Below are 144,179 nucleotides of genomic sequence, written 5' to 3'. Positions count from 1 at the left end.
TTTCTTAACTATCATCATCATTTTATGTCTGCTTTTCATGCTGGCATGGGTTGGATGAGTCCTCACAGACCTAGCCATCTGTTATTGGGAGCCACGGCTACTGTAGACTGGTGCTTGTACATGTCAGTCTATGAGAGCGGTGACTTCTTATAACTGACTTGCATTCTGATGATTTGTCCAATGACCCATCCAACCCATACTAGCATGGAAAGCAAACATAAAAATCACATCACCAGGCGATTATATACTTAGTGTTTCGTATTTCTTGACATACTGTGTACTCTTTGTAAACAAAAGCCTCGTTTAAACATCGAACAAATGACACTGCTTGTATGACAGTGATGCTTGTTTACGATTAATGAGCCATGCACCATTCCATACACACATGTATGTAATGGGTTTCTTTCAGTTTCTTCTTACCAAATCCACTCACAAAGCTTTGGTCAGCCCAGGGCTATAGCAGTAGACCCTTGCTCATGGTGCTGCACAGTAGGACTGAACCTGAATCCACATGATTATGAAATGAATTTCCTAACCACACTACCACACTTGTCCCTACTGTGTCTGTGACAATTTATAAATTGATGTGGAGTAATGAAAATTATTTGGTAGCTTTATGTTTGGTGGTTTTTATAGAATTTTACATTCAAATCTAAATAGCTTTTATACAGATGTTTGGTATTAAACAGTTTATCTTCTGTGTCACACCTCAAGTCATTTTCTTCAGAACCATTCCTTAGTAAATGTTAAAACAATGGTGATGAAATGTCACTTTCATCATCATCATCATCATTTTGATATTTGTGTTGAGCTAAAAGTTTTACGATATTTTGGTAACGTGTTTGCTTTATTCATGGAGTTAAAGCAAAAGCAGCCCAGCATTCAGATTCCATCATCATTCCACCAGATGCAGAGCATCACCTTGTATTTGAAACACCCAAGTTTGGCGACAGGTTTCAGAAACTGACTCTTGCTTAACCACTGCTTATTCAGGTTAGGACTGTGGCAAAACATCTCCCTTCGATGATTATTTATTCCAATCCGCTTCCTGCACTCGTGACGCTTCATCAATGAAGAGGAAGTGGAAGCTTCATTGAAGGAGTTCTTCACCTCAGAGGATAAGAACTGGCATCAGCATTGGATCAAAGAACTGGCAGAAAGGTGGCTTCAGACTCTGCAACGCAATGGCTTCTATACTTTGAATGCCAGACTAATTTTGTGGTAACTTGATGCATAAAGCAAATAAGTTACCAAAATCTTTCTCAACATAATACTTTTAACATTTTTGCTTGCATTGGTTAAATGAGAATATGTGGGGCAGAGTTCTCTGCTGTCAGATGCCTTTCTTGTCATCAACCCCTACTTGTTTACAAGGGAGGTGATAAACATCTGGTTTATGGAACCGGAAACGACTTGGGACAGGTTTTGTATTGAGTACTGGAAGCAACCCCCTCCATCAGGAAGCAAGGGAAATGCAAAGACACACACACACACACACACGCATGATGAGCTTCTTTCAGTTTTCATTTACCAAATGGACTAACAAGGCTCTTGGTGGCCTCGTGTTAAGAAGATACTTGCTCAAGTTGCCACGTAGTGGGGCTGAACCCAAAACCACATGGTTTGGAAGTAAACTTCTCATCCACGCAACTACAAAACTTCAGGATGGACATTAACTGGCCCCTGTCTAGGAAATCCTAAATAGCATTTCCTCTTTTCTTCACACAAACTCATAAAAACAATGAGGAAATAAAAACTGAATGCTTCATTTACATATTTCTCAATATTTGGTCCTTGAGATGGTGAGTTGGCACAATTGTTAGGGCACCAGGCAAAATGCTTTAGTGGCATTTCATTCATCATTGTGGTCTGAGTTCAAATTCTGCAAAGGCTGATTTTGCCATTCATCTTTTCAAGGTCAATAAAATGTTTCAGTTGAGTTCTGGGGTCAGTGTAATCAACTAGCCTCCTCCTCCTCCTCCCCAAATTGCTGGCCTTGTGCCAAAATTTGAACCCAAATTTTTTGTCCTGAATTTTTGTGTATTTTTGGGAGAGTCATTCATGCCAATAGTAAACACATGCACTGGTTTGATTTTACTTCTTTTATTATTAGTCAATTAGTTAACTATTTAATGAATTAGCTAATCAAGTGTTTGACTAATTATTCAGTCAGTCAGCTAGATTTGTCTGAATGACTTTGTTGCTATTGTGACCTCCTCAATGACACCCCCTCTCTTCCCCACATCCCTGTTTCTTTGTCCTTAATTCCTTAATTTTCAACATAAGAATTTCACTTTTCTCCATTATTAAGTCCATTTGGCAGTTTTTCACAAATATAACCAGTTTCCATGAAAGTAATTAGTAATTTTCTGAACTAAAAATCTTATTATTTTTCACTTCCTTTTATTAATTATACGGTGCCAATTCTAAACCTGAAATAATGGTCACCTGACTTGATAATTTCTGTTGTGTTTTTTTTTCTTGTAAATTCATAATTTCCATTCTGTATTAAAAAAGAAAGAAATAAAAACAAAACTGGACAGCAAATATGTGACCCTATGTTGTGTGACCAAATATATAGATTTACATCTTTTTTTTTGTTTTATATTCACATAAGATTTAAAAAGACAGAAGGAAAAAAAAAGACAAATAGATTGTGACTCATCCATGTGAGAACTTCTGTCAGAGCTTTGTGATAGATTATATTATTAGCAAAGAATGTCCTGTATTCTAATATCTCTCTTTTTTATTTTATAATTCCACTCATAATTAGCAGCAATCATTTCTAAAAGCATTCTTCAGATTCATATCTTGTTATTAAAAAGAATTTATTAGTAATTTATCATTGTTCAATGAAGTTTATATACACACACACACACACACACACACACACATATATATATATATATATATATATATATATATATATATATATATATATATATATACACATATATATATATATATATATATACACATATATATATATATATAATATATATATATATATATACATGCAATATGAATGAGAAATTATATATTCTTGAATTCAAAGTTCAATTTTCTTTTTACTACTGTTTTTATATATTTAAAAAAAAACATCATCATCATGATTTTAATGTTCACCTTCCCATGTTTGCGTGGGTCAGATAGAATTCATTGAGGCAGGTTTTCTATGGCTGGGATACCCTTCCTGTTGCCAACCCTCACTTGTTTCCAAGTAAGGTAATATTTCCCCACTTTTAAGCATCTTTCATTGGGAGTGAATAACCCTGTATGACAATGGCACTCATTTATAATATCACACATACACACACTCACACCAATATATGATAGGCTTCTTTCAGTTTCCATATATCAAATCTGCTCACAAAGCTTTGGTTAGCTTGTGCTTATAGAAGACACTTTCCCAAGTGACCATGCATTGGGATTGATCCTGAAACCATGTGGTTGGGAAGCCAACTTCTTAACTGGACACCCATTCTTGTGCCTGGAGCTCTGTCTTTATATTTTCTTTAGCATCTCTTGTCTCTGTTATGTACAGTTTTTATTCTTATATTCACGTAACTCTTTTATTTTGATATCCTTTTCATACCAACCCATCTAAGCTTGCCCCTGGTTCCGCACCATCATCATCATCATTTAACATTTGTTGTCCATGCTGATATGGGTTGGATGGTTTGACCAGAGCTGGGGAGCTGCACAAGACTCCAGTCTGATTTGGCATGGGTGTCTATGGCTGGATGCCCTTCCTAACACCAACCACTGTACAGGATAAAGGCTTCCTGTTTCAAAGCGATTTCAATTGGAATCTCTCAACATTTCATGTTAATTTATATTCCAAGCACCAACTAAAAAATGCAGGATTAATTCAAAACAATGAGAGTAAATAAGCATTACATTTGAAAGAGAAATCTGAATGCAAAGGGTTAACCATCTCCTGAGCCTTCACTGTTATACATAGTTTTCTTACTTAATCGGAGGCATGGCTGTGTGGTTTTAGGTTCAGCCCCACTGCATGGCACCTTGGGCATGTGCCTCCTGTACAGTCTCTGGCCAATCAAATCCTTTTGTAGCTGGAAACTGAAAGAAGCCTTATATTTATCCCCACTTAATAGTGGATGCTGTGTTAGAACACAGAATGCTGGATCATTTACCATGAGACGACCTCTCTTATGGACTTGTGGTGCATAAAAGAACTCCTGTTTCTGTCACTGGTGGGAGATCTGCTGCTGAAACCAGGCCACCTGATCTCGGCCTTCCTTGGCATCTGTGGCTAGGCAGCACTTTTGAAGTTGCTATAAATATTACCTTTTGCTATTAATACTTCTTCTGTTGCCATTATTCTTTGCGACACCAGTGCCTTTTTATGCATCACAAGTCCATATAAGAGGTTCTCTCATAGTAAACAACACAGTATTTTGTGTTCTAACACAGCATCCACTTTGAAGGGGGATTTTACCTTTTGGTATTAATGCCACTTCTGTTGCCATTATTTTTCTACTTGTATATATATATTCATGAGGCCTGGTCTAAAAGTATTGGGACTGTTGCTATCGGTAGAAGAGCTATAGTATTTAGAGTGGAGCCACTTGACACAAATTGACATTAAACTCTGCCATGCATGGACTTATCATGTTCTGCCTCACTTCCGTTGTTTACAGCAGTGCTTGGAAGGAAGGTGTGTAGTGTGTGGTCGCCTCAAAAGCAAGATCGGGTTTCAGCTGTGCAGGATCTCCTTGATCAAGTTAAGAAAGATGACCTTTTTGAAAATGGTCATAACAGGTGACAGACAGTGGATTTATGGTTATGACCCAGGAACCAAGGCTCTTGTCACCACAGTGGGAAACCCAAACAAGATTTCAAAATTATTTACATTATTTACAATTGACAGATATTTGTCCTCATCTTGTTTGTTGTTAACACAACGTTTCGGCTGATATACCCTCCAGCCTTCATCAGGTGTCTTAGGGAAGTTTTGAACCTGGGTTCTCATTCCTAGGGTATTTTTCGATGTTGTTATTATGGCGTAGTGGTTAAGAGCGCTGGCTACTAACCCCAAGATTCCGAGTTCGATTCCAGACAGTGACCTGAATGATGATGATAATAATAATAATAACAACAACAGCGAAAAATACCTTAGGAATGAGAACCCAGGTTCGAAATTTCCCCAAAATACCTGATGAAAGGTATATCAACCAAAACGTGTTAATAACAAACAAGATAAGGACATATATCCGTCAATTATAAATAATGTAAATAAATTCCTCATCTCTTAAAAATAGAACTGTAAGATTTCAAGATGTTGAGGAAATCCAAGAGAATGCCAAGTGACAGCTGCTAGCTATCCTTCAAAAAAGGAGTCCCAGGAATGATTCCATGAATGGAAACAATGATTCAGAAGGGGTCTCCTTCGAAGGAGATTAAATGCCAAATTGATATGTTGCAAGTGGTTTTTTATAGCTTCAGTCCTGATACTTTTAGATCCGGTTCGTGTTGGCACCTACAGTCCCAAGCAGATTAAGATTAAAAGGATTAATAATGACAATTACTTAATATGTTGTTCACTAATTGAAACAAATATAATGTATTTCAACAGACATATGGTCATAGGTGCAGGAGTGGTTCTGGGTTCAGTCCCACTGTGTGGCACCTTGGGCAAGTGTCTCCTACTATAGCCTCGGGCTGACCAAAGCTTTGTGAGTGGATTTGGTAGATGGAAACTGAAAGAAGCCCATCGTATATATATATATATATATATATACATATATGTGTGTGTGTATGTTTCTGTGTCTGTGCCCTCCAACATCACTTGACAACTGATGCTGGTGTGTTTATGTCCCCGTAACTTAACAGCTCGGCAAAAGAGACCGATAGAATAAGTACTAGGCTTACAAAGAATAAGTCCTGGGGTCGATTTGCTTGACTAAAGGTGGTGCTCCAGCATGGCCACAGTCAAATGATTGAAACAAGTAAGAGTAAAGAGTAAGATAAAAGGATTGAATATGTGAACACTGACTTTACTGTTATTTTTCACACGGGTTTGCATCTCTGAGTAAATTAATCCAATTACTCAGAGTAACTTTTAGTAACTCACTGGTTAACTCCAGTTTTTGCAAGTTATAAATTTTTCATTAAATTTAACCCATTTGTCTCCATATTTCTACGGAAATACACTGCTTTGTTTTAATTAATCTTGAAGATAATAAAGTAGCTTAGTAAAATAACTTGGTCATGATTAAACTGGTATTTGGAAAATAAACTAACAAGTTGTGATGGAAGGTTTTTTAAAAAATCGTTTCAATCCTTTTGATGTTATATTTCTGTTAAAAATACAAGCTCCTCTCTTTCAATTACTTTCAACAAAGAATTTAGTAAAATAATTTTGTCATTATTAAGCTGGTGTTTGGAACAAATTAACATGGAATTTTGATGGAAGGTTTTTATTTGGATCATTTGAAAATGGTATGTGTATATTATGGTTGAGGAATTTTTTAGCAAATTGTGAAAAGAATTAAAACTACATTGCTTTCACTTGGTGTTTTTTTTATTCCTGTAATAATTATAATGGTAATGTGCTAAGTCAAGGATTATTCTAGCTCTGTCGTGTTTTTTTCTCTTTGTCTTTTTTTATTACTGAGTTTGGAGGCAGAGGTAGAGCCCCTGACCCTTGTACACCTCCCAAGATTGGAGACATTAGGTTGGGGCTGTTAATGTCTAAACAATTGCAAGTCAATACCTGCAGGGATGGCATGAGTAGGGTGGAGATTGCAGAGTGATGTAGTTTTGGGAGAGGAAGGATCAGGTGTAGGGGTTTGTGTAGGGAAAGGGAGGAAGGTGGGCTTGGATGCACCAGGTGTTGATGGGGGGAGAGATGAGTGGGACAGGGAGGGTGGTGTTGGTGGTGTGAGGCCAGCCAGAACTTGTAGTGGTAGAAAAGATAGAGAGAGCAGATACAGCAAACCCGTGCAACAGAGGATGGAGTGTGGTTTTTAATACTTGATTTTTTTGCTTCTGATGTTGTTTCTTTGTAAACCTATCTGTCCTAAATTTAAAAGAAAAGAATAAAGAAACTGGCGGGGTGGGGTGTAATTTACTTTTAAATTACTTTGCAACAAATTAATCCAGGAATCTACAGGAATGATTTAAAAAGAGTTTCTATAAATTTGTTTTAATAAATAGACATCTAAAATTGGTTTCATTTAACATTTTCTCTCTATCGTTTTTATATTTCAACCTGTCCATTTGTTTAAGCCAAAATCCTACTCAGAAGTTGCAAGAACATTCCTAATAACGGTTCTATCTTTATTTTAAATTTCTACCTAACAAAGTTTCAAAGTTTCTTGCTATAAAATCTAGACTTCCATCACTTGTATTTTGATATGTAAATGGTTACCACACCTATTGGTATTTTGAAGAAATCTCCTTCGAGTGAAGGCTTTAGATTTGGTGTGGTGCCAAATGCAGCAAAGTCACTACACCTCACTTCTTCTAATGTGGAGGAACAGACATTAATATGTTGATTCATTTGTTTTTAACTCTAGGTCGTGTCCATTCGGCTGTTATAAGTTGTATCCACAAAGAATCTCGGAGTGTTACTGTAGAATGGTTTGAAAAAGGAGAAACAAAAGGCAAAGAGGTAAGGAAAACATTGCTTTTTTGTAGAATTCTCTCTTCTTGAATGTTGTTTTCTGTGATGTACCTTGATTAAAATAACTTAAGCAGTTAATCTGTTCCAGGATTCTTAATCCTACACTCAATAATTTCAATTTGATGGGATGCTATTGCTTTTTAAAAAATTCAGAAGCATTTTATTTTACAATAGCTTAAAAGTCTGTTTGAGACGGTTCAACTCCTAACAAAGTCTAAAGCCTTTCCTCTACAATTCCGTCCACTTATTTTGGATGAAGCCCCTCTGGCATTTATCTATACCAGCAGTTCTCAGCCACAGCTCCCAGGGGTGCATGCAGCCCTCAAGTACCCTTCTAGTGCCCTCCCCCCCCAATGGTCTTCCTTTTATAAATGTAATAAATTTTCTTTTAACCCTTTCATTACTGTATTTCTGTTGAGATGCTCTGTCAGGTTTCTTTTAATTACTTTAAATATAACAAAGAATTTAGTAAAATAACTTAGTTATCATTCAGCTAGTGTTAGGAACATAAATTGTGACTAAGGTTTGGTGGAAGATTTTAATTCAGAACTTATGAAAACAAGACATTTGTACTGAAGAGCCAGAGCCGGTTTCAGCCGGGTTGGTAACGAAAGGGTTAATTGACTTATTTGTTCCATTTTTTTTGGTGCAGCACTTTAAAAAAAAAATCCAGCTTTTGGATCTGGCTCAGATATTAAAAGGGTTGAGAGCCCCTGATCTGTACACTAGTTTCCAGATAACATCCCTTTCTTTCTAGACACATTAGACAGAAGGGATGTCAGCTTAAAAAAAAATAGTTCACATTAATTAAAACTCATATAATTAAGCCTTGAGAATGTTACCTGTCATATGATTGGTAACTTTGGAAGGATAGATACATTTGCCACCCTGGGTAATATCAGAAAATATGACATAGGTATTTATAATTTAACTTTCATCAAATTTCTTGGCACTTATATAAAATGATGAAATGAATACTAATTTGAAAAAAAAAATTATTACCTGAAAATAAAATTAAAACAAATTTCTAATTTGTATATTTGCAATAAATGTACATGAATATTTTCCTAAATTCTAACAACATAATTGCAATCTACACCTTGGAAAACTCATCTGTGCAAAATTTCATAAAAACTGTATTTTTCAGAAAGTTATGAACATCTTAACTATCTTTGTATCTCTTTAACCCCTCCTCTCTATACATGATGTAACTGGTGAAATCAACCAACCAATACTTATATTGGTCATTATTAAATATATGAGGTTTTCTCTCTCTTTCTCTCTCTTTTACTTTATTGCCTCCCACCAAGCACTCATCCTGCACCTTCTGTGTTAATTTTCTTCATCTCGCTTTTACTGTCTCCATCTTTCTTTATGCAACGTAAAGTGTGACTGGGAAAAATCAACCAACCAATATTTTTAGCAGTTCTTATACAGAGATGTTCTCCATCTGCCACATTCCCCTTGTTATATCATTGGCATCAAATCCTTTGACTTTTTCTTTCCTTATAAGCTTCAGGTAAATCCACCTGACACAAAGAAACCTTACCTTCCTTCACTCATTCTCCTCACAACTGCATCAATTTCTGATTCCATCCTTGTTCATGTATTCCTCATCACTTATCAGCATCCATTAGGTCATCCAATTAAACTGCTGATGTCATTCAATTATTCCACTCACTGTAGTCTGGAAGAACCTAAGAAGTCTGTACACTCCATTCTTACCAGGAATAGACAAACAAAAGAAATCCTTGACTCAGTTAAGGATTCTATTATCACTTTTTTTCTGATAATATATTCCAATGTCATCATCATCATCGTTTAACATCCACTTTCCATGCTAGCATGGGTTGGACGATTTTGACTGAGGGCTGGCGAACCAGATGGCTGCGCCAGGCTCCAATCTTGATCAGGCAGAGTTTCTACAGCTGGATGCCCTTCCTAACGCCAACCACTCCGAGAGTGTAGTGGGTGCTTTTTACGTGCCAGAAATTATAATATATTCCAATGTGGAATTTATAATATATTTCAATGTGGAAATTATAATATATTCTTATGTGGAAATTATGACATATTCCAATGTGGAAATTATAATATATTCCATTGTGGAAATTATAATATATTCTAATGTGGAAATTATGACATATCACTTGGATGTAATATCAAGTTCTTTTTGTCTGTTGGTTCTAACCAGAGAATGGAACATATTTGACATATTGAGCTCAGGAAACCTAATAGTATCATCTCTTTGGTTGACCTTGAAATCTGAGATGCTAGGAATTTGTATTAATCAGCTGTTTGGAGTGGTGTGAGAATGCTCTGACATTATTCTGTTGAATCTGTTGTGATCATATTTCTGTTGAAATAAACTTCCTTTGTTTCAAGTTTGAAAATAATGAATTTAAAAAATAGCTTTTTTCATTTATTAAAACTAGTGTTTGGAATATAAATTAACATGGAATTTTGATGGCTAGTTTTAATTTAGATCCTATTAATACAGGAAGTTTGTATCATAGAACTAGGGTGTGGTCTCAGGTTGGTATCAAAAGGGTTAAATCACACCCTATCATCATTAGATCATGTAGTCTGGAATTTGCAATGGTTAAATAAAGTATGACATGGCTGGGATGTCTTTGAAAACATGGGTCTGCTTAACTCTTTTGTGACCTTATTTCAGTTGGAATACACAGATTTTGTTTCTGTTAGTTTTGAAAATCCCTGAGATGGTGGCACGTAAAAGCACCATCTGAATGTGGCCGATGCCAGCGCCGCCTAGACTGGCTTCCGTGCCGGTGGCACATAAAAAGCACTATCCGAATCGTGACCGATGCCAGCGCCGCCTTGACTGGCTTCAGTGCCGGTGGCACGTAAAATGCACCAATCCGATCGTGGCCGTTGCCAGCCTCGCCTGGCACCTGTGCCGGTGGCACGTAAAAAGCACCCACTACACTCATGGAGTGGTTGGCGTTAGGAAGGGCATCCAGCTGTAGAAACACTGCCAGATAAGACTGGAGCCTGGTGCAGCCTTCTGGCTTCCCAGATCCCCGGTCAAACTGTCCAACCCATGCCAGCATGGAAAGCGGACGTTAAACGATGATGATGATTGAGGATCTTATTAATCTGGCATTTGGGACAGGATTTAACATGGAGTTCTGACAGACGGGTTTAATTTAGATCATAGAACCAGAGGTGGCCTCAGGTGGATTGGCATCAAAAGGATGCAACCTTTCGTTGCCATATTTCTCATAATATATACTATACTGCCTTTTGTTTCAGTTTGTTTTAAAAATAATGAATTTATTAAAAGAATTTTGTCATTATTAATCTGGTGTTTGGGACATAAAATTTTAAAGGAAGATATTTAGATGACTTTAAATCAGGAAGTTTATATCATAAAACCAGGGATGGTCACACATGGATTGGCATTAAAAGGGATAAACCACTAATTTCTAGTCGCTATTAAAAACAAGGATTGTGTTCTCTCAGCCTATATAAACTCGTTTCTGCTGGATGTAGTAAATTCGCCTCTCCTCGTGGTGACACGTAAATCCAAACAATTAGTTTGTTACACTGAAAATAGATATTGTGAAGCTGCTTTAATGACTTCCTTTTCTACTAAGCATCTCACTCTGATGTGAATTAGTATATCTGCAATAATTGTCAGTCTCAGTCTGCACACTTGTATATATGCTGCTGGTTTTCATGTAATGTCACTTGGAGAAGTAACATCACTAAATAAAATGCTAGTTTGTGAAATAATGGTTGATATTTTAAAATAACCTGATATTTGTCTGATTCTGGCAAATGAATTTATCTTTAAACTTGAAACTTGATGGGGAGGTTTTTATGCATTGTTACAGTTTTCTTTTTGTTCTTAAATCTGTCCAGCCATAGAGCATAGCTGCTGGTGGCAGCCATGTTGTAATGAATTTTATATTTTACTGCTCAGTCAACGTTGTATTAGATTTGAAGTGTCAATGGCTGATTGTTGTGTGCATAAAAATATAAATTGGATCATTTGTCGTTTTGATGAAATTTTACTTTCTCCTTGGGTTTTAAAAGGGTTAAACAATCATTGTTAATTGTGATAATTAAACTGCTAGGATGTGTCATAAATATGAAGAACATTACTTCATTAAGTAGGTTAGCAGAAATAGATTTATTATTGTTATTATACTGTCTTGATGCCTCGAATATCAATAATATTAATGTCATTAAGAAGATTTTAATCCTATTATTTTTTTGTGTTTGTAATGATATCTAAACACTTCAGAACTTCAACAATGCTTGAGGTTAAAGACAAAAGTTTCATATGGTAGCAACTATGAAAGATTCCCAAGTTATTTGGGAAACATAGCTTGAGATTTAAAATGCAGCTGATTATTTTCATGAAGAATAATAGAATCCAATTTGGTTCCCCGGAGAGAGAAGGTGGTGAAAATATTTACTAAACTGTCAATGTTAAAAAATAATTCTATTGTAAGAACAGGTAACGTAAGAAATTATATAACCTATGATGACTATATGGGTAAGAAACTTGCTTCCCAACCATGTGGTTTTGGGTTCAGTCCCACTGTGTAGCATCTTGGATACGTATCTTCTGTTATAGGCACTGGGTTGACCGAAGTCTTGTGTGTGGATTAGACAGACAGAAACTGAAATGGAGGTTGACTTGTATCCACATTTGCTGACCATTTCCTTTTTGTCTGGGAGAAAGAAGGGTAGATTTGAAGATAGAATTCTGTTTGTGTGGTTGAGTGCACCTTTGTCTTCACATCATGTGCTGATTGTAAATAAGCATCACCATCATATAAGCAATGTTTGCTTTGTTTGGAAACAGGTGAGGGTTGGTGAGAGAAAAGTTGTCCAGCCTTAAAACATCTGCCTCAACAAATGCCCATCTAACCCATGCAGGCATGGAAAAGTGGTCATTAAACCCTTAGCATTCAGATTACTCCATCTGATACTTTATTCATTGACATTACTTTGAATTATATATTTTTTAGTAGTTTAATGATTTCTATGATGTGATTGTTTATTTTGAGAATGACATTGTAGGCTTGGTGTGAGAGGCCTGACTTGACCAGTTTGAACACAAAAGAGGTAGACTATTTGGGCCAGATTTGGTTAGTTTAGATGCTGAAGGGTTAAATGATGATAGAGTTGGTCTAACACTATTGTTATAAATCACTTTAAGTGTTAGTCTTGAAGTGGGCCCACCTTATAAATAATAGCAGGTCATATTTTGGGTTAAGGGTGGCGAGATGGCAGAATTGTTATCACACTGGGCAAAATACTTAGTGGCATTTTGTCTGTCTTTAGGTTCTGAGTTCAAATTCCACCGAAATCAACTTTGCTTTTCATCCTTTTGGGGATTGATAAGTTGATTTTTTATTTCTCACAAGGGGACAACATAGAGGGGGACATCACAATCTGATTTTGGGGGTCAGATTAATGAATGATTGTTACACAAAAATGAATTTTAAATTTTTTTAACAAAATATAAAAATGGATGATAACAGACAGTTTCCCTATTGTGCTTGCATCTTGGACAGGTTGAAGGGCCATGGCCACCATGCCTTGTGAGCTTGTCCCGAACAGGTAAGCTCCATAGTAACACTGCCATGCCAGAGACTTCTGAAAGTTGTCCAGGGTCTTTGGCCTGAATGTATGTTGGAACAAACTGGCTAGCTGATTATCGTCGAGACCTAGGGTTTCCCCTAAGGTATCGTCACATTCTGCCTCTATTAGCCCTCTATAAAAGAATGCGGTGGAACCACCATCACAGGCATTGCCTGAGCGACAGAATAGCAGGAGTGCCTTTCGACACTCTGTAAACCATGTACCTATGTTCGATCTGAGATAGAACCAGATTTCCTGTCCACTGAAACCTGGGAAACATCCTTTTCACCAGCAAAGACCACACCTGTTCACCATCCAGGTAGAGCCACAGATGCCTCATCCTCAGCGTATTAATAACCAAGACATCCCTAACCCACCTTTTAACGGTTGTTGGTAGCAAATAGAGCATCTCACAAGTGGTTTTTGAGCCCTTCCACAAGAAGTGGAATAGCTGTCTTTCCATGTTGATCAACCACGAATCAGGGCAAGGAACGATGGTTAGGCAGTAGGTGATGAATGATCAATGCGATGAATACATTGGCTACCTCCGCCCTCCCTTTCAGGGATAGTGACTGCCAAGACCAGGTCTTGACTATGTGGGTCACCCTGCTCGATACCTCGGCCCAGTTCTTCGCTATTTGGAGGTCTGGTCCAAACCAAACACCTAGCAACTTAATTGGACCCTCCATTCAACGTCCCACAACATCGTCAGGGAGCATCAACTTGCCTCTCCAGGTGCCAAGCTGCAAGCCAACTGACTTTACACAAGTAACCTTTGCTCTTGCCACCGTCTTATAAATCTTAACGGCCTTGCCTACCTTCTGTAGGTGATCCATTTCGGTTACAATGATGGTAATGTCATCCATGTAAGCTTTCCACAACCTGGCTGTTTTGGGATGCTGTTCAATTTTTGCAGTAATGGCTCAAGAGCCATCACGTACAAAAGTGAGGAGAGTGGACATCCTTGATGAACAGAGCATTTGATGCTGAACGGCTTAGATAAAAAGCCGTTCACCTGAACTACTGAGTTGATGTTGTCATAAATCTGAATGATCCACCTGAGGAAGCGAAGACCCAGGCCAGACTGCACCAGAACAGACACCAGACACCGATGGTCAACCCTATCAAAAGCCTTTGATTGGTCTAAATGGACTAGTGCTTCACCCTTGCCAGCATCACTATTAAAACCCCTCTAAAGTGTACTGTATAAGATGGGGATTATCCCAGATGGTTCTGCCAGGAACGGCACATGTCTGTGCTTTCCCCATTAAACTATCTGTGACATGTGCCAATCTTTTCGATAACACTTTGGCCAAAATCTTCAACTCTGCATTTAGCAAAGTGATAGGCCGAAAATTATCAGCGGAATCCCTCTTGTCCAGGTCCTTTCTGACAAGAGTCGCCACTCCCCAGTGCACAGATCTGGGAATAAACCTGTTCTGCTGCCATTTCACATAGACATTCACCAGCAGGTGACCGAACAAGCCTGGCATACTCTTATACAACTCATAGGGTAGACCATCCTGTCCTGGCGCCTTACCCATGCCACAGTCCGTCATAGCCCCAATTACCTCCTCAGGCGTGATTGGTCCTTCACAGCACTCTGCATCCCACCCTGAGAGACACAGCATCCCAACGAGAAAGTCCATTAGGTCCCTCCTATCTGGCCCACTGCCCCAACCAAAATCTGGGTGAAGTGCTCTTGAAAAGCTTCACGTATATCTTTGGGTTTGTCTATCAACTTACCTTGTTGGTTTGTCAAAGATCGGATTGTGGCGTCATTACCACATTGGGCTTCCACCACTTGGGCCCATCCTGCGGCCTTGATTCCCTCACAACCCACTGCATGTAGTCTAGCCCTGACAATGCAACCCATGTGTTTGGCTTCAAGGTGCTGGTTTAATGCCAGTCTCTTGGCTTTCACCTGAGCCACAGAGCCAGTTCTCATTGCTTCCTCTAAGTCCTTAACTAATGCTGATTCCTTCCTAGTCTCTCTAGCCACTAAACCTATGTTATATCTGATTGACTCGAATTTAATGGCTCACTTGAGGGCATACCACCATTTATTGTTAATAATGGATCTGGTTAATGCCCTCTGAATCAGTAACTTAATCCGGTCTCTGTACTCCTAAATCGCCAAAAGGGATGTATTAAGTTTCCAGTAGCCGGAGCCTCTATTATATAGCTTATCTATGTCAAATAAACACTACAGTCCATCTAATTGACTTACCCACTCCCATGAACTTGCAGGCCTTGTGCCAAAATTTGAAACGAATATATTGGGTTAAAAACAACCAATTTCTATGGTGTAAATATTATTTTATGTTGTTTTGCCGACATTTGTAATTCTTTTAAAAACCAATAATTCTGTCTTGAAACCTATTCTCCACCCCCTCCCAGACAAAAAAAAAAAAAAGAGAGCAAATCTACAATGTATATATTAACCTTTTTGATATTTTTGCCTTTGTTTCAATTAATTTTGAAAGTAAGGAATTTAGCAAAAGGTCATTACTATTATTAAGCTGATGTTTGAAGCCGAAATTATCACAAACTTTTGATGGAAGATTTTCTCTTTGATCACTTTTAAACACAGTTTTTGTCATAGAAGCAGAAGTCATCTCAGACAGGTTGGTATCATAAGGGTTAATCTACTTCCATTTATTTTGCTGATAGTATTGTCTCCTATTTCTGTAGGCAAATGAATGTCACACACACGTCACACGTCACAAAATGATGTCATCTGAAGCAAGAGCTAAAACAAACAATAAGATAAAAAATGTGCTACAAATACAATGTACTCTTTTAATGTTACTCTTTGATTTATAAACTACATTGGTTGATATATGGATTTATAAATTAAATATATTTTAAATGTTTTATTTTATCTACCATTTCTTGAATCTTCAGATTGAAATTGAAGCCATCTTCTCCCTAAATTCTGCCTTGGTTGATCCTGATGCTGGGAAAAGCAATTCATTAACAAAGGTAAATACAACCTCAATTAATGTTGCTTTTTGATTTTTGACTTTCTTTCAAAGGATTTCTATTGGCATTATTAACCCCCAATAAAAGAATTAGTTAATAGAATTAATAGCTTTCCCTTAAGAGAGAGAACTTGTAGGATACATATAAATAGTCCCCTAAAAATGGAAAGTAATATTATCATAGATGTAAGCTTGGCTGTGTGGTTAAGAACTTCTCTTTGTAATCATATGGTGCATGGCATTTTAGGTAAGTATCTTGCACTGTAGCCTTAGGCCAACCAAAGCCTTGTAAGTGAACTTGGTGGATGGAAAGTGAAAGAAACCTATTTTGTGTGTGTGTGTGTAATATCATCATCATTATTCAACATTTGTTTTCCATGCTAGCATGGATTGGATGGTTTGAGAGGAACTGCATATATATATATATATATATATATATATCATCATCGTTTAACGTTTGCTTTCCATGCTGGCATGTGTTGGACGGTTTGACTGAGGACCGAGGAGGCTGCACTAGGTTCCAATCTGATCTGGCAAGGTTTCTACAGCTGGATGTCCTTCATAATGCCAAGAGTGTAGTGGGTGGTTTTTAGGTGCTACCAGCACTGGTATAAACCATGCAGGCTTTAGCATCGACCACACAGCACACATATATATATATATGTATGTATTTACTACATGTGAAGGTGTATGGTTCAGTAGTAAGAGCGTTGGACTCACAATCATGAGGTAGTGAGTTTGATTCCTAGACCGGGCTGTGTGTTGTGTTTTTGAGCAAGATACTTTATATCATGTTGCTCAGCTGTAGAAATGAGTTGTGACGTCATTGGTGCCAAGCCATATTGGTCTTTGCCTTTCCCTTGGATAACATTGGTGGCGTGGAGAGGGGAGGCTGGTATGCATGGGCAATTGTTGGTCTTCCTTAAAAACAATCTTACCAGGACTTGTGCCTCAGAGGGTAACTTTCTAGGTGCAATCCCACAGTCTTCATGACCAAAGGGTGTCTTTTCCCTATTTACTACAACTGTTCATTTGAAGGGAGCATGATCTCACAAGTGCTGGTGTCATGAAACAAGCACCTAGTACATTCTGCCAAGTGATTGGCATAAGGAAGGGCATCCAGTCATAGAAACTATGTCAAGGCTGACATGGGAGCTTGGCGCAGTTTTCCGGCTCATTGCATCTGACTGTCCAACCCATGCCAGCACAGAAGATGGGCCTTAAATTATGATGATAATTTATAGGTATGTGTGTTTTCGTGTTTGTACGTGTGTGCTCTATGAAGGTCATTCAGTACATGCAGTGTTGTTGCTGTCTCTCCCATTTGCAACAAATCATCCACTCACTTCAAGCCTTCATAGATGTATGGAAAAAGAGATCCCTTGCTTGTAAAACAGGCAAGGGTTAGTGACAGTAAGGGCATCAGGCTCAGTAAAACAATGCCTTAATAATATATTCATCTAACCCATGCAAGCATGAAAAAGTGGATGTAACCCAAACAGAACAAACAATTGTATCTGTTGATACTTAACCCTGTGTCAGCCCTGATAGAGCAGTTCTGTGATCGAAGGCACTCCAGTTATGACCATCTTGCATTTCACTCAGATGTAATGCATTCAGAACCACTTTGTATAATGTGCCCTGTCTTCAGTTAAGTTGGTAGAATTTGATTTGAGGAAGATTTGGCTGCTATTTCACGCTAGTCAAGGAACCACAGGCACCAGTGCAGCAATATGCAGTGGGTTTTGTTTGCTTATCTTAGATGCAGTGTGTACACACTAGCAGCTTTACAGTTGTTTGTTTCCTAACTACATGGTTCTGTGTTCAGTCCCACTGTGTGGCACCTTGGGCAGGTGTCTTCTACCATGCCCTTGGGACGACCAAAGCGTTGTGAGTGGATTAGGTAGACAGAAAGCCCCTTAAGTGTGTGTATACTTTTGTTTCTTTGTCCCCCACCACTGCTTCACAACTGATGTTGATGTGTTTATGTCCCCCGTAACTTAGTGGTTTAGCAAAAGAGATCAATAAAATAAGTGCCAGGCTTTAAAAAAATTACTGGAGTTAATTCTTTCAACGTGGTGCCCCAGCATGGCCACAGTCTAATGACTGGAACCAGTAAAAGATAAAAGACAATAACCACTTTGTGTTGGGATTAGAATAAACTTATTTTCTTAGTCTTTGTCTTTTAAAGATTTTGCTTCAATTTATAGGAGAGGGGGAATCTTTTCAATGCCATGTAGTTGATCTTTAAAAAAATCAATTCTATTTTCTTAGAATATTTCTTTTATTGATGACCGTTTACATTCTTACCATAATCACTTCTCAACTTCAATCTTATTGTCAGCCTCCAAATCATAAGCATCAGCCTTAAATTCATTATCTTGTGTCTCCGTCATGTTGCCATCTATCTTAATTTTGTTGCCATCATTGTAAATGTTGTCACTAAAATGGTGAAAATGCTTTTATGAATGGACACTGGCATCGGTGATGACTTGTCTCAGAATTGTAAAAGAATGTAAGCTTTAAAAAATTTCATAAAGGATTACAGCAGCTTACGTTATCATTAATATACATACATTTAGTCCATCAGATGTATGTCAAACTATATTCTCCTCTACATGAACAACATGACAAAGACAAAAATAACATCAGTTTTTAAATCTTTTCTTCATAATTCCTATTTCTTAACTCTTTTAACATATTCCCAAGTGTGTGTGTGTTTGTATGTATCCTTGTCTTGACATCATGAGATTGTCATAAACAAGCATCACCATCATACAGGTGATGATATCTGTTTCCAGTGTCCCATGAAAAACCTGTCGAGCTATAAAGGAATTATTGCCTTGCTTGGAGACAGGTGACGGTTGGTGACAGGAAGGGCATTCAACTATACAAGATCTTCTTTCTCAACGAATACTCTGTAACCCATATAAGCATGGAAAAGTGGATGTCAAATGATGACCTTGATGGTTACATTTTTATTCATCATTCAGACTTCGATACAATACTGAAAATAAACCAAAAACAAAAAACATTGCTGTTACAAGAAGTTGATATGTTTTTGTTTGTATATCATGAGTACTACTAATGTGTATGATTGAGATAGTAGCGTCTCGGTCTTTAAGATACCAAACATACTTTGCTAAGAAGTGGTGCAGTGGATTATGAACTCAACTAGCTTGCTTCATTTATTAGTGTTTAGAATTCTGTTGAAATATATATACATATATATATAATTAAAAAAAAAAGCTGTAATTAATAATGAGAACAAATGGAGAACGTTTCTATTATACACTTTATCATCAAAGGATTCGTGTGGAGATGAAAACGGTGATGGCGACGAGGATAACCTAACAGAGAATGATGCTGTTAGTATAGAAGACGACAGCTCTGAAAAAAGGTCAGATGTTTCTAGAAGCTCCAACAAGTCTGCAAGGAACAATACTCAGAAAAGGGTAACACTCAATACAATAGCCTATGTAGTTAAAGTTTTGCATGTTTATTGCATTTTGAGCATCTATTTTTCAGTTCCATTTTTCTCACAGCTATACAAAAAAATGGCCAAGATTCACGACTTTTTGTTATCTGCTTATTTTTGTTGGTTGCAGCAAATTTTTATTGTATTTTTTAAAATTATATTTTGAGCAGTTCAAAGAATGCATTGCCTATTTTCTTTTTCCTTCTTGTTCCTCTTGTATATAATCTTGGGCATTGGTTATTCCTTACTGGTGAGGTTGGGGTTTAATTTGAAAAGATTGGAAATGAAAATATGGTGATTGCTAGATGGGTCTTTTATATTGGGTCATCGCATAAATAATGTGGTTTTTTATACTTTTATTTTTCAAAATTAAGATGAACAAAATACTTTTTTAATCTAAAATATAATCTCCTCCATTTTCTACAATGCTCTTCCAAAATTCACCTGTCCATGATGAAAATTACTCTTCTAGTACTGTTCTGACTAGATTTCATATTTTTTCTGCCCAAATCATTTTGAGGACTGGGGAGTAAATGATGGGGCAATGTCCGGCGAATATGGTGGGTGGAGCATCATTTCCCATTCAAACTGCCCCAGACTTTGGAATGTCATCCACGCTATATGTGGCCAAGCATTATCCTGATGAAAGAACACCTGTCTTGAAACCAAAAATGTCATTTTTCTTTTAGCTCTGGCTTAAGCTGCTCACAGTAGATCTTTATTATCGTTTGGTTTTGGTTTAAAAGTTCAAAGTGGACTAACCCTCTCACATCCAACCAAACAGATAATATCACCTATTTGTGGATGAAGACCTTCTTTAGCCTGGGGTGCCGGTGTTTCTCCTTTCCCTACCCACTGTCTTTGGCGCTTGACATTTTTAGAGAGAGAACCCATTTCTCATCACCAGTCACTATTTGGTCCAAAAAAAGGTTCATTCGTGAGATGTGACAGCAAAGAAGAGCACACATTCACTCTCTATGCACGATTAGACTTGGAAAGTTTGTGAGGAACCCATTGGCCCAGTTGCGCTGAATTTTCCAATGGCATGCACAGGTTGATGAATGGTTGAATGACCAAATCCAAACTTCTCTGCTAGTTCCTCAACAGCTACGATGGGGTTTTGTTCCGCCAGGGTTTTGCAGGACGTCCTTGTTGAGCTCTACAGGTCTTCCAGGATGAGGCTTGTCTTCTAGGCTGAAGTTTCCGGCTCAGAATTTCTGGAACTACCATTGACACTGGCTTACGCTTATTGTCCGATCCCCATATACTGAATTAATATTCCTCGTACTTTCCATTGCGTTGTTGCCTTTATTGAACTAATAAAACAAAATATGCCAAATATGCCCCTTTGTCCCTTCCATTATAGCTTTGAAAAAACAACTACTAAAATTGAACTGCACTCTTCAAAACTTGCACTAAGAATAAGTACGAGGTAAAATTACTACCTGCTTTTATAGCAAGTTGATGCAGGTAGTTTATCCTGTCCCCTTCCAACTTTTGGTTCATGCAATTGAAAAAACTGCATTATTCATGGGATGACCCAATATATATATATATATATATATATATATATATATACACACACACACACATGCACATACATACATATATGTATGTGTGCATGTGTATATATTTATTCATTCTTAAACAAGAACATTATTGACTGTGACATGTAAAATTGTTTTTATTACAACTGAACATTAAAAAAAGAAACATTAACATCTCCCTCTCTCTCTCTCTCTGGTTGTGTGTGTGTGTGTGTGTGTGTTATCTATCTATCTATATATATATATAGTCAAATCAAACAATGAAAATAGAACTTTAAAAATAAAACAATGATGTACATATGAAATGTGTGTGTGTGTATATATATATATGTATGGCTGTGCTAGTAGGGTGCCAAGAGCACAATCTGAGCCGGTGGCACCTAAGGGCACCATTCGAGCATGATCGTTACCAGCGTCGCCTTACTGGCACCTATTCCGGTGGCATGTGTAAAAGATTCGAGTGAGGTCATTGTCAGTACTGCCTGACTGGCCCCATGCTGGTGGCACCCACTACACTCTCGGAGTGGTTGGCGTTAGGAAGGGCATCCAGCAGTAGAAACTCTGCCAGATCAAGATTGGAGCCTGGTGCAGCCATCTGGTTTGCCAGCCCTCAGTCAAAATGGTCCAACCCATGCTAGCATGGAAAGTGGATGTTAAACAATGATGATGGCTGTGTAGTTAAGAAGCCAACCATTGTAGTTTTGGTTTCAGTTCCGTTGTGTTGAATGAATCCTTTTACTACAACCCTGGGCTGACCAAAACTTTTGAGTGGATGTGGTAGAAGGAAACTGAAATTAACTTGTGTGTGTTAGTATCTCCTTGTCTTGACACCACATGATGGGTTGTCAATGTGTGTCACGGTCATACAAGCAGAGTTAGTCATTTCCAGTGTTGTGTGAAAGCTTGCCTGCCATGGGGAGAAGTATTACCTTACTTGGAAACGGGTAAATGTTGTCAACAGGGTAGGGTATCTAGCCATAGAAAAACTGCCTCAACAATTTCCATCTGACCCCTGCAAGCATAGAAATGCAAACATTTAAGAAAAATCTATTAAATTCACTTGAAATTTGTTTCATGAGGTACCAAAATCACAAAGACAGAATGATAGCAATGATATATAATGTTTTAGGGCCAGTAGTTCTCAACTGTAGTCCATATGACCCTTGGGGTGGGGGTCTGTGTAAGATTTTATTGTTTAAAATATTTTAACAATTTTTTAAATACAATTTCTAATAATATTTAATTATAAAAATATAAGATTTTTTAAAACATAAATGGCTAGGAGCATTTAGTAGATTGAAAGGGGGAGGGGGTCATTAATAAAAAAATCTTAAGAAACATTGTTGTAGACAGACAAAATGGAAAAAAAAAAATTGTATGTTCTTTTAACATTTTCAGTTGCCATATTTCTGCTGAAATCCACTACCTTTGTTTCAATTAACATTAACAATAATGAGGAATTTAATTTCACTAGTTTTATCATTTCTAGGCTGGTGTTTGGATCATAAATCAGCAGGAAATTTTGAAGGAAGCTTTTAATTTACTCTTTTACTTGTTTCAGTCATTTGATTGTGGCCATGCTGGAGCACCGCCTTTAGTCGAGCAAATCGACCCCGGGACTTATTCTTTGTAAGCCCAGTACTTATTCTATCGGTCCCTTTTGCCGAACCGCTTAGTGATGGGGACATAAACACACCAGCATCGGTTGTCAAGCAATGCTAGGGGGACAAACACAGACACACAAACACACACACACACACACACACACACACACACACACACAACACACACACACACACACACACATATATATATATATATATATATACATATATACGAGAGGCTTCTTTCAGTTTCCGTCTACCAAATCCACTCACAAGGCATTGGTCGGCCCGTGGCTATAGCAGAAGACACTTGCCCAAGATGCCACGCAGTGGGACTGAACCCGGAACCATGTGGTTGGTTAGCAAGCTACTTACCACACAGCCACTCCTGCGCCTAATTTAGATAATTTTAAAACAAGTTTGTATTTAACAACCAGGGGTAGACTGAGGCCAGATGGTATCAAAATGGCTAAAGTAGAAGTGGAATTGGTGAGACTGATTAAGGTGAGATAAGACCTTCTTCAGGTGTATCACGTGATGGTAGGAGCATTATAACTGAGTTTAACTCTTTAGTATTCAGATTAGTCAGATGTGTTTTTTTTTTCCACATTGTTTTGAATTAATCATCCATTGTCATTTGTGATTTTGATGATGTGATTGTTTATTTTTAGAATGACGTAAGCCTGATCTGGCTGGTTTGAGCATAAAATTGGTGCAAGGTTTCGGCTGGATGTGGCCTTTTTATAGACTAAAGTGTTAAACTTTCTGCTGCTTAACTTCTCAGCCATTCTTCTACAAGAGATGACAAAACAATGACTGTCATCGTTAAAATAGAAACAATTCATTTCTTTTATTCTGGAAAACATAGCTTTTGTTTCATTTAATTTTGAAAATAATGAAGAATTTTGTCATTATTAAGCTGGTGTTTGGAACATAAATTAACATAGAATTTTTATGAAGTAAGTTTGTATGATAGAATCAGAGACTGTCTCAGACAAGTTGGTATCAAAAGGATTAAAAATATATTTAGAAACCTGGTGATATTTTTCAAAATTCATTTCATATGATGAATACCTTTTTCTATTCAAAAAGTATTTCAATGCTTGACGTTACTCGTTTTCCCACCACCCTGAAGTGAAATTAGCAAAAATAACATGCCATGAATGCAGGCTGGTTATAGCTCATTATTTGTGGTACCTGTTATTGTTTGTTGTATTATACAGTCGTATATATGTGTGTGTGTGTGTGTGTGTGTGTAGGTGTGTGTATGAATCATAAGGACTCATAAAACCAGTGCATAATTTAATGTTTTGTAATCTTGATTTATTCACCACCCACCCACCACCCACTCCCAGTGTAATAGACTGGAGAGGAGGACAAGAGTTTTCCTCGACTGGAGAGGAGGACAAGAGTTTTCCTCGACTGGAGAGGAGGACAAGAGTTTTCCTCGACTGGAGAGGAGGACAAGAGTTTTCCTCGAGTGGAGAGGAGGACAAGAGTTTTCCTCGACTGGAGAGGAGGACAAGAGTTTTCCTCGACTGGAGAGGAGGACAAGAGTTTTCCTCGAGTGATATTCTCAGCTTGGATGGAATGTACTTTTCCACAACTAAATGAACGGACACACAACTGTCTGCAGAATATCCGGGCATGGCTGTGCAGTTAAGACGCTTGCTTTGTAACCACATTGTTTTGGGTTCAGTCCCACTGCATGCACCTTGGGCAAGTATCGTCTATTATATCCCTGGGTCGATCAATGCCTTATGAGTGGATGTGGTTGATGGAGACTGTGTGAAACCCTGTTGTGTATGTATTAGTGTTTGTCTTCCCCCCTCTGCCTGATAACCAATGTTGGTAAAATCCATCAGCACACTGGACAATATAACCTCAGTGGCATTTCTTCCAGCTCTTTACGTTCCAAGTTCAAATTTCACTGGGGTTGACCCTGCCCTTTATACTTTTGGGGTAAAGAAAAATAAGTACCAGTCAAGCATGGGGCCAAGGTAGTCAGTTTCCCCTCTACCCCATGTGCTAGAATTTAAAACCATTATCATATAAACTAACCCCCTTCTCAAAATTGTTTCTTAATCAAAAATAATTTTAAATAAGGCAAATTGGGGAAATCGTTAGCAGACGGAATGTTTGCTGCTATTTCTTGCAGCTCTTTATGTTCTGAGTTGAAAATCCTGCTGAAATCAACTTTCATCGTTTTGGGGGTTAAAACAAAGTGCCAGGCAAGTACTGGATGTTGATGCAATCGACTTACGCTCGCCTTGTAAATTTGCTGCCTGCATTCCATGCTGGCATGGGTTGGATGGTTTAACAGGAGCTGGCCAGGTAGAGGGCAACACCAGGCTACTGCATTTGTTTTGGCATGCCCTTTCCTAACACCAACCACCCTCTAAAGTGGACAGAGTGCTTCTTACGTGACACCAGCACAAATGAGGTCAATTTTGGCATGGTTTTTGCAGCTGGATGCCCTTCCAAATGCCAACCACTTCACAGTGTGGACTGGATGCTTTTTACATGGCACCATCATGACAAAAGAACCTTTGAGAGGGGAGGGGGGTATTGGAGGAGGTGATCTTGTGTCAGATGATGAAAGGTTAGAGTGAGACAGATAGGTAGAAAAAGGTGTCTTGCTATAAGAGGAGGTACATGGTTACTTGACCAGAGAGAGAGAGAAAGTATTAACTATTCAGTATCTTGGATTAAACTAACTGAACATTAACATCATTATTGGTGGAATCAACAGAAAGGCACTCCATCCGGCAAGAGATGTCATTTAATAAACACAGGATTTATATGTGAGCTACTTTAAGTTTCATGTTCTGATACTGTAATTGTTGGATGAGCCTGTTTACCATGCCATGGCACTGTTGTGCAATCTTTCAGCTTGAGAGGTTGCAGGACAGGCCACAGCACACTGTACAAGCTCCCCCATATACATATAATGAGCAATGTGAGGCAGGGTCTCCAAGCTTGTGGAGGGAGGGAGAATGCTATCCCCAAATCAAAAATCAAGCTTGCATACTTGCAACGGGTTGGATTCCCCTAAACACATCCTAAGTGTCAGCTGGTGCTTTCCATTTGTGCAGCGGGTGAGATGCAACTGCTATTATTAATTTTATATCAATTTATTATTCATTATTGGCATGTTTTATGTAAATAATACACTTCCCCTTCAAAAATACTTTAAGCTTTATGAATTGTATGTGTGTGTGTGTATATATATATATATTTACACATACACACACACACACACACGCATATATACATACATACACACACGCATATATACATACATACACATACACACACACATATATACATACATACACATACACACACACATATATATATATACATACACACACACACACACACCACACACACACACACACACATGAGGTAAAGATTGACAGTGACTTCAAAGCTTCAGTTTGCTCACTTTTGTTAGATTGTCTGATGAAGGTGAGCAAGCTAGAACTTCGAAGTCACTGTCAACTTTTTTTTCCATTTCCTTGTAAAAGTTAATATGTACTCTAAAGCAGATAGAATAATCTTACAGTTTAATGTAAAATTTGTTATGTGTGTGTGTGTGTAAATATACACATCTCTTCAAAAATATTTTAAGCTTTGCCAATGGTATCCAGTGTTTATTTATATACACACACACACACACACACACACACTTTATGAATAACATACGTATGCTTCCTTTCTGTATTTCGTTATGTCTTGCTTTTTCGTTAACTAATATTTTCTTCGTCTGTGTTTTTAATTATTCATACTTGTTAATTGTGTATTGAAATCTTAATTTTATTGGCCATAAACCAAACAGATTTTATTCTTCATGCGTTTCAAAAACTGGGACATTTCAAATCAACAGTTAGAGTGACTGATTCCTGTTAACAGTGATAGTTTGATAAAGGTGCCAGTGTGGCTGTGCGATTTGGTTCCCAACCGAATGGTTTCAGGTTCATTCTCATTGTGCAGTGCCTTGGGCAGGTGTCTTTAGAGCTTTGGGCTGACTAAAACTTTGTTAGTGAATTTGATTGGTGGAAATTGAAAGAAGCCCATTCTATGTATGCATATTTGTGTGTGTCTTTGAGTTGCCATCACGTGGTTGTTGTAAATGAGTGTCACTGTTATACAAGCAGTGCCATCCATTTTCAGCATTCTGTGAAAAACCTGTCTGGTTGTGGGGGGGGGTATTATCTTGCTTTGAAACAGATGAGGGTTAGCGACAGGAAGGGCATCTGGCCATATTATAATCTGCACACTCAAGCAATCATGAAGTTTATAGTTTAAACATTTCTTTTACATGAACCAATGTCAAGGCAGTGTTTGGGTTGTTAAGCTGATCACAAATCCTTTAATCTGTTGTTCAAGTTATCTTTAGTATCACGGATTAAACTAACTGAACATTAACATCATTTGAGCAGTTGATCAACTCTTAATTCATGTATAGTATTATTTCCATTTAGTAGGATAGCTACTAAATCTGTAGCTTTTAACCAATTTGTGGTAGAACCATTATTAGCACATCGGGCAAAATACTTAGCAGCATTTCTCGGAACTTTTTATGTCCAAAGTTTGAATGCTGCTGAGGTTGACTTTGCCTTTTATTCTTTGAAGGTTGATGAAATCAGTACCAGTTGTGTACTGGGGGTGATGGTATTGACCTACAGTTATAACCTACAGGCCTACTCAGAGTACAAGCGTATGCATATACTTTATGAGATAGGTAGACCACAATCACTACATAAAGAGGAGTCGGAGGTTCCAATAGTAGAGGAATCTGAGTTTTTGTTTCGACTCTACAGCCCTGATCATTAAGGTGGTAGAGCTGGTAGAAACATTACCTCCACCCCTGCCCTCCCTGACAAAATGCACTGTTGCATTTCTAGTGGCGTTTTAGGTTCCAAGTTCACCGTTACTTCTCATCCTTTCAGAGTCGGAAAAAACAAGTACCATGTACCACTCAAGTACTGGGAGTGATGTGGTTGACTCCCCCACCCCACCCATTTCAATGCCTTGTCCCTTTAGTAGAAAGAATTATTATTATGATATAGTGAAATCCATTCACAAGTGATCCTCTTGTCTTTTTCTTGTGTATTAATTCCACTTGATGACCATGAAACTTGAATTTTTCAACACAGTTCTATATTTAAGAGATGAGGAATTATGTACTTTATTTACATTATTTACATTTGACAGATATTTGTCTTCATTTTGTTTGTTGTTAGCACAACGTTTCAGCTGATATACCCTCTGTGTCTTGGGGAAATTTCGAACCTGGGTTCTCATTCCTAAGGTATTTTTTGATGCTATTATTATTATTATTATTATTATTATTATTATTATTATTATTCAGGTCACTGCCTGGAATCGAACTCAGATTCTTGGGGTTAGTAGCCTGCACTTTTAAATACTACACCATATGCCCATGGGCAATTATGGAGTGAATTTTAAGGCTTATAAGTCTAATATTTTCCTATCCTTCAGTGACCTGAATAATAATTATAGCATCAAAAAATACCTTAGGATTGAGAACTCAGATTCAAAATTTCCCCAAGACACCTGATGAAGGCTGGAGAGTAGATCAGCCGAAACGTGATAACAACAAAGATGAGGACAAATGTAAATAATGTTACCTTTTTCAGTCCTTCGTTACTCTCAGCTTTAAACATAAGACTGAAAATTCAAATAGTTAGGTTATGTTTTTATGGTTTCTACTTAGCCCCACCTTACAAAGTCTTGTTATCATATCAAGAATGTTTGGAAGAACCTCTTTTTATATAGATATATTGTTTTGATTGAAATTCTTTGACTAAACTAAAACTTTGGTTTCCTAACCTTTTCGAATCCAAGCCAGTTAGATTTGGCCACAACAAAATCAAGAACTGTTTGTTCAAAACTAGGCCATGGGAAATGATACACAAAACCATTTGACTCTTCTGGCATGTCAGTTTATGTGCCAAAGTCTGGCATCTTAAATTGTGTCAGAGTCCAGGTTTTCAGACTCTTGTTTGTAATTAAACTAATATATTTCTTACATTAATTCAAAAGTATTCAGCACACTGAACATTTATTTCATCATTGTCATTGTAAATCATCCGACTGCTTGTTGCTGTTTCAATCTGTGAAATTGGCAAGTTGAATGAGTCATATTACAAGTTGTAGTCAATACATCTTTTTCCCTGGCTCTGAGTCTTGTCAAAAGCCAGTAATTCTTTTCTGATTCTGTCTCCACACTTCTGGTCTTGTCCAGCCTTGTTCAAGTATTACTGCTGTTGGTGTCAGGAAACCCATGTCAGATCATACACAATCTCATTTACACATGTTTTAGGCATAAAGGACTGTATTTGATGTCTTGTTAGATGCACATTTAAATGTCTCCAAAAATCGCCCTTTGTCCTCTATTCCAAGTTGAGTCCATATTACAAGTTCTACTGGATTAAAAACGTTTTTCCCAACGTGCACTGCTGAAATTAGGCTGTGTCTAATACGTTTATTCATCTTTATGCCATCAAATAGGATTTTTACTTATAGTTCGTCTCTTAAGCTTTCCTCAACTTTACTCTGAAGAAGGTGTCTGTCCAAAATGGATATTCCTCTCCTCCTACTGATTTCACAGTATTCTTTCTGTTAGTTTTTCCAAATAATAAAAGTCTTGTTCAGTGCAGACGGTCACCAACAGTTTGCTTGGATTCTGTTTCATTTAATTCATACAAATTACTCCTAATTTATTTAATTTACAACAGATGTTATTTCATGAAAAATACTGTCATCCAATTACTTTGTTGGCAATAAAAAAAAAGAAAACGCATCAATTCATTTGACAAGTTTGATGTGTGCTGCTCTTTTTACACTTTTTTTATGTTCTGTTTGAGAAGAGATGGGCAGAAAAAGAGAATGTCTTGTTTAATTATCTTAAGGAATAACCGTTGGTTGTTCTACTCATTGTTTTTCTACAGATGGTATTTATACATGGTACCAAAGAAATAAGTAAGGACAATTTGAACTTGGTTGGTCTCAGTAAAATATAAAAATATTTTAGTTTATGAAGATGTTTATTGGGAAAAATAGATGGAAAATCAAATCAGACAGGGGCAACGTTATGATTACCAAAAAAGGGGGTAAAAGAATGTGACACCCTTTGCAGTATGTGTGTGTGTGTACACATTACTGTATTTATTTATTTATGTATGTGTGTGTGAGTGTATATACAGGTTTGGTGATACAAACAGGAAAATAGAACTCAAAACATGAGTGTGTGTATATATATTTCTCGTTATTGATTGGTATTCGTTATCAAGCTGATCAGTACCAATCATTGCATGAAACTTTTGGCCCTTGAGTCACTTTGGAACTGTTGCCAATTAATAACAGAAAAAATAATTTTGTATATAATGTTCTCAGTGTTTGTCTCTAAGCTTTCTCCTTGATGTTGTTGTTAATGTTTTGATGTTTTCTTTATAACTTGTTGTTATTTCTATCTTTGGTTTAGTCGACTCGACAAGCTTCTCAAGATGCAACGAGAGAAACTTCAAAAATAAAATCAGGTAATTTTATGATTTTTTTTGCTGCTAACTTTGGTCAACTTGAATTACATTTAAATGCCAAAATGTTGTAAAGATAAAATACTCAGTTTCCAAAAATATAAGTCTTGGAGATTTTGAAATATTTTGTTAACCATTTCATTGTCATATTTCTTCTGAAATACACTGCCTCAATTAATTTTGGAAATAATGAGTTTAATAAACTAAAATATGTCATTATTAAACTAGTGCTTGGAACATTAAGATGAAATTTTGAGGGAAGGTTTAAATTTAGATCACTTCAAAACAGGGAGTTTGTATCAAAGGGTTAAGGGTGGTGGTCTCAGGTGGGTTGGTGTCAAAAGGGGTTAAATAACTTTCACTTTTTATAAAATACAAAATGGACACAGCACTAGGCTGCCTGGTTAAGAATTTCATTTTGTAGTCTTGTTGTTCTGAGTTCAGTTTCTCTGCATAAAGTGTCAGTAGATCTTCTGCTATAACTTTGGATTGATTCAACCTTTGGAAGTGAAACTGGGAAGACAGAAGCTATGTTGATGTCGCTCAGATGGAGCATACCTGTTCTTGGACATCAGGCCTCTCCCTTTAGTAAGTGACCCATGGGTGCCTCTAGCAGAACCCACTCTCTTGTAGATATTCTGAGGATGCCTCAATATCTTGTGGCACTGTTTCCTCCTGCAACAATCTAACAGTTGCAACCTATTTTCCAATGCACGACAGTCTTGGAGCCCTGCAAAAGTCAGAGGCAGGGACTTCACATTGATTTGAATTGATCCTGCATTATCTTGTGGCTTTGAGATTTCAATGCTGTCGTTGTATATTTTTAGGATGGCATTGTAGGGTAGGTGAGAGAGGCTGAATATGGCCAGTTTGAGCATAAAACAAGCAGAATATTTTAGCTGGTTTAAATGCTAAAGGGTTAAAGTATAGTAGAAGGGACAGGAACAGGTTTGTTGTAGTTGAGACAATGTATGGCTACCCTGAATTTTATATGAGGGTGGGTGTCAGTTGAAGTGGAGCCAGAAAGAGATAATGGTAGCATTGCCAGAGTGTACCCTCAAGGTCTAGTAATGGGGAAAAAATATGGCCCTAGTTCAGATGGGACCCTGTCATTTCTGGTGTGTTAAGATCTATGATAGACTACCTCTCTCACTCAGTCACATTTAATGGGTGAAAACACAAAATTATGAGGTCAATAACAACTCAGTGGTAACACACCATGTTAGAGCCAAGGGACAGAATTATTAGGTTAAAATACCAGTGTGTATAACATAATGTATATTCAGACATGAAACAGTATATATAAGAACACACATTCAAGCATGGAATAATGTGTGTAACAATGTGTATACAGAAATAAAACTGTGTGTATAACATAATGTATATACAAACATGCAACAGCAGTAACTGTGATATTTTGTCTCAGAAAATTTGTCAAAGAAACTTGAAACAAAATGCAACAGCCAGAGCCGTTCCATATTTGCATACGCAACGTTATACAAACATTAAAATGTTATATACTAAAGTAATTTAATGAAGACATGTTTCAAATGTGTATATTAATTTAATTTTAAGGCTTGTTTTTTTGTTATTATATGTTACTTTTATTCCTTTTAAACATATCATCATCATTTAATGTCCGTTTTCCATGCTAGCATGGGTTGGACGGTTCAACTGGGGTCTGGGAAGCCAGAAGGCTGCACCAGGCCCAGTCTGATCTGGCAATGTTTCTACGGCTGGATGCCCTTCCTAACGCCAACCACTCCGTGAGTGTAGTGGCTAAAGTAGTTATTTTATTAAAGTTTTAGTTATTACAATTAAAAATTTTTTCTTGTTTTCTCTCAGGTTCATTAAGTCGTTCCCGTCCTAGCTATGCAGTTCCACGACAATCGGTGATCTCTCAAAATGGACAGTCTGTGGTAAACAATGGGACAGATGAAAAATCCAAAATACCAAACAATCAAGGTTGGTAAAAATATTCAAAGTCCTTTTTGCTTTTTTCTTGTTGAAACTCCAAAGTGCGTCCCATAATGTAGCAGGAAATTCTCTTTTAGTGCAAGAAATTGTTTTTGTTTTAATGCTTTCTTTAGGATATTTCTGTGGAATACATTGCTTGTATTACAATTAATTCTGCAAATGTTTTGAATAAACGATCAATAAGATCAAAGAATGTCCTTTAATTGCTCGAAATGAAATTGAGCTAAATATGAGTGTTTGGTTGTTTTTTTTTTTTGTCAGGTCGTCGGAAATCGAATTGTGTGAAAGCAGTAGAAAAGATCAAGCAAAAACGAGATGAAAGAAGGGCTCATCATCAGGCTGTCCGGGAATTGCAAGATACAGAATATGACACGACCGACCCAAATTGGGAGTTTCTCTCTATGATAAGGTATTACATTGGCCCCACTCTTGCCTCTCCTTTGATACTTTCTCTCTGTTGCATCTCTTCAGGTTGTCAGTGCCTAAACTGCCGACCCCACCAAGCTTGCTTGGTAAGGAGGGGGATTTTGGACACCCTGCAAGGCTGAAAACAAAATCCAGCAAAGGGCGGAGAAACTCATGTGTCAACAGCCATCCAATAATGTGTACGTGTGTCTATGACAGACCACTCCTGGGCGGTGATCTGTGGCATCACCCAAGGGCGGAGAACCTGCTCCTGCTTCTCCTCATGTTCAGTTATAGAGTTTCTCTCTACAATAAAGTGTTATTAACATTGACTTTTTCCTGCCTCTTGCTTACTGATCATTCCTTCACACTTTCCATGCTGACATGGGGTGGGCAAGTTGCCCCGGTCTAGGCTGATTCCTGTTTGAATTACAGCTGCCCTAGACAGGTCAGAGAGCAACATCTCACTTTTGTAGTTCTCATTTTTGACATGGGTTTTTTTGGCTGGATGTCCTTCTTACCATCGACCATTAGATCTATTTTGTTGTGGCACCAACACCAGAGAGGTTGTCTTGTTCTTGGTAAGACTTTTAAAAAGCCCTTACTGCTTTGTCTATACGCACTCGTGTGTGCACAATGAGTTTCTTTAAGTTTCTGTCTACCATGTCCTTTCACAAGGCTTCGGTTGGCCCAGAGGTGCTGCACAATGAGACTGAACCCAAAACCATTTGGTTGGAAAGCAAGCGTCTTCATTATGCAGTCATCATTTGATGAAGCATTGTTTTATGCAAGACAGCCTTCCTGTCGTTAATCCCTACCAGAGTTTCAAGTAAAGTGTCTCTTGTTCCACACACCTTTGAAGACGCAGCCAGAGGGGGGGGGGGATTTGTCGACTGGAGAGAACGGCACCATCACCATTTGTATCTTACTGGTTTTTTGGAGAAGTTCAACTAGAAACACACACACACACACCACACACACACACACACACACACACTGGGATTCTTTCAGTTTGCAGTGTCACTATCATGTGATATCAAAACAAAGAGGTAGAAACACACACTACAAGCTTCTTTCAGTTTCCCTCTGCCAAATCCATCCACAAAGCTTTGATGGGCCCAGGGCAATAGCATAAGATGCACAAGAAGTGCTGAACAATGAGACAACTGGAAACCACATCGTTAGGAAGTGCTTCTTAACCACACAGCCATGCCTACACCTGTGAAGCTAATAAATTAACAAAAATCATTTGATTTACCTGAGATCACTAGAAACTGTTTTTTATTTCAGCACAAATATGATGAAGAAAATTTCAGGTTTACTCTTTTACTTGTTTCAGTCATTTGACTGTGGCCATGCTGGAGCACCACCTTTAGTCAAGCCAATCAACTCCAGGACTTATTCTTTGTAAGCCTAGTACTTATTCTATCGGTCTCTTTTGCCGAACCACTAAGTTACAGGGACGTATACACACCATCGGTTGTCAAGCGATGTTGAGGGGACAGACACACAAACACACACACACACACACACATGTATACGATGGGCTTCTTTCAGTTTCCATCTACCAAATCCACTCACAAGGCTTTGGTCGGCCTGAGGCTATAGTAGATGACACTTGCCCAAGGTACAATGTAGTGGGACTGAACCCGGAACCATGTGGTTTGTAAGCAAGCTTAAAAAATTTTTTAAATGCTTGCTTTTGTGTTTGCACCTTATATGACTTGTTTGTTTGGTTTTTTTATTTCCATTTAATGGCAATGAATAATTTCTTTTCTTTTTTCCAGAGAATTCCGTACAAGTCTTGACTATCACCCTCTTACAGGATCCGATCCAATAGAAGATCACCAAATTTGTGTTTGTGTGAGAAAAAGACCATTAAATAAAAAAGGTAATGCCATCTGCTTCCATATTGTGTTTGGGAAATTACTTAAGAATTGTATGTATTTATCATTGTTTTTAATCTCCATTTTTCTGTGGTTGAAGACTCTTCAGTGGATTGCTTGTTACTTTTTGTCTGTCAATCTGAATCTTTTGAGTGTGTGTTTCAAATTTTGGCACAAGGGTAGGGGATAAATCGATTATATTGACCCCAGTACTCAACTGGTACTTGTTTTATCAACCCCAAAAGGAAGAAAGGCAAAGTCAACCTCAGTGGAATTTAAACTTAGAACATAAAGCCAGAAGAAATGCCAGCATGCTAATGAGATTCTGCCAGCTTACATTATATATAGTGGTTGGCGTTAGGAAGGGCATCCAGCCGTAGAAACACTGCCAAATCTGACTGGGCCTGATGAAGCCTCCTGGCTTCACAGACCCTAGTTAAACCGTCCAACCCCTGCTAGCATGGAAAACGGACGCTAAATGATGATGATGATATATATATATGTGTGTGTGTGTGTGTGTGTCCGTCCGTATATATATATATATATATATATATATATATATACATATATATATAATATAATTCGAGACAAAACCACTATTTTGCAAAACAAACAAGGAAAGACTTAATCAATACATAAAAATTTTTAATATAAAGAAATAAACCGCCACTACAATCATTTCATGTCTTCAATGACATTCGTCAGGTGGATTTTCGATCTCCTAATCTGTTTTAATTTATGAAGTAAATTTATGAAGTGGTTTTGTCTCGAATTATATTATATAATATTTTGCTATAAAATTGGATTTAATCCTAAATCTGATTTTTCCCTGTAAATTTGGATTTATTCCCTAATATTTATTATTATACATATATATATATATATATGTGTGTGTGTGTGTGTGTATGTGTCCGTCCGTGTATATATATATATATATATATATATTTGGAGTGTGTGTGTATGTAGAGTGCGTCTGAGGAAATGACAAGGGAGCAGGAGATGTGATTTGCTGTACTTGATAAGACGTACCAAGCTAAGTGAAATCCTTGTCTTCCATGCATACAGGCTTGTTCTTTACAGGGGCCAGTGCCACACAAAAAGCACCCAACACACTCTGTTAAGTGGTTGGCATCAGGGAAGGGCAGCCAGTCGTAGAAACCATACCACAACAGACAATTAGAGTTTGGCCAGCTCCATATCAAACTATCCACCCATGCCAGCATGGAAAGCAGACAGTAAATGATGACGATGATATAATTGTGTGTGTGTGCGATCATCTAACACCTGTCTTCCATGCTAGCAAGGGCTGCATGGTTGGACAGCATCCAACAGGTCAGATGATTGTTACATCGTCTTGGCATGGTTCCTAACGTCAACCACTTCACAGAGTGTACCGTGTGCCTTTTATGTGTCACCTGAACCTGTGAGGTGCACCAAATAGCTCACAAGACAAGACCTCTTATTGGAGGTGGGTGTAGTACTGTGGGAGTACATGTTGATAGGCAAGCGTATGATAGAGGTGGGGTACTACCTACAAGAATGCCAGAGGGATGAGTGAGAGGGATAGGGGCCAAGAAGCGGGTGAGTTTGTGAAAGTGTGAGCTGATGGGAGATTCTAGTGTTTGTCCATGAGATTGGAACACTACACACGTAATTGTTTTGTCTTTTAATGCTTTGTCCACGATGCTTCTTTATATGTTTGTCTTTGCTCCATTACCCTGCATTTTGCTAAACAGTCTCTCTCTACTCTGTTCTCTCCAGAAATAAGCCGTCGTGAAGCTGATGTGATAACAATACCTAACAAGGACCATGTATTTGTACATGAGCCCAAAGTGAAAGTAGACTTGACCAAATATGTAGAGAATCAAAGTTTCCGATATGATTACGCATTGGATGAGAATGCAAATAATGAAATGGTATATCGGTGAGTACTGTGTTTCTTCTTCACCATCCTTATAGATGATAATAATAATGATGATGATGATGATGTTATAGTCTTTACATTAAATTATAAATGAGTAATACTATTCGTTAGCGAACAGGTTGTCCGACCTGCTAGAAATAACTGCTGAATTTATCCCAAACCCCATCTTGTCAATTTTTGACCCTTTTCACACCAACTTACCTAAGACTGCTCTTGGTTCTGTAATAAATTCCGCTGTGGCTGACTTTGACTTCCATCCCTTCCGGGATCAATAAAATAAATACCAGTTAAGCACCGGAGTCAATGTAACTGATTAGCATCTTCTTCAGAAATTTCAGGCCTTGTGCCTGTAATAGAAAACATTATTATTATTATTATTATTATATTATTATTATTACTGGTGAGCTGGCAGAGTTGTTAGCATGCCAGGCAAAATACTTGGTGGCATTTCTTCCATCATTATGTTCTGAGTTCAAATTCTTCCAGGGATGACTTTGCCTTTCATCCTTTTGGAATTGAAAAATAAGTACCAGTTGCGCACTGAGGTCAATTTATTCGCCTGTTCCCCATCCACAAACTTCAGGCCTTGTGCCTATAGTAGAAAAGATAATTATTATTTGAGTTCAAACTTCACCAAGTTCGACCTTGCCTTTCATCCTTTCATGGTCAATAGATTCAGTACCAGTGAAACACTGGGGTTGAGGTAATTGGCTTAAACCCTCCCGCCAACATTTCAGACCCTGTATCTTTAGTAGAAAGGATTATTATTACTGTTATTAGGGTGGCAAGCTGGTAGAATTGTTAGCACACCGGGAGAAATGTTTAGAAATCTCAGTGGCATTTTGTCTGTCTTTACATTCTGAGTTGAAATGCTGCCATGGTTGACTTTGCCAATCACCCTTTTGTGGTAAATAAAATAAGGACCAGTTGAGCACTGGGGGTTGATGTAATCAACTTACCCCACCCCCAAAATTGCTGGCCTTGTGCCAAAATTTTAAAACCATTATTATTATTATTATTACTAACACTATGACCCGGCAACGCCGGGTCATAGTGCTAGTGCATGCATATGCAGCTGCGTGCATGCACACATACATGCGAGTACTGTCCAAATCTCTGACCAATCACATACATCTAGCTGGCATTCAATTGGCATATCAAGTTTCGGGCATTTTGATTGGGTTTTGGATAGAAAATCCACTATAAAGTCACTTCTATTGATTTTTTAATGGCTTTGCAGGGTGACTGGGGAAATGTAAAGGTGTGCACGACGACCCTTGGACGGTTTTGAATGACCATAGAAAGTGCGAGCCCTCTAACTGAAAAATTGTAGATTTGTATAAAGGACATACACACAGACATTTTGCCGTTTTTATATATATACTAGCAGAATTGCCCGGCGTTGCTCGGGGCTGAATTGCTTGAAAGTACTGTTAATGATTGCACTGAATTATGATGATTATTCAGGCAAATATTGATATAAGTTTATGGTGGGAGATAAGGACTTAACGATCAAACGTGTGCCATTGCATTGTTTTGGGGGAACCAAATATTCGATGAGCATTATAGGGGCACCAACTTTAAGTTTGAGAAAGTGTGGTGGTAGTCTGGGGTGCTCAAAGGAATTGAGTACCTCTATTGGATAGTTGATGATGTCCTCTGGGTCAGGAGTTGTATCGATAGACTGATATACATAGACTTCCCCAGGAATGAGTTTTAGCATTTCATCATTAATATGGTGAACAGTTTTATTCCTCGGGGCCAGTATAGCCTTTTTGCCAATCCAATCCATATTCTGATAATTAGCTTGTAGATCTGGGAACACTGCATCTCTGAGATCAGAAGGCGTCTTAACAATGGTACAAATGGAATCGATGGCAATATTACCATTTTCATCCCCTGGTATTTTGCCTTCGCCAAGTGCAAGGAGGGTGTGAGGAAATGCTGCTGATGTGATATTACGTCGCATATGAGCACACATATTGGTGTGAAGTTTGAGAGTTACTTCCCTTTATTAAAAAAAATATGCATTAAAATGGAAAAAATGATGGTAAATTATTTGTAAAATCATAGACTCATCGTAGACGCGCACTAATACTCAGACGGGCTCGATATGAATCACGACTATAAGATACCCGAATTTGGTTAAACTGCATCGCAAAATGTGGGAGTAGTTAGGAATCTAAATCGGAGTAGACAGACACACAACCTTTCTTTTATATATAAATATTTTCGTCCTAAAAAACTTTGTATGGATTGAATGGTTACTTCTATGGAAATATATACACGCACATTATACATACATGTGCGTATAGATGAATATATAAATACATTTAAATATCTATATACACTTTTGGGCGATCTTTCTGTTTCTTAGAGATAACTTTAGATCTTATTTTCGTCCTAAAAAACTTTGTATGGAGTGAATGGTTACCTCTATGGAAATATATACACACACGTTATACATACATGTGTGCATAGATGAATATATAAATACATTTAAATATCTATATACACTTTTGGGCGATCTTTCTTTTCCTTAGAGATAACTTTAGATCTTATTTTCGTCCTAAAAAACTTTGTGCGGAGTGAATGGTTACGTCTATGGAAATATATACACACACATTATACATACATCTGTGTATAGATGAATATATAAATACATTTAAATATCTATATACACTTTTGGGCGATCTTTCTGCTACTTGTATATACTTTAGATCTTATATTCGTCCTAAAAAACTTTCCTGTCACACACTCACGCACATGCACACACACGCACACACGCACCCTCACACACACTCACACAGAGGCACACACACACACACACACACACGTTAGCTTACAATTTTATTTATATATTTGCATGTCTATGTGTGTAAAGAGGAAGTGGGAATGCAGAGTGAAAGAGTCACTCACTACAAAAAGTGAATTACTTTCACTTTAATCGTTGCACACTGTGTGTGTGCGTGTGCTGTAGCCCACACTAAGAAAAGCATTTGACTTATACACCACAATGTGAGTTTTCTCTAAATTTTGCTTAATTGGGGTTGAAATTTTAAAAACTGGACCTGGCACGACCCGATGCATTCTACTCTTAAAAATGCTAGGTAAATTGTAATTGAAGAAATCCTATATTGTAGATTTCTATAAGAGACAAAGGGAGGCAGATAAAATCTGCCTTTTATAATAAGAGATATATATAGAGAGAGAGAGAGATTATCATCATCATCACCACCACCATTATTATTATTATTATTATTATTATTATTATTATTATTTTGTTCTTCCAGGTATGCTGCCAGGCCACTAGTAGATTGTATATTCGAAGGGGGTATGGCTACCTGTTTTGCATATGGCCAGACAGGAAGTGGAAAAACACATGTAAGTATTTGAGTTGACTCATAAACTCAACAAGAGTTTGACTTTATTTTAAAGAGTTTGACTAGTTTTTGTAGGTACAGGCATGACTGTCTGGTTGAAAAGTTTGCCTTCTGACCGTATGGTTTGCGGTTCAATCCCCGTATGTGACACCTTGGGCAAGTGTCTTCTACTACAGGCTGAAGCTGACCAAAGCCTTGTGAGTGGATTTGGTAGACGGAAACTGAAAGAAGCCTCTTGTGTTTGTGTGTATGTATGCATATATATATATATATATATATATATATATATATTATATATATATATATACATACACACACACACACACCCACACGTGTATGTAGATATATGTGTGTGTGTATGTCTTTGTCTTGTTACCATTCCACAATTGTAAATGAGTGTCATTCATTTCCAGTATTCTCTGAAGACATGCCTGGCTCTAGGAAAATATTACCTTACTTGGAAACACGTGAGGGTTGGTAGCAGGGAGAGCATTCAGCCAGCAACAGCATAAACACTGTTGGAATAATAATGTTCTAATGATTACATTGTCTTTTGCACATTGGTGAGCTGGCAGAATTGTTGGTGTGCCAGGGAAAAAATTGCTTTGTTCCAGCTCTTTACATTCTGAGTTCAAATCATGCCAAGGTCACCTTTGCCTTTCATCCTTTCAGGGTCGATAAAATAAAGCAGCTGTCAAATATTGGGTGAATGGTAAAAACTAACATTTCCCCTCAAAATGGCAGGCCTTGTGTCTAACTGAGAGATAATTATCAGAAGAAAGCAGTGAATGGCAGAATTTGGTGAGAGGCAGACAAAATGCCTAGTGGTATTCTAGTTCTTCGACTTTGCAAGTTCAAAACCCACCAAAATCAACTTTTCCTGTCATCTTTCCAGGTTTGAGGTTGATTGGCCTTGTGCATATGTGAAAAATTACTGCTACTGATTTCAAATTTTGGCACAAGGCCAGCAATTTCAAGGAAGGGAGTGTAAGTCAATTACATTGGCCCTCAGTGCTCAACTGGTATTTATTGTATTGACCTTGGCAGAATTTGAACTCAGAATGTAAAAAGACAGGTAAAATGCCACTAACCATTCTGCCTGGTGTGCTAACAATTCTGCCAGCTCACCACCTTAACAACAACAACAACAATAATAATAATATTTTCCTTTCAGACAATGGGAGGTGATTTTTCTGGTAAGAACCAAGATTGTAGCAAAGGAATTTACGCATTAGCAGGTTTGTGAATTTAAACAGTTTTAATGTTTAATTATATTTTTAAAACAAATTATTTTTCCTTGTGTTTCTGAGACGTATAACTTAGCTGTAAATGACAGGAACAGCCTTTATAATGAATATTAATTAGCACACCCAACCTTAACTTGGTTGAGTTGTTTTGAATGCCAGAGGCTGTGGTAATCAACTTGAGAAAGCACCTAACATCTATAATAAAATGATTTCTCAGGTTGATTACGAGAACCTACAGAATTGAAAACCACCCGTCCAAGTTTAAGTTGTACGTACATGTGAATATTTATTTCTGATAAGTATTTTCCCCTAATACTGTCAGGATTTCTGAGATTCACCAACACTACACCTGATTTTCTCCCCTCCATACACACACACACAAGCATGTATCTGACTCATACATTGTTCACTTTCCAGACATTTGTACATTACTGCATATACTTTATACACACTTTCTGACAAGTTGTTGTGCACCTGAGCACTGTATACAATAATTTCATCATCATCATCATCATTATTAGTAATTATTATTATTATTAATTATTATTATTATTAATTATTATTATTATTATTAATTATTATTAATACATTATCTGAAATGTTGCTAGTGATAATTTTTTTTTGTTTTTTTCTGTAACAATCAGAAATATGTAGTCTGAAAATTCCAAACAAATGTATAAAGTTTATTTCATTTTAAAAATGTCAAGATATTAAATTAGAGAGGTTGACCTTTAACCTTTTGCTTACCATATTGTTCTTTAAATACTCTGCTTTTGTTTTAGCTAATTTTTAAAATAGTGAAGTATTTTGTAAAATGACTTTGTCATTATTAAACCGATATTTGGTACATGAATTTTAACATGGAATTTTTGTGGAAGATTTTAATTTAAATCACTTTAAAACAAAATTTGTATCAGAACTAGGGAATGGTCTCAAGTGTAGTGGTATCAGAAGGGTTAATTAAAGCCCATCCTACCATCATTGGATGATGTGTGAGATTTACTGTGATTAAAAAAAAATTTTTTTTAAATTGACTGGATGGCCATGGTTGGGATTTCTTTCAACATTGGTCTGTTTAACTCTTTTTTGTTATATTTCTGTTGAAATTGTCTTTGTTTCAATTAATTTTGAACAAAAAAAGAATTTAGTAAAATAGTGTTGTCATTGTTAAGCTGGTGTCTGGAACAAATTAACAGGAAAATTGTATTTTAGAACTAGGGGGTAGTCTCAAGTAGGTTGGCACCAAAATCATCATCATCATTTAACATCCGCTTTCCATGCTGGCATGGGTTGGACGGTTTGACTGAGAGCTGGCGAGCCAGAAGGCTGCAACCAGTCTCCAATCTGATCTGGCAGAGTTTCTACAGCTTGATGCCCTTCCTAATGCCAACCACTCCGAGAGTGTAGTGGGTGCCTTTACGTGCCACCGGCATGAGAGCCAGTCAGGCGATACTGGCATTGGCCACGTTCAAATGGTGCTTTTTACATGCCACTGGCACAGGAGCCAGCCAACGGCCCTAGCAACAATCACGCTGATTAAGTTAACTATTTAAACGATCTCTTTTATATAATTTGTAATTAAGTTTGCTAAAGTTCTTTAGTTTAGTCAACTTTGTCTGACTTGTGTAACTTTTGTTACCAGCCGGGCTGAAACTGGCTCTGAGTACAAATGTCTGGTTTTCATAAATTTTGAATTAAAATCTTCAACCAAACCTTAGTCACAATTTATGTTCCTAACACTCGTTGAATGATAACCGAGTTATTTTGCTAAATTCTTTGTAATATTTAAAGTATTTGAAAGAAACACGGAACATCTCAAAAAAAAAAAAAATACGGTAATGAAAGGGTTAAAGCATTATTTAGATAGGATTTAATCTTACCATTCTACTTGTATATTCACAGTTGCACAGTTTTAGGCAAATTGGATTAATTAAAACCTTCTGTTGTTTGTTACAGCAAAAGATGTCTTTAAATTACTCCATTCTCGTTATAAAAAATTTGATCTTACTGTGAGTGCAAGTTATTTTGAAATTTATAGTGGAAAGGTGAGTCTTGCTTTCTCACTTCACATTTTTCGATGCTAAACAAAATTTATTTTCTTATTTGCTTTATTCTTACATCATATTCTTCAATAACCAGTTTTGTTTTCTTTGTTATTGTTTTCTTTTCTGTCTTATTAGCTCTTAGGGTGAGAGAGAGAGAGCCAAAGAGTTTAAACTAATTAAGGCTCTCATTTATTGACCTGAAGCCCTAAAAAAGAAAAAAGAGCTATCTGGCACAGACATGGTTACGTGGTTAATAAGTTCACTCCCACACCATAGGGTTTTAGGTTCAGTCCCACTGTATGGCACTTTGGGCAAGTGTCTTCTACTATAGCTCTGAGCTGACCAAAGACCCGTGAGTGGATCTTTTTTCCCATGGAAACTGACAAAACCTTGTGTGTGTGTGTGTGTGTGCACACACATTTGTATGTTAGTCTCTTTGTCTTGACATCGTGTAATAATTGTAAACAGCTGCCACCATCATACTAGCAGCCTCTCACTTCATTTCTAGTTTTCCATGAAAGCACATTTATCCAAGGGGAAATATTACCTTATTTGGAAACAGGAAAAGGTTGGTGAGAGGAAGGGCATCCAACCATAGAAAATCTAGTACAATGAATTCCATCTGACCCATGCAAGCATGGAAAAGTGGACATGAAATGATAATTTCTTTTAATTGTCAGCTGTGTTGTGCTTTTTTTAAGGAGTTTCATTTTTCACTTGTCCCAGTCATTTCCCACTCGTTTTTAACCTCCACTTTTTCCATGCTTGCATGGGTTGGTCACTTCATTGAGGCAGGTCTTCTATGGCTCTATGTCCTTCTTGTTGCCAGTCCTCACCTGTTTCTTGTAAAGTAATATTCATCCATGGCCAGACACATTCTTACAGAATGTTGGAAATGAATCGCACCCTGTCAAGACTAGAGTACACACTCACACACACACACACACACACACACACATATATGATGGGCTTCTTTCAGTTTTCGTCCTTGGAATCCACTTTGGTTAGCCCAAGACTGTAATAGACAGCACTTGCACAAGGTCACACAGTGGGACTGAACCCGAAGCCACATGGTTGGGAAATGAACTTATTAACCAAATAGCCAATCCATATTAATGGTCAAATTTGTGGGAACTATAAAATCATATGGTAAAAAAAAAAATCATTAAAACATCATTAGGCGCAGGAGTGGCTGTGTGGTAAGTAGCTTGTCTACCAACCACATGGTTCCGGGTTCAATCCCACTGCGTGGCACCTTGGGCAAGTGTCTTCTACTATAGCCTCGGGCTGACCAAAGACTTGTGAGTGGATTTGGTAGACGGAAACTGAAAGAAGCCTGTCGTATATATGTATATATATATATATATCCGTGTATGTGTTTGTGTGTGTGTTTGTCCCCTAGCATTGCTTGACAACCAATGCTGGTGTGTTTATGTTCCCGTTACTTAGCGGTTCGGCAAAAGAGACTGATAGAATAAGTACTGGGCTTACAAAAGAATAAGTCCCAGGGTCGAGTTGCTCGACTAAAGGCGGTGCTCCAGCATGGCCGCAGTCAAATGACTGAAACAAGTAACAGAGTATTAAATAGAAAAAGAAAATGCATCTCCGTTTTTTTTCCTTCTCACAAATATCGGTCAATTTTTGGTTAATATTTATTTAATGTTTGTTCATTCCTCGTCAAAAATTAATCTTCCTAAGAACTTTTCATCACACACACACTGTGTGTATATAAACACACATGCACACACACACACACACACACACACACACACACACACACACTTTTCTAAAGAAGCTCTTCCTTCCGAAGTGTTGCTGACTTCCTATGAGTCCCACTTCCTGTCAATTATGGTACTCTTATCCCCTCACCAAACATTCGCTATCTACTTAATGCACACAATCAAACAAGGAGTTATATATTTGTTTTATTTTTCTGTCACAGTTTAAGAAGTTTGTTGCCATGGAGAAACTGCCTCGTTTTATTTACTTGATGAGAGTTTTTTATATTAAAAAGAAAAATAATCTTTTTTCCCCCCCACATTTACTTCAGGTATTTGACTTGTTAAACAAAAAAGTGAAACTACGAGTGTTGGAAGATCAAAAAGGTCAAGTGAATATCGTGAAATTACAAGAAAATCAAGTTGAAAATGTTGATGATGTGTTGAAGCTAATCCAACATGGGAATGCTGTTAGGTAAGATCAACTGATTATGAAACCATTCTGCTCCCAATGAGAAGCAGTGTTCATAATAAACTGTGGCTGTCTGCTTAAATTCTCTTCGTGTAGAACTGTATGTTGCTTGTTACTTATGTGTCTTGTGTTCCAGATGAGCAGTGCTATTGGTAATAAGTGAGCTGGCACAATCGTTAGCATGCCGGGCGAAATGCTCAACGGTATTTCGTCTACCGTTACATTGTGAGTTCAAATTCCGCCGAGGTCAACTTTGCCTTTCATCCTTTCAGGGTCGATAAATTAAGTACCAGTTATGCACTGGGGTCGATCTAATCGACTTAATACCTGTGTCTGTCCTTGTTTGTCCCCTCTATGTTTAGCCCCTTGTGGGTAATAAAGAAATAGGTATTGGTAATAAGCCATTCCAGCTGTTGCTTTCTGCTTAAATTCTCTTTATAATTATATATCTCCAACTGTGACCTCCTCACTGAGTGGCACCTTGGCCAAGTGTTTTCTACTCTAACCTCGAGTTAGCCAAATACTTGAGAGTGAAATTTGTTAGGCAGAAACTGTGCAGAAGCCCTTTAAATGTTTATCATTTTTTTCCTTTTGTTTTTTTTTTTTTATGCTTGTGTGGATTGGGCAAATGGCAGTGGTTCACAGTTCGATGCCCTGCCTGCTTTTCAAGGAAGGTCCCACTTATTCTGTGTTACTTTGAAGACTTGTTGCAAGCAGATGGTTTGTTGACAGGGGAAACGGCAATAATTACCCTGCCTCTCACAATCTTTGTACAAATGATCACAAATTTAAATACTCACACACACACACACACACACACTCTACTGCTGCTGCTACTACTGATACTACTACTACTACTACACACACACACACATACACAAGGCTTTGGTCAACCCAGGGCTATAGTGGAAGACACTTGCCGAAGGTACCATGTAGTGGGATTGAACCTGAAACCACATTTTTGGCAAGTATGGATGGACCCATCAGTCAAAGAGTGATAGAATGTGTAACATCAAGCAGTAATGCCTTGTAGAATTGTCCTTATGTTTTCTTTTCTTCCTCTTTCTAAGGTCCATAAAATATCAAATGAGGTACTGAAGATTGTTGGACTAAAGTAAAATCCCTTAAAGACCGTGCTGTAGCATGGCCACAGATCAGTGACTGAAGCCAGTTTTTAAAACTTTCACCTTTTGTAATCGGCACAGACATAGGTGTGTGGGGGGTAAGAAGTTTGCTTCCCAACCTTGTACTGGTTTTGAGTTTAGTCCCAGTGTGTGGCACCAGGGATAGGTGCCTTAAGCCCCAGATTAACCCAAACCATCTGAATGGATTAGATAAGGTGGAAACCGAAAGATGTGTGTGTCTTGACATCATGTTAGTTGCAAACAAGTGTCGCTGTCAAACAGATGCTTTGTTAGTTTCCCATTTAAAGCATATCCAGCCATGGGAAAATATTACATTAGTTGGAAGCAGTTGGGGGTTGGTGACAGGAAGGGCATCCAGCTGCAGAAGAATCTGCTTCAAGGGATTCTGTCCAGTCCACACACACATACACATGTGTGTATGCATTTCTCTCTGTCCTCCTCCTCCACCTGAGCCCTTGACAACAGTTGTTCTGTTTACATCCCCATAACTTAGTAGTTCAAAAAAAGTCAACAGGAGACATTCCAGACTTGAGATAAGTTCTGGGGTGGAATCGTTTAACTAAATCGGAATATGGAAAAGAGTGAGAGCTAAAATATTAATGATGGACGCAAAACCGATTCTTCAAAATTATACGACAGTCTCCAATCTTTGAAAGTGTCTTTTTGCTACTTTTTGTTACAAATGTTGTTGCTGTAACCATGACCAAGTAAGAGATATATTCTGTTTCATGGTTTCTCACTCACTGGCTTCTTGTTTTCAAGTGATCTAAATTAAAATCTTCCATTAAAATTTCATGTTGGTTTATGTTCTAAATACCATCTTAACCTTTTAGCATTTAAACTGACCATATCCAGCCAGAATATTCTGTTTTGTGTTGAAACCTGCCAGATCTGGCCTCTTACACCTACCTTACAATGCCATTCTAAATAGAAACCTTATCATTGAAACTTTGAAGCTATGAGATTATTCAGCTTAATCCAAAACAATGTGAATAAATAAGCATTGCGTTTGACAATAATCTGAATGTTAAAAGGGTTAATAAAGTATTCATACCTTATTAAATTCTTCATTACTTTCAAAATAAATTCAAAGTTTCTCAACAAAAACATGGTAGCAAATATGGTAACTTTAGTTGACTTTCATTCATAAAATAACTTTGTGTTGTATTAAGATCATATTGTCATGTTTTGGGCAGGGCCCATCTCAAGAAATAAGAGTAACCACCAGTATCATGCTATTATATTGAGAGTTGCTTACTGGCTTGCTACAAAATATTTCCCCCAAAGATTTGTCCAAATATTCACCTTTGCATACCTATCCAACCCACATAATGCACTCATTATTGTATATTAATATGCAAGTGATATTTTTCTCTGATTAAATCCTCTAATATTTTGAATTTCTATATTTCTAGAACTTCTGGTCAGACTGCTGCCAACCAGCACTCTTCTCGGTCACATGCTGTCTTTCAGATAATACTCCGTCGCAGGTAAACTCAATCTTTTACAAATTCAAATGCCGTTACCTGCTAATATTTTGTCTCTAAAGAAATCAAATTATTTTATTTTACATTTTTATATTACCAAATAAAATGTTTCTGTGATTATTAAAGCCATAGAAATGGGTACCGACATGGCTGTGGGGTTAAGAAGTTTACCTCCCAACCCTGTGGTTTGGGTTCAGTCCCACTGCATGGCACCTTTGCATTGTGTGATAGTTGTAAACAAGTCTAACCACCACACTAGCAGTCTTTTGTTTCCAATCTTATCCAGCCACGAGAAAATATTATCTTGTTTGGAAACAGGTGATGGTTGGTGACAGGGAAGGCATCCAGTAGCAGAAAACACTTCCACAACATGCAAGTATGGAAAATAGATGTTTGAATGGTGACGATGGCTGTGGTTGATGCATTAAGAATATCTGCAACGAAAGCTTTTCAAGTTCTCTACCGTTCTTTGATTTGTGACAATTCAAACATATATTTTACATTCAACATGTTTGTAGAGTTTATCAACATCAATGTTCTGATCATCCTCTTGTCCCTGAGTGTATGCCTTAACCCCTAGCAGTGTCATTGTTTCCTATTTTCCATGAATACATGTCTGGTCATGAGGAATATTATCTTGCTTGGAAACGAGTGAGGATTGGCAACAGGAACTACATTCAGCTGTAGAGGTCTGAATGACCCAGGCAAACATAGAATGTGGACGTTAAAATAACGAGATACTAATTGGACTCACTTATTTTAATATCAACTCTTCTGTGACTACTTTTCTTTTTTTGTTGTAAATTTTGCTTATTTAATTGAATGTTACAATTTTAATTAAAGCCATCAGTCATAATTTTGTGAAAGAAACTTTTATGTTCTAAACACCAACTTAAAATTAATAACGTTTGTTCTTTTAAGAAATCTGTCCAAGTTTATGATTGTTTTTGAAATGAATTGAAATAATTGTGGTAAAGTTTATTTGCCAACAGAATGTGGTGGACCTGTAAAGGATGATGTTGCTGTTACTATATGATTGCCCCATTCTGTTGGCAAGAAAACTTTGTTACTGTATATCTCTCGCTAAGGGATTTAAAACAGGTTGTTTTTCTCTGTACGAAATAATTATATTTCATTAGAAATTCACTTATTGTGTTTTGGCTCTTTCATTATCTCTGTTCCATTTGTGTTTCTCCTCCATTTACAAATGCCAAATGCACCAAATATATCTTTATTTTGTTTTTATTTTCTCCAGATCTAAAGAAGTTTATGGGAAATTTTCATTAATTGATTTAGCAGGTATGTGACAGTTTTTTTAAACCTGATCTCTTTAGGAATTTGGAAGATACAAAATTAACATCTAGTTCTCAGTCGTCTACATATCCAAATTAATTTTCCATTTTGGTTTGTGTGTGTGTGTGAATGTTATCTTAGTTATTTTAGAATGTTCCGTAACCTTTTGTGTCACTGGAACAGCTGTAAACACTCAGCTTGATGTTTTATAACTATGATTTCTCTTGATTGTTAACCAAAGTTCTAGTGTCTGGGGCTGATAGGTTTTAGAAATAAAACTTTTGATGATAAAAAGAAAAGGAAGTTATTTAATCCCCGGTCAGTTCAGATCAAACACACCTATGATCAAAAGTCAGCCTGTCTTTCCTTTGTACACAATGTACCTAGGACTATGTTATTTAATGCGTTCTTTAAAGCAGTAATGTGTGCTTTGATGGTGATTTGATATTTTTCACAGGTTGAGTGGCCATGCAAAGGCCCCATTGTTGGTTTGTGTAAAAGGGAATTTATACAAATGTTTTAACCCTTTAGCATTCAGTTTATTCAAATTTTTTGAATTGATCATGCATTATCTCATAGTTTTGAGATTTCAAAGATGTGATTATTTACTTTTACAACGACATTGTAGGATAGGTGTAATAGGCTGGATCTGGCTTGAATTTAAGAGTAAGAATATTTGGGCCAGTTTCAATGCTAAAGGATTGAAGTGAAATAGTCCCAGCATTGAATCAAGAATTGGGGGACGAATGGGACCTGGTGACTCACTTCAGCTGTTTTGGGACCTTATCGGGGATTTGTAGATGATGATGGTGATACTATACAGCTAAATATGCTGTCCCCTTCATACAAACATGGTGATAATCTGTTAAAGATTAAAACTTAGCCTACAGAACAAATACAAATATTGGCAGCATTGTTTTTAAGGCATTAAAGATGGCATTATATTCTGGAATGTACATTGAACATTTATCAAATATATTATGAATACTGGTTTTTAATTTTGACACAAAGTCAAAAATTTTGAGGTGACGTATTTTGTTGATTCCATCGTTTCTGGCACTTCCCTGGTACGTTTTTTTATCAACCCCAAAAACATGAAAAACAAAGTCTTTGAACTTGTAAGAAACAGAATAAATATTGCATAGAATTGTGGGAAAAACACAATAAGCTTAATTTTATAAATGGTGTTGTGTCAGAAAATATAGATATTTAGTTTGTATACTAGACACAGACATGGCTGGATGGTTTTTCAACCTCATGGTTTTGGGTTCAGTCCCACTCCATGGCACCTTGGGCAAGTGTCTTCTCAAAAGCTTGCAAGTGGATTTGGTAGATGGAAACTGAAAGAAGACTGTCACGTGTGTGTGTGTGTGTGTGTGTTTGTGTCCCCTTATCTTCCCATCTCTCTTAACCATTATAAATGATTGTCCCCATCATACAAGTGATTCTGAGCTGCATCGAATTTCATATTTTCTTAGAAACTGTCTGAACAGCTGAATGTTGACACTGTAATTAATACTTGTGTTTTAATTATTTATTATCTTTTTTTCAGGAAATGAGAGAGGGGCTGACACTTCTAGCTCTGATAGACAAACCAGGATGGAAGGAGCAGAAATAAATAAAAGTTTGTTAGCATTAAAGGTAATTCTGCTCACTTATTTCTGTAGAAGTTAGGCTGCTCTCTATTATAGACATTCCTAATAATGATAATAATGGATTTACATTAGTACGTACTGAATTGTGGCCATGCTAGGGTAACCCTTTAAGGGTTTTAGACATATCATCCTAAGTTGATGTTAGCATTGAAGGTAACTTTACATTCTTTTTCTACAGTGCTTGTTGTTGTTGTTGCTGTGTATTAACGTATTTACTAATAATAACAACAATGGATTTATGTTTAGTAAGTCGATATTTTCCCTTATTGGTTTCTCCCCCCTAGAGACCCCCTCCTTTAATCCTATCACCCTCAGTATTTACTTGAATCTAGTACTTGTTTCATTGATTTGTTTATTGACTGGCAATGCTAACTTCTGATGCACAGAGCTGCACCTGTACAGGTATAGATAGACAAGCATGTAGCATTATCATCTTTATCCTTTGTTTTTCCATGGGTTGGAGGAGACAGCATCCCACCAAGACCTTTTGTCATCTAGCAGACACTGCAAGAGAGAAAACCAGTCATGTGTGTCCTTACGTATGCTGTAGTTTTTACATCAGGGTAGACATTCAGCCTATCACCAACCACTTGCATCATGGGCCAGGTGCAATTTTATTGAGCTACTGACATTTATGAGATTATCTACGACAGGATTAGAGTGTACCCTCTACTTAAAACACTTCAGTATTTAGGCAAACTGGCAGAATCAATTGCACGCTTGGCAAAATGCTTGGTGGCATTTCATTTGTCTTTACGTTCTGAGTTCAAATTCTGCCGAGGTCAACTTTGCCTCTCATCTTTTCAGAGTCGATAGAATAAGTACCAGTTGAGTACCAGGGTCATTGCAATCGATTTATCCCCTCCCCTTAAATTGCTGGCCTTGTGCCAAAATTTGAAACCAGTGCTGCCTGATTGGCTCCCCGTGCGAGTGGCACATAACAAGTACCATCTGAACATGGTCAATGCCAGCCCCACTGTCTGGTTCTGGTGCTGGTAGCTCATAAAAAGCACCATCCAGATGTGGCTGGTGCCAGTGCCACCGGACTGGCTCCCGTGTGGGTGGCACATAAAAAACATCCACTCGGAGTGGTTGGCATTAGGAAGGGCATCCAGCTGTAGAAACCTTGCCAATCCTCAATCAGACTGTCCAACCTCTACCAGCATGGAAAACGGACATTAAACGATGATGATGATGAGGACTTAGTACGTTAATGTTTGGGATCATCATCGTTTAATGTCCATCTTCCGTGCAAGCATGGGTAGGACGGTTGACAGGAACTGACCAGATAGAAAAACTACTCTAGGCTACTGTGCCTGTGTTAGCAAGGATTCTATGGCTGGATGCCCTTGCTGACACCAACCACTCTGCAGAGTGGACTCAGTGCTTTTTATGTGGCACTAGCACAGGTGAGGTTACTTTTGGCATGATTTCTACAGCTGGATGCCCTTCCAAATGCCAACCACATTGCAGTGTGGAGTGGGTGCTTTTTATGTGGCACCGGCACTGGCAGAGTAACCAAGTAACTTGCAAGACAAGGAATTACGAAGGGGCAAAACGATTTATGAAGATGTGAAAATTCATGTTAGAACAGGAAACTATATAAACGCAAATAAATAATTATAATAATTGTAATTAAAATTTCTGTATAATCAGTATTTCAAATTAACAATTTCAAAGTAAGGTCTGTTTTAGTGTTTGGTTTTATTATCTGTGAAAATTGTGTCATACATTCTGATGTATGTGTGTATAAATTGTGTGCGTGTGCGTAGGCATGTATTGAAAAATCTCTTTATTTCTTTGTCTCTTTATAATTTTCAAGGAATGTATACGTGCTCTTGGACGCAAAGGGGCTCATTTGCCATTTAGGGCCAGCAAGTTAACACAGGTTCTGAGAGACTCTTTCACTGGTGATAAATCAAAGACATGTATGGTAAGTATTTCTTTCAACCTTTTCTATTGATACAGCCACAAGATAACATACTGTGTTTCTCTTCCGCTACATTTTACATTATCTAATACTGTCACGGGGGTATTCAGTGCAGTTGAACCAAAGATTTATACGAATTGCTCTGCCAAGAATTGTACAGTATTTACTCTTCCTCTTTCTATTCTATTGTCCAATTTATGCCACAACATTAGTGTTCATCTCGGCATTTGACGACATTTGTAAATAATTCCATCCTCTTCTGTATTACTGATGGATGAGTAAGGTTAATAAGGTTGGACATACCTGCCAACAACAGATCTGAGTAAGTTGAAATATAACCAGTCCGGTTAAGAATTGTATGTGCCATCTTATTGGATCTAAAATCTACCAGGCCGTCGTTCGTACTATCCTCCTCTATGGTTGTGAAACATGGCCTATGAGGGCAGTCGGATCAGCGAGGGATGGAGGTGTGCCACAATGACTGTCTCCGCCGTATTCTTCGCTGCCAACGCATTGATCGGGTTCCTACAGCCGGTCTTCGTCATCGCCTGAATATCCGGCCCCTCCCTTCGGTGCTTCTACAACGGCGCTTAAGGTGGTCCGGTCATGCAGCCCGGCGTCCAGAGGGTGAGAGGATTCGCGATGTCCTCCTCCCACCTCCACTTCCCAGCTGGCGCAAATCCACGGACGGGCAGCCGAAGACCTGGGCAACGACGATAAAGGAGGACCTCCCCAAACTATCAGGTCCGCAGGTGGTTGGTCTGCGCAGATGGAACCGCGAATGGCTTGCTATCTCCAGTGACCTTGCACAGGCCCATCGAGCGTGGGCCACCATGGTTTGTGATGCCATCAGGACCAGAGAAAAGCTGGCTCAACCCACCCTGGGTGAACGCCGTCACAAGTACAAGTAAAGTTATTGGATTGTGATACAACTGATTGTCTTGTTCTGCAGTTTTGATCATCTCTTTAACCAATCACCATAACATAATGGTAGTTTTTCACCACTTTAATTACTCATTCACACACACACTGTATATTTACCTGTGTATTTGTCGCACTTTCTCTGCATAACTTTGAAACTTTGTTTCAAAATCTAAGAGATGTGGCTTGTTCATGAGGTTATCAAATCTTGTCCCAGCTTTGCCGCCATACAAACTCTGGGAGTCTGACTTCTATGCAAATACAATTTGAGCCAATACAGTATATCTGATTTCATCTCTAATCCTTTGTACCTTGCAATCAAGATTTGTTTGTAAATTTGTTTCAGATTGCCATGATTTCACCTGGTATGAATTGCTGTGAACATACATTAAACACTTTACGCTATGCTGATAGGTATGTATATATATGTGTATATATTACATGGATGTTGTTAGTTTTTCATTGTTTTGTGTTTCAGTGTATTTTTTAATGTAACATCCATTTCATATGTTTACATTACACACACACACACACAATCATGGTTTTAACATCCGCTTTTCTATGTTTGCATGGATCAGACAAATTCCTTGAAGCAGATTTTCTATGGCCAGAGACCCTTCCCCCATCATGTTTCCAAGCAATACTTCCCTTTGGCCAGATATAGAAGACAAGAAATGAACAACATTGCTTGTATGACATTGACAATCATTTACAACCATCACTTGAAGGCACAGAGCATGCACGTGTGCACACACACTTCCACTTGCTTTTTTTTGTTTCTGTCTTTCAAATCCACTCAAAATGCTTTGGTTAGATATAATAGAAGACACTTGCCCAAGGTGTCATGTAGTGGGGCTGATCCTGAAACCACAAATGTCGACCCATATACTATGCTTGGCCAAATTAATATTTTTATCTTGAGAATCTACCAATGAGAATTCTGTTTCCATTTATTTAGCTTTTGCTTTGGAATTATGCAGACTTAAGTCTGCTTCGGTGGAGCAGACCTCTGTTACTCAACTCACTGGTCTCCTGTCTCAGATCAACTGTGTATTAACTAAGGACTGTATTGTCACTATCTGCGGGTATCAGAGCAAGTTATTTTCACCACCTCATCACTCTGTACCACATCACTCATGGGATGTCAATGCCATCTGAGAGCAGAAGTGTTAGCACACCGGGCAAAATGCTTAGCGGTATTTTGTCTGCCGTTATGCTCTGAGTTCAAATTCCACTGAGGTCAACTTTGCCTTTCATCCTTTCAGGGTCGATCAAATAAGTACTAGTTATGCACTAGGATGGGGGGGGGGTCAATGTAATCGACTTAATCCCTTTGTCTGTCCTTGTTTGTTCCTTCTATGTTTAGCCCCCTGTGGGCAATAAAGAAATAAGTATGTCTTTCATTAGAGGTTTTGTGGCTATGGTCTTGGACCAGCCAACCTGTGTGCAGGATGTTTTTACAAGATGCCACTCCTCATGTGGGTGACCGTTGGGTCAGTTGAATTCCACCGATCCTTTGACAGGTCTTGTTTTTAGTCCTGCAGAGCATTCATAATCCCCTTGTCACCCAGCAAGCCAAGTGAGGGATGGGGGAGGCAGTTTAGCTGCTGACCACTCAACCATGAAACAAGCAGTAGTCTTCCATGGCACCAATTGCACGATTTTCATCATTAAAAAAAAAAAAAAAGTGTGCACTAATGATCAGACTGGAGGAGAGATTATAGTGATATTCAGAATATGGTAACATCAAGTAGTGTGGCTCTTCAGACAGATCTTGTTTAGTGCTAAGAATGTCCTGTTACAGCAGTCATTCCATGCTATGATCAAACTTTTGGGGGTTTGTTTTCTGGGAAATTACATTATCTAGTGTATTTCTCATATTAAATCATTGGGGTGTGATTTTTAGGGAGGTTTGGTAGCTAATTTTAGCAGGTTAAGCAACTGTGTACACGCTGTCTCTATTTTGGCATGCTTTCTGTGGCTGGATGCCTTTCCTAATGCCAACCACTTTGTACAGGGTGCTTTTTAGCGTGGTTCTGTCACAGGTGCCCTTTATATGGCACCAGCACCGGTGCTTTTGTATGTACCATTGGCATGGGATATCATTGATATCCTTCGATATTTTTCAAATTGGTTAAATTTAAATGTTACATTTTCAGTTGATTATTGTCATTATTATTATTATTGATTCTGGCTTTTTTTTTCCCCCTCTTTCTTAGAGTAAAAGAACTTGGTCCTGGAGGAGGTTCTGAAGGTACGAAAACGTTGGAAATAGTTGAAACCCCGACTCATATTGGAACGATGTCTCCACAGAACAGTGATTTAGCTTTATTAAAAACCTCAAATGTAAGTTGTATGGCTCAGATAGAATATGAATTTTGTCAATTCTCTCAAATATCATAAACACATCTTTTTTTTTTTCAAATATTATTTCTTTGGATACCAACAAGCCTGAGAGCAGCCCTGATTCTATGATACAAACTTCCTGTCATAAAGGGATCTAAATTAAAACCTTTTTCATAATTGATATTCTAAACACCAATTTTAATATCGACGGGTTTCATTATTTTCAAAATTACTTGAAATTTTGTTGATTGAAAAGAGTAAATCAACTTTGGCTAACACACCTTAAGCTTTTAACATACATTGTTAAGAACAAACATAAAGAAAAAAAAAGGATGAAGGACTTGGGTTTTTTCCCCCGTTTTCATCATCATTTTGTGTCTGCTTTCTGTGCTGTCATGGGTTGCATGGGTCATTACAGTCTAGGTCATTTCTTATTGGGAGCTATTGCTTCTATAGCACAGGCCCTCAGAATTCCAGGTTGGAGTCCAGCATGCTGGATGACCACTGGGAGTGAGGCACCACTTAGTTTTTGTTAAAGCATGTCTCTAGGACCTACTTCAAATCCAGGCTATCATTATTATTATTATTTGTGACAGGATGAGGTGACAGATGAATTGTTGACATTCCATGAAGTTATTAACCACATGCAAGATATGGAAGAGGAACTTCTTGATGAACAGAAAAATGTTTTTGATGTGAGTATTGTTGAAAGAGCAGCAGAACTCCACTGCAATAATACAACTTGTATGTGCATTTACCATATACATAAATGTGTGTGTGTGTATATATATATGTATGTGTTTATTCATATATTTGTGTTTTTTATGTATTGTTTAACGTCCGTTTTCCATGCTGGTATGGGTTGGACAGTTTGACTGAGGACTGGCAAGCCAGGAGGCTGCACCAGGCTCCAATCTGACCTGGCAATGTTTCTACATCTGGATGCCCTTCCTAATGCCAACCACTCCGAGAGTGTAGTGGTTGCTTTTTATGTGCCACTGGTACAGGAGCCATTCAGGCGGCCTGGCATCGACCACATTCTGATGGTGCTTTTTTTATGTGCCACTGGCACGGGAACCAGTCAGGCAGACCTGTCATTGACCACGTTTGGATGGTGCTTTTTACGTGCCACTGGCACAGGAGCCAGTCAGGGGGAACTGGCATCAGAACTACGATATTGGTTTTACTTGACTCAACAGGTCTTCTCAAGCATATCATATCGCCCGACACGTCAGGGTATTCTTAACAGGGCCACACGGAAATATAAATGAAGTTATATATACCAATAAAAAAGCATAAGCATCAATGTGATTGAGTTTGCTTTGAAGCCAGTAGTTTAGGTTCAATCCCACTTTGTGGTACCTCAAGCAAGTATCTTCTAAACTGACCAAGATCTGTTCAATGCCATGAGTTGAATTTGACAGATGGCTTCTATATAAAAGTCCACCCTGCATATCTATGTATGCATCTGCCTACCTTTGTACTGACATCACTTTAGCAGTGTTGAAATTTATGTCCAACAGAGTAAGTGGTCCATTGTAAAGGCATAAAAGCCATGATGAATGCATATTTGAATGAACTGAATAAATAATAAACTCTGTTTTGATTTAACAAAACAATAGTTCAGCTTTGCTAAAACAGACGGCTATTTATTTGGGGTTTTTTAAAAATCAGAATGTCAAGGAGCAAATGCAGAGTCCAAGGTTTGGACCTGATCTGTTCGTTTTTAAAAGGTGTACACCTCCTTTGTTTAACATCCACTTTACCATATTCACATGAATCAGAGAAAATTTGTTGAGGGCAGATTTTTTACAGATTCCTTCCCTGTCACCAACATTCACCTGTTTCCAAGCAAGATATTTCACCTTGGCTGGGCTGGAAACAAGGGATTCAGTTACGTCCATGTATATAACTATTGTGTGATGTGAAGACAAAGACAAAAACATTCACACATGTATAGAAACGCATGACAAGCTTGTTTAGTTTCTGTTTACCAAATTCACTAAAAGGCTTTCGTTGATTTGGAGTCATGTTACATTTGGCCAAGATAACCACACAGTTGGAAAGCAAACTTCTTCTCCATGCAATAAAATGTTTTAATGGGATGTAAGTATAATTTGCTTTGGCCAAATTTAAAAGCAGAACAATATTTCTATAATAAAATCTTAACTTTTTCATGATCAGTTGTCAAAAAAGGAAAGAGTAAAATTCAACTGCATAAGCAAATGTATAATACTGCTGGTTGTTATTTTGACTGACCCTGAAGAAAGGGTTTATACGCACTTTTGACAGGTTGTGGTGCACCTGAGCACTGTATACAATAATTTCATTATTATTATTATTAAAGTGAGGCAAGTTGAGACTGATAAACTTTGAATTCAAAAGGACAAAATGAAATACAATAGTTGAGGACTTGACTTTTTTGTCCAAGTACCTGTATATTATTACTATTATATATATATATATATATATATATATATATATAAATAAACCTTTTTCTATTTTCTCTCCCTGTTTATTTCTGTGTTCCTTTCTGTCGAAGAGCATAGGCTCGAAATATAAAAGACTTTCTCATTTCCCAAGCATTAAACTAATACATCTGTTTTGTTGTTTACACACCTGTCTTTGTCTTTTTTTTTTTGTAAATTCTCACTATATATATATATATATATATATATATATATATATATATATATATATATATATATATTCATCGAAAGAAAAAGAGGATGCAAAGGATTTAGCGGTACATATGTTTCTGGCTTTATTGGACAGTTTATATCAATGCATAATTGATGTAACATGTATGTCAATAGCCTTCCTCAGCCGCGCACAATTACGACACCAAAGACATATATATGTGTGTGTGTGTGTGTGTGTTATTGACACTGCTTTCTCCTCTCCCTACATCATTAACAAAAATACTGATAACTAAATGATTCTTAACAAAAGAACATTTTTCAATTTTTCTTTCAGCATACTCAAAAGTTCTTAATTGATAACCGAAAATTAATGAAGATGACAGAGGAAGTTGATTATGATGTGGAAGGTAATTATTTGTTGTTGTTGCTGTATCCACAAAAAACATTATCAATGAAAAATATTATTTCTGTTCTTCTTTCCTTTTAATTCTATCAGACTTGCAATGATTCCTTGAGGAGACCTGTAATTCATACACATATATTCACACACATACACACACACACAGCATTTAATGTCTGTTTTTCCATGCTGGTAAGGGTTGGGTGGTTTGACAGGAGGTGGCATGGTTGGGGGCTGTGCCAGGCTCTATTGTCTGTTTTGGTATGGTATCTGCAGCCGAACCTATTGTTAGCATGGAAAACAGATGTTAAATGATGACAACACACACACACACACACACACATGTCAAACCATGACCACCCTGACTCTTTCCTTTCCAGATATGTGTCTTCAGCTATACATTCTTTCATCATCGTTCAACATCTGTTTTCCATGCTGGCATGGGTGGATGGTTTGACTGAACAGTCTGGAGAGCCAGCAGCTGCACCAGGCTCCAATCTGATCTGGTAATGTTTCTACAGCTGGATGTCCTTCCTAACGCCAACCACTCCTAGAGTGTAGTGTGGGTACTTTTTACGTGCCACCATACAGGAGCAAGTCAGGTGGGCCTCGCATCGATTACGTTTGGATGGTGCTTTTTATGTGCCACTGACACAGGACCCAGTCAGCGGGTCCTGGCATTGGCCACGTTTGGGTGGTGCTTTTTATGTGCCACTGGCATGAGAGCCAGTCAGCAGACACTGGCTTCGACCACGTTTGGATAATGCATTTTACATGCGACCGGAACGGGGGCCAGTCAGGGGGCGCTGGCCACAACTATGATTTTGGTCTTACTTGACTCAACAGGTTTTCTCAAGCATGTCATATCACTCGGTTACTCTTCAGTGGGCCGGACATGCTGCACTGGCACTGGCCATGGCTGTAATCTCACTTTAGTTACTGGGTCCTCTCAGTTACAGCATTTCTCTAAAGGTCTCAGTCTCCTGTCGTTGCCTCTGTGAGGCTCAATGTTCGAAGGTCAGGCTTCACCACCTCATCCCATGTTTTCCTGGGTCTACTTCTTCCAAAGGTTCCTTCCACAGTTAGGGAGTGGCACTTCCTCACACAGCTGTCCACATCCATACATAACATATGACCATACCAGCATCTTTCTTTACTTTTAAAAAAAAAAAAAAGGTGTGATTTGAAGGAAATTTGTGTTATTTCTAACACAGGTCCCTTGAAAGTTGTAAAACTGTCAAGATACACATTAGGTACATAGTTAACGGTCTGGACATAAAATATGACAGTACCTGTATTTTATAACTTAGAAAATAACCAAGAATTTGGAAGGATTTAGTAAAATAACTTCTTTTGTTACAAAAGTGACTCAAGGGCAGATATTTGAAAATAACTAATTTCGCCATGACTCTCCCCCTTGAATCTGACAATTTGGTTGCTGTGGGCTACAAATTTGGTGTCAGGGAATCTACTCATTGATTCATTTACAAATCGTTTATCACTGTATTTTTTGCATTTATCTCCTTAAATTTCAGTATTTGCTAAAGTTTAATTTTAAGAAATTTTCCTTTTGGGATTCAGAAAATATTTCAGACATTAAAACAACTCGGATTATTCTTTACTTAGTCACCTTTCCAGAAGTTTCTGTCACCTTACATAACCTATCTTATTTACTGTTTGAATGTAGGCAGTAATTAGTGAAGAAAGGGAGGTAAACGTTGTGAATAACAAGCACAGAACATGGGTGTGCGGTTAAGAAGTTTGCTTCCCAACCACCTGATCTGGGGTTCAATCCCACTGCATGGCACCTTGGGTAAATGTCTTTTGCTATAATCTCAGACTAACCAAAACCCCCTGAATAAATTTGGTAGAGTGAAACTGTTTGGAAACCATCAGATTATATTGTGTGTGCGTTTGACCCTACTTCCACCTCCACTGCTGTTGGTTTGTTTACATCACTAACTTAACAGTTTGGCCAAAATAGAAAAGCAAATTGTACAGTAAGTACCAGATATGAAAGATGAGTCCTGGGGTTGATTTTGTTTTCCTGTACCATCGAGACAGTGCCCCAGCATGGTCGCAGTCCAAATGATTGAAAACAAGTAAAACAAAGACATATCACAAATCTGTGAATATCAACATGGAACAGATATTTTTTGGTTTCTTTCAGATGAAACCAGCTTTTTTTTTTTTTTATCAGGTGCATGCATGGATGTGTACGTGTGTCTCAGGACTATATTGTGTTCTTATTGGTGGCTTTAAGAGTGGGAACTCAGGGTCTGTAGGTGAATAGCTGTAATTGTTCTATATTTAAGAGATAAGGAATTATGTGCATTATTTACATTCGATGGATATTTGTCCTCATCTTGTTTGTCTGTTTATATGCAATTGTTTTTGTTTCAGCATTCGATCTCAGATCAGGTTACTTGCTATACAAGTACATCTCCATAAATTATTATTATTCAATTGAAACCCTTTTTTTTTCTCTCTCTCCTCCTTTCAGAATACACAAAATCACTGGATGCTCTTCTCATTAAACAACTCAGTAAACTAAAATCCTTTCATGGTAAGTTTCTTTCAATTTCTACAAAAGAAGATTTCAATGTCTTTGTTGAGAATATCCACAAATTGATTATGGGTCTTCAAATTAAAGGAAGGCATGAACCTCAACAAAAGTAGTTGTTTATTTTTCTGGTTCATGTCCTGGCGAATTCTTCCAGTTCACTTTTGTATCATCAACTCCTTAATATCTCTTGAGTATTTGCTGGGAGAGTCATTGTCTGAATGCTTAAATATGTTCAGAAATTCATTTACTGTTGAAGTGATTTATGAAGTTGCGGCCCTCAGCTGACCAAAGCCATTTGAGTGGATTTGCTAGATGGAAACTGAAAGAATCCTTGCTTCTCAGTCTCGTGATTCTGGGTTCAGTCCCACAGTGTGGCGCCTTGGGCAAGTGTCTTCTATTGCCTTGGGCTAACCGAAGCCTTGTGAGTGGATTTGGTATATGGAAACTGAAGGAAGCCTGTCATGCCTGTCTTTGTTTCTGTTTGTCGTCCACCACAGCTGCTTGACAATTGGTGTTGGCATGTTTACATCCCTAACTTAACACTTCAGCAAAAGAGACCAATAGAATAAGTACTGGATTTAAAAAAAAAAAACAAAGATTTGGTGTCAATTCATTTGTCTCAAAAGTTCGAGGTGGTGCCCCAGCGCAACTGCAATCTAATGGACTGCGAGCTGGTAGAAACGTTAGCACACCGGGCGAAATTCGTAGCCGTATTTCGTCTGTCGTTACGTTCCGAGTTCAAATTCCGCCGAGGTCGACTTTGCCTTTCATCCTTTCGGGGTCGATTAAAAAAGTACCAGTTACGCACTGGAGTCGATGTTGTCGACTTAATCCCTTTGTCTGTCCTTGTTTGTCCCCTCTGTGTTTAGCCCCTTGTGGGTAGTAAAGAAATAAATGGACTGAATCAAAACACAAGAAACATACAACCATTTAACACCCATGTTTCATATATAAACCTGGCTGTGTGGTTAGATTTGCTTCTCAGCCACTTGGTAGTTGGTTCAGTCCCTCTGTGGCACGAAGTAGCTTTGTCTATGTAACTGGGCCAACCAAAAAAAAACCTTGTGAGTAGATTTGGCAGATGCAAACAGGGAACTCATTCTCCGTGGCTTGGTACTTCACAATTGTTGTAAACCAGCATCACTATTGTTATACAAATGGTACCCTTTGCTTCAAAGCTTCTATTAAAGCATGTATGGTCATGGGAAAATACTCTACTTCTATTCACTTTAGTCCTGGAAGCACCACAAGGTATAAATGATTTCCAAAATTTGTCCTGATAGACATTACATTTATGAGACGCATGGGTTTTGTCCCAGCAGACAAAATGGAAAGTGTGTTGCTCCAGAGGTTGACAGGGGTAATGCACTGGAATGGCCACTCCAACTCACAGGCCTCATGCATGTGAATAGCTGTCTCTGCCTCAATAGCAGAGATGTAGTTGGGTGGGGGTGAGGTGAGACACAAGAAAGTTGGGGGTCCCCATTGCTACAGGCTCAGTCACAAATCTGTCAGGGAGTAGCTGATACTTTGACAGCTTTTCTTTCTTGGTTTGACAAGCAGTGAAGACGGGGCTGGCAGCTGAGCACACCAGGTTGCTGCAGCATGTGCAATACCAGATGAGGGGCCTACCACTGCGGAATAGGAAAATTGTCACTGGAAGTGGGTGAGGGTTGGCAACAGGGAGAGCATCTAACTGTAGAAAATCTGTCTCAACAAATTCCACGGAAGTTAAATGGTGAATGTAAATGCACCATGCCACCAGCGCTAGAGAGGTTGTAATGTCCTTGACAAGATAAAGATTGAAGGGACTGCATCACTGTACACATCTTCAGCCCATTTGCTAACCACTTTACAGAAAGTACTGGATGCATTATATTATGGTATTAAAGCAATGTGACTGAGGAGGTGAATGGGAGAGTGAGTAATAAGAGCAGAGAACCAGAATGGGTGGGTGGGTGGGTAAAGGTAGCAAGACTATGATGGGAGAGACATTGTGAGAGAAAGGGGTGGGAAAAAGACTTAATTTCTCTTTTTAAATGTACATTGATTCTGCTAACAGAATATTGTGTTTGATTTCAGAAAAACTTAGCAATTTTCGAAGAGAAATGCAAGAAGAAGAAAATTTTAGTAAAACAATGAAGAACCGGAGGACTGCAACCAAATAGTTTTGTTGTGAGTACCATGAAGTTAGCAACTAAAAGAAGCGATAGTTGCAGCCATGTGAGAGGGGAACGTGTCGTTAGCTGTGTGCTCAGTGAGACAACTCATATGAGGTCCCCCCTGTAGAGGAAACTCTTTCACTCTTTCATCCATGCCATCCTGCAACATTATTTACCAATATGATATTTCAATAATAGAGTTATTATTACAACAAAAATCTCGGCTACTTTAAGCTTCTCTCATCTAGCATCACATTGCCTACTCAACCTGTTTGATATACAATCTGATGGTTTATGGACCACATCAACCTTTCAGCCTTACCTCTCTCTCTCTCTCTCTCTCCCTCTCTACTTTATATATATATATGTGTGTGTGTGTATGTATATATAAAGTCTCAAATTAATTAAACTTACTGAAAATAATAAAACCTGCACAAAAAATTATTCCGTGGTGATTGCTACTTTTTTTCTTTTTTTTTTCTTTGCTTTTTAAATAATTCCAACAGATTCTGCATAGAAGGATATTATATACATTATTGTATGTATATTCTCTGGCTAATATCCCCCACCCCTGCCTGAGCCCCATGGTGTTAAATAATTTCTGTTTGTGGTAGATTTCACCCAAAAAGAACTGAAATAAATATTTATTGCAAACTGACAATTTTTTTTCTTCCAATATTTTGTCACATCACATAAGGACATTATTATTATTATTATTATTTGTTTTTCTTCAAAGGAGGTTCACAACTCTTGGCCTTCATTTATTTTCAAATTAAAGGCATTACTATGGTTACCCAGGACAGTGAACTTACCGAACTGTTTGTGCATTTTCTGCAAATGTTTGCTGCAATTTACTATCCTCTGCAGTTGTCATCCATCACATTGCCTGCTCACTTTATTTCTGCTAAATATTAACAAAAACATATATACTCATATTTTGAGTTCTATTTAGCCTGTTTGTATCACCATACATATATGTATATATCTATACTTGTATATATATGTATACACGTGTGCATGTGTATATATATAAGGAGTCTCTTTGCTTTTATAGCACTGTCTACCTCGTTCCACCACCGTGTCATCCTCAGCTTAGCTGGAACTTTGTACCAGCCACATTATATATATATGTGTGTGTATATGTATATATATACTTATGCAGCACCTGAAAGGATAATCCTGTGTGTCAAGCTAAGTAAAACCGGTGTCTTCCACACATCTGGGCTGGTTTCACCTAAAAATCCCCGTGCTGATTGCTGCATAACTACCCTTGACAGGGGTATGTAAAAAGGACCCAGCACACTGTTAAGTGGTTGGCCTTAGGAAGGGTGTCCAGCCGTTAGAAACTGTGCCACAATAGACAACTCCCAGCTGGCCAGCTCCATATCAAACTGTCCAGCCCATGTCTGCATGGAAAACAAACGATGGTGACGATGAATGCATTTGTTTAGTTATTTGCAAAGTAATTAATTCTCTGCTTTAGTTTTTAAATGTTCTGTTGCTTACAGCTAGACAAATATATATCTGGTATAGCTTAAAGCTATCAAGTATATATCTTGCATAGTTTACAGCCGTACAAACTTGTTTCTACCACACCATACAGGAATTCTATGTGACTTGTGCTCTCCCATTAACAATCTCTATTGTCTGCAGTTGTTTGGTACCATTTCTACACAAGGGGAAGGACTTAGTCCTTTTCTAACAACCATAATATTTGTATTACAGCTTGAATTTTTTCAATGCAATCTATCAGCCCAATTATTGGCAGAATTTTTTTTACCCCCTCTTGAAAAATTTTGATATGTAAAGATAAGATTTAAAAAATAAATAAAACTCATTTGATATCAAAATAATAAAAAACCCCAAATTTTCTTTCAATGAAAGAATGTCTATCTTACATGCTTGCAGATGGTGGTTGAAGTAAAGCAGTTAAGTTGGTGAAATGTTGCTAGATAACACCCTACAACAAAGCAGTCAGTTGAAAGTGCTTGGCAACAAATGCCTTTTGGAATCCTAATAGAACTTTAGTGTTAAATGTTGAGAGAACATGGTTTGAATTTTTACCTTTTTTTTTTTTTTTAATTCTCCTCCAAATAAAATGTGTAATTTGTAAAGATGTTCTTAATTTCAATGTTTTTTTAATAATTTCCTATTAATTTCAATTGAGACAATTGCAAATAATGACTTTAGTTTTTAACATGTATTTGGTGTGTATTAATTATGTAAGATGTAATTAATGGTAGTTTAAACGAATTGAGCAAAGATCTGTTGGGATTATGACTCTCCCCACCTCCTTTCTTACTAATTGTATCACATTTTAATTATTTCAGTTTACAGCTGATATAAATGTACTCGACAAATGTGCTGGAATCGTTAGAACATTGGGCAAAATGCTCAGCAGCGTTTCTTGTGGCTCTTTATGTTTTGGTTTCAAATCCTGCTGAAGGCAACTTTGTTTTTCATCCCTCCAGGGTTAATAAAAAAGTACCACAAAGACGCACGTACACACACCCAAGCTTCCATACAGTTTTTATTTACTAAATTCTCTTAAATACATTGGATGGCTCACATTGGTGCCTGAAACTGTGTTTGCTAAACAAACTTCTTAATCACACAGCCATGCCTCTATTTACTGCAAATATATAATTAATCTTAAATTCATATTTTCTTTATTCATAATACATTAAGTCAAACAATAAATTTCAGGAACTCCACAGAACTGCCTCAACCTGCCTGAGCTTAGTTTGAACCTGTGATCCTTGGATCCTCAGAATCACACACACTCTCCATAGAGCTACTTTAGTTTCCAGTGAGTCACTTAATAAATTGCAAAATATACATTCTCTGTCATTAACCCCTTTCGTTATATTTCTGTTGAAACATTCTGCCATTATTTGAATTGATTTTCAAGATAACAAAGAATTTAGCAAATTAATTTTGTCATTATTAAATTGGTTTTTGGAAAAGAAATTAATGCGGAATTTTGATGGATGCTTTTTAATTTAGGTTAGTTTAAAACTAGTTTCGCATCATAGAACCAAAGATGGTTTCAGGTGGGTTGTTATCAGAAAAGGTTTAAAGCCATAAAAAGCATGACCCTTAAATTCAATATTGCTTGTTACCTAATTTCGTAATTTTTTTTCTTCTTTTTTATGTCTATTAACGCACAAAACAAGGTGCAGCAGACATGGCTGCGTGGTAAGACGCTTGCTTTCCAGCTACATGGTTGCAGGTTCAGTCTCACTGTGTGGCACCTTGGGCAAGTGGCTTCTACTGTAGCATCAACAGCTGAAGCCTTGTGAGTGGATTTGGTATATATGTGTGTGTGTGTTTGTGTTTGTCCCCTACCACCGCTTGACAACCAGTGCTTATTACCCCCATAATTTAGAGAGAAGTACCAAGTTTAAAAAAGAAAAATATTCATACTGGGGTGGATTCATTTGACTAAAAATTCTTAAAGGCAGTGCTCCAGCGTAATGGTTGGAACAAAAGATAAATGATAGAATAGTAAGAATCCATTTCTTTCAAGTTTTAATATTTCGTATCTGCTTCTTAATTTATTGTCTTTGGTAAAACAAAGAATCCCTGCAGCTGTTCCTTTCTTGTTTTGGGGTTGCATCTCTCCTAAACCTTGCTGGTCTGTTTTCTCTTGAAAACTCTTCTTTTAAGTTAAGTCAGTGTAGTGAAAACCCAAATCTCTTTCAAGGGAACTTGTACTTAGTTCTGTAAAATAATGGTGGGGAGTGGTCAATCAACCCCCAGTACTTGACTGGTCCCTTATTTTATCATCCTCAAAATGATGAAAGCAGTATTGACGCTATGTGGGAATTCACCTCAAAATACCTGAAGAAATAACACAAGGTATTTTATTTTCTGATGCTCTCATAATTTCAAATTTTAGCAGGAGGCTTGTAACTTTAGGGAAAAGGGGTTAGTTGATTATATTCATCCCGGTGTTTAAACAGAACTATTTTTATCAACTCTCGGAAGGATGAAAAGTTGACAGCAGCCAATATTTGAAGTCAGAACACAAAGAGGTGGAAGAAATACTGCTAAGCATTTTGTGTGTCACCTTAATAAATGGTTTCAAATTTTGGCACAAGGCCAGCAATTTCGAGGGATGGAATAAATTGATTACATTGAGCCAAGTGTTCAACTGGGGCTTGCTAAGCTTTTTGCCTGCTGTGCTGAGGATTGTACCAGCTTCTCTTAATAACAAAAGGCTTGTTTGTTATGCAGTATTTCCGTTGCGTTCATTGGTAAATTGTTCTTCTCCTCCGCAGCATCCAGTATATTCTCCCTCAGCTATTTGTGCCGGTCTGTTTAAAATTATCTTTATCATAATGGACACGGCACCACATGATAAGTCTGTGAATTATGGACTTGGTCAGCCGGATTCTTGCTACCGAGTTAACACTGGAATATTTCTTTCTTTAATCAGGAGTGGGCTTTGTAATTATTTGAAACAAATTTTTAGATCAGGATTTGAATTTAAAACCAAAATAAAAACCACAAAATGGTGAAGAGATTTTTGTGAAATTAAAACATTATTTGTAAGTTATTCAAAGAATTTTACATATGAAATCACCCAATACATCAAAAAGTAACCTGCTTAACCATTTTGCTTCCGTATTACTGTTGAAACAGATTATCCTTCATTCAATTAATTTTGAAAATATTGAGGAATTTAATGAAAATAACTTGGTGTTTGAAACATAAATTAACATGAAATTTTGATGGAGAGTTTTAATTCACATCACTTAAAAACAAAGCTTGTATCATAGAAGCAGAGATGGTCTCGAGTGGATTGCTATCTTTAAGGTTAAAACATTTGAATTCTCTCATCTAACAGGGCACAGATATCATCTGTTTTGTTTACACTATGAAATTACTAAGTTAAAAATAATAAAAACTGCATGTATACACATGGCTATTGCAATGAGTATAGTCTTACGGCTTAACTCTTGATACCCAACCTGTCTGAGACTGTCCCTGGTCCTGTGATACTTCCTGTTTTAAAGTGACCAACACTAAAATCTTCCAGCAAAATTTCCATGTTGATTTAGGTTCCAAACACCAGCTGAATAATGGCAGTCATTTACTAAATTCTTCCTAATTTTCAAAACTAACTGAAACAAAAACAATGTATTCAACAGAAATATGGTTGCAAAAGGATTTGAACCAATGCCAAGAATATAAGCCAAACAAATCTGACTGGCAGATTAATTACTCAGAGTTAATTTCATCAACCATTCAGCTGTTGATCATCAAAAAAGCTGTAATGAGCTTAAAACCTCATTAACTCAATACTAATTGTTGCCTCATTTCTTACACACGTCTTTTAATTTAATTTATTTTTCTTTATAAATAAACACACAAAATAATATTTCTCAGAAAACTGCTTTGTTTTTTCCTAGAGTAAAAATCTCTGTTCTCTCAAAAGGGTAAATCTACCTCTTGTTATTTTCATTATCTGCAAGAAATTCGAAACTTGATACTTGTTGCTTGAAAATTCCCAAAATATTTAGCGTCAGACCTGTCCATGCCAGTAACAAGACAAACGTCCCCTCATAGGTTATCAATCAATTTTCCCAAACATTTCTTGATGGGTCTCATGTTTTGAAAATAATTCTTCATGCATAAAAAGTGAGATGGAAGCTGACTGGGACTCTGCTAAACAGGTTATTTAAGAGGACCTGGGAATATATTGACATGCTGCAATGGCCACAGGTCTCCGCACCTGGCCTCACATAAAAATGCTACCAAACAAAGATGTTATCTTTGTCAGTAATTAAGTATATTTCGCTCCTGGATGAATATATTTTCTATACAAGTCACACAAATGACATATTCAGGAAGCAATTTTAATTTCAATATATCGTTATTAATTACATATGGTAATTATCTGATGCAATGTCAACATTAACATCAAATGATGTAGAAAACTTGAATTCACAGGAAAGCAAGCAAAAATCAGGAGAGAGAACTTGTATCCCTAATTCTCAGGCCACCCCCCCCCCCACCATAGTTGAGGGGTTTTGCAAGTATCACAGTGAGTTTACTAGTGCTGGTGCCATGAAAAAAAAACCCACCCTGTACACACTGTAAAATGGTTGGTATCAGAAAGGGTATCCAGCCATGGCAACCATGCTGAAACAGACCTTGCTGGTTGATGTCAGTTCGTGTCGAATCGTCCAACCCATGCCAGCCTGGGAAAAAGGATGTTAAGTGACGATCCACAAAATTGCCCGGATATTGTGATTTTTGGGGGTTTTTTCTGGAAAATGTGCAATTTCCTTTTTGAAACCAGTCTTCTCACAACTGCAGCTTTCTTTCAAATGTTACAATATCACTGTATCAGCAGATTTTGTTTTTGTTATGTTCTCTGTCTGTAAAGTTCTAAATTCTAGTCATTCAAATGATTATCGATGTCCACAATACTTAAGGCTACAAACTAACCGAGATCACAGAAGAAAAAAAAAAAGTGGGGAAGCAATCACATTTTTGCCTTCAAAAAACATTGCTATCTCTTCATATAATATGACTTCTCTTTCCAAGACTGACTCTCTGTTAAACTCCCAATGGTTACTGGAACAGCTAATTTAATTCATGAGACAAGATTGCATTCACAGTCTTCACAACAATGGCCATAAGTTTTTAATTTTTTTTTTTAATTTCAAAGATTTAGCACATAATACTCCTTGAGAATTGGCAATGACTTAAAACTAGTTTCTGAGTGATTTCAAGGCTTTGGTCCTTGTAGCAATGCAACGATGCCTTTTACCCTGCTTGTTATCACTGGCGCCCCATAAATTGTGAAACCATTTAACTTTGACACTTCTGGTTTTGTTTTTGACATCATTTTTCAACAAAGCTTCAAAAATATCAGCTTCACTAATTATATTCTTCAAAGGAATTGAAGAAACCCTTTTTTTTCAAAAATTTGAAGAATTAACTTTTCTCTAGCCAAAAAAAAAAAAAAAAAGAAAAAAAAACCCCAGCCCAAAACATTGTGTTCCCCATCAAACTCAATTATTACAACCCTCCTACAAACGAATTTCAACAGCTATCATTTCTTCAACTCCTCACCATGACAGTGTTGTTTTAGAAAGGTTGAGAGAGATGGAAATCTGATTTCTTTTCAGGACAATCAACATCCACCACTGCCAATAGACAGGCTTTGATAAACCTCCACCAATTAGAAGAGAAATGCAACTGGTTCTTTTGTTATTTCCACTTTTTTCCTGACCAAAAATTTCTGTTTCTTTTCGAAACTGGCTTTCAGTTATTCGCCTTCTTCTTTCCCTGCCTGTCCACTAAACTTGCTAAAATTCCCACTATGGCAGGTCTTGTAATGTTGCCTGATACTTGCCACCCTTCTTGCACCCCCATACTGTCCAGGTAAATGTGTCCCAGTGATATCTAGGTGTAGTTAATGAAATAACCTAGTGTCCAAACACCTTCAATATTTCAGCACTCAGCACCTCCCTGCCTTCGTTTTGTACTCAATTGCCATGGAAACTTTTTTTTCTTTTTTAAAAAACTTTTTTTTTTGCTTTCATTCTATTTTAAAAGTTATCCAACAAGTATTGTAGCACATGTGAATGCCCAATTCATCTGATATCCTGTTATAGAAAGCGACGTAAAGAACTTGCATGAGATATCCCTACTAATGTGTGAAGTATCTCCCTAGCAGGTTTATTAACTCCTTTGACACCATATCTCTGTTGAAATACACTGCTTTGTTACAATTAATTTTGAAAATACTGAAGAATTTAGTAAATTAACTTTGAAATTATGAAACTGGTGTTTGGAACGTAACATGAAATTTGGAGGAAGATTTTATTGTAGTTTACTTTAAAACAGCAAATTAATATCATAGAAGAACCAGAGACACTCTCAGGAAGATTGGTTCCAAAAGGGTCCGATCACACCCTACCATCATTGGATGATTTAGTCTGGGATTTATTGTGATTAAATAAAAAATGACTGGATGGTCATAGTTGGGATGCCTTTGAACTTTTACCCTTCTTAACCCTTTTGTTATTATATTTCTGTTGTAAAACATTTTTTTTTTTTTGGTTCAATTAATTTTGATAACAAGGAATTTAGTAAATTAATTCTGTTCTTATTAAGATGTAGTTTTGATCATAGATTAATATGGAATTTTGATGGAAGTTTGGCATCAAAAGGGCCAACTCTAAATCTGAAGGAACACCACTCAAAGATGCTTAATCCTAAATATTCCTTGCAAATCGTTTGAATATATATTTTTTTCTTTGAACAGATATTTAGAATGGATCCCTTGTTAAAACACAGTGATGCTCTTTCTCCTACAAGTCTGAACAAATCCTCTGAAAATCTAATAATACAATATAACTAGAGCAGCTAATGAATATTAACGAGGTAGTCTTTCCTCCCATGATTCTTTGGGACAATGTAACCAGACACCATTCATGATCCATCAGTGAAGTCAAATGAAATATTTAGAATAAGGGGCAAAAGTCTGTAAGTCAGATAAACACACGACCCCACTATTTCCACACTGACCAATGGGTTGCCTACTCCTGATTTAGAAATAACATTTAATGAAATGGAAAGAGGGTATTTTCAAGCAGGGGTTGGCAAACTTATATCAATGATAGGTTATCCACTCCTAAATGTAAATTTACAAAATAAAAATTAATTTAAAGAAATTTAATGAAACTGATAAAAAAATAAACATTCAGGGATATTATATATTGATATAATTGAAATATGTGTTCGGTGAATACTAGTTATTACATTGGTATTTGATTGGAAATTAGTGAGTTTTAGCCTTAAATTAGCCACACCCTTCCAGATGCAATTTGTTCATAATTCAATACCCTTAATCCTTTAGCTTTTAATTTGGTCCAAATATTTTACCCATTTTATGTTCAAACTGACCAGATCTGGCCTCTCACACCTACTTGCAATGTGATTCTAACAACAATCACATCATTGAAATCTTGAAGCTACAAGATAATGCAGGATTAATTCAAAACAGTGTGAATAAATAAGGATTACATTTGACAGAATAATCTGAAAGCTAAAGGGTCGATTCTCAAAATCATTTCAGGTGTTTATCGACCCCATGGATAGCCGCATACACACCTGGGGGCCAATATCAACTACTTTGCCAACCCCAGTTTTAAAGTTTATATTATAAACAGCAAGAGAATAGTATATTAATTAAATGCCATGTAGAATATAAATTGTCTGCTGTATCCTGTCCCTTTATATTGGAAATATTTGCTATATTTCTTTGTGTTAATTGGAATAAAACAGATTTCATTGTTCACCAACCAGCTTTGCTCACCTCAAAACACTTCAACACAATTTTCTATTTGATTCTCGTTATCTGCTGCTAATTGCGCTTCTGTTGTTGCTAACGTTCGGCTCGGCAGTTGTTTTCTAATGCCAGCACCAACCCTATGTACATAAAACACAAATGATTATGATTGATTGTGGTGATGATGATGGCTCTGGGTCACTTTCCAGCTGCCCCTACCATGTCCCTTTGTTATTTACAAACTTTGTTTCCTAAGAGATTTCTTTTAGAATTTCTCTAAGAATCGTACAAAACTATCAGTAATATAATTAAATCTCACCAACTGGTCTTATATTGAAATAAATTCTTATGGACAAACTTACTTTTACATTGTTATTGTTTGTTTTTTGTTTTGCCTTTCTGTGTTGAATATTTTAACCTGTTTTCTTTTCAGACATTACAAAAGAAAATCCTTCAACACTTTCACGATTATTCATGTTTCGTTTGTGCTTCTGTCTCTCTCCATTTACAGGCAGAGCTGTTTGGTGAAGGATTTGGCTTCCCAACTACATGCTTTTTTCAGTTCAGTCCTATAGGCAAGTGCCTTCTACTGTAGCCCCGGCTGATCAAAGCCTTATGAGCAGATTTGGTAGACAGAATCTGAAAGAAGCCTGGCCCTGTGTCTTAACATTGCCTGATAGTTGTAAACGAGTGTCACTGTTACACAAACAGTGTCGTTCATTTTCAACATTCTGCAAAAATATGCCTGGCCATTTGGAAATATGACCTTGCTTGGAGAAACAGATGAGGGATCTGCAACAGGAATGATATCCGGCCGTAAGGAACTTACTTTAATAAACTCTGTCTGCCCCAAGCAAGCATGGAAAAGTGAACTCCTAAAATTACGAGGATGCTGGTTCCATGAGTTCCGTGTGACACACAAAGCCTTGATACAACTTGTCATGGGGCAGGTTTCTGTTTCAATACCGAACTTCTAAGGAAAACAAATCTCTCCCATTCATTAGGAGTGATTTGAATTGAGCTCATTAAGGTAAGGAAACACTCGTTACATTACTGAGTTATCTCATCATCCTAGGTTCGCTTTAAGTAAAGAGCTTGATGAAACAAACAAAACCGTTGTGTCTGCGAGCAAAGTGCTTCTCCATCTTAGGCACCCAGGTTTGGTTGTTCAGTGAAGAGGTTCGCTTCACAACCATGTAGTTTCAAGTTCAGTCCCATGGCACCATTGTCTTCTACTACTGTCCCAGGTTGACCAAAGCCCTGGGAATAGATTTGGTAGTCAGAAACTGAGAAGTCTGTTGTGTATGAACATAACATATTTGTGTGACTTGTTTTCATTTGGCTTCTTCAAAAATCAGGAGCCACAAGCAGTGATGTTTTCATTTGTCCTGTCAACAAATCATTCGTTGGCTTCGTGCTTTTCAAGGTTGATGCAAAATAAAACAATCCTTAGTTGAAAAACATTTAAGAGTTTAGTTGAAGACCAGGTAAGGCGCTACCCCCGACTGGCGGCACATAAAAAGCACCATCTGAATGTGGCCGATGACAGTACCCATGCTGGCGGCACATAAAAAGCACTACCTGAACGTGATCAATGCCACGCTTGCCTGACTGGCTCCTGTGCCTGTGGCACATAAAAAGCACCCACTACACTCTCGGAGTGTTGGCATTAGGAAGGGCATCCAGCTGTAGAAACATTGCCAGATCAGATTGGGGCCTGGTGCAGCCTTCTGGCTTCCCAGACCTCAGTCAAACCGTCCAACCCATGCTAGCATGGAAAACGGACGTTAAACGATGATGATGATGATGATTGACACACTAAAGTTTTGACATCAAGCAGCTGACTTGATAGAAGACCACAAGATTATCCACTCACTTTCCAAAAACAACTTTGACCACCTTTTTGAATTCAGTGCTTCCACCATTTATGGACAAGCTTCTAAAATCAAAGAACAGTGCAACACACGTGGCTTCTGGAAATGTGTTTTCACACTCAGGATTCTTGAGCATGGAAAGCACTACCCCCATCGGTTATTAGCTGTTGGGACATTCTTCAGAAATTCCATACTTCCTGAAATTCACCAGTACGGTTCCTAATGTGCCCATGCACCTTTTCCTTTTTATGGCTTTTCCCCTGTTCACTTTTTCATCTTGAATTCCATGTGTTAAACACAAACTTCCAGTCTTCCTGGCTGTCTTTCTTTAATTGACTTACTGCTGCTTTCTTTCCCAATTTTTTTACCAAGTTGTACTCTATACAATTAGCTAATCATACACACACTGGTTTCAATTCCACTCTATCCTGCTTGCTTGGCTCCAACACTCTGCTGAAGCAGATGTTCCTCTGGCTGGATGCCCTTCCTGTCACTAACCTGCACTTGTTTCCAAGCAAGGTAACATACATCTATAAGTGTCGTATGACATCAAGAAGATACAAACACACAGACAGGTACATATATATTCACGTGACAGGTTTCTTTCAGTTTCTGTCAACCGAACCCAAGGTGCCACACAGTGGGACTGAACCTGGAACCATGTGGTTGGGAAGCGAACTTCTTACTACATAGTCATGTCTGTACCTTCATTTATATATGTTTTTTTACCTTTTACTTGCTTCAGTCATTAGACTGCAGCCATGATGGAGCACTGCCTTGAAGAATTTCTTACTTGGATGAATCGATCCCAGGACTTTTTTTAAAGCTTGGTACTTATTCTGTCACTCCTTTTTTGCTGAACTGCTAAGTTATAGGGATGTAAGCGAACCAACCCCAAACAGTTTACCAAATCCACTGACAGCTGGAGGCTACAGTAGAACACACTTGCCCAAAGTGCCTTGCAGTGGGACTGAACCCAGAACCATGTGGTTGAGTAGTAAATTCCTTACCATACAGCCACGCTTGCACCTATGTTTATGTTTCGTTTGCATTGTGTTGCACTCCTTTAGATTCCATAACTTTGCATCATCATCGTTTAACGTCCGCTTTCCATGCTAGCATGGGTTGGACGATTTTGACTGAGGTCCGGCAAACCAGGATACAATCTTCATCTGGCAGAGCTTCTACAGCTGGATGCCCTTCCTAACATCAACCACTCCGAGAGTGTAGTGGGTGCTTTTTACGTGCCACTGGCACGGAAGCCAGTTGGCTGCTCTGGCAACGATTGCGCTCGGATGGTGCTCTTGGCATCCTACTAGCATGTGCACAAGTGCCAGTAAGGTGATGCTGACACTGGTAACAACCACACTCCAATGGTGCCTTTTAAGTGCCACTGGCACGGAAGCTGGTTAGCTGCTCTGTCAATGATCACACTCGTATGGTGCTCTTTGCACCCTGCTAGCATGGACGCCAGTCATTGAATTTGATTTCACTTGCCTCAACAGGTCTTCGCAAGCAGTTTTAGTGTCCAAAAGGTACGCATAAGTGGGCTGGTTACACCCCTGGTATAGGCCATGAGATTATGGTTTCATTTGGCTTGCTGGGTCTTCTCACGCACGGCATATTTCCAAAGGTCTTGGTCACTAGTGATTTCCTTGGTGAGGCCTAATGTTTGAAGGTCGTGCTTCACCACTTCATCCCAGGTCTTCCTGGGTCTACCTCTTCCACAGGTTCCCTCAACCGCAAGGGTGTGGCACTTTTTCACACAGCTATCCTCATCCATTCTTGCCATATGACCATACCAGCACAGTCGTCTCTCTTGCACACCACATCTGATGCTTCTTAGGTGCAACTTTTCTTTCAAGGCACATACATTCTGTCGGGTATGAACACTGACATTACACATCCATCGGAGCATACCGACTTCATTCCTTGCAAGCTTATGCATGTTCTCAGCAGTCACGGCCCATGTTTCACTGCCATGTAGCATGACTGTTCGTACACATGCGTCATACAGTCTACCTGTTACTCTGAGCGAGAGGCCCTTTGTCACCAGCAGAGGTAAGAGCTCTCTGAACTTTGCCCAGGCTATTCTTATTCTCGCAGCTACACTTTCAGCGCACCCACCCCCGCTACTGACCTGGTCACCTAGGTAATGGAAGCTACCCCCCCCCTCCCTGGAGTGTGGCGGAAGTTGGTTTCTGTGCATTTTCAGTGTTTATTGTTCCTGAGCATCTGCCACAAAACAAGTATTGAGGTTAATATGACTGACAGAAACCTTTGAAAGCAACAGCATGGCCACAGTCCAAAGACTGATCAGTAAAAGAATACATAAAAGTCAAAACATTTCAATCATACATGTCAAATAATTAAAAAAGAAATTAGAAGTGTGTTCCTGGCTAATGTATAATATTTAATATTAAAAATTAATGCAAAATTGTTCAGAAAATGAGAAGTGAAATTATTTTACATGACAAAAATGGTTTGGTTCCATAATGGTGCAGACAGTGAAGTTAGATGGGTTTAATCTTGAAATGGAGTCCAATGAGAGAAAAGACGAGACACTTCAGATCTTGGACCAAGTAGTAAAATATTCGCAGTCCCTCAGGATCCCTGAAAAGAAAAAGAACATATTTAATTCAGAAAAATCAATGATGTTTACTCAATAAAACAAGTCCCAATTATCTGTATAATCTTTTTATTTATGTCCTGGTATAAGTAAAAAGAAGATGGCAACTTAACCCTTACGATACCAACATGCCTGAGACCATCCCTGGTTCAATGATACAAACTTTTTATTTTAAAGTGATCTAAACTAAAAACCTTCCATCAAAATTTGAGGTGGCTTTTAGCCAAGTGTTTGGGGATTAAGATATGGCTGAGGGACAAAGGGATTAAGTTGATTACATTGACCCCAGTGCGTAACTGGTAATTAATTTATCGACCCCGAAAGGATGAAAGGCAAAGTCGACCTCGGTGGAATTTGAACTCAGAACGTAACGGCAGACAAAATACCGCTAAGCCTTTCGCCTGACGTGCTAACGTTTCTGCCAGCTCACCACCTTGACAGAGGGACAAGCACAGGTGTCGTGCAGTAGAGGAGATACACGGCTACCTTGCATTAAATAAGGGTAAGAAGTAGTAATTGGCATGAAGATAAAGAAGATGGTTGTGATAGGGTGCCAGAGCAAACCCTTAAGGAACAAAAGAGGATTAGTATGGAATAATAAAATTAAAGAATAAAAATGATCAGCTAATCTTTATTTCCAGCTTGATGTGGATGCTCCTGTCAGAACACCAAACAAATACTGCATTGTCAGCCTTGAGAGATTCTCTATTTTAAGCGTTTGGTGGATGCACCAAGTGCCTAGAAGAAAGGATCTTTCAAGGCTAATAATGCAGTTTTCAGTATTCTAAGAGGGGCATCTATGTCAATTTGGATATGCAGATTACCTTTTGGTAGTAACACTTTGGTAGTTGCTAATAATTATTAAATGATTAGACATAAAGTAGATTTTAATAAAGCGAACCTACTTGCTTTGGTTAACATCAACTAAGGAACCAATTTTGGAAGTTGTAAATGATATATGCTCATCGCCAATGACAATCTCAAGTTCCTTTAAAAAGAAAGAAAAAAAGATTAAAATATGAGCAGGTGTTTTACATACATTGAAAATCCTGCTTTTATACATACACCATCATCATCATCATTGCTTTAGCATCCACTTTTCTGTTCTTGCATGGGTCATGGCTGTCTATGGCCAGAAATATTCTCAAAGAATCGTGGAAACGAGGGACAGAACTTGTATGACACGGATGTTTGATTATGACTGATGTGATGTCCAGACAAGGTGACATAAAACCCACAAATATACATATATACGATGGGCTTCTTTCAGTTTCTATCAATTAAATCCATCAAAAGGATTTGGTTGGCCCAGGGCTATAACAGAGGGCATCCCAGGTGCCCCACAGGAGGACTAAACATGAAATTGTGTGGTTGGAAAGTAAACTGCTTAAATACACAGCCATGCTTGCGCACCTCAGTCAAATCGTCCAACCCATGCTAGCATGGAAAGCGGACGTTAAACGATGATGATGATGATATACATATATATATAAATGGAACAGAAACACAATAGAGGACAATAAAAACATTTGGACAGATAGACGATACAAAGGCAGACAAAAGAAATAACAATCAGAAGGACAGGCAGATGGTCCAATCTGGTTGCCCCCCAAAAAAGCCTAAGCTAAGAGTATTAGACCCCTGTGTAAGAAAGCTAGCGAATGTGTATGGCAACAAAAACAAAAAAGAAACAGAGAATATGGTACACAATTACAAATACAAACAAAAAGAAATAACAATAGGTGTCTTTCAACTGAGAACGAATCAAATTGATATATATATATATACATATATACATAACCCTTAGTGGTTAGCCATATTGAGATGGCTAGTATACTTTACGTTGCCGAGCAGTTACTGTTTACATCTCGTTCAGAGATTTATTATTGCTTGCAGACAGTTTTTCGAAATCAGTGACAGAAGTTACTGGAAAAACAATAAATAAGGATTTGCAAACAGGTCTCCCTTCATCGAAAACCGGTGATTGCCGTACGCTGAAGACAGGCAAATACCTAGAAACTGCAGTCTGTGCGTATCACTTAGGTTGATGAGAGAGGGATGACCTCCCTTTGTAAATACCATAAGATCACAAAAAGTGTGCCTAAAGCCAGCTGGAGACGATGATCTCCTGGGGCTACAAGCTACAGTAACACCCACCCTTAGTGGTTAGCCATATTGAGATGGCTAGTATACTTTACATTTTTCATTTTTTCATTTCATTTGGGTTTGAGTCCATGCTCAGGCCAAGTCGAAGACTCCACCCTCAGAGTCTGGTGTGGTTGCCAGGTTGTATTCTCTGCTTAAATTTGACATGTGTAGGAGCGAGTTTGAGTCAGTTTGTGCTCGTTGTGTATATCCTGGGAGATGGGGTTCATCTCTAATGGTGCTTAAGTATCTATCCAGTTGCAATTTGAATGATTCCACACTGCATCCTGATAGATTTCTGACATGTACCGGAATGGAGTTGAACAGTTGTGCTCCTCGAACCAACAGACTTGATTCTCGCAGGGTTTTTGCTGCCTGGCCAGCCTTTTTGTTGATTGGTGGTAGCTGGCAGCGTCTTCCGTGGCGCAGTGAGTGGTAGGTTTTGATACCAAAGTTTGGCACCTTCTGCTCTATCATTTTCCAAATGTATATAATTCGGTATCGCTCAAATCTTCTTTCTATTGAGTACATCCTCAAGGTTTTGAGTCTTTGCCAATAGTCCAGGTCCCTCGTTTCTGAGAAGTATGAGGTAAAATTTCTTTGGAGCGATTCTATCTTAGATAGTTGGCCCTTTGTTGTTGGTGACCACAACTGAGAACAGTAGTCAATCCTCGGAAGTATCATACTGTTCCAGAGGGTTTTCATTGTTGAGGTATCTCTTGATTTGAAGGTGCGCAAGATCCACCCGCTGTACTTTCTTGCAGTAAGACAGACTGAGTCAAGGTGTTCTCTGAATTTTAGGTTGGTTCCCATGTGGATGCCTAAATCTTTCACATACTGTTTTTCCATTATTTGTTGTCCTGATGGGTTTCTGTAGTTTGTTGTATTTTTCAGATCTTGATCTGTTCCGTAGCGAATTAGTTCAAACTTCTTATCATTGAACAACATGTTGTTTGTTTCCTGCCATTTATATATGGTGGTCAGGTCCTTTTGTAAGGCCTCTGTATCCACCTCGTCTTTGATTTGTCTCATGACCCTGGTGTCATCAGCAAAGGATGAGACGTTGCTGGTTGTATCTTCATCTATGTCAGAGATGAGGATGAGAAACAGGATTGGGCCGAGTACTGTACCCTGAGGAACACTGCTGGTCACAGGTGATGGTGTTGAATGGGTTCCATTCACAGTGACTGTTTGAGTTCTATTTGTAAGGAACTCGTGTATCCATGTACCAACTTTTCCTCCTACTCCTAGCTTTCGAAGTTTGTGACCCAGGATGCCATGATCTACCTTGTCAAATGCCTTGGCAAAGTCGAGGTAGATAACATCTGTGTTGTATCCATTCTCTAGATTTTCTAGGATTTGGTCATGGTGTGCCAGTAGTTGGGAAAGGCATGATCTACCTAACCTGAATCCATGCTGGTTGCAATTCATCAGATTGTTGGATTCCAGGAACTCAACCAGTTTTCCACGAACTATTCTTTCGAAGACCTTGATAATGTGTGATGTCAGTGAGATTGGTCGGTAGTTCTTTGGTTTTGATTTGCTATCCCCTTTATGTATTGGAGTTATATGTGCTTCTTTATATGTATTTGGTATTTTGCCATTCTCCATAGATTCCCTCCATATCATGTAAAGGGGTTTCGACAATTGTGCCTTGCAGTTTTTAAGTATCATGGCATTGAAACCGTCAGGCCCCGCAGCCGAGTGCATGGAGAGCTTGTCTATGGCTCTTGCTATGTCTTCTGGGTTGAAATCAATGTCGGATAGGGTAGGTTTAGTATGGTCGATATCCTTGAAGAATTTTCCTGGGTCATGGATCTTCATGGTTTTAGATGGCTCACTGAAGACACTTTCATACTGTTGACCCAACATTTCTGCCATTTCAATAGGGTTATTCACTACATCCCCATTTTGTCTCTGGAGAGGTCCTATTGTTGACTTGGTGTTCGAGTATTTCTTTACAAAACTGTAGAAACATCTTGGATTTTTCTTGATGTTTTCTATGGCTCTCTTTTCTGCATTGTTACGTTCTTCATCATAGTGTTGTTTTAGATTGTCTTCTAATCTGTATATTTGGTCAAGGACTTTCTGTAATTCATGTTTTGATGTCAGCTTAGATGTTTTGTTTCTTAGTCTTGACCTTTTGCGCATCAGGATATTGTTTCATATGTAATAAGAAGGGTTATAAAAAATGGTTTTAGCATCAGCCCCACTGTGCAGCACACTGGGTCATCTATGCTTTGTGAGTGAATTTGGTAAACAGAAAATAAGACCCTTACACACACACACACGTCCATGGACATGGGTATTGTTGTGTGCTTACATTCTGCTTCATAACATGAAGGGTGCAGAGTTAAGCACAGTAATGCTTGTTGATGTTAGCTGCAAACAAATCCTTACTTGAAAAATAGATAGAGGTTAGTGACAGCAAGAGCATCCAGCTGTAAAACAACACCTCAGTATGTATTCACTGGATCCATGCTGGCATAGAAAAATGGACTTAAAATAAACAAACACAAAAGTTTTAAACATCTTTGACATAGTCTGAGGTGAAAGACTTCCATTTTAAAGTCCTTGACAATGAGACAATGCCGAATGCAGTAGAAAAGAGGAAGGGCTGATTCAGCCGATGTACTTAGATGAAGTCCCACACAATGTGAAATGGAGTCAAGAAGGGGGGGGGGCTGATTTCTTAAGGGGACACACCTGTCGGCCAACCCTGTCTGGTGAGGGCCACAACTCATCATCTTCTCGCATTACTTCAGAATCTTCAATAATCCTCTTCAGTTCTTCCATCACTGACTTGTGCACGTAAGCCTAGATAAGAAACAAAAACAAACAATTTACATCTTTTTTGATAAATCAGTGAAATTATTCACTAAATGTCAGTGATGTGAATTAAAGCAAAAGAGAGAGAAAAACATTGAAACAGGAAGGTTTGAACTGCAATATATGATGGTAGAAGAAAATTTGTTTTAAACTTTATCCAAATCTTTATGTGGTTAAGAAGGTTGTTTTGCAACAACATAGTTCTCGGTTCAATTCCACTGTGAGGCAGATTGTGCAAGTGTTTACAGTTGTAGTTTCCAGTTAACCATCTAAGACAAATCTACACACACACACAAACAAAAGCATGTGTGTGTGTGTGTAGGTTTTGTCTCCTTGTTTACATGTAAAAAGCACCCACTACACTCTCGGAGTGGTCGGCGATAGGAAGGGCATCCAGCTGCAGAAACTTTGCCAGATCAGATTGTAGCCTGGTGCAGCCTTCTGGCTGGTCAGTCCTCAGTCAAACCGTCCAACCCATGACAGCATGGAAAGCAGATGTTAAATGATGATGATGATGATGACGATCCTGGCCCTCCCTCTGTCCCCTTTATGCTCTTTTACAAATTGAAATAAATGGATGCAGCTGCTTGGACGCAGGCAATTTTTTCATAGCCTGATTGGACATTCAATCTGTTTTGGTGGCAGTACATTTTGGCACTGGAAGCAAACACACAGACAGAGAGAGAGAGATTACACAGACATACAAACATAACTAGATGCTCCCACATATAAACAGAGAGACAGAGAAAGATTAAAAAATCCGATGTCAAATAAGTCAGCATCAGACCAGTGATGTCAAACAGGCAATGCCAAAATATATCCCACCCCTTCCTCTTGCTCCTTTTCACCGACACATCATGGTTCTACCTCTGTTCTCACCATCTCCTCGACCATTCTATCCTCTTGCTCACACCACCTACATGATACACCCTTGTTTCAGAATACTGAATGCCCTTATCATTCATTGAAGAAAGGAGTTTGGTTAGAGAACAGGCATGGAATTAAGAGTTCTCTTTAGACATATCTACCTCTGTTAAGGTTGGTGCCATGAAAAATTAAAATGACCCCCAGCGCACTCTGTGAAGTTTAAGGCCAAGTGGGTTTTTAGTCTTGTTGAGGAGATGACAATTGCCTGGTGACGATGCCAAGAAAAACAATACCCAATACTCCCAATAAAGCATTAGGAAAGGCATCCAACTGGAGAAGCCAAGCGCAAAATAAAACTTGTGATGGAAATGCGGTCCTCCAACCTGTCTAGATGAGCAGTAAAACATTTTCCCAAAAATCTCTCCTCTTTTAATCAACAAGGAATCAATTACAATACAGATCAGCTGATCATGAATAATTCCACATAACTCTGAAGCAACTTAAAGAAGGATTAAGATTTCTTCACAACAAAAAGTAGGGTGTCAAAGCTAATAAGACAATACATATGGTAATTTAACAATAAACAAAGTTCTATCCATATATATCCAGTCTCCTTGTGAATTCTTGGCCTCACAAGGGCCCTCACCAGTAGCTTAGGAAGTTTGAAATGATTTATTTCATAATATTGAACTAATCAGGATTAATTCACCAAATCTGAGATTAGGTAGTGGATGGAGATTAATTAAATATGCGAAGAAAACCATGCTAAACACAACTCATTTACATAATGGAAAGAAATTGGACAGCCCAGAAATAATTTACATGGGTTTTGAATAAATAAATCTAATTGGAGTCAAACGTGAATGTATTGGGTTACCTGGAAAGTTCATGCCGATTTATAGTAGCTTACCTTTCGACTTATTTTAGAACATGGTTGAGTCCATAAAATAGGATTTGACTACACCTCCATTTAGAGCACAGTTTAAGCTATCTTTTCGTGGAAGAAGGTTTATGTTCCTATAACCTGTGTTAATTCTGTAACCCTTTAAAATGGAAGATAAGAAAGTTCATTTTCGGCACTTGATGCTTTTCTTTTTCCGTAAAGGGAAAAATGCCTCACAAGCAACCAAAGAAATATGCGCAGTTTACGGTGATGTTTCTTTATCCGGAAGAACTGTACGGAAGTGGTTTGCAAGGTTCCAAGCTGGAGATTGTAGCCTTATAGATAAAGAGCGATCAGGCAAACCATCCACTACAAATGATGACCAAATCAAGTCATTAAATGAGAATAACCCACATTGCAGAACCCGAGAATTGGCAGAAAGCCTCAACCTATCAAAATCCGTCATTCATGAGCACCTGGTAAAGCTTGGGTACACAAATCGCTATGATGTTTGGGTACCACATGAGTTGTGTGAGAAGAACCTATATACGGAATGAAAACACACCTTTTTTAAAGCAAATTGTGACAGGTGATAAGAAATGGATTATCTACCGAAATGTTCAGAGAAAGCAATACTGGAGTAAGCGACATGAGCCACCCCAAAAGCGGGTCTTCACCCTAAAAAGTCTTGCTTTGTGTCTGGTGGGATTGGAAAGGAATTCTGTACTATGAGCTTCTCCCAAGTAACCAGACAATTAATTCTGAGAAATACTGCACACAACTGGACAAGTTAAAAGCAGCAATTCAAGAGAAACGTCCAGAATTGGCCAACAGGAAGGGTATTGTTTTCCAACATGATTATGCAAGGCCGCACGTTTCTTTGGGAACCAGACAAAAATTGCTGCAGCTCAGCTGGGATGTGTTACCCCACCCTCCATATTCACCAGATATTGCTCCTTCGGATTTCCACTTATTCAGGTCTCTGCAGAATAGTCTTAATGGTAAAAATTTCAATTCCTTGGATGATGTAAAAAGATACCTTGATGAATTCTTTGCCATGAAACCATCCCAATTCTGGGAAGAGGGTATTTTCAAGTTAAAGGAAAGATGGAGATGCATTGTGCAACAAAATGGTTCATATTTGGTTGATTAAAAAGGAACACACTTCTAATTTCTTTTTTAATTATTTGACATGTATGATTGAATTGTTTTGACTTTAATATTTCTATGTATTCTTTTACTGATCAGTCTTTGGACTGTGACCATGCTGTTGCTTTCAAAGGTTTCTGTCAGTCATATTAACCTCAATACTTGTTTTGTGGCAGATGCTCAGGAGCAATAAACAAGTATCTATTGACCATTTTCTTTCCTTTAAAAATCGGCACAAACTTTCTGGGCAACCCAATAATACCAGTGTGAAATAGAACCCAGGACATCTTTGGCAGGAGAGATGAGTGAATCTAGATGAATTGTTAAATAAAACTGGTTAGTTTAACCCTCATCCTAAGCTGCACCCCACCACACACATACACCAAACCTTTTACAGACCTAATTTCACAAGGAGTCTAAATACACCCAAGGACATGGCTGTGTGTATACAGATTCCCTGCTAACCCACCCTGTATTGGTCATTCCAGTCATTTCCAATGATTTGGTTTACTTACTTCTTTCCTAATCATAGTATCATTTTTGTAATTGGAGTTGTTGGCATAGCGCAGTTTACCTGAAAATAGAAATGTTTAAATAAATGGTTAGTCTTTTTTTTAGGCAGAGAAAGGCAAGGGAAACATCACAGAACAACACATATGTGTGTGTGTGTGTGTGTGTGTGTGTGTGTGCATACACAGATACAGGTACAGCCATGATTGTGTGGTTAAGAAGTTCACCTTGGTACCACATGGTTTTAGGTTCAGTTCTACTCCATGGACACCACTGGCTTGTGTCCTATATGATACCCATGGGTCAATATCTTGGTAGATGGAAACTGAAGAAGCCCGTTGTGTGTGTGTGTGTTCATATTACCTCTCGTCTTTACTTGTTTCTAGTTCACTGTAAACAATAGCAGTCCACAACAAAAGCATATCTGGGTTACTCAGCATCCAATTGGCAAAGGGATTCTTACTTTGTTTGGAAAGAGGTGAGAGGTGGTCTCAGGAGGGGCGTCTGAGCAAAGAAATCTCAGCTCCAACATAATCTTGTTTGATCCATGCAAGCATAGAAAGATGATGTTGCTGATCAATGACTGAATGAATGGCTGATTGATTGATTAATGGACAGATGGATGTATGCAGGTAGATTCATTTGTTTGAAACTAATAACTCAGTTTATCACAACTCTGGGTTGCTCACATGCTTGTGTTGGTTTTATCACACATCAAGAAACCGAGAGTGAATTGTCAGCTGTAAATAAATACTCTCAACCAAACGTGTCTTGTCTAATTTCTCCAGGTCAACACACCCCACCAAAACAACATCTTTCTTATGTCCCTATTCTTCTCCTGTGACCATCTCCATTCCTCTCCCTGACGTAAATCCAAAGAGCATTTCAGTTTTCACTTTCTTCTTTATATCACTTTCTCTAGCAATTGTTCCAATAATTTAATTGCTCCAGAGAAGCCAGGGTCCAGGGAGTCATCTCTCCCTTTAACCCAGTGCTCCACAGCATTTTTTCACTTGCAGTTGATGCTAGGTCCACCAGACTGGCTCCAGTGCCGATGGCACATAAAAAGCACTGTCCGAACATGGTTGATGCCAGGTCTGCCTGACTGGCACTTGTGCCTGTGGCACGTAAAAAGCACCAACTGATCATGGCTGATGCCAGTGCCCACTGACTGGCACTTATGCCTGTGGCATGTAAAAAGCACCATCCTAACGTGATCGATGCTAGGCCCACCTGATTGGCTCCTGTGCTGTTGGCATGTAAAAAGCACCCACTACACTCTCAGAGTGGTTGGCGTTAGGAAGGGCAGATCAGACTGCCAAATCAGATTGGAGCCTTGTGCAGCCGCTGGCTCTCCAGACCTCAGTCTAACCGTTCAACCCATGCCAGCATGGAAAATGGACATTAAATGATGATGATGATGATGATGGTACACTTATATTCTTTTCAAAACTCAGCAACACACCTGAACTAAAAATATAACTTAGAAGTATGGGGGGAAAATTATATTCAGGTTACACTGCGGCACACGAGTGTGCCATGGCACACCGCTTGTGGAGCACTGCTTTAACCCATTAGCATTTAAACCGGCCACATCCAGCCCAAATATTCTGCCTCTTTTATGTTCAAACAGGCCACATGGTTGCAACACAAGCTTCTTAACCAAACAGTTATGTCTGCATCTGCATTGTAGGTAATTTTACAGTTGTAAACACTAAACAAATTTCTTGATTGTTTTCAAGGGTATAATTAAGGAAGCACTTCGTCTTGCCTTTGATTCACCAATCAGGAATTCGGGAATCCGTTTAGTCTGGACATAGCAACAAATTGGTGACACTATCCCATACACACACACATCGACTTTGTTTCCTCATAACTTTCTGAAAAACGCGAATTTTTTCTTGAAATTTTGCAGAGATACGTTTTCGAAACTGTAGATCACGATTATGTTGATAATATTAAAAAACGACGTTTTTGAAGGAGTTTTGGATCATACTTCACCCAGGTCCTCTGGCTGTACAGAAGTATACCCTCGATTTTGTTTCCTCATAACTTTCTTAAGAATGCATATTCTTTGGTGAAAGTTTCGGGGAAATTTAGTTTGGAGAGTGTAGAATACGATTATCTATATAAAAGCTTTTAAAAAAATGATATTTTAAATAATAAAGTACACCATCGAAAACAACATATCTCTGGAAAGTTTCATGTGTGATGAGAGGCAGGAAAACAATCTTTCATAAAGAAAACAACCAATTTCTCAACATTTCCACCCATATAATCATTATCTACACCATCTAGAATGTCTCTCTGCATAAACAAAACCGAGTTGGCGGGGAGGGGCCATACTTTAGTTGCGATAGACAGACAGACAGGTAGGTTCATAGATAGACAGACAGGTAGGTTGATAGATAGACAGGTAGATAGACAAAGAGACATAGATGGATAGATAGATAGATAGATAGACAGATGGATGGATGTTGTTTATTAATTGATAAGTTTTTAGACGAATAAATAAACTCTTAAAATATTTAATTGCTTTTTGCTACTTCTGGTCTGGCCAAGAATCGAACCGGCAACACAATAATTGACGTCTCAGATAACTTCACATCACAGTTGAATCCAGGATATATTAAATTATATTCTGTGATTTCGCCCCAGATTAATCTCGATTAAGCAAACCTCTGACCAAAAGCATCTCAACCAACAACATTCCATATTTTTAAAGGTTTTCTACGACTACGGTTTTTGATTTCGTTTATGCGGAATAAAATGGTTTGATTTGAGATTTAGTGACGACGTCGAGCGACCGTGGTACTAGTAGCGAACAGTGGTCCCGGTGCGCTAGCTAGTCGTGACTAGTCGATCCTACAACGACTACCTAGCAAAGTAAATAAAACAAAAAAATGTAATTTTTGTTAAAGTAAATAACACAAAACACAAAGGATCGACTAGTCATGACTAGCTGGCACGGATACGCGAGTACGCGCACCGGGACCACTGTTCTCAAGTAGTACCCTATATTTCATATAGGGTACTCATAAATCTCAAGAAAAATAACAAATTATAACAGGTATATATACACATACGTGCATATATATATATATATATATATATATATATATATATATACACACACACACAGAAGTCTTTATAAGTTTGGAACTAATTTGCAAATGATTTCATTAAGAGAGAAAGAAACAAAAAATTACATAACAAACAAAGTATGATTAGTTGTCTAGGATTATTTACCATCGGGTCGGAATTCAAATTCCAAAAATTCGTGCCCAAATTTCCCTTTATGTCCAACATAATAACGGAGGTAAAAATCCGAACTGGAACCCATGTTGTAAATGGCGGTCGAACAGGAGGCGGAAGGGAGGTAATCAACACCGGTAAGGATTGTAGTACAGTTATCTTTCCTTGATTTTAATTTGGAGAGCACTTTTAGATTTAATTCTTTTTATTTCTTGTTAATAAAATTCGTAAAAGAAAATTTTGTGAATTGTTGTCCAAGAATAGATTCAAGATGAAAACCATGATCTTTTCTCTTTGGCCGCCAATTATCCATCTCTTCAATTTCTGTTCGAATTCATTTCATATTCTGTGTAATGATGTAGTTTTATATACTGATCAATGCCATGAAATTCATTTTCGCAATAAATCAATAAATAAGAAGTTAATAGCTTTTAAAGTTTGAATATTTTTGGTAATTTTAGCCAATCGTAAGCCACAGACTCATTCATGCCTGTTTCCATAGTAACAAACCAAGCATGAGAACCTCTTTGCTAAAAAGCACATACTTACAAATATATTCTACCTATCGAGGTGGTAGGGAGGTGTGCTAAAAATAACAACTAAGTAGGTCTTGACTCATGCACACCCAAATTGATGGTTTTGGTTTGTGCACGATCATATGAATTACCATGTGTAGAATACAAATTTGCAAAAATTGGATCTATTCAATTTGACGGACAGATTTTTTTATTAATTTTTTTAACTAAACACTTTGAAAATTCGGATACTGAAAGAATGTGTCACATGGAACAGGGTTTACTCTTAATGTTTTTGACAAAATTTTGTATCTTAGAAGTTATCTCGTGTTAAAGTTGTCGTATTTGGGTAATTTTAACCAATCAATGATGTGTATTCAGCTGGAGAAAATTACTGCTGCTGTTTGCAAACAACTTCCAGGTCCATTGACAAAACGATGAGTCTCCATCAAACGAAAAAATTTAAACTAAAAATCTCCCTTCTTTAATAACCAGAGATGTTGTTATAGCAACATATATGAGAATGTGTCCATCTATCTATCTATATACATACATACATACATACATACATACATACATACATATATATATATATATATATATATATATATACATACATATACATACATATATATATATATATATATATATATATATATATATATATATATATAGGTGAATGAATTATCCTATGTTTACTGTCAACATGGAAAATTCGATGAACCGATACCAGGGTAGCAAATTCACGTCAGAAACACGGTTGAAGCGACTTGTCCAAGGGTAGAAACTCCGGGTTCAGGTGCAGAAATTTGTGTGTTATATATGAATAAATAAATAAATGGAGTTGAACGAAGATGTTAACAAAATTCCTTTACTTTCGACATATGTTTCGAAGACAACATTGTTTTATTCCAAAGGAATAAGCGATGTAAAATGCAATCTTCTTATCAGGAAAGAAAGAGAGCCTATCTCAACAAGACATTATAACAATTACGATGACTGCCTAAATGATAAACAGAACGTCATTAAGTATTTGAAAAAACCGTTAGTAGATTTGACGACAATGATAGATAGTAGGAAGAGAAGGGTTAAAGTAGAGAACAAGTAGAGAGGGATACGTTGATTGAAAAAATGTTCAAAGGCTTATTCTTAGTCTATTTCTAAGCCCTTGAACAAATGTCTTCTACTATAGCCTCAGGTGAACCAAAAACTTGTGAGAGGATTTGGAAGATGGAAACTGAAAGGAGCTCATCATGTGTATGAGTGTTTGTGTTTGTCCGCCACCACGACTTGACAACCTGTGTTGGTGTGTTTATGTCCCCATAGCTTAGTGGTTTGGAAAAAGAGACCGATAGAATGAGTGCCAGGTAAGGCGGCAAGTTGACAGAAACGTTAGCATGCCGGGCGAAATGCTTAGCAGTATTTCGTCTGTCTTTATGTTCTAAGTTCAAATTCCACTGAGGTCGACTTTGCCTTTCATCCTTTCGGAGTCGATGAAATAAGTAAGTACCAGTTATGCACTGGGGTTGATATAATCGATTTAATCTGTTTGTCTGTTCTTGTTTGTCCCTTCTATGTTTAACCCCTTGTGGGCAGTAAAGAAATAAGAAACGTTAGCATGTCAGGCGAAATGCTTAGTGGTATTTTGTCTGCCGCTACGTTCTGAGTTCAAATTCCACCGAGGTCAACTTTGCCTTTCAGGGTTGATTCAATAAGTACCAGTTACGCACTGGGGTCAATGTAATCGACTTAATCTGTTTGTCCCCTCTGTGTTTAGCCCCTTGTGGGCAGAAAAGAAATAAGTTCTGTGGTTGATTTGTTCAACCAAAACATTCTCCAAGGCTCTGCTCCAGTATGGTCGCAGTTCAATAAGCAAAAGAAAAGGTAAAATAAATCATGAGTCAAGTAGTAGAATTGATTTTTAACATATAGTATGCTTTCAGCCTGAGATCACAAACTGGAAATGAAAATATTGTGACATCAGTGCTGGAAAAGATGCCAATATTCTTATATATGGTAGCAGTGAGATTTGACTGACATGCAATGACAGACGCCTCCCTCTGATGATTTCCAAAAGAATGATATCACATGATACAAGAATTTTGGTGCCCACAACAGAAGATTCTCTTCTGCTATGATCTATGCGTGGGCTTTAATGAACAAAGCACCTATGTGAGAGGATCTCTCGTGGCTAATAATGCAGTATTTGGTGTTCTAACAAGTCATCCATGTTAAGTTGGACATAAAGGTTACATTTGGTAGTAATTCTGCTTCTGTCGCTAATAATGGAAAATATTGATATTTCCAGTGATATCCAGGTGAACATGTCAAATAGACGACCCACCTCAAGTTTTTGATCAATGTCTTTGGATTCTTATGTTTTCATAAGTAAAGATTATGCTTCCACAAAACTAAAAAAAATAAATGAAAATTAAAAAATTTAATCGCTTTCCTGTCTCAGTTTTTTCTTTTTAATTAAAATTTTTTTCTGGGGATTTCAGTTTTAAAATATGGATACTTCGGTACTGAAGATATTAATTTTCAAAATTGCATTTTTTTCCCCAAAAATTTCAATTTAAAAAAAAAAAATTTCATTTGTTTTCCAAAATTTAAGTTATTTTTTCAAAATTTCAATGCCTATTACTAAACAATAATTTTCCCGCTTTCACTTCGTGATCATAAACCGAAAGATTACCTAATATTCCATAAATCACCCTTAAAACGTGACTGAAACGAAAACAGAACAATACCTACTTCCATCCTCACGCCCCCCCTCCACCACGAACCCATCAAATATTTTTTTTTTTACTACCCACAAGGGGCTAAACATAGAGAAGACAAACGGATTAAGTCGATTACATCTACTCCAGTGCGTAACTGGTACTTAATTTATCGACCGCCGAAAGGATGAAAGGCAAAGTCAACCTCGTTTGTTCAAAACACGAGATTACGTTTCGTTAATAAAGCCACGACACATTTTGGCTGTAATGCAAGTCCAGCACGCATGCGTCGAAGCTGGTGTTCCTGTGCGCGCGCCCGCATGTGACTCGGTTTCTTTAAAGGGACAAAAATGCCGACCTACAAAGGTAAACCCCTTCACGCTTTAGATTGTCCTTGTGTCACCGCTAATTCATTCTCTGCACTATATTCACGGGGTGGAACCTTTCACCCGTGAATAAATGGCCAGAGAAAAGCCATCTCTTAACCTTTTCCTCGCTTTTATGTCTGCTCCGTATTTGTCCCGCAATTTCATTTAACAACAGCCAACAGTGTCTGTGTGTGTGTCTGTGTGTTTGTCTGTGTGTTTGCATGGGACTTATATTTTATAATGTATGTATGTATATATATATATATGTATTATATGTAATGTATTATCAATTAACGTCCGGCTTCCATAGTGTACACGTAGGTATATGTATAGCTATATATGTGTGTATATACACACATATATATAATATATATTTGTATATATGTGTTTGTGTGTGTATATATATATATATATATATATATATACTTCAATTTGAAAAGTCCACTAGAATGGGAGAAAGCGCTAATATATGTTATATGATGTATAAAAACATGTAATATACAAATAAATATCTGTAAATATAAAACCATCCGAATTTCTGAGAACCTCATTTCTTCTAATATAAAATACCTGGACATCATCTCCAAACCTTCCAATATATATACATATATATATATACCTGTATATATGTTTATATACATTCATATACTACGTTTACACACGGATGTTGGCATAAGTATCTGTGTATATATGTACTTATTTCTATACGTTCATTCATATATATATGTGTGCATACACACACATACTAACCGACTTTATTATTTAAAAACTTAACCATTTTTCTTAAATATTTCTCCATATGTTTGTCCTGGGAAGTTGTGATGCCGAAATCATTGTTTCGTTAGTCTTGTTCAATTCACAGTTGGGTCTTGTAACCGTTTTCTCCCCTCCTTGGACCTCACCATTTCATCTGCTACCATCTTTCATCCTCACTCGTTATTTAAACCAACACCATTATCATTTTAAGGAGAAATTCTTTTTAAAAAATGAGTAACAAGTTTACTCGTTGCTTCTCTGTGAATTCTATTTATTTTGGTCATTTATTCCATTGTAAATAGTGTTGGAGTGAGTGTGTGTATCTATAACTACAGATTGGTGCCCCATCGACTTTGTTGCCTCGAAACTTTCCGAAAAAAAACTTGTTTTTGACTAAAATTTTGCAGAATAGTGTTTTCGGGGATGTAGATCACAAGTGTGTTGATGTAATTTGGAAAAAGAAATGTTTGAAGAAGTTTCGAGTCGTTCTTCTTTACCCATTTCAATTCAGAATCGCACTTTACACATGCTTATATCGAGATAGAGATTCATAAGAGAAACTAGTTGATACAAATATGAGATGAATGAAAAGAAAACATTCATTTCTTCACGCATTTATATCTACATGAGTAAAAGCACAGTCTTTAGAATTTAGGGTCTTCAAGGTGAGGATATCCTTAATCTATGTCAAATAGAGTCCATCTTTGAACCGATAAATTATCTTCAATTGGGCAGCTTTCTCTAGCAACAGATTCTAGTTTTCTGTAGATATCGTTTAACATTTTGCAATATAGCTAGCGTATATCCCATTGATTAAAGGCATACCTACAGTTTAGCGCCCCAACGACTTAGTTTCCTTGTAACTTTCTGAGAAGTACATATTCTTAAATGAAATTTTGCAGATACTTTCTCGAGGGTATAGATTAAAATTATGTGAACATTTAATGGAGGGGAAGCATTTTTTTCAATGATTTTACACACATACAGTATCTTGAGGTAAAAGTACAGTCAAAAGACTAATTCGAATTTAGGGCTATAAAACGAGACTATCCAACCATTAAATTGGAAATTATCTTAATATAACTGCAAGAACTCATTACAAATTAGTCGGCTTTTAGGAGAATCTTTCTTCATTGATTAAAAAACATACATGACAAAAGAAAAGCAAGTCTAAATACGTTTCCTTTATACCAAAAGATTGACTCGTTTAAGGTTTTCGGATATGGTTGTTACCTGAACAGGAGGTATGACTAATTCAGCATCGGATTCTCGACAAGGAACCGTCAGGTCCCGCTTATTTATGATGTATGTTTGGGTACTTTATGCTGTCTGACTTGATATCGTCTTATATATATATATATATATATATATATATATTTATCTAAAACGATGCAGACCTGTGTGTATGTGCATGTGATTTCTTTGCCTAAGTCCTGTCGTTATCACTGAAGTGGTGTATGGCGAGATTCGTAGATCGCGGGAACCTCTTTTTTATTATTATTTTAGCATTTTCAAAAGGACGGAATGCAAGTAAACCCGAATAGAATTGAACTCTCAACGTTTCTGTTTGTACTACGTTCCCTATTAGTTTATGTATAAGTTTTGTTGATGCGAAATTTGTTTGTCGTAAAAGTATGAAACCATGTCATGGTGCACATTACTGTGGGAATGAATAGTCCTTTGTGTGTGTTTTATATATAGAGAGAGAGAAAATGAGAGATTGACTGACTCTTACTATTTTCGAGCGAAATCAGTTTTTAATTCATTTCGGATTGGGCATAACTACACAAATGTACCTTCCCCCATCGACTTTGTTTCCTCATAACTTTCAGAAAAATGAACTTTTCTACAAATACCTTTCAGATGGTGTAAATTTCGTTATCAGGATTTAATGCAAAAAAGAAAAAGGAAAAAAAAGTGGGTGCGCACCCATATATGCTGACATACATCACTTATCTCCAAATTGATACTTGAAATTTTAAAAAAACCCAAAGTAATGTAATGTGTGCTCGCCCACCAATTTTTCTTTCTTTTTTTCCACATTAAATTTCTTCGATCCAGTGGTAACCTACTTCATTTGAAAGGTATTTGTAGACGATTTCATTAGAAACTATTTTTTCTGAGCGGTGTGAAGGAACAAAGTCGGCAGCCGGTGATCTGTGTGGGTGTGTTTCGAGAGGTTACTAGATTTGTCGAGAAAGGCATGAGTACCACAGAAGCCGCTGGTTCCACTCTGTCAGCCTCTTCTCTATAATTCTGCATCTTCGTAGTTGTTATATAAGAAATCAATAATTCGTTGTTCTCTCTGGTTAGTCGTAGCTGTCCAAACAAATATCCCAGACACACACTGTCAACCAGTTTGGCCGATGGGGTGGGGGATCTGATCGTTTTCCGTTTTGGCAGGGTGGGGTGTGCCCCCCCCCCGTTTGATGTTGGAATGAGTAAAAAGCAAGACTTTATTGCATTAGGGAGTCGGCCTTCGATTGATTTGTTACTTAGTTACACACACAGTCAACGAAGCGCCTGTATGTGGTTGTTCGACCTGCTAGAAACAGCAGCCAAATTTCAACTCAGTCTCTATCGCCTTAAAGGACATGTTGGATGATGTAGTCTGAAGTGGACTATGTCTGAAAATACGGGATGGTCACTCATAAAATACCTTTGATCTTAGAGCTATTGGTCCTATGATCAAAAGCATTCCAACTGTTACTGTTCCATCTATTTAGGCTAACATCTTCTATTGTCTAATGTATTCTCCTTGCCTTCTGCAAATGTTAGAATAGTTGTTTTTTTCTTAAGGGAGATTTAGCTGCTATTTCTAGTAGTTTGTATGTTTATGCAGAAGTATCCTTCTGTTTGTCCAGTAGGGTATGTCTGTTCCTCAGCATTGATAAAGCAAGGCAAGTTTTGTAGGAGATATGTTATAGTTGATTAAATCGGGATTCAACCTAAATATATTACTGGTACTTTCACAAACCAACAAGGAAGCCTGTACTTGGCTGCTCAATTTGTTAGAAATAGTAACCAAAACTCTCAAATCAGTCATAACAAAAACAATACTTGTATAATTTGGTCCTAGATATAATGTCTCTGATAAAACAACAAAAATGGCATTTCTCTCAAGCCTACGCATGTCCTCGCCTGTCACGGCCCATGTTTCACTGCCATGCAGCACAGCTGTTCACACACAGGCATCAAACAATCTGCCTCTCACTCTGAGAGAGAGGCCCTTTGTTGCCAGCAGGGGTAGGAGCTCTCTGAACTTTGCCCAGCCTAAACTTATTCTCACAGCTATCCTCTCGGATCAACCACCTCCACTACTCACCCGGTTGCCTAAATACCAGAAGCCATCTACTGCCCCTACCTTCGTCCCCTGGCAATTGATGGATTCTATTTTCTGCACATGTTTAGCACATTTCACATACAAACGTTAGTTTCTCTGTAAAACCTTCCTTTGATGTTGCTGCACCTTTTGTGTCCGAAGCTTAAACTGGGTGCATCTTATGGAATTTCTACCTATATCTTTTCTACAGATGGAGCAGAGCCTGAGGGGACTTGTGATTTGTCTGCCTTCCTACTTACTATGACTTTGGTCTTTGCTAGGTTAACTCTAAGGACCTTTGATTGTAGACCTTACTTCCAAACCTGGAACTTCTCTAGCTCAAGTAGTGACTCAGCTATAAGAGCAAGGTCACCAGCATAGAGGAGCTCCCAGGGGCAGCCTGTCTTGAATTTCTCTGTTATTGCCTGGAGGACTATGATGAACAAGAGGGGGCTGAGCACCAATCCTTGGTGAACCCCTATTTGTACCCTGAATTCTTTGCTGTATTCATTGCCCACCCTCACCTTACTGGTACTGTCCCTGTACAAGGCTTGTACAGCTCTCACTAACCACTCGTCTATCCCTAGTTTCCGCATTGACCACTAGATAACAGATCAGGGTACCCTGTCAAAGGCTTTCTCCAAGTCAACAAAAGCCAAGTACAGGGGTTTATCATTGGCTAGGTATTTCTCCTGTAGTTGCCTTACCGGGAATATAGCATCAGTGGTGCTTCTACCTGGCACAAAGCCAAACTGCATCTCATCTAGACTAACTCTCTCCCTGATTAGTTGGGCTATGACTCTCTCCACAACTTTCATCACCTTCACCCTTGTAGTAGTTGACTATGGTGCTGCTACACCAGTCATTGGGTACGACTCCTTCGTGAACCACCTGATTTACAATACGGGTGACTAGACCATAACCAACACTGCCGGATATTTTAAGCATCTCAGCAGTGATTCCTGATGGGCCGGGGAATTTCCCTGTCTTCATATCCTTAATTGCTTTATCTATCAGGGTACTGTCATTTCGGACAGTTGGTCCTTCAGTTGGGTCAATATTTGACAGACTCTCCTCCTCCCATTCATTCTCCACATTCAGCAGTCTCTCATAATGGCTTCTCCAAGCTTCTTTCTTTTCAGAAACATTGAAAGCAAGTGCACCATCATCCGTACGGACACGTTTCTCTCCTATGACATCACAATTTTCTCTCACACACTATTTTGCAATCCAAAATACTTCAGTTTGCTGGTCCTTGCAGTGCTGAACATAGACAAACTTACTATCTGCTTCTCCTATGGTTAGATATACTTGTCTCCTAGCTTCTCTTTTGGCTGTCTAATACAGTTCCCTGCTGTCCCCACTCTTCCAGGCCTGTTTCTTTGCTCTAATGGCTCTCTCTATGGTATTGTTCCACCACCACATTACCCTAGGTCTGGAAGGGACTTTGCACCAGCCACAGATTTGGCCTGTGGCACTCAGCAAGCTGTCCTTCAGGAATTTCCAGATGCTCTCTATGTCACAAGTTTGTCGCTGCTCTTCCCCTTCATCAAATTCCTCAATTACGATGTCCCTAAATCTCTGACCATATGAAAGGTCCTTAAGCTTTCAAATCCTTCTTTTCCAGATTGGTCTGCTTCTTGGCATCGTTCTGGCCTGGAGTCTAAAGTTGTTAATGACTAGTCTATGCTGGAGGGTACATTCTTCACCAGGGAAGGTCATTGTATTTAAGAGCAACGCTGCATCCTGCTGTCTGGTGAGGATGAAATCCATCTGGCTTGCAGAGTCACCTGATTGATAGGTTATCAGGTGGCTGGCTGGCTTCTTGAAGTTGGTGTTGCAGATTAAAAGATTATTCATTCACATCGCAGAACTCCAGTAGCCTTGTTCCCTCTTCGTTTCAGGAGCTGATTCCATGAACACCATGATAGATACCGGGCTGCCGTCTGATATGCCCATTGAAATCTCCGTCACAAAGATGAGATCATTGTCACTTGTCTTGGAGGGAGCTTGCAGAGGAATATCATAAAAGTGGTCCTTCTCTTCATTTTGGATGCCCACTTGTAGGGTGTAGGCAGATATAATTGTAGCTATACTATTCTGCAAGACTAGCTTGAGCTTAAGTACTTTATTGCTTCCTCTAACTACCTCTATGACCTTATCCACCCATTTCTCAGCAAGGAGTATACCCACACCACCTATTCTGTTACTGTTACCATCTCTGTTTTTAGAATGACATTACAGGACAGGTGTGAGAGGCTGAATCAGGCTACTCTGAACATGAAAAGGAATATTTAGGCCAGATATGACCAGTTTAAATACTAAAGGGTTTCTACCATTGATGAATGTTTTCTATATTCCCCTATTTGCACAGTGTAGTATCTTGGGGGACTCAGAAAGAAAACATTTAATAGCTTGCATCACCATTTTTTGTTGTTGTAGATAAACTTTACTTTCTCAATCACTTCCACCCATCATCTCCACCCCAAATAATCTTGCCTTTTTTTCCGTCATATTCTGCTTTATTTTTTCTCAACACCTTGGCTATTGCCAATCCCTCCCCTTCCTGACACTGCTCCTCCATACCGTTATCTTCTTCCCATCATACTCTTGTTCCTTCCACTCTCCTATCCCCCTCCTTGGTCACCTAAACATATCCTAGTTTATTGAGTACTCTCTACAACTACACTCACATCCTTCTCCCCCTCCTCCTCAACTAATCACCACATCTCACCTTTCTGCTGTCTTCATTCCCTCTTCTTTCCTACTTTGGTCTACATCCTCTAAGTTACTGAGGACTCTACATTTCCTGTGTGACAGTCTACCCCTCCCCACCATGAACAGGAACTCTACACCTCAGCAGTGAATGATGTTTACAATATCCATGCTATCGGATGTGCTTGCTCTTCTAATGGGGCAGTTGTTAAATCTGCAAACTGGAATTTTGGGCTGCAGGCAGAAGCATTACTTTGCCTGCTGGAACATTAGGATGTTGGCTTGTTGGATGTGGTCAGCTTTCATGAGGGGTGTGATGAACTTGTTGGTCAGAGCTGGCTTTACCCACTCTGGGTGAATGCTGCTACAAGTACAAGTGGTAGTAATTTACTTAAATGAGCAGAGAAAGTGCCAAGGACTAGTCAACCTCTCTGGTGTTGGTGCCATGAGAAAATGCACCCAGTACACATGGTAAAGTGGTTGGTGATAGGAAAGGCATCCAGTTAGAGAAACCAAGCCAGATGACACACAGAGAAGTAGAGGCTCTCATATAGAAATGACTCAAATTGTGGTTATCTCTCCAATTCATGGAAAGGGGACATTAAATGATGATATTGTTGATGATGCCCTTGATGGTGATCCAATGTCTTTCTTTAATGGTCAATAGCATAGCCTTTGTTTTTTATGACTGCTTCTAGACGATTCTTGTATGTGTCCACAAGCTTCCTGCATGTCTCCTGTGGGATGTTACCCACTCTTTTTTGGCGAAAGCCTCAAGCTGGGTCAGGTTGGTTGGTTTCTTAGCCGTCACTCTGGTCTTCAAGTCCCACCACAAGTTCTTGATTAGATTCTGGTCAGGACTCTAACTTGGCCATTCTAGGATGTTGACACCATTGTCCTTGAATGTCAACATTGTCTTTACTACCCTGACGGTATGTTTTGGATCATTGTCCTGCTGGTACTTCCAGTTGTGGCTGAGTTGGAGTTTCTCAGCAGATTCCTTCACATTTTCATCAATGATCCAGATATAATCCTCCTTTCTCATGATTCCTTGGACCTTGACAAGGTCCCTCGTGCCACTGGAAGAGAAGCATCCCTTTGGCATTCTGTCTCCACCACTATGCTTGACAGTGGACACAGTGTTCTTCGGTTTGTATGCTTCTCCTTTCTTCAGACATATTCGGCATCCATATGGCCAAATAACTCCAACTTCATTTCATCAGACCACAGGATGGTTGACCAAAAGCTGGGATCTTGCTTCGGATGACCTCTAGCAAAGGTCAAGCAAGCCCCCAGATGTTTCTTCCTGAGCAGTGGCATCTTCCAAGGCCTACATCCGTGGAGACTGCCTCTGTGCAAGATTCGCTCAATGGTGACCATGACACCTTCATCCCAGCCTGGTCAAATGTTTCAATTAAGGCTTTGGTTGTGGTCCAGGTGTTGGTGTTGACCTCTCGGCAGATTTTCCTGGCAAGTTTGGAGGGGATATGCTTCCTGCCACACCCACTGAGGTTTTTAACTGTTGAATCTCTTGTGCTTGTTGATTATGCTCTGGACGGTTGCCACATCCTACTGCTTTGAAATGGTTTTGTAACCCTTTCCTCCACTGCACAAAACGTTGACATGGGTCCTCACTGAGCGCCTTCTTGTTGGCCATGATGATCAGAAACTGAGTATGACCAGAACACTCTTCCTGTATTTATACTCTTCTGGAAATAACTATGGGACAAAGATTAGCATATTCACAGGAAGTGAAAACAGGGGTGTGAATAATTCTGAACATGTGCAAAAAAGAACTTTAGGTCATATCTGTTATTATGCAAATGAAGTTTAGCCAACTCATATGGGGATTTGTGCATAGCAACAGGTTGATGAAAGATTCACAGGAAGTACCAACGTAACAGTTTTTACAAATGAAGAATCTAAAAAAAAAAAAATGTCAGTTTCCATGGGGTATGAATAATTTTGAGGATCACTGTATATTGTTAGTTAAGAAACAGTGATAAGTGAAAATTTTTGTATTAGGGAATATAAACCCCCTGATGGGGAAAAAATGGGTATTGGTATGTGTTGGGCATTGAACCCATACCTGTAGTAGAAGACACTTGCCTAAGGTGCCATGCAGCTAGACGGAACCTGAAACCTTGTAGTTGGGAAGTAGTTTTTATTGATAAAAAGAGCACACTAGAGACATGTGACTGTTGTGTAGCCCCAGGCCAGCCATGACCAGTCTCTTTTTCAGATGCAGTATATTTAAAACTCCATCATGTAATGTCGGGTGTGATTTAAGGGAGATTTAGCTGCTGTTTCTTGTAGATTCGTTAATGATAATATTGTTTTCTTCATTGATTTGAGTCATTTCAGTTTTTCTAATTTCACTTAAGTCAGGTAAGAAAAAAGAAAAAAATCTACAGCAAAATAAGAATATGTAAAACTTCTACTTTTGTTGGATTTCCTTGTAAATGTCATTTGGACTCTTACATATTTGTTTCTTAATTTGTGTTTTAGAAAATTATGGATTATAATAATTTGTATTGTTGTTTTTGTTTCCAGTTCATGTGAAATGGGGAAAGGAAAAATTCAATGATATTGAATGTGATGCTGATGAGACCCCTATCCAGTTCAAAGCTCAGCTGTTTGCCCTCACCGGTGTACAACCAAGTCGGCAGAAAGTACTAACAAAAGGAGTTATCCTCAAGGTTGGTCTCTACATATATCTCAGTCTATTACTGACCGTTTCTGTTTTGGCTGTTTGCTTTTTCCTTCTTTTTCTTGTAAACAAAACAAGACATTATTTCTGATTTGTAAAACTGAAAGCTTAGTATAGCTGAGCAGTTAAGATTGTAACAAGATGAGCCTGTGTTTTGATCGATCAGAAGAGTATAAATACAGGAAGAGTGTTCTGGTCAGCTTGTTGCTCTGGCAACGATCTCACTCGTATGGTATTCTTAGTGCTTCACTAGCACGGATGCCAGTCATCGAATTTGATTTCTTTCTATGTGCTGAAAAACTCCACGTCCAAAACTTTTGACAACAGAGGAAAAAAATTTTATTGTTGGTTTGTGCTATTTATTTACATCACATCCACACTAAAGTGTTTTGTGTTCACAATCACAAGATGAGCCTGTGTTTTGATCCATCACATATTTCCCAGCTTCAAACCATGGCTGCCATAAAAGGCTCTAAGTTCACGATTGTGGCTCAACCAATCAGATTGACTGGTGAGCTTGAAATCTTCTCACCAAATGGTTTATAGAATGTTCTTGAACTTTTTTGCCAATGATATATAAAAAGACGGACAAATCTAACTAAAAAGTGAGCTATCAGATTCTATGGGACGTTATTTCAGTTTACTCTGTGTAATGGCTTCTCAATTCATGTACCAAATATTGATAATGCTTGAAGATATCTCATGGAATTATGTTGGTAAATGTCATGAAAAGTCTTTCTTCTTTCCTCAATAAGTTTTTGTGATGTATTTCAGCCGACTGCAGTCACCAAGTGATCTTTTATTTAATTCTCAAATGCTGTTATTTATTCAACTGTTGTTTAATTGTATACATTGTATTTCTGGTTAAATAAACTGAATGAAAAATTTATACTCAGTGTGATTTTGTGACTATAAAACAGCAGCACACCTGTTGTTTATCATCGATTACACAACACAACAGGTATTTTGTTAGGACATTTATGCTTAATTCAAGGTTATGCTGAATCCCAAAATGGAATACATTTTTTACTGTCACATCTAGATTTCAAGATACCCAAATCCCCCTGTCATCAGTGGATGATGTGTGTGTACTTTAATATGGTCGATTTTCTCCTGGGACAATAAAATAGATAGATACACCAAATATCCTTGCCCTTTTTTGTTTGTGGGACAGTAGAACCAGGGAAAACATTGGGTGATGAAAGAAGAACCACAGCGAATATTAGTTCCGGACTATTTTAATGTGGTTGAAGAGCCTTTTGTTCAACTGGGGAAAAATCATCCTACCTCCACTCCATACCAAACTTGGCATTATGAAACAATTTGTTAAAGATCTAGATAAAGATGGACCATGCTTTCACTAGATCTGCAGCAGATTTCCTGGTATGAGCAGTGAAAAGATAAAAGCTAGAGTATTTGATGGGCTTCGAATCAGAAAACTGAAAGATGGGAACTTTCTAAATTCAATGAATTGCATTGAAACAGTAGTGCAGAATTCATTTGTAAGAGTTGTCAATGACTTTCTGAAATACTTTCAGTATCTTAAGATCTTGACATGATGGTAATAAATGAATGAATCATCATCATTGTTTAACGTCTGCTTTCCATGCTGGCATAGGTTGGACGATTTGACTGAGGTCTGGCGAACCAGATGGCTGCACCAGACTCCAGTCTGATCTGGCAGTGTTTCTACAGCTGGATGCCCTTCCTAATGACAACCACTCCAAGAGTGTAGTGGGTGCTTTTACGTGCCACCGGCATGAGGGCCAGTCAAGTGGTACTGGCAACGACCACACTCAAATGGTTCTTTTTATGTGCCACCTGCACAGGAGCCAGTCCAGCGGCACTGGCAACGACCATGCTCGAATGTTTTTTCACGTGCCATCTGCACAAGTGCTAGTAAGGTAACACAGGTAACGATGACACTTGAATGGTGTTTTTAATGTGCCATTGGCACGGAGGCCAGCTTGTTGCTCTGGCCCCAATCTCACTCGTATGGTACTCTTAGCGCTCCACTAGCACGGATGCCAGTCATCAAATTTGATTTCTTTCTATGTGCTGAAAAAACTTCACGTCCAAAACTTTTGACAACGGAGGAGAAAAATGTTATTGTTAGTTTGTGCTATTTATTTACATCACATCCACACTAAAGTGTTTTGTGTTCACAATCATAAGGCCTTGAGTTCAAGACCTTATGACCACATGATTTGGGGTTCACGCCTGCTGTGTGGCAGTTTGGGCCAATATCTTTTATGTTCCAAGCTGAACAAAGCTTTACAAGTGGGTTTGATAAATAGAAACTGAAAAAGCCTATTGTATGAGTGTCACTGTCATACAAGTGATGTCATTCATTTCCAGTCTTCCATGAAAAACATGTCTGTTCAGGGGAAAATATTACTTACCTCAGATTGGAGACAGGAAAGGCATACAGTTGTAGGAAATCTATCACACTGCAAGTATAGAAAAGCTCCATGGAGGGTGATGTTTCCCTTAGTAAATATATTTATATATATATATATATCACCGTGACCGACCAAGCTATCAGATGTTGCTACACATCACTGGTCACCATGCGCTCCGCGTTGTTTTAGCCTTCAAATGATGCGAGCAGGCCAACAGAAGAAAGAGTGAGAGAAAGTTGTGGCGAAAGAGTACAGCAGGGATTGCCAACACCCCCTGCCAGAGCCTTGTGGAGCTTTAGGTGTTTTCGCTCAATAAACACTCACAACACCCGCGATCCTACAACCGCGAGTCCGCTGCCCTAACCACTTGGCCATTGCGCCTCCACACACACACATATATATATATATAATGACAGTGTAACTGAATAGTTCTAATCAGTTCTGTTTGATCAACCCTGAGACAAAAAGTAGCTTAACTGATTGAAAGGAACACTGAAAGCATTATTGCTCTCCTATCCTCATTGTGGGTTCTACTCTAAAGATTTAGACCCTGATATTTGTGGTGGTTCCTTTTTCTAAAGTAAAACTGGAGTTTGCTGAGCAAGATTTTACATTTACATTAAGGAGGTTGATTGATTTCTTAAAAGCACTCTTGTTTCCTAAACATCCTTTTTCTTAATGCTGTGAATTTTTTCAATCTTTTTTTTTTTTTTTTTTCACTCCAGGATGAAGACTGGGGAAATGTGAAACTGAAAGATGTAAGTTGGACTTATTTTGGTAATTTAATTTTAAAAATAAAGATAAAAAGATGATTATAAGAATTATGAAAATTATAATTGGAAAGCCTTTAGCCATTCAAAAACATTCACTTCACTTGGCTTAAACCTTCATTTGATTTGGTGTCAAAATTATCTCCACACCAACTGCAACCTGGTCACTGACATGGTTTTACTTTACATTGTAATTGCTTTACATTCAACATACAGATTAGATCACTTGCCTGGCTGGTATGCTTCTGAAATTTAATTATTCTGGCACTCATCATCATCATCGTTTAATATTTGTTCTCCATGCTGGCATGGGTTGGATGGTTTGACTGAGGACTGGCAAGACAGTAGGCTTCACCAGGCTCCAACCTGATCAGGCAGGGTTTCTGCAGCTGAATGCCCTTCCTAACGCCAACCACTCTGAGAGTGTAGTGGGTGCTTTTTACGTGCCATCTGCATGGGAGCCAGTCAGGCGGCACTGGCATTGACCACATTTGGATGGTTCTTTTTATGTGCCACCAGCACAAGAACACGTCAGGGTTAGGGGAACACTGACATCCACCACGTTCGATGGTGCTTTTCATGTGCCACTGGCACAGGGAGCCAGTCAGGTGACACTGACATTGACCCACACTTGAATGGTGCTTATTACATGCCATCAACACAGGTGCCAGTCAGGTGACACTAGCATTGGCTACAACTATGATTTCTGTTTTGATTTCAATTTCACTTGACTCAACAGGTCTTCTCAAGCTCAGTGTATCACCTGACGATTCAAGGGTACTTTTAAATGGGCTGGTTACATGACACTGTGATCTCGCTTGCTGGGTCTTCTCATTCACATCATATCTCCAAAGGTCCCAGTCTCTTGTCATTACCTCTGTGAGGCTCAATGTTTGAAGGTTGTGCTTCACCACTTCATCCCATCTCTTATTGGGTCAACTTCTTCCACAGGTCCCCTCCACCATTAGAGTGCAACACTTCTTCACACAGCTGTCCTCGTCCATATGCATTGCATGACTATGCCAGCGCAGTCGTCTCTCTTGCACACCACATCTGATGCCTCTTATACCCAACTGTTCTCTCAGGATGCTTACACTCTGTCATGCATGGACACTGACACTGTACATCCAACAAAGCATACTAGCTTCATTTCTTTCAAGCCTACGCATGTCCTCTTTGGTCACAGCCCATGTTTCACTGCTGTGTAGCACGGCTGTTTGCACACAGGCATCATACAGTCTACCTTTCACTCTGAGCAAGAGGCCCTTTGTTACCAGCAGAAGTAGGAGCTCTCTGAACTTTGCCCCAGCTACTTTTATTCAAGCAGCTACACTCTCAGAGCATCCACCCCCACCACAGACTTGGTCACCTAGGTAACGGAAGCTATCAACTACTTCTAGTTTCTTCCCCTGGCATGTGATAGAATCTGTTTTCTGTACATCTTCGGTGTTTATTGCCCCTGTGCATCTGCCATGCACAAAAGCTATCTTCCCGGTTAACCTTCCTCTGATTATGCTGCACCTCTTATGTGTCCATAGCTTACACCGGGTATATTATATGGAGTTTCTACCTACACCTTTTCTACATTATATCTAATATTTACCTGTAGTGAGAAACTTCTTGAAATGCAGACTAAATTCACATGCAAGCTCTAGATGCGAATGCCTCAAATCTGATATATACAATAACAGCTGACATAAATGTTGATTGATTTCTCCAGTCGTGCTTTGCATTGTGTTTAGAGAGAGAGTAAATGAGAGTTAATAGAAGAGGTGCAGAAAGAGTGCACACATTAGGTTTGGGGGCCGGCAATGATTAAAAGAACACAACGAACAGTGAGAGATAAAGAAGTTGTATCGTTGAACCACAGGTGAGTTTGTATCAGAAGGGTTAATGTTTGTCCCTTGAATATTTCAAGTAGATTTCTGTTTCTTGCATTCAGTTGCACTTTGCATTAGTTAAATTGTTTATTGTTGTCATCAGGAAGATAACAGCATGGCCATAACCAATATCCAGCTTTTGGTGATCAGACTCTGAACTAAACATCTTTGGATTGTGTCTAACAAATTTGTTCAGTCAACATTGAGTGTCGGATTAGTTGCTTCTGTATAATTAGAACTGAACTAATTCAAATAACAAACTTTCCATGTAACCCTGTTTCATAATCTTGTCTCTACTTCAGGGGATTACTTTTTTGATGATGGGGTCTGCTGAAGCCTTGCCTGCTGAACCAACAGAGAAGACCGTATTCCTTGAAGACATGAATGAACAGGAACTGGCTACAGCAGTAAGTTGAACCCTGTTTCATTTTCTTCATTCTCTCTAAATACATCACCTCCTTTTTCGTGTGGTATCATCTTTATCATTTTATGTTTGTTTTTCCAAATTGGCATCGGATGGACTTGGTCTCACACTGTGTTGTTACCCATTGTGCTTCCCCAAAACTAACCATCTTTGTCATTGTAAAAGCCAAGATGCTAGATCTGGCCTCTTACACCTGCCCTACATTATCATTCTAAAAATAAACAATTGTGTCATCGAAATCTCAAAGCTACAAGATAATGCTTAATTAATTCAAATCAATGTGAATAAATAAGCATTATATTTGACAGAGCAATATGAATGTTAAAAGGGTTGATCATCTTTTAAACCACAATATTCCAGATTGGATTTAGAATTCATCTGAAGGGTTGTCCATTCAAGTTGAGGCAGAAATCCAAAAGAATTTGACTGATCTTTGATGTGATTTAACTGCATATCATCAATGCAATGAGTTAAAAAAAAAAGGGGGATGAAGAATGATCAGGTAAATTCAACAAAATATAAAATTATTAAAATTTTGTTCAAACATCGCTATATTAGCTAATATTCAATTGGGTATACAACAAAATTTTACTATAGAATTTGTTATTCTGGGTAACTTTCTGATACCCAGAATAATATTTATGGCAAAATAGTCTTAATTTCATTTAAGGTTGTGGGAAACCACAAAGTATCCTTTCTTTTGTTTTGTTTACATTTAGCGTAACGGTTTGTTTCTGCCGTAATGATTTCAAATAGGCTCATTCGAAGAAGTAAAAAGAAATAGTCTAAGGCTTTACTCTCCTGGGAAAGACTGTGGCTTGGTCCAATTTCTTCAGAAAAATCACTGAAAGAAACAGTTTTTAAATTTTCACTCCATTCAGGTGCCAATTCATTTTCTTTATCGCTGTCGGAGCTCTCGGATTCACTGCTTTCATTTTTGGAAAAGGAAACATCGGATTCATTATCAAATACCACGTGCTTTTTTTTTTTCAGTCATAGAGTTAGATTTATCAAGGTCTTCAGTAGAAAATCCTTCGAATTCTGACTCGCTACTTGATATAATGAAATTCGTATCCGTTTTTTGTCAGAATTACAAATTTTGAAAACACAATAGGAACAAATTTCTGAAAAAAATCTCCCAAAATTCACGGAATTAAAATTACACTTCGATTTTTGTACAAAACTGTAGATGAACTGTTTACGAAGTATAATCACGTGTTTTCACGAATGTACTAAAGAGATTTGCTCTGATATTCTCATTTAAATATGAATAAGTAAATACAGGTGGTTTTAGGTGGCTTGGTCACATTAACCAAAATTTTTTTCGGGCGGTTTGGTAACGAAAGGGTTAAATGATGATAAACATTAAAATTTTTTTGTAGCTCTTCATACCTAACCTGTTCTTCTTCTCTTCATCTCCAGCTAGAACTTCCCCCAGGATTATCAAACCTTGGTAACACTTGTTATATGAACGCCACATTACAATGTCTTCGTGCTATTCCAGAACTCAAGGAGTGCCTGAAGAGGTTAGTGTCTTGTAATGACTTCTCTGCAATTTGTCACCTGTCAACGGACTTACTGTGTATAATTAGTCTGGTGTATTTGTTTAATGTCAACAGATTTTTACAGGAAGAAAAGAAAGAAGAAAGCATTAAAAGTATAAAAGACAAAATTATCAAGAACAAACACACCATAATTACTTCACCAACGAAACAGAGGAAAAGAAAAAAAGGTTGCAGGGATTAAACAGCAGAAGATGGGGGTGGAGGAAGTGATGAGTTGTGCACCCTGGCACAAATAGCACGTTTGGCTACGCCTTTCAGACAAAATTGCAAAGGCATTGCTGCAGGGAATTGGCCAGCAACAGCCACCTCACTTTGTGGGGCTCATTTCTCAGACAGGCTGTAGTTATCCCAATTCTGTGAAGGAAATCAGTGTCGGGGTCCAAGAACACCCGAAGTATCCATGGCGACTGGCACAAACCGGCAGCTGCTGGTCAGGCTCCTGTATTAATCTTCTGCTTCTCTGCATTACGGGTGGCAATACCCAGGTTTGCAGCCAGTAATTGTTGTTTTTTATTCTAATGCAAAAGTATGATCTGACTGCAATCGTGTTGTCTTTTTTATTGTCATAGGCAATCAGGGACTATATTATCACACGTGTCCTTCAATTTTTGATACCTTGATATGATTTAAAGAACATTTAACTGCTATTTCCACCAAGTCAGACAAGCATGTACATTCTTGCTCTCAGCCTAAATGCTTTCTATGATTTAGGCCAGTGACATTTAAAATTTTTCTTCCCTCACCATCTTCAGGTACTGGATCTAAGAATCTTATTATTTAGTCGAATCCATGAGGTTAATCTCTTATAAGTACTCCATCAATTATTGCTGGTGAGGGTCGGGTTAGATTCTCTCTGCAGAATTCAGCATCAGACTGTCAATCTGAGGGCTATGGGTTCAAGTCTCACTGCAGGTGCACATTATAATTTTATAGGTGCAGGCTTGGCTGTGTGGCCTGGATTTACCAGGGCCTTCAGGCCATCCCTAAAACAGAAAATAGGGACAAAGGCCTGTGGCCGGTTCCAAGGTTACCTGGAGGCTGTCACTGAAGTCAAAGGTAGGTTCATTGAGTGAGATTGACAGAACATGTCAGGAAGACAAACTGACCTAAATTATCATCTTTTCCTGAGATGGCCATCATGCGAATGAATACTGTCTGCACCCTGTATATGTTGTTTGAGATTTGGTTGTGGAGAGAGACACCAAGGACATGACAAAGACACTGCATTTGGAACACCCCGAGCTTGTTTAGGTCCTGTTTGAGGACGGTCCAGGTTTCAGCACTCTAGAGGAGGACAGGGAGAACCAGCATGTGGAAAAGAGGGATCTTGGTCCTTAGGGAGATGTTGGGCTTCATACAGACACACCATCACAGGGATGAGAATGCAGAAGTCACAAACCTACTTTAGCAGTTGATCTCTGCTTTTAACACGACTTTCTTGAGCCAAGATATTTGAACTCCCAGTCCTGCTCAATCTGAATGCTGTCAAGATGCACAATGGCTGCTGGCAAGCCATCTGCTGTTAGAACTTTCATCTTGTCCAAGAACAATGTCAGCAGCAGCAGCTGACCATTGAATATCTATATATATATTCTTTGAGTGAAGATGTATGGCTTAGTGGTCAGGGTCATTGGCTCAAGATCATAAGGACACGAGTTCAATTCTCGTTGGTGCATTGTGCCCTTGAGCGAGACACTTTATTTCCTGTTGTTCCAGTCCACTCAAGATGGCAAAAATGAGTTGTACCCGGGTACAAGGGTATGCATGTCTATGGAGTGTTCAGCTCCTTGCATGTGAATTTCACAAACAGGCTGTGCCATTGATTGCACCGACTGCAACCCTCACAGTCATAAATGAGAGACAATTAGCAATCGTTGTTGGTGGGAGTGGGTTTAGTGCTTGTGTTTGTTCATTGGTTGACATTTCCAGGTTTTCCATAGGTTCTATGTATCCTTTCAGTGATGGGTTTGTGTTTCTAATAAGGCTGTGGAACCTTGTGGCAAATTGGAAGTATGAATTAACACTGTTATTTCTTTGTTGATACCACTTTCAACACAAAAATATGTGAAAGGAGAAAAAATGTCCCAATGTTGTACTAGACATAGAAAGAAAGTTAGGTGAATGTTATTCGCTCATTTAAATGTTTCTGTTCTTTTTTCTTTCTTTTAGTCATTCTCGGAACAGGAACACCACCCCTGCGGATTCAATAACTCGAGGTATTTAATAGTTCTTTTATTTGTGTAGTTGTTTTGGTTTCCACAAGTCCTTTATTTATGAAGTGGATGGTCCTTAAAAAGAGGACAAAAAAAGTCTTTCCTGCTAACAGCTAGGCTGTATATAATATACCATGGCAAACTGTATAATAAAACATCTGTGCTAACCTAAAACTTTACTAGAACAGACAAGTGTGTTCTAGTAAAGTTTCTAGGTTAGCACAGACTGTTATATTGTACAGTTTGCCACGGTAAATTATGCAGCCTAGCTGTTAGCAAGAAAGATTTTTTTGTCCTCTTTTAAGGACTATCCACTTCATAAATAAAGGACTTGTTGTGGAAACCAAAACAACTATAAAAATAATAGTTGAAAATTAAACAAGACAGAGAAAGATGAGGAAACAATAAACAAGTTGTATTTGTTTGATGCTCAGGAAAACTGGAAGAGTTGTTGACATTTCAAGCCTAGACACTTTGGCGGAAAGGAATGAGGGAAGAAAGCATAGAAGAAAAAGAAAATGTGTCTGGATTAATGGTTTCACATGTTGAATTGATATATGATGATGATGATGATGATATATGTATATATATATATTCTCTCTCTCTCTCTCTCTCTCATAACTACAAATTTGTTTCTCTCCTCTTTACCCTTCCTCATCATTCATCACACCCTTCTCGTAACCCCTTCTAGTTACAGAGATCACTTTAGGACCCTTATTCTTGCAGGTTGCAAGGTGATCTCTTCAGTGCTTGTGCTTTGTAAAAATCACTCAGTACAATCTTTAAAGTGTTTGGCATTAAGAAGGGCATCCAGCTTTAGAAAGCATACCCGGGTAGACACTGGAGCATGAGGCAGTTCTCCGACAAGTCGGATCCTCTTGAATTGTTCATCCCATATCAGCATGGAAGACGGATGTTTGATGACATATATATATATTTTGTAAATACAGTGAACAATAACAGAAGATAACGTAGGAGGAATGGTTTAACTGGTATTGTTGTACTCACAGTCACGAGATTGTGGTTTCAACTCCCAGGCCAGCTGCCTGTTGTGTTCTTAAGCAAAACTCTTCATTTCACATTGCTCCAGTCCACTCTGCTGTAACGAGCAACCCTGTAACGAGCTGATATTGTGTTCAGGGGCAATGTCAGCCTGCCTGCCTGCCCAATAGGCTGACATCGTTTGAAAGCTAAAACAATGCAGAGCACATTGTGACCAGCAACGTATTACAACATCCGATAGTCTGGTTGATCACGTGATACTGTGTGGTAAGTAGCTTGTTTACCTACCACATGGTTCTGAGTTCAGTCCCACTGCGTGGCACCTTGGGCAAGTGTCTTCTGCTATAGCCCCGGGCTGACCAATGCCTTGTGAGTGGATTTGGTAGACGGAAACTGAAAGAAGCCCGTCGTATATATGTATATATATATATATGCGTGTTTGTGTGTCTGTGTTTGTCCCCCTAGCGTTGCTTGACAACCGATGCTGGTGTGTTTATGTCCCCGTTACTTAGTGGTTCGGCAAAAGAGACTGATAGAATAAGTACTGGGCTTACAAAAGAATAAGTCCTGGGGTCGAGTTGCTCGATTAAAGGCGGTGCTCCAGCATGGCCGCAGTCAAATGACTGAAACAAATAAGAGTAAAAGAATATATATATATATATATATATATAATGCTATACGTGTTGTAACAATATTGGTTTCTTCTCTCTTCAAAGCAATGCAAGACCTGTTCAACCTGATGAATTTACAATCAACTGCTATTTCACCATTATTTTTCCTGAATGTCTTGCAAATGACTTTTCCAAGATTTGCTGAAAAGGGCGAGCAAGGTCTTTTCATGCAACAGGTGAGTGGTCTTATTTGAAAGTTATCAATTAAATGCTTGTATGCTGTATAGAAATATTTGTCTGTATGACATACCACTGTGTGTGTGTGTATATAAATAAATGTTCACTTCCTCTTGACAAATAATAGGTATGAGCAGGGTACCCGAAAGTAACCGGAAACGTTCTCCGGGAGATCAAGCCAGTTGTATTTCAGACTTTTGCTGCTAGAATCCACTTGATGCAACCCTCAGGCATCAGTCTGCCAACTGGTGGTGGCATGTGAGGTTGTACTGTCATGTGGCATGTCTTTGTTTTTGCAGTATGTCTCCCCCGTTTGTTGATTTTTGCAATGGCTGAAACAAAGGAACCGTGTGCTTCTGTGAAATTCTGTTTTCTGCTGGGGAAAACAGTGACCAAAACAGTTGTCCTGCTTAAAACAACTCACAAGGTTGCTGCCATGTGCAAAACTCAAGTTTACAAGTAGTTTTCAGATTTTAGGAACGGTCAGTTGTTACTTGAAGACCAGCCTTGTTCAGATGACCATCAACCTCCCAAACAAATGTAAACATCATGAAAATTCATGAACTGATCTTGGAGGACCGTCATCAAACAATTGACGAACTTGTTGATATGACTGGTGTGTCTTGGAGCTCTTGTCAATGAATTTTGAGCAAGGAATTGTGGATGAAAAGATTTGCAGCAAAATTTGTGCCTCATCTGCTCACGGAAGATCAAAAGCAGTCACAAGTGAAGGCATGTTGTGAGCTGAAAGAGCAGCTGGAAGTTGATCTGGACCTTTTTCCGAAGGTCATCACTGGTGACGAAAGCTGGTGCTATGGCTACGACCCGGAAATGAAGTAGGAATCAAGTCAGTGAACGAAATACTTTGTGTTTATTGAAAAAATTAGTGGACGCATCCCCACCCCCAAATGCATCGAGTGACATCTAGTGTCATGATGATGCTGATTTGTTTCATCGATGCGAAATGAATTTCCCACACAGAATTTGTTCCTCCTGCTCAAACTGTTAACCAGACATCTTACTTGGAAGTCCTGAAGTGTTTGCGAGACTCAGTGAGACGAAAGTGCCCGACTGTGGCAAAGGGGAGAGTGGTCACTTCATCATGACAATGCGCCTGCACACACTGCCTTAGGTGTGGAACAGCCCCTGCTTACCCACCCCTCCCTATTCACCCCATCTTGCTCTCTGCGACTTTTTTTTATTCTCTTGCTGATGTGGGAGAGGTGAAGCAAAAAATAACGGAGGCGTTAAAAGACATTCAGCACTGCTTCGAATGGAGAATTCTTTGAAGCTGACAAAAATGTAAACATGTAAAACTGAGTTAATAAATTAATATTGCAAGATTCCAGTTTCTTTTGGATACCTCCTTGTATCTCTATTAATCTAAGGTCAGTGTTTCTCACCTATTTTTTACCTATGGACCTCTTTGATTCTTATTTTACTTGTGTGGATTCCCATACCCATTGGATGTTTAAAAAATCCTATTCTAATTATTATTAGGAATTGTATTTCAAAAATTCTTAAAATATTTTGTGTAGAAGTATAATTGATTTATTGCACACAAACTTTGACAGCAAAGTATTATATGGACCCCGATTGACAACCACTGATCGATATTATCCTGATTAATCTCTATTGTCTGTGAGCTCTGAGGTGGCCCTTAAAACCAGCAGTTGATCAACAAGGCTTCACACATGTGACATTAGATTCAAAACTTCTACAGGGTTTCTATAACTTATTTGTAGAACTTTGTTTGCAATTTCATGTGTTTTTTTCAAACCAGGGTTACTCCAACAGATTCCTCCCTGCATACTTACACAAGTGTTGTCATCATAAAAATGACAACTCATTGTTAGATACATCTTGATTTCACAAATTTCTGTGTAATTTCGTATGGTTTATGGCAAGAGATTCCAGTCAGAAAGACTGCATTTCTGTCTTTTAATCTCCCTTTTTTTTAAAGTACATTGTCACTGTCCCTACTGCCGTGTAGATATGCCAGGTGTGAGACTGCCCAATTATAAGGAATTATAGATTGGGGAATGACCACAACGTAAGCCAAAGAAACACTACAAGGACTGTATTTATGACAACCTAGTGAAACTGAAAATAGATGTTCAATTCTGAGGAGGGAAAGTAACAAATAGAAATGGGTTGAGGCTTCTGGAAGAGGAAGATATTGTTAGCTTTGAGCGAGCCGAAGGGCAGCGTGCACAGTTAGAATGTGCTTTGAGAAACGGAGGAGTATCTACTTTCTTGTTTTCTTTTGTGCTTTCTCTTGTACCAGTGTTCTAGTTTGCAAATTGAATAGACCCTGTGCTCAGAGCCCGGAGATTGCTTGAAGACACAAGGCATGTTATAAAAATCTGCCTAGGTCTGTGTCTCCAAAGCAAGTAACTATTGGTACCTCATATCTCTTTACTGTGTACATTAAAGGATACAAGTAAGAAGACGATGAATGACTACAGTACAGCTTTGTTATTAGTTGCAATTGTTTCTGTACCACTCCATTGCAAGTAAACGATTGTGTGTGTGTGTGTGTGTGGTTGATTGGAACATTGGTGTTAGATAATGATATATATGAATGTATAAACCTATGCAGAATACAAATTCTAATATAATATCTGTTTTAATTCCTCCAGGATGCAAATGAGTGTTGGACTGAAGTAGTACGATGCCTGCAACAAAGTTTATCACAGAGTATGGTTGACCAGCCGAGTGAGGTAATCTTTCTTCATTGCTATACTTTCTGGCTCTTTTCTGTCTTCTAGTTTTAAGACTGTCTCTCGGATCCATTTGACCATTTACATTATAATTTGAAGTTATAGAATATATTTAGGCCTATATGGAATACTTAAGCTTAGGGTTTCAGGTTTGGTCCCACTGTGTGGCACCTTAGGCAAGTGTCTGCTACTATAGCACTGGACTGGCCAGAGCCTTGTGAGTGGATTTAGTAGACAGAAACTGAAAGCAGCTCATTGTATATACATATCTACCAATCTATACATACATACATATGTAAACAGATATGTTTGTGTATGTATATCTTTGTGTCTCCTTGTCTTAACATGGTGTGACCATTGTAAATGATTGTCACTATCAAAGAAGCAGTGTTAGCCACTTCCAGAATTCTGCAAAACCATGTCAGGCCATGAGGAAATATTACCTTGCTTGGAAACAGGTGAGGGTTAGTGACAGGAAGGGCACCCAACAGTAGGAAATCGGCCTCAAAAGTTCCTGTCCAACCCATGCAAGCTTGGAAAAGTAAAAGTTAAAACGATGATGATGTTCATGTAAGAAATGAGTATTTAGTTCCATTTCTTTACACTCCTGGTTTCACATCCTTCTGGGACCGTCTCTGGCTTTTACCAATTCCAGGATCTATAAGATAAGTACCACTTGACTTCACCTTTCCCAAAATTAATGGCATTATGTCTCTATAAGAGATTGTTATAGTTATCAGCTGTCGACAGTCTTAGCACCATACTGGGGTTAATAAGTACCAGTCGTGTATTGGGGATGGGAGTGGTCTAGTTATTCTCTACTCAAATTTCTGGTTATGTGCCTCTGTTAAAACTGATAAAGGCAAACGGGGTGGATAGAGGGTATCTGCAGAGTAAAAGCTAAGATGGTTTGCTGTATTTCTCCATGTTTCCTTTGATTCTTGCTTCATGCCCCACCAAAGTTGACCTCGTCCTTCCAGAGTTGATAAAGTATTTGGGTTGATATCATCAACTGGTTCATCCCCTCCCCTCAAACTTTGTGACCGAATGACTAAAACAGTAATTGTTATATTTACTAAACTGTTGCATCACCAAGAACTGTGTCTTTGGATTATCTTGTCTCATTCCTGGCAACAACGTCTGTTAATTTTCATTTAAGAATTCTTTTAACTGCTGTTGGAACCTAAACATTGCAATAAGCACAGGCATGGCCGTGTGGTTAAGAAATCCACTTTCCAATGCTGTGGTTTTAGGTTCAGTCCTGGTGGAGGGTAACTTCGGCAAGTGCCTTCTACTCAGCTACTGGCTGACAAAAGGCTTGTGAGTGGATTTGTGGTACACAGAAGTTGAAAGTAGCCTTTCGTACATGTGAATGTGTGTGTGCATGCGCATGCAAATGTATGTGTGTAGGTTTGTGTGTTTGTTTACGTCTGTGCTCCACATAAGTTGCAGGCTGTGAGCAATGACATTGTCATCACTTCTCTTGTCAACAAATTGTCGGGTTACATCTTCAAAGCTGTTTGAAATAAGAGCTTCTTTGGAAAACAGATAAAAAATAGCAAGAGCATCCAACTGTAAAGCAATTCCTCAACAATATATTCATCTAACCATTGCCAGCATGGAAAAATGAGTGTAAAACCAACTGGATATAGTAAAGAAATGGGGTCAACCTACCAAATTTTGCTCTGAGAGTGAATGAAATCAACAAGGATACTCTGGTTGTTCAACCTGTTAAAAATAGCAGCTAGATCTCTCTCAGATTACACCTTACCATTTAAAAAAATGCTAGGGCCCCTGCATGTGTGAAGATAGTTTGGTCCTAACTGCAACGCTTTTGATTATAGATCTGCTCGATCAGGGTTGACCCATGGCTAAAGAACAACAACAGTATATTTTATGTTCTAATATGTTCCAGTGAGATTTTCATTTAAAAATGATCAAATGTTGAGAACAGCCATTTGATTAAAATAGTTCTTTGACCTTTTCCTTAACCGATTTCGGTTGAAATATACTGTCTTTGTTTCAATTAATTTTGAGAATAACGAAGAATTATGTTAAATAATTGCCATTAAGCTGGTGTTCTGAACACTCATTAACATAAAACTGGTTGATTTTAATTTAGGTCGCATTAAGATGTTTGTAGTATCATAGATCTAGAAGTTGAATGGTTTAGTATTTATAGAAGGGCTAGTGATATTAATCCTGAGAACTTGGTAAGTTTTCAATACCACAAAGTAGTTGGAAGTTGAATGATGCTCAACTGCTTTGAGCTATTCTGATTGAACAAGGCTTGTAAGAGACTTATATCTGTGTTTTTATATTAGGTGAGTGTGTGTGTGTGCTTATATGCATGCTCCATTTGTGTGAGATTGGTAATTAATGCTAATTTTGCAAAATTGATTGGCAAACGAGCAGAGATGTAGAGTTGAGAAGACCCTTTAGTCAGGTTTAGGGTCTGAGAATCTCTTTAGTGTTATGTACTTGAAGGCATATGGCTGAGTGGTTTGGGTATTCAACTCCTGGCCGTAAGGTCTTGTGTTCGATTCCTGACAACACTTTATTCCACTTTGTTCCAAACCACTTAGCTGATGAAAATGAGTTGTACCAGTAATTCAAACGGGGCCAGCCTTGCCACATTCTGAGAGCTATGTTAACAGTACGCATGTCTGCAGAATACTCAGCCACTTGCATGTTAATTTCACTAGTGGGTTGTTCTGTTGATCGGATCATCTGGAAGCCTTGTTGTTGTAACTGACAGAGTACCAGTTATTACGGGGATAAATTGTACGCTGTACACTCTGTAAAGTGGTTGGGGGTTAGGAAACACATTCTGTTGTTGTCGGGACCAAGCAACAAAGGAATTGTATGAAATGGGGGTATGAGACATTTTGGCATTACTGAGTTGATGCTGACTTGTTTGACATCAGCCGTTTTAATGTCTCTTTGTTTCCTTTTGTGTGTCAGCCTAATTCTCTTTATGCATATGAAGAGAGGGAATGGGTTAATGTCTGTTGTGTTCAATTAGTAAATTGTAACGTCTCTGTCTGCCCGTCTGTCTCTTACTCTCATCATCTCTATGTATATATTTGTGTGTGTGTTTGCCTTCAGTGCCAGTCAGCTGCACCCAATCATCTCATTCTGTCTAAATAAGACTTTCCTATAAAGGCCACTACACTGAATAAAGATTCACTGGGAGTGGGGGGTGCTAACTGACCCAGTCCCTGCTTCATTGAAATCGGACATAAAACGACGATACTTTATTTTACTGGTTTCATTGGACTGTGGTCATGATGGAGCACTATCTCCAGCAGTACTATTGATTGTATCAGTTCCAATACTTTGATACTTATTTGTTTTTACAACATTGAAAAGGAAAAGCTAGCCTGTGTGGGATTTGAACTCGGATGATCAAGATACGTAACAAATACCACAAAATATTTTGTGCAGTGCTCTTAAATCTGGTTCTATACTAAAGTCTATGTATTTTTTAAGTTTAATTTTTAAAAAACTTTATTTTATGGTAACTTCTGTTCTGCTTGTTTTATTTCCAGGCCAGTGAAGGATCTGTGGCGAGTTCTTCCAAGAAGTTTATTGATTTGTTTATGGGTGGTGAATTTGAAGTAGTGTATCCTACATTTGTTCATTGTTATTTTCTTCAGCTGCCCCTTTTAACCCTTTTGATACCAACCCCAGCAACATTTCCAGTGTTCAGAATATAATTAACTGTGTTTCATGAAAATCTAATTTTTTACTATAGCACTGGGGCCCCATAAAATTTTGTTGGGGTCTACACAAACAAAATAATAAATTAGGAATCCACAGTATTTTAAGGGTCCACAACAAAATTTTGCTTTAGATGTATTTATTGCAAGAAACAGTTAGATTTCTTTCTTGAATGTTTTACCTAATTTTTTGGGGGGGTCACTGAAACATGTTCTCTCAGAGAATGCTGTTGTGAACCTTCGCAAGTGAATGTGTGCAAAATGAAATAGGAATTGTGAAAGAAGTATCTATAAAACTCCTTTTTAATGTTGAATGGCTATGGGGGTCCACCAGAATGAAATAGGAATCAAAGGGGTTCAGAAATGAAGAAAAAAAACTGGTTGAGAACCACTGCTGTAGCATTGCTAAAGAAGAGTCAAAAATTATCTTGGGATCCCCCAAAATATGTTTTCCAAAAATAACAATAAAGACTTTTTGGAAAACATTTTTGTGTGTGTGTGTGTGTGTGTGTCCCCTTTTGTCTTGATCTCAGCTGATGATTGTAAATGTGTGTCACTGCTGTGCAAGGTTATGTTGCCCGTTGCCACTTTCCCCATAAAAGGACATGTCTGGCCATTGGGGGAAATATTATTATGCTCAAGAAGCAGATGGGGGTTGGCAACTGGAAGGTCAAAGGAATCTGTCTCAACAGATGCTGTTTGGTCCATGCAGGCATAGGAAAGTGAATGTTAAGATGATGATGATAGGGATGGTTCTTTCAGAACACCCCTTTCACTAATAGCACTCTTTTTCATGTGTGTGTTTATCACAGTCAGGAAATTGGACCATCAATTATATATATATATATATATATATATATATATATATATATATATATATATACATATACACACATACACACACATAACTGATGCTCCACTTGTTGTCACTGACCACTTCCATCTCAGTAAAGAAACTCTGTTAAGGTCTTTATCTTCTTGAGGTAGCCATGCATTATATTATAGATATGAATTTATTCAACATTTATCAAACAAAGAAGACAGCTAAACTGTCTTTGAGAGAAATGTTATATGGATGAAAGTGTGCATCTGCAAAGGGAACAAAGAAAGCCAAAACTGCTATCTCATATGGAAAATGACAGTATTTAAAAAACACACGTATGGATGCACACACTTATGAATAAACAGACACATGCAGACATACACACACACTCATACTCATCTCTGATGAATCCCAATGCTATAACATAAGTTCAAAAGAAATGGAATTAGGGAGACGTGTCACGGAAGAGATTGCAACAATATGATGAAATAGACAAAAAAAAAAAGAACAATGACAACATTAACAATACTGAACATTTGAATGATTAATTGTTTGAGCAAAGTGTTTTAACAAATGAGTTTGAAAAACTAATAAAAAAACGGCTAATCACCCATTAACTAACAATAACAATAAAGGACCAAAACAGTGCATGTGTTTATTATTACCGGCCATAATACCCCTCCCAAGGTTCAGTAATATTTCTTTCAACACACGAATTCACATCAAGAATCTTGCAAACCAAGAATGCCAACAATATACATACATATATATATATATATATAATATATATATATATATATATATATATATATGCCAACAATATACATACATACATATATATATATATATATATATATAAATATTCTACACACATCTGTTGTCATTGTTAATCCAGGATATATATTTTTCAATTGTAATCATTACCGATGCTGGTGGCACGTAAAAAGCACCATCCGCTTGTGGCCGTTTGCCAGCTTCGTCTGGCACCTGTGCCGGTGGCATGTAAAAGCACCCACTACACTCTTGGAGTGGTTGTCATTAGGAAGGGCATCCAGCTGTAGAAACATTGCCAAATCAGACTGGAGCCTGGTGCAGCCTTCTGGCTTCCCAGACCCCAGTTGCACCGTCCAACCCATGCCAGCATGGAAAGCGAACGCTAAACAAAGATGATGATGATGAACAACAGAATATGTTTATTGTCCATCTGTCCTCATGACACCAAAACCTTATTTTAATTATGGTTTCATTAATATATACACACACACACACATACAATGTTGTATTTTTTCATATTTATTCAGCATAATCTTTAGTCTTTTCAAAAGATAGTAGATATTTCAATAGTTATTCTTCCCTAAATCTGAACCCATTGTCTATATTCAATTGTTTTCTGTGAAATGTCCTTGACTCTGCTACTAGAATGAAATGTAGTGAAATGACGGATGAAGACGTTTCAAAATCAGTTGAGAAATTTTATCAGCTCAGTTGTTTCATTGAAAAAGGTTAGTTATCAAATTTTGTTTTATTCAAATATTTATGTGTGGAAACTTTTGGTTTCAGGGTTTAATATTCTTCAAAAATGCATCTAGCCATGGGGAAATATTATCTTTGGAAAAGGGTGAAAGTTGGTGACAAGAAGGGCGTCTGATCATAGAAAGAATCTTCCTGGGTGAACTCTGTCTGATCAATGCAAGCATGGAAAAGTTGTTAAAACAATGCTATTGTTAAGGGTTAATCAGCTTAACCCTTTCAGGACCAACCCTCCTGAGACTGCCCCTGGTTTTAGTATATAAACTTTGTTTCAAACTGATCTCAGTTAAAACTCATCGAAATTCCATGATAATTTGTTTGAAACACCAGTTTAATATGAAGTGGGAGTGCTAAGCAATGTTATGACCAGTTCAAATATGTGTGTGGCATGTTTGAACCCGTAAACAAGCCATTCCCTGTGTTTTGTCAGGGAGAAAATTTCTCACTGTAGACAAATGGTGCAAGTACACCTAAATCAGCTCGCAGTGCCATCTACTCAGACTGTGAGATGCAAGCATTTCAGAGTGGTTATCTCCCCTTCAGTCACCAGCTTAATAATGACAAACTCATTTTACTAAATTCTTCATTATTTTCAGCAAATTATTGAAACAAAGGCAGCGGGTTTAAAAAGCGCCATGGTAACAAAAGGGTTAAAAAATTAAAACAACCATTCATGTGAAATAGTTCCTAGGATGGATTAGAAATCTTTAGAACTACCAGTTCTTTATTGGTAAAGTAGTCAAAATGCCAGAGAAGTGAGTCTGGTCCTACTGTTGATGATCATTACTCACCCATCAGTGTTCCATCTCTCTTTACTGTGGATATGTGCGGAAATTTGTGCAAATTTTGTCTTTGCCTGTTTTTGAATAACCACCACTTGATTGCTATATTGACCACCTAAAAATGCAGAGCATAATTAAATGTATCTCTCTATATATAAACGGCAAAATGTCTGTCTTTGTGTGTGTCCTTTATACAGATCCACAATTTTTCAGTTAGAGGGCTCACACTTTCTATGGTCATTCAAAACCATCCAAGGGTGGTCGTGCACATCGTTACATTTCCCCAGTCACCCTGCAAAGCCATTAAAAAATCAATAGAAGTGACTTTTTTTGTGAATTTTCTATCCAAAACCCAATCAAAATGCCCGAAACTTGATACGCCAATTGAATGCCAGCTAGCTGTATGTGATTGGTTGGAGATTTGGACAGTACTCGCGTGTATGTGTACATGCACTAGCACTATGACCCGGGTCATAGTGCTAGTGTTAACATATTATGAAATTGCATGCTTAATTTCTTTAATTAGAAAAAATTTCCAGCCTGCCACTTTTTTTTTCATATCCTTTCACTAATAAACTATTCAGTGATTTTGATTGTACTTAATCAAGACAAATGAAATATATTCTCTGTAATAATGCAATGTAATTCGTTAATTTAAACTTAGAGGAGATATCAAATTAACTTCTTGTGTATTGTGTCTTTGCAGAGGTCAGGTATATGCAAGCAGGATTAAAATCTGTAAGTTTTCTATATTGTTTTTTGTCTATATATGTTTATATATATTTGAATATAGCTGGAAAAAAAATCGTTGTCTTTTCTAAAGATTATAATTTTCATGATTATATCTTAGGTTATTCTAAAATATATTTCTTACTTGAATTTCAGTGATTTTTTTTTTTTTTTTCCTGAGAATAATTTTCTAATAAAATATTTCACCCTTTAGCATTCAGATTACTCCATCAAATGTAAAACTTATTGATTCACATTGTTTTAAATTAATCATATTTCGAAGTTATGAGATTTTGATGATGCGATTGTTTATTTTTAGAATGGCATTGTAGGGTAGGTGTGAGAGGCCAGATCTGGCTAGTTTGAACATAAAACATGTAAAATATTTTAGTCAGATTTGGCTGCTTTAAATGCTGAAGGATTAAGCAACCACTAAGAATTGTAAATTTTAGATAGACTCTACATTAGTTTCATGATAAACCATTGAAGTCACTCTATTGATCTTCATTTAATGTCACCTTGATGGCAATATTAAGGCCATTGCTGAACATCATATTTCTTATACGCAGTTCTTATTGTTGGCATTTCTTCAGGAGAGGAGGCCACTATTATATTTTGGTTTTTACTTCATACCCCATGTACCTTAGTCTTAGCTGTTGGATAAATTTATTTCATAATTTAAGCAAAACAGAAAAGTTTTGTTATCACTAACAAGCGAGTATGATCCTTTAGCATGTCCCATGCTTTTGCTGGGTATTTTAGGGGTCAACATAGTCGTGAGCCTCTCGACTCAGTGGGACACTGATATAGCAGCCCAAGCTGCATGAGCCAGCAGTCGACTGATGCTCATTCACTCCTGAGCAGGATGGAGCATTATGAAATGAAGTGCCTTGCTCAAGGAGTGCAAACAGCATCAAATATTACAACAGGCCCCTTTTTCTTTTTGTTCAGCTCTGTTGGAGCTCAGCTTATTATTCCTCTTAATCCAAGTATTATCTTGGCTCGACAGGATTATCTTTGTAATTCACACCTTTATTTGTACTTTCAATCACCATCATCATTTAATGTCCATTGTCCATTCTGGCATGGGTTGGACAGTTTGACCAGGCTGGAAGGCTGCACCAGACTCCACTCTCATTTGGCATTGTTTTCTATGGCTGCTGGATGCCTTTCCTAATGCCAACCATTCCGAGGGTGTAATGGGTTCTTTAACGTGCCACCAGCACAGGTGCCATTATCATCTTTAATCATCTAATTAACCCTTTTGTTACTATATTTCAATTGAAACAAGCTGCCTTTATTTCTATTTTGAAAATAATGAAGAATTTAGTATAATAATGATTTTGCCATTGTTAAGCTGGTGTTTGGAACATAAATACAGAATTTTGATGGAAGGTTTTTAATTTAAATCACTTCAAAATATGAAATTTGTGTTGGAGAATCAAGGGCAGTCTTAGACAGGTTTGTTATCAAAAGGGATAAATTCTCTGGTTTTACAAGTTCCTGATCTTTCTAGAATGAAATGCTGAAATAGAATTTTGAAGATACTTATAGACATTGTAGAAACATCTTTCCCCAAATCCCATATTCTTCCCCTCTCACAACTTTTGTCTTATGCGGTTTGTTGCATGAAACATGTTTTTAGTTGGCCAGGAATTTTCAAATTAACACAATCCATGAAAAACTTGTATTAAGTATGCAAATTATCTAATTTAGGTCAGAATTTCCTGTCTTCATATTAAATAATAGTATTTCTGTTCTACAGGGTCTTGAAGAAACCATCACAAAATTTTCACCATCTTTAGGCAGAGATGCACAATACACCAAATCAGTGAGTACATTCTGTCTTTTTCAGTGAGTTTATTTGAAGCTAAGAAGAGGGTTCAATACCAGCAATGGACTGAATTTTAATCTTGCTTGTATATTTTTTCAGTGAGGTCATTATGCTTACTATTCAATGTTAGTTTAGGTTGGGTGGTACTATCAAGTTAATGTTTTTGAGGAGTTTTTTCCCAGTTAAAGGAAAGCATTGCTGCATTAGAAATAAAAGCAGATTATACATGTCAGTTAACTACAGAAAATGATGGGTTTATTTGGTTGTAAGTCAGGAGTTTCCTAGAAATCAGTGCAAACATCCATGCATACACACTCGAGATTCTAAAAGTGTTAGGTTCCCTATACACCCCTGGCCTTTCCTGTGTACCCAATCTGTCCCTGTCAAGCTTTCCCTACCTCCCTTCTGAATACCCATCTTACCCACATACCCTTCCTAATCTGTGATTGCTATTCCGTTTACTGTTCACCTTGAAACTTGAGGGTTTGCCCTAACATCTTGTCACCACCATCTTTATCTCTCATTCCAGCTGCTCCTACCCCCACTGCCCCTAGAATGCAAAGTAGCCATGTATCTCCTCTATCATGCTTCATATACATGTGTATGTATATGTGTGTGTATATACACACACACACACACATGCACACTTTTGCCTATGCATACCTACACACACATTGTTTGATTCTACGATAAAATAAAAACACTTGTACAATAAATTGAAGTATTACTCAATATATTTGGTAAAGTCCAAATTTATTATTCTTCAAAAAGAATTGTATTGACAGTAACTTCAAAATTTTGGCTAATTAAGCCATCACTGGACTCTATTATATATATATATATATATATATATATATATATAAATGCATGCACACAGACATATGATGGATTCTTTCAATTTCTATTTACCCACTACATTCACAAGGCCTGGGGCTATAATAGAAGACACTACCTGAAAAAGTCATGCACTGAGATTGAACCTGAGACAATGTGGTTGGGAAGTAAATCTCTCAACTACACAGACACTTGCATTAAATTTACAATTTTAGTTTCAACCATGTTTACTTGTATATTTCTCTTTTTATGTGTATCTAATTAATTTAAACTTTTTTCCCTCTTTTTTTTTTGTTTTTTCTCAATTTCTAGAGTAAAATCAGTCGACTACCTGGCTATTTATCAATCCAATTTGTTAGGTTTTTCTACAAAGAAAAGGAATCAATCAATGCAAAAATTCTCAAGGTAACGCTTTGTCTTTGCTATTTGTTAAAATGAGGTCAAAGGTAACTGCGTTCATAAACAACATCTGAGATATAGGCAGCAGTTTGTATCTTATTGGTTCTGTGGTTGTGATACTTTCAAATTGTTCCAGTCCACCTAGCTGTAAATGGGTACCATTAATGGAAGTAGTGGCAACACTCTGAAACTGAGGAGTGTTTCTTAGCTTGCAATGTTGAAATCAACTTTTTGTGTTTGTGACTCCAAATGGAAGTTGGCTCTCACTGATTTTATTTGGAAGTCAATACAGCTAGTCATTCATTAATAGATGTCTCTGATTAGTAAAAGTTAATGACTTGACTTCTTTGATAACTTACTAATTGACTAATGAAGTAAAGGATCAAAAGAAGGACGGCTGTTTAACAAGGCAGGAACAATTTGTAAGGTACCGATGACTCCAGTAGTCAAGCTTGTTGCTCTGCCTACTTCCTTTTAATTCTTATATATCATCATCGTCCGTTTTCAATGCTGTCATGGGTTGGACGGTTTGACTGAGGACTGGCAAGCTAGGAGGCCTCACCAGGCTCCAATCTGATCTGGCAATGTTTCTACAGCAGGATGCCCTTCCTAACGCCAACCACTCCATAAGTGTAGTGGGTGCTTTTTACATGCCACCGGCATGAGAGCCAGTCAGCAGGCACTGGCATCGATATATATATATTTGATTGACATTTGCTTACCTCTTCAACTAGTGTATCATCATCATTTGAAGCTCATAATCAAGATATTTGCTATAACGAAGGCCATCATCTGAGAACATTCACTGTCCTCGTTAGTTGGAATTTTAATTGCTGTTTCCACTAAGTTATTATCTTCTCACTGTTTGATAGAATTTGAGGTATTTGTACACTATATATATTTCTCTAGTGTCTAAACGCTACTCTTAACTCTTTTGATACCAATCCATCTAAGACCACCCCTGCTTCTCTGATGCAAATTTTTGTATTAAGTTTTATGGTGATCTGAAGAACCTTCCATCAAAATTTCATGCCAAGTTGTGTTCCAAGCACAAAGAATGGTAAGGTTATTTTACTAAATTCATCAGCTTCAAAATTTATTTGAACAAAAAGGGTTTATTTCAAGAGGAATATAGTAGCAAAAGGGGTTGAGCTTATCTTTCTATTCTTTATCAAATTCTTTCTCTCAGTAAAATGTCATTTCCAGACTTAGCATTCCAAAGACTGCAATAAAACCTGGATCTCTCTGTAGAACTAATGGGTCTAACCCAATCCACTCACAAGTCTTTGGTTGGCCTGGAGTTATATTAGATGACTCTTAGTCAAAGTGCTGCACAATGGGATTGAACCTGAAACCACGTTTGAACTACATGGCCCACACAGCCATTGCTACATTTACTTAGTATGGTGAGCTGTATGATTTGTTGAGGAGATTCTAATAAGACAGAAACGTGTGCAGTTGTCTCCCCTACTTTCCAAAATGATGAAAATATCATTAGTCATCGAGCTAATGTTGTCTTCAGTACATAATTATTTCTAATTAGCTTTTTGATCCTCCTTTCATTAAATACATTAACACTAACATAGCTATTGACATCTAGTTAGACAGCATCATCAGATGTTGATTATCTTTGCATCAACACAGCACATTGCCAACAATAAAATTTGAAACCCTGACCTTCAAGCTGTAAACTGCTATCTTATCAACTTCACCAGCCGAGGCTTGCCGCCTGCAACCATTTGCTTTAACGTTCTTTGCAAGTCCTACATCTGCAGCACCAATCACATTAATCTGTCATTCTCTCAGAGTTCTTGCTTATGCAATTGGCACTGCTTCGTCCTTTCTCTGTAATAATGCTAAGAACTTTTTTGCTTTCAAATTATGACTTTTGATGGAAATTATTTCTTGTTCATTCTTCCATGTGTAATTATTAAATAATGCTTTCAAGTCATAATCCAAAGGTCAAGGGACAATTGTCCAGGGCTCAATATTCTAATGTATTCCCTGACAGGTTAATTCTAGTTTCTTTGTTGTGGCCTGCCTGCATAGCTCAGTTGGTTGAGCATAGTCTTTTACTTGTTTCAGTCATTTGACTGTGGCCTTGCTGGAGCACCACCTTTAGTCGAACAAATCGACCCCAAGACTTATCCTTTGTAAGCCTAGTACTTATTCTATTGGTCTTTTTTACTGAACTGCTAAATTACGTGAAGCATCAGACTTTTAGTTGCAGGTGTGTCTGTGTGATAGGAAGTTTGCTTTGTCAGCCACCTGGGGCTATAGAAGACACCTGCCTAAGGTGCTATTGGGCAGATTTCTTCTCTAGCACCAGGTTGACTAAAATCTTGTGAGTGGATTTTGCAGATGGAAACTGAAAGAAGCCTGACTTGTGTGTCAATTTGTGTGGCACTACTTCCTTGAACTATTTGCCAGGAGTAGGGAATCACCACCAAGTGATGGGTGCAGCAATGCACTGTTACAGTGCATATCCCCATACTGTGAAGGTATCACTCCTTTACAATTATCCCACAAAATCAAGACAAGGAATTAGCGGTAGTATGGGGATGTGCACTGTGACAATGCATCACTGCACCCACCATCTGTTGGTGATGCCTTGATCCTGGCGAATGGTGCAAGGAAGTAGTGTGCTGTTTTCAATCTTTCATGAAAACATGTCTGGCCATGGGGGAAGTATCACCTTGCTTGGAAACGGATGAGGGTTGGCAACAGGAAGAGCATCCAGCTGTAAAAAAAATCTGCAACAACAAATTCCATCTGACTCTTGCAAGCAAGGAAGAGGGAATATTGTTAAAAAGATGTTGATGGTCTTACTGAATAACCTCTTTTTCTTTTTCTATAATCTGTCTTGGATTTAATTTCTCAGTAAATATATTTTTGTGTATTTTCATTCTTTCTGCATTTTATTTATTGTTTGGTTCAGTTTTAATTCTTCCTCAAAATTTCAGGATGTCAAATTCCCGTTAAACCTTGATGTCTATGATTTATGTACTGAAGAATTACAGAAAAAATTGGTTCCAACCCGTGATAAGTATAAAATAATGGAAGATAGAAAAGCAGAAGAACAGAGCAAGGTTAGATTCAGTTTTATCAGTTTCTACTCTTTAGCTTAATTCAGTCTAAATGGATTATAATTTTCTTTTTCTCAGGCAAAATATCTTGGGAAAATTCATTTTTATGAGATTTATATAAATTTTGTATATATTGTATCTAAACACAGAAAACATTTTATTGAATGAATATTTAATAGAATTTAATGAACGTTTAGTATAACTTAACGGATATTTAATATAATTTAAAGGATATGTGATATAATTTAATGGATATTTAATGAATATCTAATATAATTTAATGAGTACTTACTGTAATTTGCTTAGTGCTGATGTCATAACATAAGAAAAGATTGCCATATTATTTTGAGGGAGATGTTGCTTGTTTTTACTGATTTTGAGATATTAAAAAATGTTACACCTTTGAAATTTCAATTTTGTTCTTATAATTCAAAGTATAGCATATATTTTCTTTGGTCATTTTAATTGCTCATCATTTAGTTTTCTTATAATTAGATAAATAAGCAGACTCCATTGCTTTAGATTAGTTTATCTATCGGTTCATCTTGTGGCTTCGTTAATTTGAAAACGATGTCATTACAGCATATTTGTTGCGTCTCATCTCTTAGGATGTTTTTCCATGTGATTCTTTCAGGCGAAATATGACAAAGAATATGCTAAAGCTCTTGAAGCAAGGAAGTTAAAAACAGAAGCATATTCTTTCTCTGGAGGTAAGTGACACTAATGTAAATGCATTTAGGTTTTTTTTTTTTTTTATATAAACGAATATTTTGTGAATTCTTCATTTTAGTTCGGATCTTTACCTTTTGACCTACAGATTTAAAAATTTGATTTTTGTAACTAAACACTTTCAAACTTCGTATATTGGTAGAATGTGTCACATAAAATATTGTTTACTCTTGGCATTGTTGAGAAAAATCTGTAATATGGAAGTTATTTGTTGTTAAAGTTATCGTATTTCGGTAATTTCAACCAACCAATGACGTCTATTGAGGTGAATACAATTACTGCTGTTGTTTGTCAACAAGAAGTTCTGGCGGTGTATATTTCGTTTGTCACTGTTATTTCTGACATATTTCGTTAGAGATACACCAATGTCTAATTTATTTTCTTTGTTAAATTATTTTCATTTGCTTTTAGCGTTTCAGTTTATTTTGTTTATTTTGTGTGTCAAAAAATTATTTTTTAAATCTGTCGGTCAAAAGGTAAAGATCCTTTAGTTCTTACTGTAATTTCTTATTTCTGTTCCTTGAATCCTTGACACGAGCTACAGTTCGACCAATATCCTGTAGACAGAATCTGAAAGAAGCCCAACATGCGTGTGTACGTGTGTGAGTGAGAGAGTGATTTGTATTTCACCTCACCTATCCTGATGGTGGTGTTTGTCCACCAGAAAAGCATGTCTAGGCTTTCTTGACATGTTGCATTATTTGTTTGCAGTCCTTTGTAAAAACGTGTCTGGGCTGTTTGTTGTTTTCAAAGACTGAGGGATTATTCTGCTGCTTGGAAACAGATGAGGGCTGACATGAGGGAGGGCAAACGGATGCAGAACATTCTGCTTCACTGTAGTCTCTCATTTGACAGGTACAAGCATGGAATAGTAGACTTTAGACTGGTGATGATAAAGGTGTAACCAAATTGTTAATCTCATCCAATGTTAAATCAAACTGATCTGCAGAATGAATGAATGTCTCCACATCCTGTTTCCCTCTCCTCTAACTCTGACGTCTCTAGATCTCTGCAAGAAATGAAGATTTTAAAATGTTCTGTTTCAGATGAAGGTTCTAACAACAGTGGCTTCTATGAACTGAAGGCTGTTCTAACACACAAAGGTCGTTCAAGTTCCAGTGGACATTACGTAGCTTGGATTCGGAAGAAGGGTGGTGAGTTTTTTGGCATTTTTTCAATTGCTATCCATTCAGTTGACTTAATCTTCTTTCAGAATTTCCAGTCAGTCTCCTCACACAACCGAAATTGTTGGCCTCTCAAACACTGAGCATCTCAGCTGGTTGAGTTTTTTATGTTGCTGCTCTCCTGAAAGGATTAGTGACCCTTAGGTTACCTCTGCTGCCATGAACTGGGCAAAGATAATCAAAAGCTATTGTCAGGATGTATAAACCACCAGTGGAGCCAACAAGGTTACCTGATAAATGATATGTATATGGATTATTACATACTTGTCTTGTTGATTTGCGTTTCCTCGTTTGGGGTTTTTGGAGTGAATTATTTTGGTTACCAAAGGAACAGATCTAATTTTTGAACAAAGTAAGGTATAATCAATTAACTTAAACCCTATCATATTACTGGTACTTGCCCTATCAGTCTCAGAGTGATGAAAAGTACAGTGAATCCTGGTAAGACTTGCCAACCTATAAAAGCAATATTATTGAAGGCCGTCAGAATCAATGAGCCAACAGTTTATTTTGTCTTGTAGTTGATTGGTCAGTTTTAGTCTGTCACCAAACGGGATGTTGGACTTTTCTTGGCTCACTCTAAATTATTACTGCTAAATAGAGACCACAGAAAAGGTAACTTTGTAGTAGCAGTAGTAGAGAACTGCTTGGCAGATGACAATGTTGAATGGCTTTTTTTTTACCTCTTTTTTTATCATTTGGTGATTATTGATCGTCATTAACTGGCTCTACCTGAAAGACCTCATCTTTCTTTTTCAAGCATAGTATATCTAGAGTTACATTATCCAATGTGTCTAATTTTTAAGAGGATACAGAGGTGATGTGAGAAAAGTTGGCTGTTATTCCTAAGAGTTTCATCAACCCCATATAGGCTTCCACATTGGCTCATACCAAAACAATAGTACTATGTGCTGTAGAAGAAATGGTGAGCAAGCTACACAGGAACTGAGTCTGTTGCTGCTTTTGATTCAAGACAAAGCCACTACATGATAAATCACTAAAAATCCTTTAATGATGAACTTGTTTCATTATTATCATCGTTTAACGTCTGCTTTCCATGCTGGCATGGGTTGGACGGTTTGACTGAGGGCTGGCAAGCCAGAAGGCTACATCAGGCTCCAATCTTGATCTGGCAGAGTTTCTACAGCTGGATGCCCTTTCTAATGCCAACCACTCCGAGAGTGTAGTGGGTGCTTTTTATGTGCTACGAGGGCCATTTATGTGGTACTAGCATCGACTACACTTGAATGGTGCTTTTTATGTGCCACTCAGGCAACACTGGCAACAACAATGCTCAAATGGTACTTTTTATGTGCCACCAGCACAAGAGCCAGTCAGGCGGCACTGGCAACAACCACGCTTGAATTGTGCTTTTTACATGCCACTGGCAAGAAATATTACATAGCTATCTAGAAAACATTTGTGAAAGGAAATCTTTGTAAGAATTGTTTGCAGTGATCATTTTCTTTTCAGTATAGATTGTTTAGTTTGAATTGTAATGTTTCAATGCAAAATAGTTTTGTTAAATTTCTTAATATTTGATAATAATAAAAGCTAAATAATGATTCGAAGCAGTTTGGCAAGATCTATTTACTCTTTAACATTTGATGTTTATAGTTATTGCTGTGTATAACAATGGGTGTCTATAATTAGTTATTGCTGTCTATAATGGGTGTCTATAATTAGTTTATAATATCTGAAAGAATATCACTTTAAAAACCTGATTTAAAAAATGTTTTTTAAATGTTCGTTATTAATTCTTGATCTGTTTTCTTAGATGAATGGATTATGTTTGATGATGACAAAGTATCTCCAATTTTATCTGAAGACATTTTGAAATTATCTGGTGGTGGTACGTAACAAATATTATTGCATATTCACTCTCGACCCCGAATAAAGTGGGATACACCTTTAGCTGTGAAGTACATTATATTCCATCAGGCACTCTCAGTACACTCTCCTGATGGACAAATCTATGGTCAATGATGGGGTGGGATTCTTGAACATGGGGGGTGGGTCTGGTTGTAAGGATAAGGGAGAGAGAGAATTAATCACCAATGACTAAAATAAAGACAAGAAATCAGCAACAGTAATTGATTTCTGAAGTGAATAATCCTCAATGTGGCACCGGGGTTGGTGCCCTCAACCATGAGAGAAATGGATAACAAAGGTAAGATGACATCATCTTAGTTCACCTAACTGTGGGTTAATGGAATACACACACATGCAATGGCCTTCTTTTCAGAATTCATCTACCAAATTCACCCACAAGGCTTTGGTTGGGCTGGAGCTGTAGTAGACACCACCTGCCTAAGGTGCCACACAATGAGATTGAACCCAAAACCATATGATTTGGAAGCAAGCTTCTTAACTACACAGCTACACCTGTGCTTATTTAAACTTAGAAGCTATTATTGAGCTAACCTGGGGCATAATTTATCACCCTGGTTCTCAGCCAGGGTCCTTATGGCCCTTGGAGGTCCCTATAAGATTTTGCTTTTAAAATACCACTGCAATATCTTGGTTATACTTCCACAATATACGAAATATTTTAACAATTCTTTTATACAATTCATAACATTTGATTTTAAAAATAGGGTTTTTTTTTAAATGTCAACTGACTTTAAGGGTCACCTAAGTCAAATAAGAATCAAAAGGGCTCCATAAGCCAAAAATGGTTGAGAACCACTGCTTCATCATGCAGTCTTAAAACTCTTGTGTTATGTGGGTCTTGTGTTCTCATGTACTTCCAAGGGATACAAGAGATTGGATCTGGTATCATTTCATGTGTGTAGCCGAAGATGTTTGGATCATCATCATTGTTTAACATCCACTTTCCATGCTGGCATGGGTTGGATGGTTTGACTGAGGACTGGCGAGCCAGATGGCTGCACTGGGCTCCAATCTGATCTGACAGAATTTCTACAGCTGGATGCCCTTCCTAACACCAACCACTCCGAGAGTGTAGTGGGTGCTTTTACATACCACAGGCACGAGGGCCAGTCAGGCAGTAGTGGCAACGGCCACGCTCAAATGATGTTTTTATGTGCCACCTGCACAGGAGCCATCCAGTGGCACTGGCAACAACTCGCTCAAATGTTGTTTTTCACGTGCCAGTAAGGCGACGCTGGTAATGATCACTGTCAAATGGTGCTTTTCATGTACTACGAGCACGGGAGCCAGTCAGCGGCCCTGGCAGGTAATTTCTGTTTTGTGTGGATCAGTTAATTAGCTGCCAATGCCTAACCAAAACCATTCATTAATATTTCAATCAAATGTTTTTTGTTTTTAATTGTTGTTTTTAATTTCTCTGCTGCAGGTGATTGGCATTGTGCCTATGTGCTCCTATATGGTCCACGACCATTGCAACTGGAAGAGAAGTAGGTGACCAAGAGATGGGGGTCTGCGAGCAGGCAGGCAGAAGGCTTCTGCAAGATTAAGAAGAATTGCTTATTCATTTTCAATTAAAGGAAATACAGTTCCTGTTTTATTTTTTATTTTTTTTTCAAAAAAACATTTTCTGTGCCTCTCAAAGTTATGAGCCTCAACACCCATGGCACAACAGGATCGTTTATGAAATCTAACAGCTACAAGATGACCACCACCAGCAGCAACAGCAACAACACATTGAATAAAACCAAGAAAGAAATACCAAAGCAAGCAAACAAAAGCTTCAAGTGCAAATTTTGCAATGTTTTATTTTTTTTTTGTGGTTAATAATTAACGTTGAATGTTTTTTTTACATTCTCTGATGTTCAGTCTATTTGGTGGATTGTAATTGTCTTGTAATTAAAAGAAAAAAAAAAAGCCCCCCACCTTTTTAGACTGCTGCTGTAAACCCTTTCATAACCAGTTAAAAAGCAGTATATAAAGTCAGCTTCGTTCATAAGAAATTGTTCATGCTTCGTTTTTTTTTTTTTTTTTAATGTTTATTTACACACACACACACGGACAGAGGCTTGCATAAACACATTCCTACACACTGAAATGCATTTGTGTCTGTGTGTGTGTGTGTATATATATATATATACTCTTTTACTCTTTTACTTGTTTCAGTCATTTGACTGCGGCCATGCTGGAGCACCGCCTTTAGTTGAGCAAATCGACCCCGGGACTTATTCTTTGTAAGCCTAGTACTTATTTTATCGGTTTCTTTTTGCCGAACCGCTAAGTGACGGGGACGTAAACACACCAGCATCGGTTGTCAAGCAATGCTAGGGGGGACAAACACAGGCACACAAACACACACACATACATATATATATATATATATATATATATATATATATATATATATACATATATACGACAGGCTTCTTTCAGTTTCCGTCTACCAAATCCACTCACAAGGCATTGATCGGCCCGGGGCTATAGCAGAAGACACTTGCCCAAGATGCCACGCAGTGGGACTGAACCTGGAACCATGTGGTTGGTTAGCAAGCTACTTACCACACAGCCACTCCTGCGCCTATATATATGTATATATATATAACAGGAAGCTTTATGAAAATAGACAAAAGACGAAGGCAGGTTTACGGAAATAAACAAAAGACAAAGGCAGGTGGAATACAAACAAACAATTGTATTAGTATGGCGCTCTGGAAATATAAATAAAACAAGTCTTTAGCGTTTCGAGCCTACGCTCTTCAACAGAAAGATACACAGAAAAGAAACAGAAAGAAACAAGGAGAGAAAAAAATGCGTGCAGAGGCTAGCGAATCAACATGGCGATCTGATTTTGGCCAGAAATCAAAGATCAAACGTGAGACGCAAGAGCGAAATTAGGGGAGATAATTGGGTTAAATGACCTCGCTCCAACATAAGAGTGTGTGTGTGTGTATGAGAGAGTATGTAGTGCGTATGAGAGGTCTGGACGTGTGTATGTATATATGATGTGATGTGTAAAGTCGTATGGTGTAGTGTAGAGAGGAGATGAGGGAGAGAAGGGGAGTGAAGGAGCAGAGAGAAAGAGGGAAGAAGGAGGGAGGGAGAAAAAGGGAAGAGGAGTAGGGGTGAAAGGATGAAAGACTGAAGAGAAGTAGGGGTCGGGGGGAGGTTAGATGAGGAGGTGGGGAGTTGAGACCAAATGATGTATAAGAGCGAAGAGAGAAGATTAATTCCTGTTCACGGCGCAAACGGGAATCCAGATGGCCTCTGTGTAAGGACAAACCGAACACAGACAGGTGTTGCAAGGAGTGACCGGTGGAGCGGAAATGGCGTGAGACCGGTGTGTTGTTCGCAAGGCGGATGTCACGAAGGTGTTCCGCGAACCGGTCAGCCAAGCGGTGTCCCGTTTGTCCGATGTACAAGGAATGGCAGAGAGAGCAAGAGACGCAATAGATAATATTGCTGGAATAATATAAGGGTAAATAATTATTAATTTCAAAATCAACAATTATTTCTGGGTAGATTTCAGTATGGAAATATAACCATTATCGGTAGGAACCTTTTCAAAAGGTTTTATATATATATATATATATATATATTAACCTGTGCTAGCGCGGAAAACGGACGTTAAACGATGATGATGATGATGATTTATATTAATTATTTTATTTTTATGTTTTGGTTTATGTTTTTCACTGTTTGATTTGCCTAATAGTGGTTTTATCTCTAATTTAATTTATACATATATTATTTAGATGCCGCATGCTAGGAGGGACTCTTCAAGTCAAAACTACCAAAATAAACATACCGTACCGAATGCAAGTCTTGAAGCAAGTCATTTGAAAACAGAATTTAGCTGTAGATCTCCAGTGATTTCATAATCAACGCAGTGGCTGCGTCCCTTACTCGTCAGTACAGCGTATTCAAGATTTATAATTTATATTCTGTTTTTAAATGACTTGCTTCGAGACTTGCATTCGGTACGATATGTTTATTTTGGTAGTTTTGACTTTAAGAGTCCCTCCTAGTGTGTGGCATTTATGTGTAATAATGCCCTCTATATAATATAAACAAATATATTCAAGTGAAAAAATTTACAGATTTTTACTCTTATGAGGTTTTTCATGCTAACTACTTGATAATTTCTTATGAAGATTTTATCCTAGTTTTAAATTTTATATATATATATATATATATATATATATATATATAAAAAGGGCAAGCAACAGGTTGCTTAGCCACATACCAAAAAATTAGAAATAGCAGTCAAAGACCGCGGTCAAATAAGCAGTCTTTGACTGCTATTTCTAATTTTTTGGTATGTGGCTAAGCAACCTGTTGCTTGCCCTTTTTATTTACATATATATATATATATATATATATATATATATATATATATATATATATCTTTACATACACACATGTGCACACACACACATAGTAACGGTGCTTGTTTAGTGGTTGAGTATCTGGCCACGACCTTCAGATTGTGGGTTTCGTACCCAGTGGCAAGATGCTGTATTTCAAAGGGGTCAGCCCTGTCATGTTTGATGTCACACTGAATACCCCTGAGAACTCCGTTAAGTGTACGCATGTCTGTGGAGTGCTCAGCCACTTGCCTGTTAATTTCATGAGCAGGCTGTGCTGTTGATCGGACCAAACAGAACACTCATCATCGTAACTAAAAGAGTGCCAGTTTTTAACACACACACACACAATGTACCAGATTCTCTGTTTGCATGAATCGTAAGCCAACCAGTTAGATGTGACCCAATGAACAGCTGTTGAAGAGTCAGTTTTAAAGCTGACTCTGTTTCCACGACTGTTTGTTTATCTTTGCTAGCTCTCTTCTCTCACCCTGCCTTCTTTAATGTCAATGGTATTGGCAATAATCTTCTATTGATTTTCTTAGTAAATTGTTTTTAAGGTTTTTGGATAACGTTAAGTTAAATAAGAATATAGTTTCTCCTTAAGTAAATATGTTAGTTTAATTATACAGGTGTTCTTGAACGCATGCAGTTTATGTGGACACATAAACTGCTGTTGATCTTCAAATAAATATACTGTTTACATTAATAGCAAAGATTTTTTTTTTTTATAATAACCATTAACTGATACCTGAGCCAATGCACACAGCATTATATATTTGCTCATTTCTCTCCACTTCCATAGTATTCTATTCTAGTTTATCTCGGCTTGATTATTAAATGACAAATATAGTGAATAATAATGTAGCTTTATGGAATATTTCTTGTTCTTAATCAACATTATTATTCTTGTTTTGGATTTTGGATAAAATGCTTGGCAGCATTTCTTCCGTTTGTTCTGCTTTCAGATTCTGCCAAGGTCAACTTTACTTTTCATCCTTTCAGCGTTGATAAAATAGGTACCAGTTGTGCATTGGTGTCAATGTAATCAACTTACCCCACTCCCGTAAAAGTACTGGCCTTGTGCCAAAATTTGAAACCAATATTATTATTATTATTATTATTCCTGTGTTTATTGGTGTTCTGTCTCTATCTTGAATTAGATCCCTGAACCTTGATCGTTCCAATTTAAAACCTGTTCATCTAAACGTTGTTCAGATGTGCTCTTATAATTTTCTTTTCTTAATTTGAAATATTTTTCAATGAAACGATTTAATCTTGTTGATTTTTTTTCTCTCTCTTCTCTCTCCAAGAACGCTGTTAGTCTCCTACATTGTTTTTCATACACACCTAACCTCTGTTATTAAATAACTCCATCCTGTGGCCCATATATTCCCATATTTTGTCTTATCTTCAAACTATTATTCTTTACACAGAACAGAATTATGTGTATTCTTGTCAAGATATTTATTAACCATCACAAAATAAAAAAATGGATATGTTGGGATGGGAGAGTGTCAGGACATTTTGTGGTGTTTCATTCCAGATTCGTAGCCTAAAATGGTGGATCCAGGTGGACCCCAATGTCTATTTCAATAGACATACTGCTTGGTGGTACCTGTCTTCTCTCCAAGTCTCCTCTATCCCCTTGACTGGTTTCATTTTTAATTCTGCTGGATACTCTTTCTCTCTCGCACACGCGCACACACACACACACACACACCACACACACACACAATGAGCTTCTTTCAATTTCTGCCTGCCAAATCGACTCCCAAGACTGTGGTCAGCCCAGGGCCATTCTAGAAGACACTTGTCCAAGCAGTGGGACTGAACCCAAAACCATGTGCTTGGGAAGTACTCAGTGTTGTAGATGCAATATTGCTCAATGGTTATGGAGTTTGCTTTGTAGCCGCAAGGTCCTGGGTTCGATCCTGCCGTGTGGCATCTGTGGCAAGCGTCTTTCATTATTGCCACGGTTCAGTTTCAAATCCTGTGAGTGAAATTGGGTCAACGGAAAGGGAAGGGACGCCTGATGGCTGGAGTGTACCTATGAGGCAACTGGTACAGTCTTGTCACACTGATTCTAGCTGAGAATTATGTTAAGGGTACATTTGGCTGTGGAATACTCAGCTGCTTGCATATTAATTTGGGTGGATGGGTGGGGTGGGGGTGTATTTCAGTGAATTGAACAATTGAATCCTCTTCATTGAACAATGGATATCTTTCACCATCACCACTTGATGTTGCAGTCAAATGAAACTGTTGTCAGTGTTGCTATAAACGCAGTGAATCGCATACCACCCTGTTGTTGTCAACCACTCAGAGAACCTTATATGGAGTTGGTCAACTTCCTAGAAAAAACAGCCTCAAATCACACTCTGCTCACTTAACCCTTTAGCATTCAGATTATTCTTTCAAATGTATCAACATCATCATCATCAGCATCCTTTACCATCAGTTTTCCTTGCTGGCATAGGTTGGATGGTTTGACCAATGCCGGAGAGCTGCACCAGGTTCCAGTCTGGTCCGGCTTGGTTCCTCCGGCTGAATGCCCTTCCTAATGCCAACCACTTGACACTGTGTGTTGGCTGCTTTTAATGTGGCACTGGCACAAGTAGTATTTATTTATTTTGAATTAATCCTACATTATAGCCTTGAGATTTCAATGGTGTGGTTGCTTACTTTTTAGAACAACATTATAGGGTAGGTGTGAGAGGCCAAATGAGGCCAATTTGAACATAAAACATTAAACTGGGCCAGATGTGGCCAGTTTAAATGCTAAAGGATTTAAGGTTATTTTGAACAATGTAGTATCTGATTTATGAAAAGACTGGAATGTCTTTGATCATAGATCTGTTCAGTTGAGTGACCTGTGGTTAAACACCAACAACTGCATGGTACTTACTCAGTCCCTTCTAGTTGCAAAGGGATCTCCCCCAACCTTGCTAAACTCTTCTATTTTACTTTACACACAACAAGGAAACGGTCTTGTACTTTGCTTTTTCTTGACCAACACAAAGCCTCAAGACAAACCTCATGACCCTCACTGTTGGCCTCGATCTCTGATGATTTCTTGGAAACTCCTCATCCACCCCAACAGCCAAAACAGTGTCCTGAGCACAAGAGGGCCACAGTATTTCAGCTCACAATTGTTGCCAGCTCTATAAAACTGAAAGGAAAGCTAAAATGGATTGTTACTACCATATCTGGGGTGATGTTGTTGCTACAGCAATATTTGCAACATCATAAACCTCATCCAAAATAAAAGTCAACCAACTGGTTGTCATGAAATCTCTCAACAATATACAGATTGGACCAGAAATCACTAAACCATTCCAGAATGTGATAACCCTCTTAAATATTCACATCATCATCGTTTAGCGCCCGCTTTCCATTCTAGCATGGGTTGGATGGTTCAACTGGGGTCTGGGAAGCCAGAAGGCTGCACCAGGTCCAGTCTGATCTGGCAGTGTTTCTACAGCTGGATGCCCTTCCTAATGCCAACCACTCCATGAGTGTAGTGGGTGCTTTTTACGTGCCACCGGCACATAAAAAGCACCCACTACACTCATTACACCTATTGAAAAACATTTTTAATTAGTTTCATAATTACGTTTTTTTCAAATGGCCAGCATTTTGTTCTTGACAAAGGTGGGCTCTCTCCAAAGAGCATTCCATCACAATCTATGATGTTTCTTATTCCTTCAATTTCTCCATGGATGTTGGCCTTAAATTCGTCCAAGGTTCGTTATGGTGTTCTCTGCCTTTCAGATATCCCCACAATATAAAGTCCAGAGCTGTTAAAAATCAGATGAGCAAAAGGCCAATTGAATTTAGAATTTCTCAGAATTATCCTCTGTCCAAAAATTTAACTTAAGAGTTCCATCATTGGGCAAGCTGTATAGGCAGTAGTGAAATCTTGCTGTCACCATTACCTCTGGTGTGTTCTCAACTGCAGGATGCATGAAATGCTCCAGCATGTCCTGGTATCTTTCTCCTGTTTTATGAGGTGCAGCTCATATTGGGGGATTACCTTGGGGTTTCCTGTCCTCCAGAATTGTATATTTTGTTTACAAAACTGTTTAGATGAAAGTTGGCCCTGTCACTGATAATGAAGTTGAGAATGGAATGACCTTGCCAGTTCCTGGATTTGGGCAGCACATACTTATCATACCTGATAGAAGAGGAACTGAAGCCAGCAGACTAACTACACTTTATACAAGCAATAAATTCAGCATCCTCTGGATCTTCTGTAGTGAGCTTAAGGATGCGCCCAGCTGCTGGAATCACCTTTGGGTTGTTGTTGTTGAAGGCTCTTCTTCAGTGCTCGGCTGTGCAATCTGAATGCTGTCCTGAGACCTCCCTGCATGAGGCAAATCAGTTACATCCCACTATTGTCCAAATCACTGAAATAAGTTATCACTTGTTTAGATGGTGGTTGTCTGGCCCCAAAATGACAAATGGAAGCGCTTGGGGTCAGCGCAATTGATTGTTGATTTTGTAGATAAAACTTGATTATTTTTACTCATTGCTCTCATAGACTTCTCCATAATTATTTTCCAAGAATTACATGTCAATAATTTGAAACAAAATGATCAAAAAGATTAATTGTAAAAAATAAAAGTTATATTTTAAAATGGTCTGATGAATATTGGGTCACCCTGTACATCAAAAAAATGGATCAAAGGTCCTTCCTGGGCCATAGGCTCATAAGGCTGGTTTCCCCAGCTTCTGTGGCATATATGTATCTCCTCACCTTAGCCAGGATATCTGTCGTCCATCACTGGGTTACCCATTTTTGCTGGATCAATGTGAAATAAAGTGTTTTGTTCAAGAACACACTGCATCACCTGGTCCAGGAATTGAAACACATTTATAATGTCTGTCTGAAGATACATGAGTAAAAGAAAAACATTTATTGCATATCTAAAAATTTTTTCATTTATTGGTCCCAGGGAAAATTAATATTTGGGTGGGATTTGAACTTGGCATCTTGTACAGATCACTTCTTTCATTGACAACCAATTCATTTCAATTAACAATGCTGATGATCATGTGTTCCTACATTTTTGTATTTTTACTTTTATTTTTGCCTCTTAAGAATGATGTAAACGATTAGTGAATATGTCTTCATCACGATGCATGTCAAAAAACAAAAAGACAAAAAAGAATAATAAGAAATGTAAAGAAAGCAACAATGCCCGAGACAAATTTCTGATCAATTTAGATAAGAGTTATTAATCCTGTAAAGTTTTTCTAACTGTAGGCAAGTGTTGAGGATTGCGTGCATGCAAGCCCCTGACTGTTGGGGATAAACGTTCAGGTATTTCCAGTCAAATTCCTTTGGCTTTAATCCTTTGCATAAAAGAAAGAATGAGAAAATTGTCAGTCATTTTTGTTGAAATGTTTGGTATTTGAGAGATTAACATTCTTCTTTCTTTACGGAGTGGTGGGTCCTCGTGTTGAGCTAATGCAATTATAAGAAGTAACGATCTTGTAATCATATTCACCTGCTGGCAAAAATTTCATTAGTTTTTGTGTATCATGACCTTCAACACACACACACACACACACACACACACACACACACACACACACCACACACACACACACTCACACACATCCTGTGATATGCATACTTCATTAGGGGAAATATTCAGATCTTTTAGTTTGAACCCCAAAAAATTTGGGTGTTAATTCACATTGAATATAACAGTGTTGTCTCTTATTCACATAAATAATATAAAAGTTATTGGACCCCTTTTGAAACCAGCCTGCCTGAGACTGTCCTTGGTTCTATGATACAAACTTTGGTCTAAAGTGGTCTT

At 38.0% G+C, this 144,179-nt stretch overlaps 3 protein-coding genes across 5 annotated transcripts in view; 2 read left to right on the top strand and 1 right to left on the bottom strand.

Moving 5' to 3' along the window:
- The window catches only part of LOC115215705 (kinesin-like protein KIF2A), an 80,502-nt gene extending 11,540 nt beyond the window's left edge, over positions 1-68,962 (top strand). The window contains exons 2-24 of one of the 3 annotated variants that reach the window (XM_029784992.2): positions 7,545-7,639; positions 16,181-16,258; positions 19,566-19,712; positions 30,400-30,454; positions 32,297-32,416; positions 32,690-32,837; positions 34,621-34,724; positions 36,481-36,643; positions 39,937-40,027; positions 41,201-41,264; positions 43,230-43,318; positions 45,369-45,511; positions 48,069-48,143; positions 49,396-49,439; positions 50,986-51,074; positions 52,911-53,021; positions 54,286-54,353; positions 56,159-56,285; positions 56,882-56,980; positions 59,262-59,334; positions 61,831-61,893; positions 63,976-64,068; positions 65,964-68,962. In XM_029784992.2, the coding sequence (XP_029640852.1) occupies positions 7,545-7,639; positions 16,181-16,258; positions 19,566-19,712; positions 30,400-30,454; positions 32,297-32,416; positions 32,690-32,837; positions 34,621-34,724; positions 36,481-36,643; positions 39,937-40,027; positions 41,201-41,264; positions 43,230-43,318; positions 45,369-45,511; positions 48,069-48,143; positions 49,396-49,439; positions 50,986-51,074; positions 52,911-53,021; positions 54,286-54,353; positions 56,159-56,285; positions 56,882-56,980; positions 59,262-59,334; positions 61,831-61,893; positions 63,976-64,061 (2,132 nt within the window). In that variant the 3' untranslated portion in view covers positions 64,062-64,068; positions 65,964-68,962. Of the gene's footprint in view, positions 1-7,544; positions 7,640-16,180; positions 16,259-19,565; positions 19,713-30,399; positions 30,455-32,296; positions 32,417-32,689; positions 32,838-34,620; positions 34,725-36,480; positions 36,644-39,936; positions 40,028-41,200; positions 41,265-43,229; positions 43,319-45,368; positions 45,512-48,068; positions 48,144-49,395; positions 49,440-50,985; positions 51,075-52,910; positions 53,022-54,285; positions 54,354-56,158; positions 56,286-56,881; positions 56,981-59,261; positions 59,335-61,830; positions 61,894-63,975; positions 64,500-65,963 lie in introns of those variants that run through there. The other 2 variants (XM_029784991.2, XM_029784993.2) reach the window with 2 other exon arrangements.
- An 8,670-nt stretch (positions 68,963-77,632) lies between these two features.
- Positions 77,633-89,656, bottom strand: LOC115215697 (protein mago nashi homolog). Its single transcript, XM_029784979.2, has 5 exons — positions 89,504-89,656; positions 86,260-86,318; positions 82,723-82,833; positions 78,777-78,859; positions 77,633-77,855 (listed from the first exon to the last, which is right to left on the bottom strand). The coding sequence occupies exons 1-5, from the start codon at positions 89,595-89,597 to the stop codon at positions 77,756-77,758; spliced, it is 447 nt and encodes a 148-aa protein (XP_029640839.1). The 5' UTR covers positions 89,598-89,656; the 3' UTR covers positions 77,633-77,755.
- A 3,341-nt stretch (positions 89,657-92,997) lies between these two features.
- Positions 92,998-135,983, top strand: LOC115215785 (ubiquitin carboxyl-terminal hydrolase 14). Its single transcript, XM_029785084.2, has 18 exons — positions 92,998-93,110; positions 102,459-102,604; positions 105,743-105,775; positions 107,970-108,074; positions 109,514-109,617; positions 111,826-111,872; positions 113,588-113,718; positions 116,362-116,442; positions 119,994-120,067; positions 122,407-122,489; positions 124,006-124,037; positions 125,794-125,859; positions 127,009-127,101; positions 130,059-130,184; positions 130,816-130,891; positions 131,957-132,064; positions 133,872-133,946; positions 135,414-135,983. The coding sequence occupies exons 1-18, from the start codon at positions 93,095-93,097 to the stop codon at positions 135,476-135,478; spliced, it is 1,461 nt and encodes a 486-aa protein (XP_029640944.1). The 5' UTR covers positions 92,998-93,094; the 3' UTR covers positions 135,479-135,983.
- Positions 135,984-144,179: the final 8,196 nt, after the last annotated feature.

This window comes from Octopus sinensis, linkage group LG9 (assembly GCF_006345805.1).
Source record: "Octopus sinensis linkage group LG9, ASM634580v1, whole genome shotgun sequence".
NCBI lineage: Eukaryota > Metazoa > Mollusca > Cephalopoda > Octopoda > Octopodidae > Octopus > Octopus sinensis.
The sequence above is the reverse complement of the archived record's forward strand: the minus strand, read 5'-3'. Positions and strand labels throughout refer to the sequence as shown.

What these genes read in the sequence shown, in the direction of transcription:
- LOC115215697 (XM_029784979.2), bottom strand. Translation starts at nt 89,597, where the DNA reads ATGGGTTCCAGTTCGGATTTTTACCTCCGTTATTATGTTGGACATAAA. An exon ending in CAGACAGGGTTGGCCGACAG is followed by an intron (nt 78,860 to 82,722) that starts GTGTGTCCCCTT and finishes TTCTTTTTAAAG; the next exon opens with GAACTTGAGATTGTCATTGG. An exon ending in GTTGATGTTAACCAAAGCAA is followed by an intron (nt 77,856 to 78,776) that starts GTAGGTTCGCTT and finishes TTTTCTTTTCAG; the next exon opens with GGATCCTGAGGGACTGCGAA.
- LOC115215785 (XM_029785084.2), top strand. An exon ending in TGGTTGACCAGCCGAGTGAG is followed by an intron (nt 116,443 to 119,993) that starts GTAATCTTTCTT and finishes TTTTATTTCCAG; the next exon opens with GCCAGTGAAGGATCTGTGGC. An exon ending in AAGCAGAAGAACAGAGCAAG is followed by an intron (nt 130,185 to 130,815) that starts GTTAGATTCAGT and finishes TGATTCTTTCAG; the next exon opens with GCGAAATATGACAAAGAATA.